General features: G+C 36.3%; 4 protein-coding genes and 1 long non-coding RNA gene across 10 annotated transcripts; 3 read left to right on the top strand and 2 right to left on the bottom strand.

Moving 5' to 3' along the window:
• Positions 1-317: 317 nt before the first annotated feature.
• On the top strand, positions 318-62,682 carry WDR17 (WD repeat domain 17). Of its 3 annotated transcripts, XM_068681249.1 has the most exons (31): positions 10,209-11,301; positions 11,732-11,832; positions 20,824-20,952; positions 26,278-26,461; positions 28,250-28,480; positions 32,462-32,713; positions 33,354-33,476; positions 33,825-34,012; positions 35,176-35,344; positions 37,169-37,260; positions 38,337-38,419; positions 39,110-39,196; positions 41,627-41,791; positions 42,227-42,429; positions 42,538-42,687; positions 42,776-42,906; positions 44,692-44,817; positions 46,630-46,785; positions 47,065-47,129; positions 47,512-47,644; positions 49,119-49,210; positions 50,140-50,239; positions 51,305-51,444; positions 53,869-53,889; positions 55,069-55,180; positions 55,885-56,026; positions 56,128-56,230; positions 57,097-57,198; positions 59,336-59,431; positions 59,613-59,796; positions 61,622-62,682. In XM_068681249.1, exons 2-31 carry the CDS (start codon positions 11,767-11,769, stop codon positions 61,739-61,741), a joined length of 3,945 nt encoding a protein of 1,314 aa, XP_068537350.1. In that variant the 5' UTR covers positions 10,209-11,301; positions 11,732-11,766; the 3' UTR covers positions 61,742-62,682. The 3 variants fall into 3 exon arrangements, with proteins under 3 accessions (XP_068537352.1, XP_068537350.1, XP_068537351.1); XM_068681251.1 differs by lacking the exons at positions 10,209-11,301; positions 11,732-11,832 and adding an exon at positions 318-437; XM_068681250.1 differs by lacking the exon at positions 53,869-53,889 and having other exon boundaries at positions 10,210-11,832.
• Positions 62,683-64,905: 2,223 nt separating this feature from the next.
• On the bottom strand, positions 64,906-70,254 carry SPATA4 (spermatogenesis associated 4). Its single transcript, XM_068681256.1, has 6 exons — positions 70,026-70,254; positions 69,817-69,946; positions 69,302-69,420; positions 68,701-68,921; positions 66,089-66,202; positions 64,906-65,191 (listed from the first exon to the last, which is right to left on the bottom strand). The coding sequence occupies exons 1-6, from the start codon at positions 70,112-70,114 to the stop codon at positions 65,100-65,102; spliced, it is 765 nt and encodes a 254-aa protein (XP_068537357.1). The 5' UTR covers positions 70,115-70,254; the 3' UTR covers positions 64,906-65,099.
• Positions 69,790-81,052, top strand: LOC137856197 (uncharacterized). The gene is made up of 3 exons (XR_011096277.1): positions 69,790-69,927; positions 74,968-74,991; positions 80,471-81,052. It is a non-coding gene; the product is annotated as an uncharacterized lncRNA (long non-coding RNA).
• ASB5 (ankyrin repeat and SOCS box containing 5) lies at positions 72,372-100,263 on the bottom strand. Of its 4 annotated transcripts, none has more exons than XM_068681252.1 (8): positions 100,118-100,263; positions 97,716-98,008; positions 78,434-78,513; positions 77,205-77,312; positions 75,517-75,667; positions 75,245-75,379; positions 73,254-73,445; positions 72,372-72,989 (listed from the first exon to the last, which is right to left on the bottom strand). In XM_068681252.1, the coding sequence occupies exons 2-8, from the start codon at positions 97,909-97,911 to the stop codon at positions 72,862-72,864; spliced, it is 990 nt and encodes a 329-aa protein (XP_068537353.1). In that variant the 5' UTR covers positions 97,912-98,008; positions 100,118-100,263; the 3' UTR covers positions 72,372-72,861. The 4 variants fall into 4 exon arrangements, with proteins under 4 accessions (XP_068537353.1, XP_068537355.1, XP_068537356.1 ...); XM_068681254.1 differs by lacking the exon at positions 100,118-100,263 and adding an exon at positions 81,561-81,628 and having other exon boundaries at positions 97,716-97,844; XM_068681255.1 differs by lacking the exons at positions 97,716-98,008; positions 100,118-100,263 and adding exons at positions 81,561-81,628; positions 85,759-85,843.
• Positions 100,264-110,051: 9,788 nt separating this feature from the next.
• On the top strand, positions 110,052-117,900 carry SPCS3 (signal peptidase complex subunit 3). Its single transcript, XM_068681258.1, has 5 exons — positions 110,052-110,485; positions 112,764-112,837; positions 115,398-115,474; positions 116,886-117,001; positions 117,460-117,900. Exons 1-5 carry the CDS (start codon positions 110,343-110,345, stop codon positions 117,590-117,592), a joined length of 543 nt encoding a protein of 180 aa, XP_068537359.1. The 5' UTR covers positions 110,052-110,342; the 3' UTR covers positions 117,593-117,900.
• Positions 117,901-144,179: the final 26,279 nt, after the last annotated feature.

Here is a 144,179-nt window from a genome sequence, read left to right on the forward strand (position 1 = left end):
GGCTCTGCAAACGAGGCACTGATACAGCTAAATGGCTCGGGATTCATGCCATCTTAAAATGCTTAACTTTTTCTATGATCGGACTGGGGCTGCGTAAATACCTTTTTAACTGGAAATTTTTAACAACGGGAAGTTTTGAAAATGAGGGCTGAGCGCACAACCACCCCCGTAGCCTCCACCGGACGCCCCGTGGGCTGCGCGGCCAGCGCCCCTCGGGGCTGCTGCCGATCCCTTGGGCACTCCCAACCCCTCCGAGCCGCCAGCGGCGGCGCTGCCATGACAGAGCAGCGGGCAACCGTCACCTGCCCTCCCCGCTGCCTGCCGTTAACGGCTCCAATCGGCGCGCGGCGGGGGCGGGCCGCCCGGGTTGCCGAGGCGACGGGGCTGGGGCGCCCCTGCGCGGCGGCGGCGCTGGCGGTGGGGCTGCGGGCGGGCAGGTGAGGGCCGGGCCGCGGGCACCGGGAGGGCTCTCGGGGGGAGCCGGGGGTTGTGCTGGGGCTCGGGGCGCCCTGCTGCTGCGTGCGTTGTGTCTCCGCGGGTGTGGTTGCGTGGAAACGGACGCTTAAAGTCGCGGAAACCAGGGGGGAGCGGTCTTTGGAAGGGGTAAAAAGGCTGGAGCTGCTCGTCCTGCCCCCGGAGGGAAGGAGGGAGAGCTCTGGGGTTCGCCCCGCTTCCCTTGGCTGGGAGGGACGGATCTGGATTGGGGGCAGAAACAAGCACGGAGAATTAAAAAATTCTCCAAGAGCAAAAGCAAAGTATGCGCTAAGCAGGCAAAGCTCACGAAGGCCAGCTCAAGCAGGCTCTGCAAATCACAAAGTAAATATTTAAAGCTGCTTCCTATTAAATAGTTCCTCTGATGTCTTAGGGCTGTTGTTTTACAGAGAACCGATCTGCTTTGGAAGGCTTGAAAGCAGCAGGTGTGAGTGACATTCAAGGCTGGGAGAGTTCTTCGGTTGCTTGGGGTGCTGTAGTAAAGGTCACGGTCATGGATTTCAAAACCAGTAAGGGGCATAGTGCTCTTAATTATCTTAGCCACACCATGATGTAAAACATGTATAGCTGAAATTTTGTTTTTGTCACCCAAACTGACTGTTTCAGGAATATCCTTGAAGGACATACAGTCAGTATTTCAAAAACATGTGGTAGAGAGTCCATTGTGCCTCTGATTCGTTCTAGGGTTTAAATCTCTACTAGAAGTGTAGAGCTTGTATTAATAACTCTCCCTCACAAGATATCTATTATTTTCTTTCATCTCTTTGTTTCAACCAGTGTCATTCTGTGCACTCTGTTGCAGCAAATCTGGGAGTCCCTGGGCAGCTCTGGCTATTTAAGGGAGCCAAAACGCAGTGATATAACTGTAATTTAGCCCTTTGCTATAAGGAAAATTTTCCCATAGGAAGAGCATAAGTCCTCATTTTCTAGTGAACTATTTAACTTTGTGGGCCAGTATTTATTTCCAACGGCACTAATAGAAGATAGTGTATGGAAATATTTCTTCTTCCTGCAGTCCTTAAGTCAGAATTGATGTGGACAATACTGCCGCAAATTCTGGTGAAGATACGACATAACTTATATTTTGCTGTTTTGCTTCTTTTTTTATATGCAGTAAACAAAGAGATGTGGGCATCAATACATTGAAATTACAGCAACTGTTTATAAGTGCTGAGGATTCACCAGTAGGATATAGGTACTTCAGTGACATAGAGTGTCATTCAGAATAGCAGTTACTTATGGTAGCAGCTGAGGTGTGCTCTGGGCGTTGGAGAAAGACAGAAGCTTTGTACGGTATTTTTTCCCCATTTAAGTACTATAATAACTACGCCCTGGCTGAATCCATTGGGGCTGTTTATTCCTTATCCTGTTCTGGCACAGATTGGAGTTGTTGTTTTTGCTGCTGTGTGTGGCAATTTGATGGACTCTTGAAATCAATCTCTACCTGCAGCATTTAGTGAATGGAATTCATTGCATACTTTTGATTTATGTTTGAAAATCTTCAGTTTTGTTTCTGTTTTGGATACGGTTGTTTACGTTACTTGCTCCAATTGCACAACATGGTTTTTGCCTCTTATTCAGTAGCTTCTTAATGAGATGTAAACTTCCTAGCTTGCTGATATCCTGAACCCTAAACTCTGGTTTAGACTTTTCTGTTTTTTTTTTTTTTTTCTTTTGCAATCTGGTTAAATAATTATTTTGTTGTTGTTAGAGTTGTTGTTTTGTTTTGTTTTCTTCATGTAGACAAAACAAGATGTAAGAACACTAATTAATGCTACAGTTTTCATTCTCTTAAATTTCTGTTCTAGTTGCTACCAATTATCTGAAAACAGCTGTATTGGGAGACTGCTGATGTTGGAATGAGAGAGGATCAATCAGATTCCAGAGATAAATTTCATAAATAAGTTGATATGCCAGAATATAAAACTAAGACTTACTCAAGTGGGAGGTTAGCGTTGAACAGGGCTCCATAATTGTTTGTTACTAACTACAGAATGTTTTCTGTACTTAACTTGCTAGTTCTGAACATGCAGGTGGTTGTATCCCCTTCAGATTTCTAGAGAATAGAGTGTGGTCTTGTTGCAGGTACTGGGTTTTCTGGTGACAGTGCTTCCTTTGGGTCTTCTTGCTTCTGTGGTTGGTAGGGCACATGTGGCCTCTTCAAATGTCTGAATAGAACTGTTAAATCTGCAAACTGCCCCGTAAAAATTGTGTTTTATAACATTATGTTGGAGACAAACATAATCCAGCATTGAGCTGTTTTCACAGAAAAAACATCTTGGTCTTGCCTGCGTCCAGCTTTACCTAGCTTTGTCAGTTAGCATTGACAGATAGGCGAGAGAGTACAGTTTGATCACAGACAGCTGGATGCCATCCGCACTTTTTCTATTCAACTTCTTGGCTCACCAAAATCTGTTAATGACTACAGAGAGATGATGAATAGCACAGGGACACGACCAAGCTCTAAGGGATTTTAAATACTTGCTTTGAGCTTCACAGACAGAATTATTTCCCTTTTTTTCATAAATTTTGTCCTACTTGTAAGTTATGTATTTTTTCTTCAGATGCTGAAAATTGTTTTTTGCGAAGTAAAGTTCTTGGTGTGTTGAGATAAATATTCTGAGGAAACCTTTTATTTCTAATTTATATTTAAATATCATTTTTATGGCAGATACTAAATAGCAAGTGCCATTATCTTAACATCCAAATCAGAAAAATAGTTTTTAAAAGTTATTATTAATATATTTTCTTTCAGATGTGTTCATTATCACTCCAGAGACTTGTACTATCACTGTCTAAACTTTTTTCTTTGAAAAACATGTTAGAATGGAATGACTTGCACTCTAGGTAGACACATCCTATGGACATGATACAACAAATACAGGTAGTGTCTTTCTTGCTGTGCTAACTGTCTGCTGGTAAACAAATGGGTACTTAGCTTTGCATATGTCCAAATTAGTACATGTGCAGTGATTATGTAACTGAGACAAATAATTCAGTATAAAATTAGTTTTAGGTTATAAAGTAAGGTTATAGCTTTTCTCAACACATAAGTGGTGTGCCCTTTTTATGTTTTTTTCTAAGAAACTGAAAAATAAGAGATGTATACATTTCCCATTTCTTAAAAGTTGTATGTGCTCTTCACTGAATTTGAATGGAGGCATCTATTGAGCAATAGTAACTGTAATACTGCGTACATACTCGTTTATATTTTTTTCTTAACAGGCGTTAAAGTTATTTACTTAAAAGGAAAAAGTAAAAAGAAAAAAAAAAAGCAACCAAAAGTTTCATTGGATTTGTTTTTCAAGATCCAATTAGGAAGATATATGATCAAATCACTTCTATTGTTGGCAGCTAGAGCTTAATCTTCATAAACTGATAAAGCTTAGTCTTAAAAGAAGCTAAGACTTTGTCCTTGCACCCTTACAGGAAGGTTGTTGTAAAGTTCCATCCCATTGCGAATCTGGTGATGATGGTGCTGTTGTGTATGTGTTACTAACAGCTTATTCTGATCCCTGTGGGGTGGCCTGGTCATCCTGTTTGTCATCTTGTCCTGATAAATCCATACAGCTTGTTGGGAAAGAGCAAACGGGGAGGGGGAGGAGGAAGGAAGTTCAACTGATTAGAGCCCTGCTTACGTTTGTACCATCCGTAGCTTGGGATGAGTAGGGGGAAACCTAATTGCTAAATGACCTCGTGGGACGTAGGATCACTGACAGGTTAGCTGTGTTGTTATCATGTAATTGCTTATTGCACAACCTTACTGTAAACACTTGCTTTAGGATTTATTTTAGCATATTGAGGATCTGTTAATACTTCTTACTCTAACTGTAAAGATTCTTAAAGCATTAATTAATAAATAAAACCTGAGGATTTCTAACTGGTTTCTTTACTGTAGATACTGATGCAATTATTTTACATAATGCCATACATATTATGAAAGAAAAATAATGCATTTCTATGCTCTTGTAACTTAAGTAGTTTTTTAGAAATTTTTTGTTCTTGGGTTTTTGTTTTTCTGTCTTTTTTTTTTTTTTCATGAAGACTCATTAATTCCTATCCTAAATTCTGTGGCTTCAAAATATGAGAAAAGAACTAATGCAAACTTGTAGCATTAGTATATAGTCAGTAGATAGTTTCAGTGCTGTGACGGGGTATAGTATGAAATAACATCTACAACCTGGATTGACAGAGAATTAATTTAGTGAACTGGATATTCTCTCTTATGACAAAAAGGCAGAAAGAGCAGGGCCTGTTTAGCCTGGAGAAGAGAAGACTGAGAATAGGTCTTACCAACGTATGCAAATAGCTTCAGGGAAGTGTCAAGATGATGGGGCCGGACTTTTTCCAGTGGTGCCCAGCAAGAGCAACAGGCACAAACAGAAACAGAGAATTCCTTCTGAATGTGAGGGAGAACCTCTTTACTGTGAGGGTGATGGAGCGCTGGAACGAGTTGCCCAGGGAGGTTGTGGAGTCTCCCCTTTGGAGATACTCAGAACCTTCCTGGACATGATCCTGTGCAACGTGCCAACCTCAGACACTCAGACTGACTCTGTGATTTTTTTCACAGAATTTATTTAAGTGATTTCAGAAATGATGTGTAAATATAGCCCAATTATTTGAAAATCATTCTTAATTTTGAAATGTGCTTAATGCACATTTCAGTTTTACAGTAAGCATGTGTCAAACCTGCCTGTTTTAAGAAACAATGTAGGCAAATGTCTGAGTATTTCTCTGTATTAGATTTAAGCAGAAACCTAAACATGGTTACAAATCTATTTGGGGAAAAATAGAAGCACATAATTGATTTGACACAAGATATCAACTACAGTTTATTAAATAATAGCAAACTGTCTGGAAAAAGTGGCACGTTAAGATAGGGAGATTTCTTACCCTCTTATTCGTGAAAGTCTTTTGTCAAAACTGAAGTGAGTTCTTGACTTGAGATGTTTCCAAATAACATGAGAGAACATTGTTAGCTTGTTACATCTGAAAATAATGATCTAAATGTCACTGAAATCTTCTATCCTTTGTTTTCTAGATAAGCTATGTGTGTATGTTAGATTAAGGAATATATTTTAGTGTATAGGGATTGAGGCCACAGTACTCTTCAGCTTATCCTTTATGACACATCCCATGTCATGCCTTTGTAGAGGGCAGTAGCTTAATCTCTTAGTGAAAAGTTACCTGCACAAGAGTGTCCCGAAGATCAACTTTCATATCATAAACAAATGGAAGAAAATCATTAATTTTTTAAGTCTTGAATTTTGTAACTGAACTTTAACCGCACATGTTGATGTTTTTATGCTAAAGTATCACAATTTACCATCACTTCCATTTTATCCTTGTCGTTTTTGTTTTTGTTTTGGTGTGTGTGTGTTTATGCCTTATAAGCCAAACTTTGGGGCTAATTACTCATCTGTTTTATCTGCATTACTGGAGATGGTGACCAGCTCAGGCACTGTCATTATACTGAAATTGTACATCTGTCCTTATTATTATAAAAAGCAGAATGATTAAAAGCAGTTGTATAAATAAATAAATAAACAAAAAACAACAACAATCCAAAACCTATCTTACTCTTGTTGGACTCTGTCTTAAAGGAAATTTTATAGTGTATGTTCTTTCTGTGTTGCTGAGGAGCCACACGTAAAGTAATCATAGGTCCTCATTGTCAGTGAACTAAGTCTTCATTTGCAATGAAATCCTCTTCTTGAAGCAAGAGGAAGCTTCTGCTTCTAAAATTATATTAAACGGTTTAGTATTCAACTGCTTTGAGACTAACTTGACTTAGGAGTGCAAATAAGGATTAAAGATCCTTGTACATGTGGCTGAATGATCTGCTGTCACTTCATACTCAGTAGTTCTGTGAATATGCACATTTTCTGTTATCCTTGACAGATTGTGCTCAGAAACTAGAGAAGCAATTTCATGTGAAGTGTCAGTATCTGAGACTACAAATGTTACTAAGTGGTAAAGCTGAAAGAAAAAAAATAGCATAGCAGAGTACAGACCTGATTTCCCCAATATACACACATTATGTGAAGAATTCCCAAACTTATTGGTTTGTGTTCTGAATTCTATGGTAGCACACAGCTGCTTACTACAGTTGTGCTGATCACATATGTAACATCCCTCATAGGAGTTGCTTGTATGTGTAAGTAGAAATGACCATTATTACCTCCTATATGGCCTACCCACCCAATAAGTTGTGTACTCCATCGGTTTCCTTTATCTGCCTAGTTTGTGTTCTTCATCCTGAATCAGCAAGCTTCTATGAATCCCTGTAGCTTGTGGTTTCAGAGCTTGCAGTTGTGGGGTTCAGTCCATCTACACTTTATATGGTCTTTTGTTTCAGTAGAGGCTTGGCTTATGGAGCATCCAGGCATATTTGACACTGGGAAGCTAAACAGTATAGCAGGTGCCCCCCATCCCCACTGTAGCTTTCACCTTATTAATCATATCCTTTGTTCCACTTCTGTCTGTCTACCCCATTCTAACTCACTTGGGAGATGTCAAGCAGATCAAAACAAAAAAAAAAAACATCTCATGGCACCAAGACAGAAGTTTTAATTTATCTGTTGAGGTGGAGGATACCAGTGACTCAGTAAGCAAAGGAGGTTTTCAGAACCCACAGGTAGTTGAACATTATTACCTTCTCAAAAGTAATGCTGCCAACAGCAGCAGCTTCTTGCTAATCAGTGTCATGCTGTGAGAAGATAAAATTGGCCATAGGGATGCAAGCTAAAGATCCTTCTAGATCAGAATCCAAAGGTGGTGACCTCTTGCCAGCCTACAGGGCTGTCTGACCTGTTGGTGATGTGGATTTGAGAGTGCTGCTACTCTGCATCTCCTGCTTCACCAACACCCAGGCTCTCATTGGCCTGACCAGCCCATAACTCTCTCTGCAGTCTCCTGTTGTAGGTACCTTTTTTTTTTTTTTCCCAGTGCTGGGAGTTTAACACTGTGTTCACAGCAAGCTCTGCTTTGGTGCAGCTGTATAAATTTGGATCAGACTGTGAAAACAACTAAATTTGGGGAAAGACGTGAGAAACTTTGTCTGGGACCTCCATTCACACACCTCTGCCCACTGGCTCTAGAGCAGTATCAAAGCTTGGGTCCCTGTCTTTGTCTTTTGCCCAAATTGTGCCATGGGGATGTTGTGTCCGGCCTTGCTGGCTTCCTCCCTTGGTCTCAGATTGGCCTTGTCCTTGTGAACCTGTCTGGTGATTCCTGGACTATCAGCTGAACCTGTTTGTCATCAGCAGACCTCTTGACTACCAGGGGACTGTGCCCCTAATCAGCAAGGCCACCCACCTGTGTGCCTTGCTGTCACCTTTGGCTCCTGGCTTCAAATCTTTGCAAAGCAGCCTATTCGTGATGCACCCTGTTAGTTTTATCACAAGTAGGTAAGAGCTCTTCTCCTAATGGAAACTCATCCTCCAAGCCTCAGAAGGGATAAGGAATAAATATTGCACAGTTATGTGAAGGGGATAAAACAGTGTGATCCTGCATTGCCAGGCTACCTGTGTGGTGCTGTAGAATTTGGCCTGGCTCATTCACAGCCCTGAGACACAATCTCAATGTAACAGTGGGACTTGCTGAAGGCTGCGGTGGTCGGTCTGGACAGCACTCTTGAACACATTCTAATGTAACTGCAGATGCAGAAGGTGCTAACCATTGTGAAGTTATCCAAACCAGCATTAAATCCAGAATATTATTTTTGTATGCGTTTAGTTGGTTTAGTTTGCATATCTCACTTGCCTTATAAAACATGTGTGGCAATTTAAAAAAGCTGAAGTGCTGCATCTGGCAAGATACCAGAGTATGATCTTTTATTTCTCTAAAGTATGTTTTTATAATTGTATATATTTCTCTCTCTTATATTACAGCTCATAGCTATTGCAATTTCCACCCCAAATGATAAGTTAGAGAGAATTAAACATTAATGGATCTTTTTGACTTGTATCACACATTGACAATATTATTTTCTTTGTATCATATGTTTACATAGAATCATAGAATCATAGAATATCCTGAGCTGGAAGGGACCCTTAAGGATCATCAAGTCCAACTCTTGACACCGCACAGGTCTACCCAAGTTCAGACCATGTGACTAAGTGCACAGTCCAATCTCTTCTTAAATTCAGTCAGGCTCGGTGCAGTGACCACTTCCCTGGGGAGCCTGTTCCAGTGTGCAACCACTCTCTCTGTGAATATTAATACATATTATATATGTATACATATTATACATATTATATATGTATAATATTGTGAATATTATACATATTAATATAATAATTAATACATATTAATTAATGCATATGCATAAAAACTTTACTTTCTAAAATACAGTTACTTTATCAGAATTGTTCCCTAGGAGGTAAGTCCTGACTCTTAAAAGTGTAAAATAATTCTTACATTTGCTGAGTACCTATTTCCAAAGGGAGGGTTGTGAAATATCTGCGTCATAGCATTTTTCATTAAGTTGATATCAGCTCAAGAATTAAAAAATTATTTCTGCATGAAATAGATAAGATTTTTTTTTTTTATTCCTTCTGGAATATTTTAAATAGATGTATTGGGCCATCTGCTTTAAGGCTGTATACACCTTAAAGAAGTCTCTTTTGGTGTAATCTATTCAAATACTTTACTAATATCCAGTGCTTGAACAAAAACTCAGTTTTTCAGTTTGCTGTATTAGGACTTTGATGTCATGGTACCTTTGGTTGCCCTTAAAAGAAAGAAGAAAAGAACACTTGCTAGTTGTACAAGTGGATTTTTGGTTAACTGCATGCTAAGTGATTTAGGAAACATTTAATAACGTTAAATTTAGTTATAGAAAATTAAGGGATTATATGGTTTGAGATTTTTCACATATCTTTATTGCAATATTAGTACATGGAGTTTTACTTCATCCTCCACTGGATGATTGCTGTGTTTTGCCAGCAGTTGGAGATGGATGCAGGAATAGGCAAAGATAATTGGCCTACGATGCATTTGCAGCTACTAGTGTTTCTTGTCTTATTTTTTTCATATATAATTGAGACAAAGCTTTTTGCTTTATTTACAGGTAATCATAACAGTTTTCAGCAGTTTAAGTTCCCATCCACTGTCACATGAAGATTTTAATTGCATCTATACCTTTGAGCTGAAAGTATCACCAGTTTGTTGAAAGGGTAGTACAGTACCTCTATTCATTTAGTCCCTGATGATCCTGACACTAAATGTGAGCTGGTGTTACGTTCTCTTGACAGACTTGTCGTACTAACGTGTTGGTGCTGAGACTAGAAAAATCAGTTCACGTACATTGTGGGACTGCTGTAGGCTTTGAACAGCAACAAAGCTCAGTTAGTGCTTAACTAGGGATGATGATTAACATTGTTCAGAATCCTGAGCAAGGTGCCCTTATACAGGGGCAAAGCAGCCTGTAAGCAAAGGCTTTCCTAAAAACAGTAATATAAATCTGTTTGAAATTATGATTTTAGGGTATAAGAAGCAGTAATAATGCGGGTATGATTCGTTTAGCATACTGTAAAATTTTCATTCCCAGGAGAGGTACATCAGCAACATCTTCATCATTTAGTCATAGACCAAGACTACTGTCAGGCATTTCTTCAGCTCTGTGAGATGTGTCTGAATTAATCCTGTATTTCCCATATATTTTATGAGATTGCAACATACACAGAATTGCTCATTGTTTGTGGTTGAGGTGAAGTCTTGAGAGGCAAATAATCTGAAAAGTTTCAGTAGTAGGGTGGGAAGCTCCTTTTCATTCTCCTGTGTTTGTCTGGAGGACTACATAACAACAAACCATCTTTTGTTAGTCTGGGAATGCCACTTTCCAGAAATGTAGTGTGTGTCTTGATTTATTTTATTTCTTTTTCCCCTGGGGTGTCATAATTTCTGACTAAGAGGTTAAAAAGTAAAAGTATTGCTTCTATTCTTTATTTACCTGCTGTGTATTTGAGAACTTAACTTCTTTGTGATAGCCTTAATGGAAACTGTGCTGGAGTAGGACTGGTGCTGACACTGAGGTGCATAGTGGTGTTGAGGGAATTCTGCTCTTTTAAAACAGAGTAATGCTGACCACCAACACCAAGTTAGTATCTGACACTTCAGGCTGCTCTTTTCTCACTTTGCTTTGTTTATTTGTTGGCTGAACAATTCTAGCTTTTGCATTTGTTGTATTAATAACTGGGGAAACAACTCATTAATCCAGTCCAGAAGGGCATGGGTTGTCCGGGTTATAAGCTTCTTAGGGAATTGGGATTTTTATTTTTGTTCTCTGGAATCTCTTGAGGATTTGATAGTTGCTGTAACCACACAGCTGGAAAGCTTTGTATGATAACGTCCTAAAGAGCACAGCTGATGAAATGTGCTGCTGCAGTGCTGAATTGTGGTGTGAACAATACATCTTTTATTCCCCTTCCCACCTCTTTTTTTTTTCCTTGGTACACTGCACTGTCTGACATGAAACTCAGGAGCATACCAAAAAATTATAATTAGCTGCAGAAGGAATAAATAATCAGATCTATGAGACTATCCTGAGGGAGAGAAAAGAAGCATTCCGATGAATTAGGGAAAATCAGGCTTTCTACATTTCCCAGCCCCTGCGGCGAGCCTTTCAGGCTCTGCTGGCTGTGATGGAAATACAGTGCTTTTGTGGGTTTTTGTTTGTTTGTTTGTTTTTTTAATGTTGTTAAACATAGGATGTTCTTCATTTGCAAAGGTTGTGACCACTCCTCCTCTGCCAGTTGAAGCCACTCCCTACATAACCCAAACACGTTACACTCCATGATTCTGAAGGTATTTTACATTTTAACACTAGCTTTTGTGCACTGAACCACATTTCTTACAGACAGTACATTTTGAGGGAGGGGGAGAAAAAAAATCTTTTTTTTTTTTTTTTTAGGAGGCAAATAAGAATGATTCAAACAGCACCTCATTTGCAGAGCTCAGAAGCACTGTAAAATCAAGCTTGAAACACTGACCAGCTTTAATTTAAAATACAGCAATATGTAATTCATTAATTGTTTTAGTGCTGGTTTCTGTGTTCCTGTTCAGAATCCTATACATAGATAGCATGTAAATTGCTGCTAGCAGCATTCAGATTATATGTTTAAGAATTTAAAGCTTACTGGTATAGAATCATGTCAGAGTTCAGATCTGATCTCTGGGTAGCTTTTAGTTTCGAATAAAGTTTAGCACTGAGCTCATCATGCTTGCATATATTCAGGTTTTGTATTTTTAGTTTCAACTGTGCCTTCTATCATGGCTTGGATGACTTACATTTCCCACTGGTTTGATGAAGATGATTGGTATGAAGGACAACAACGAGTAAGATTTGTTTAAATTAATATTTTTTCTTATCTTCATTGTTTCTCTTCTTTGTGCTGCTGTTTATTACATCACTAGCACCAAAATTAATGTTTCCATGGTACTAAGAAGGGATTTTTTTTAGTACTTTTATTGGGATCTAGAATCATAGATAATGACATCAAAAATGATTTTAAAATGTTTCTAGCTGGATGAAATATATTGGAAGTTCAGTGGACAGCTGTTTGTATTTTTAGTTTGCATAATTTAATGACTAGAACCCTTTAATATCTAATGAGATAGAAATCGAGCACTTAAGCTTCTTGTATGAGGAGGAAATAATATACTGTGCATGGAATAAACTAATTATAGGCGTTAATTGAATAAAACCAAGCAAAATTGGGGGAGATGAAATTCATCTAGGTTCATTTCCAAGTTGTACCTTGAATATTTGTGCATTTTTTTTCCTAACATTTTTTCTGAAGAGGAGGAGTGGTTACTATAGCAACATTTGCAGGATATCTTGAATTCCTTTTATGTTTATTAACTGCATGCCTTGGGCAAGCTTGATCTACTGCTGCTTTCATAGATTTAGGGTGAGAAGTGAACATAAGTCTCATTTCTTGCACTGTATTAAGCTCCTTTACATAACCATGTATTTTTGTAATTTCTATTCCTCATTTTGATAGTATGTTCTTAGCTGTTGAATCAGAATGCAGATGATGCTACTGAAACATAAGGGACAGCAGCTTTTTTAATTGTATTGTCATGTATCACTTGGTAATGTCATTTATATGTTCGTAAATATTTAAAAACTAGCAGATTTTTAATGCTTTTTCAACTGTTGTAATTTTACATGTCTCTTACCATATGAATGTCTCAGATGTAGAATAATCTGTTAATTGGTGCTCATCAGGGACTTGGATGTGAGATGTGCCCAGAGGTAAATTCGTCTGATATCACAAGTTCTTTCTTGGCAAGTAGCCAGCACAAAAGCAATCTTCTAGTGATTGTGGTAGCTCTGGGTTGGAAGATGAGAACAGAATTCTTATGGAGGGAATGAGATGTTTTATAGCAAGATAAGACGTGGTTATATGTATTATATAAGGCATCTAAAAGCTGGAGTTCTGGTACCAGATAAATAATTAATACTCTAGTTTTGTTACCACTGTTCCGTATCTCAGGTTGATTGTATGTAGCTCAAGATTCCTGGAGATGTATTAATGAATCATCAGCATTTCTCCTTCGTCTGTTTCATACCCTAGTATTTCTATTTAGATTATCGTTGTAAAGTTGCACTTTAAAAGATACTTACATTAAACTATACAAGTAGTGTAGTCAAGGAAGTCAAGAATGTTCCTTTGCAAAATTTTTGCCAAGTTAGTTTTTGTAATGTTAAATTATTATCCTTACATTTTCTAAGCAGGGTATCTGTCTTAGATTAATGGTTTTGACTTTAATTTCAGATAAGAATTTGTATCTGCTTTAAAATTCTTATAGTCATGTCCATGAGATGCTTCTCTGTGTGTTGTGGAAAAGGAAGTTGAAATTGTTTATGAGTGTGGATTATAAATATAAAAATATATCCTTAGCAATGTTTTCATAGCTAGTCGAAGTGGCTGAGTTAAAAACTCATGCAGCACCTACTTTATTATAATTTCTAATACCTGAGTGCTTGGCTTTGAAATAGTGTTCTGTTACTGTAGATTCCCCTTGGATATGTTTATATACTTCTGACCTGAAATACAAAGAGAAACATTTGATCAAAATTGTTTCAAAAAAAATTTTTTTTGTCATTTACTACATATCTGTGCCCCATGTCATCACACATGGGCAAAAATACCAGTTTGCAGAAGGACAACTTTGATTATAATTGCACAAATGATGTATTCGTGCCTGTACAAAGGGATTAGGGGAGCAGGTAAATGGAAGAATCTCTGTTTGCTGAGCTGGCACATAGAGCTTTGGCTCTGTGTTTATTGTGGAGGTTTAAAATCATTGTGAAAACTAGTAGAAAGTTTTTCTTTCTTTCTTTCTTTTTTTTTTTTTTAAAGTCGTGCTTTTCCTAGTCAGCGTCTGAATAACTGATTATGCTCATTTTGAACACTTGTTAGGTTGTTTTCCATGCGTTAGGAGATTTGCAGCCAGCATTTGCCTAACATGAATCTAGCCCAGGTTTCTGATATTTTTGAAGAATCTTGCTGAAATTCAAAGTCGTCTTCAATTATTCAGTACACTGAAAAACTGCTCTGTCTTGCAGACATGAAGAGACTTCTCATTATGCTTAAAGACCTCCATGTTTTTAACGAGGTGAATTCTTTGTCCATTCTCTGGTGCTTCAAACTGGCAGTTGAATAGGGCAATGAATGTGAAATGCCGTGGTTCACACATCATATTTTCACCTCTAATGGATTTTCCTACAAAGTTGGATGCGTATGTCAAATGTTTTTAAGGAGACTTTTTTATGTCAGTAAAGTAGGTCTTTAATTATGACATTATCATTGACATTCCCAAAAAATGGGGACGATCGACTGGATGAGAGGTAATACTGGTGTGTGCCACCCCTACAGGTGTGACAGCAAGTTTTCCTTGTAAGAAAACATACACACTTAATTGAATGATAGTGACAATAGAACTAATGGAAGCAGATGCACTTGACACCTGAGTACATACAGCTGCTTCAGCTGGATTGACCAGCCTTTTGGTCTATACAGAAGTGTAATGATTAACGTCTGGATACTGTATATTCACTTCTGTGCACATGCCACTTTGTAGATGTACTCATATGGACCCCAGAGGCTCACAGTGTGGGTGCACGTTATTTGTTATGGTTGATGGTTGTAAGTTTGGGAATACTTGCAACGTGCAAGCATAGCTCCTGATAATTAATGGGTGCCAAGTGATGGCTTTAAACAGATGTTATTAATGTGTAAATGTTGCTGTAGTACAGTCAGAAAAAAACAACAAACAATGAAATGCACTGAGTACCTGAAGCAGAGGAAAAGGAGTTAGGTTGGAATTAAAATGGTGCCTGTTAAAGAGCTGCAGTTGCCAGGCTACTGACATCGCTGCTGTGTGTGTGGGGTGTGCAACACAATGCTCAGTCTTTTCTCCTGCATCCTTTAGTAACTGCATTATTCTGTGAACATCAAGGTTTAGTTCCTTCATCTGTCAAGTTAAGTGATTTAATTCGACACCCAGAACAAGATTTTACATTTTTGGGAGCAGCAAGGTATTGGAATGAACATGGAAATTCGTAAGTGGTTTACAAAAAATGATACCTATGCTAAGGTAGGGATTATTAGGCATTTATCTGTAAGTCATTGATATATAGTCATGTCTATGTATCTAGTCCATTCAGATGTTATTTTTAAATAATATTACCTCTGTGGTATACAGAATTTCAATTTAATTTTTTCCTATATTTAGCAGCAAGGAAGGACTTTAAATGTTGCTGCTCATGCCAATTGGAAAAAAAAAAAAAAAAAAAAAGGTTTTTGTTGTCCTCCCTCTTCCCCTCATCTCCTTGGAAACTGTGGGCATCCTTTGATAGCTTTCCCAGAGCAGTATTTTTATATGCACATTTTTTTCCCAGTGTATTCTTCAGAGCCTAATATAACTGTTTGTGTATCCTTTATATTGAAAGAAAATATTTTTAACAAAAGATGAAAAAAAATCTCCATTATTTAAAATGCAACATGTGTAGTCATATATATGTCTATAATATATATTCATTTATATTTCATTTGTAGATTTTTGCCATTTTACTCATGTTGTTTTGGTGAATGCTGTTTTATCCCGTGTACTATAAGCATGTCCAACAGAAATCTGTAGTGCCTGAAAAGATCTGCAAGAAACTGCTTTGATACAAGGTACTTGAGAGACATAACAGTGTCACGCAACTGCAATTTCTTCTTCAAGATACAATTATAATGCATTTCAAAGCAAATGTTTCTTACTAATTACAATATGTTTAAAGAATAGGGAAGGGGAAATATTAACAAGGTTAAAACAGCACATATTAGCAAATAAAGTTTAAAGTGCCTGTTAAAATACAGCTCAAAATATTTTACGTATGCAATGTAGTTTCAGTTGTGAATATTTTTATTTTTTTTAACCTAAGGAAAAAACTGTATCAGGAATCAAAGTTTAATAATGCTTCCTAGGCATAAGCCACTAACTGGAGTGAAATAACGGAGTATCACAAAGCAGCATTTTTTATCCAAATGGTAATCTTACTGAGGGGACATTTTCATTTGGATATCAGATCTTAAGAAAAAAAAAATACAATATCAAAAACCAGTTGCTTTAAATTTAAGTTATGAGTGAAGTTTCTTATGGTGAATTTCTTCAAAAAAAAAAAAAAGTTACCTTTTGTCTTTAATGTAAGTGTGGAATAAAGAGAAAGCATAGTCAGATGTGTTCTTTTATTTGGAAAACAGTACCTGGTGCAGCATACCCAGTAAAATTTACAGGCATACATTTAGAACTAGGCTGAAATACTTTTTTAGCCATTTGATGACAATTATTTTTGATCATGATTAGTGTAGCCTGAAATCTAATCAGTGACGAATGCATTTGAAGACTTAAAATACCCTGAAACTACACAAATGTCCTGATAAAACAAACAAACAAAAAGGTTAGGTCTCTTAGGTGTTAATAAGCAGCATGGAAAACATGGAAATAGTGCTAATAATGGAACCACCTCCAAACCCAAAGTGCTAGTCAGTTTTGTGTGATGATGGTAATTGTAAATACAGCAGGTGGTGGTTGTTCTAGATTGCAGCATTTAGGCTTAAAATCCTTCTCAGCTGCCTAGAATAATATTTTCTTATAGATTAGTTTTCATATAGTCAACAATTATGTTCCTCTCTCCTATGAAGGTGAAAAAGACAATCTTCTGATTATGATAACAGGATTTTTTTTTAATATAGATTACTGTGGAATCCTACAAGACAGGTGTGTCGTTACTATGGAGAAAAAAAAAAAGAAATTCTGGTTTATCATCTATTTGAGTTTTTAACTTCCAGTTAGTTTTGCCTGTAATCAAACCATGAACAAAACTAGATTTAAAATATTTTCTTAGAGATTAAACTTCATCAAATCAGGAATATAATAGATTCCAGATAAAGAAAGAAGTTTTATTTTGTTTATTTTTTTAAAAAAAGAAAGAAAAACAAGAGAATCTGTACAAAATATGAGACAAATCTGTTAATTATATAAATATTTGTGGACTATTAATTTTTAAAGAAGAGTTCATTTTTTAATCACTTTTATATGCAGTTAATCTATAAATTAAACCTATGATAATCTAATGTTATGTATCTGCCTTCTGATTATTCATGTGTTTAGGTTTTGTTTGTTTTTTCCAATTTTCATTATTTTTGTGTTCACATATCCACAGTTTTAATTGTTAGACCATCACTTTCTGAGTTTTGGCTCGTTACGCTATTTTGCGTTTTAGTAAATTATTATGTAATCAGCTGGATGACTCTAATTTCAGAAAACATGGCTGTTAATGGTGCCAGCTATTTTTTTATTGTGACTGGAAGAAATCTTTGTTGCAGTTCTAAATGCCCAAAACACAAATATTTCTGAATGTGATTGATACTTTAATTGTAAAGAAAGGGCCTTTGGATTTTGTAATCTTATTAAGAAGTAAAAGACTAAGTGGCAAATTCAGAAACTTGGAGACTATTTACGTTTGTCAGTTTGTGAGAGTGGGGGTGGTGATGATGATTCTTTAATTAATAAGATAAATTGATTTCCTAGGGACTCTTATTGATAGCACAAGAAGGATTGTAAATGAACTGCAGGGTAATGCAATTTATAGCATTTACGGAATGTTTATGTGCCAAGTATATGCCCCAAGCACATAAGAAAAATTTGAAAATAAAATTAATCATTCAGCTTCATTTTCATCCCTAGTATTGGAATTTCATTTTAATACATACATAATACTTTTCTCATAAGTTTTTTTCAACATAGCCTGATAGTTCCCTTTGCACTATAGGTCACTGTTGTAGTTGTACAAAAACAACCCTTATTCTTAATCAACAATTGCTTTTAGCATTGCTTCATATCAAAAGTCTTCTTTTTTTTTTTTTAATTCCCTCTCCTTTGTGGGGCTTAAATTTACCTGATGCTTGTCAAATTGACCATAACTCTCCTCACCTTTTACATTTATAGGCGCAGTTCCTTGAATTAAAGACCCTGTCCTCCTTACTCCATGTAGTGTTTTTCTATATAATGTCCTTCAGTCTTTTTACCTATCCACAGTATAAGTATGTCCTTAAATGAGACATTCTTTAGTGTAGTTGCAGATGTAAATTGTCATGTCTGGACCTTTCCAGAGCCCACACTGAAGCACGCAGCGATATGGTGAAACTCAGCTAAATCTTCCTCCACCCATCTGCCCAAGAAGAATCTTTTCTACAGGTGCTCTTACTGATGCAAGTAAAATAGTTTTCCTTGGATTCCTTCTGCAGTCATTTGGACTTTGTTCTGACACTTAGATCACCATGTTGTGATCCACCTAGTCATCTTTATCAGCCTCAGTTGCAGCTGGTAGGCCACTGGAGTGATCAGAAAGTCATAAGTATGTCTTCGGGTTGATGGAGTTGGCATTGCATCCATTTGCAACTGGGTTGAACCTAGCTTTGTGTCACATGAGGACTGGTTTCTAAGTGATTCAGAAATTCTGTAAAAATTGGTGACCTTCCTTACTCGTCTGCTGCAAATATATTTACCAAGGCTTGTTGTGAACGTTTTCTTATATCTCAGAATCACAGAATGGTTGAGGTTGGAAAGGACCTCTGAAGCTCTAGTCCAAACCCCACTCCTGCTTGAGTGGGGCTGCCTGGAGCAGACCATGTCCAGACAGCTTTTGAATATCTCTAAGGATGGAGAGTCCATAACTGCTCTGGGCAACAGTCACCTGCACAGTAGAAAAGTGTTCCCATATGTTTGGGCAAAACCTTGTGTTTCAGCCTGTGCCCATTGCCTCCTGTTCAGCACCACTGGAGCCTGGCTCTGTCTGTACAGCCCTCCTTCAAATATTTGTACAAATGGATATGATCCTCCCCAAGCATTCTCTTCCCTGAAGAGTCCCAACTCTCTCGGCCTTTCCTTGCGAGAGAGATGCTCCAGTCACTTACTCATCTTCAAGTTCCTTCATTACATTCTCTCCACTATGTCCATGTCTCTCATGTACTGGGGAGCCCAGAACGGGACCCAGTATTCCAGGTGTGGCCTCACCAGGGCTGAGTACAGGGGATAACCTGCCTTGACCTGCTGGCAGCACTTCTCGTGCATCCCAGGGTACCCCTAGCCTCCTTTGCCACAAAGGCACGGTCCCTCCAGTATTCTTATTACTACCACTTTCATGGTTTATTTTTAAAAAATAGCACTAAAAAATTGTTAACATACTACATAAATAATGAAGTGAGCCTCTCCTTAGAGGAGACGCCTTTTCGGTTCGAAGTGTTCTGGTTTATTCTTGTAAGCATATAACTATGCTTCATAAATAATAATTTAACTAAACTTTCTGGATTCTTTTGTATCTCGTAAAAGAAAACTTTGAGTTTTCTGCTTCTTAGTGAGTTTTAGTCTGAGCTCCAAGTTTGATATGGTATATAAATGGTAATTATGGTTGAAGTTATGCTAGAATGTAGTTCCATATGCAATGACACTTGCATTTCTCAAATATATAAAATAAATTAAAAATAACCTGTACTAATTTAAGATTACTAATAATTGGCACTACCTCAATAAAATAGTGAGAGACTAGTGCCTGTCACTAATCTATGCATATGGAATAGCCAAGCTATCCACAGATAAAACCTTAGCAGAATTCTTTCTTCACATGCATCTAAATGACTTGCCAGATTTCTTTTAATAAATAAAACATAAACAAGCCCTGTTGTGTTGCTTTTGTGTTTTTTGTTTTTTTTTAAAAAGCAAAATAATTAATGAAGTCTTGATGAAAAGTGCCTACTGATAGGAAATTATTTTCATAATTCAGTGTACTTTTAGTTGAAAGTATGTGTTTGTATTGATTTGTTATGTTTCATCTCGGTAGCATTTAATATATTAAGCCTTTGTGTTGGTAACAGAGTGTTTTGGTTGAAGATATTGCAGCACTTTGTTAATGATCCATAGTCTTATAAGGATGAGACTGAAGTGAATTGTACTATGAAATTGACAATAACAGTATGATAAAAGAATTAATATGCAGAGAGTGAGTAAAGTTTCAGCAAACAATTCCTTTGTAAAGGTGTGCGTTCTTGGTATGTCAATGGGGAAATGGCCATGCTTGTGCTCTATCTAGCCAGCCTTTTGACAATACCATTGATCAAATATTGACCTAGGCATGTAATTGATCTGGCTCAATAGGGCATTTCTTGTGGTTTTATGTTAAAGTCCCCTCATTTTAAGCACAACAAGTAGTTGGAGAAACAATATTACAAAAACATCTAGTATATGTTGGTGTTTTTCTTACTATTTCTTGTGTTTCACCGTTCTTAAAAGGATCTTGTGTTACAGCTTTTAAATTCCCTGCAAGTGGATATTTCCCTCATACATAGCAGAGAAAATTTGCTCTCACAGTAGTGGTCAAATATTGTTTGAGTGATTTTGTGCAGAGCATTATGCTTTTATTTAGAAAGTTTTAAACCTGAGTGTAGGAGAAAATAAACATGGTGAAGAACAGCTTCAACTAGTGCAAACCGAGATCTATTCAGGTTTTCATGTGCTATCTCCCACTCCCACAAATAGACTCCTCTGAGTGGTTATAAAATCCCTGCCATGCTTCACACTGAAGCCTGTGAATGTCTGCTCAGTGTATTTCTGGTTGTTCGTTTATACCTCGTAAACACAAGATTTTACTGTTAAAACATAAAGGTTAGCTATATTGTTAAGATACATATGCATTAAGTATGGGAACAAAACTGCATTATTCTTTTGTTTAACATTCTGCCTTCATGTTGTAGTTAATGATATTCTGTTTTAAAGGCAAAAATGTCACAGGTGAAACAAGTGGGTCTTTTAGCTGCTGGATGTCAGCCGTGGAACAAAGATGTGTGTGCTGCTAGTGGGGACAGATTTGCCTACTGTGCTACCCTTGCTATTTATATTTATCAGGTAAGATTGTTTATATTTAACAGACTAGTTATTTTACATTATTGCTTATCTCATTTTGAGCCCTTTCAATATGTGTTTCTATTATGCTTTTGAAAGTATGATTACTGCTGAGAAGATATCTGTATAAAACACAGTCTCCCATTCAAGATACCTCTTCCAAAGTATTGTTTTTTCTGCTAGTTAAAAATAGTGAATAGAGTTGATGTGTAAGCATTGTATTTGAAGTTGTATGTATCTGGAATTACTTGTAAAAGACTCTCAATCCAGCAAATGTCTGAGATGAATGAAAATCTGTCAAAGAAGAACAGCTTTTGAGAGAGAAATGAAGCAATTCTGTGTTTTCATTTGAAGCTATAGTGTAGAAGTAGTAATTTTAAGCAGTTTTTAATCCACTCTGGGAAACTTTAAAGATGGAGCTACAGAGCTGTGGATTCGGTGGCCCACGTATCTTTGGTTTGGAGCAACTTATTACTTTCTTTGTTTCTGAACTGCACAGCAGCATGGTCATTTACAGTATCCGATTACTGTGCATCAACATGTAAAAAAAAGTATAAATGCTATCACATAGAATTTTCAGATTGAGAAATACTGCATGAAATAAGGATAACCTTATTTGAACTTCATGAGTTATGCTGCTTGTGGGATTAAAATGAACTTTTCTGTGTCAGGTTTGGGGTTCCATGTTTTTTTTTGTTGTTGTTTTTTTGTTTTTTTACTGGATGAAGCAAATTAAGGAATTAGGTTTCAAACTCAAGGGACGGAACATGGAAATATAGATTAACTGTAAAGAATGCATTTTAGTATCCTTATATAAAAATCATGTTAGAGTGCAGTTTTTAAAGAAATATAGTGAGCCTGTTCCTACCACCTGCGGGGGGCAATGAGACTGTGTGCGTGAGGTGTGAGCAGGTGGATGACCTGGTCCGCCTCGTGGCAGAGCTCAAGGAGGAAATTGAGAGGTTGAGGGATATCAGAGAGTGTGAGCACGAGATAGACTTGTGGAGCGACTCCCTGCATGGCCTGAAGGACAGGCCCCGGGGTGAGACACCCCAACTGGGGGTGGACCCCCTGCAGAGGCAGGGGACCTAGGAGCTGAGGAGGAATGGAGACAGGTCCCTGCTCAACATCACAGGTGATGCCCTCCCCCACCAGCCCAGCCTTCCCAGGTGCCCTTACGCAACAGGTTTGAGGCCCTGGAGCTTGAGAAGACCGGTAGCTGAGGCAGAGGTAGAAAGTCTACCCAGGAGGGTGCCTGGGGTGAGGAACTCAACTCCATGCCTCAGGACTGCCTCCACCAGGACAGAAAGAAGGGTGATTGTTGTGGGCGACTCCCTTCTCAGGGGAACAGAGGGCCCTATTTGTCGGCCTGACCCTACCTGTAGGGAAGTCTGCTGCCTCCCTGGGGCCAGGGTCAGGAACATTGCCAGAAAGCTTCCCAGCCTGGTTTGCCCCTCTGACTATTATGCTCTTTTAATAGTCCAGGCTGGCAGTGATAACATTGAAGAGAGAAGCCTGAAGACCATCAAACGGGACTTTAGGGGACTGGGATGGTTATTGGATGGAGCGGGAGAACAGGTGGTGTTTTCGTCCATCCCTATGGTGGCAGGGAGGGGTACAGAGAAAACATGGAAAGCCCACCTGATAAACACGTGGCTCAGAGGCTGGTGAACACAGAAATTTTGGGTTTTTTGACCATGGGGTGCTTAACTTGGCACCCAGCCTGATGGCTGCAGATGGGTCCCTATCTCTAAGGGGAAAACGGATCCTTGGCCAGGAGCTGGTGGGGCTCATTGAGAGGACTTTAAACTAGGTGAGAAGGGGGATGGAGCTGAAACAAGTCTTGTTAGAGCTGTGCCAGGGGTAACAATGGCAAGGCTGGGAGAGAAGGCAGTGGCCCAGCTGAAGTGCATCTACACTAATGCACGCAGCATGGGTAACAAACAGGAGGAGCTGGAAGCCATCGTGCAGCAGGCAGGCTACGACTTGGTCACCCTCACGGAAACATGGTGGGACCACTCTCATGACTGGAGTGCTGCAACGTCTGGCTTTTCAGAAGGGGCAGGCAGCATGGAAGGGGTGGTGGTGTGGCTCTCTATATCAGAGAGAGTTTTGATGCCATGGAACTTGAGGGTGGGAATGATAAGGTTGAGTCCCTATGGGTTAGGATCAGCAGGAAGGCCAACAAGGCAAGCATCCTGGTGGGGGTCTGTTATAGACCGCGAAACCAGGACGAGGAGGCTGATGAGGAGTTCTACAGGCAGCTGACAAAAGTTGCGAAATCAGCGCTTGTTCTTGTGGGGGACTTCAACTTCCCAGATATATCCTGGAAGCACAACACAGCCCAGAGAAAGCAGTCTAGGAATGTAGTGGGTTTCTGTGGCAAGGTTTTGGTAGCAGGGGGCCATAGGGGTGGTTTCTGTGAGAAGGATCTAGAAGCTGCCCCATGTTTGGTAAGGGCCCCACTGCTGACCAGAGCTGAGCCAATAAGCGATGTTTTTTTGTGCCTCTGTGAGAGCATATTTAAGACAGGGAAAAAAACGCTGCACCACACAGCAGCTGGGAGAGTGAGAGGAGTGAGGAACAGCCTTGCAGGCGCCAAGGTCAGTGTAGAAGGAGGGAGACAGGTGCTCCAGGCGCCGGAGCAGAAGTCCCCTGCGGCCTGTGGTGAGGACCATGGTGAAGCAGGATGTCCCCCTGCAGCCCATGGAGTACCACGGTGGAGCAGGGGTCCACGCTGCAGCCCGTGGAGGAGACCACGGTGGAGCAGGTGGCCCTGCACCGACGGAGGCTGCCGCCTGTGGAAGACCCCTGCCGGAGCAGATTCCAGGCTGGACCTGTAGCCCGTGGAGAGGAGACCACGCAGGAGCAGGTGACCTGGCAGGAGCTGCTGCCCATAGGGGAGCCAGGTTGGAGCAGTTTGCTCCTGAGGGATGGACCCCGTGGTACGGACCCATATCTGGAGCAGTTCTGGAAGAGCTGCTGCCTGTGGGAAGCCCATGCTGGATCAGTTCATCAAGGACTGCAACCCGGGGGTGGGACCCCACAGCACAGGGGACGAGAGTGACCGAGAAGGAGCGGCAGAGAAGAAGCGCTGTAGACTGACCATAACCCCCATTTCCCTGTTCCCCTGCGCCGCTCGGGGGAAGGAGGTGGAAGAGGGTGGATGGGGGGGAAGGTGCTTTTGGTTTCTTTCCTTTGTTTCTCACTTCTCTAGCTTGTTAGTAATAAACAATAAATCTTACTATCTCCCTATGCCAAGTCTGTTTTGCCTGTGAAAATAATTACTGTGTGATCTTCTCGTCCTTATTTCAACCTTTGAGCCCTTTTCATCATATTTTCTCCCCATTCTTCTTTGAGGAGAGGGAGCGAGAGAGCGGCTGTGGTGGAGCTTGGCTGCCCACTCGAGCAGAACCACGACAAGGAGGTTTCTGGAGAGTGTGGAAGATAGCTTCCTGACACAGCTGGCTCCTCCCTACCAGGGAAGGTGCCCCGCTAGACCTGCTCTTCACAAACAGAGAAGGACTGGTGGGAGATGTGGTGGTTGGAAACTGTCTTGGGCAGAGTGACCATGAAATGGTAGAGTTCTCCATTCTTGGAGAAGCCAGGAAGGGGACCAGTAAAACCACTGTATTGGACTTCCAGAGGGCTGACTTTGAACTGTTCAGGACACTGGTTGGTAGAGTCCCTTGGGAGGCAGTTCTGAAGAGCAGAGGAGTCCAGGAAGGCTGGGCGCTCTTCAAGAAGGAAATCTTAATGGTGCAGGAGCGGTCTGTCCCCATGTGCCCAAAGACAATCCGTCAGGGAAGAAGACCGGCCTGGCTGAACAGAGAGTTGTGGCTTGAGCTTAGCAGGAAAAAGAGGGTTTACAATCTTTGGAAAAGAGGGCGGGCCACTTGGAAGGACTATAAGGATGTTGCGAGGCAGTGCAGGGACAAAATTAGAAAGGCCAAAGCTCATCTGGAGCTCAATCTGGCGACTGCCATCAAAGACAACAAAATATTTTTTTTTTCAAATACATTAATGCAAAACAGAGGACTAAGGAGAATCTCCAGTCTTTATTGGATGCGGGGGCTAACTTAGTTATGAAATATGAGGAAAAGGCAGAGGTGCTTAATGCCTTCTTTGCCTCAGTCTTTAGCGGCAAAACCAGTTGCTCTCTGGATATCCAATACACTGAACTGGTGGAAGGGGATGGGGAGCAGAATGTGGCCCTCACTACCCATGAAGAAATGGTTGGCGACCTGCTATGGCACTTGGATGTATGCAGGTTGATGGGGCCAGATGGGATCGACCCGAAGATACTGAGAGAACTGGTGGAGGAGCTGGCCAAGCCGCTTACCATCATTTATCAGCAGTCCTGGCTATTGGGGGAGGTCTCAGTTGACTGGCAGTTAGCAAACATGACGCCCATCTACAAGAAGGGCCGGAGGGCAGACCCGGGAAACTATAGGCCTGTCAGTTTGACCTCAGCGCCAGGGAAACTCATGGAGCAGATTATCTTGAATGTCATCATGCGGCACTTGCAGGGCAAGCAGGTGATCAGGCCCAGTCAGCATGGGTTTATGAAAGGCAGGTCCTGCTTGATGAACCTGATCTCCTTCTATGACAAGGTGATGTGCTTGGTGGATGAGGGAAAGGCTGTGGATGTGGTCTACCTTGACTTCAGCAAGGCTTTTGACACCATTTCCCACAGCATTCTCCTGAAGAAACTGTCTGCTCGTGGCTTGGACTGGCATACGCTTCGTTGGGTTATAAACTGGCTGGATAGCCGGGCCCAAAGAGTCGTGGTGAATGGAGTCAAATCCAGATGGAGGCTGGTCACTAGTGGCACACCTTTAGTTGTGCCAGGTGTGTTTTAGGTTGGATATTAGGAAGAACTTCTTTACTGAGAGGGTTGTGAGGCATTGGAATGGGCTGCCCAGGGAAGTGGTGGAGTCACCATTCCTGGAGGTCTTTAAAAGATGTTTAGATGTTGAATTTAGTGATTTGGTTTAGTGGAGGACTTGTTAGTGTTAGGTCAGAGGTTGGACTCGATGATCTTGAGGTCTCTTCCAACCTAGACAATTTGGTGATTCTGTAACAATAATTTATAAGTGAAAACAATAGAATGCTAATAGTGCTTGGGATAATTGAATATTTGACACCTTTTCAGTGTAAGTAAAATACATAGGAATTTCATTTATTTAAATGTCAAGTACTGAGAATTGTTAATCCACAAAAATTTCATTTGTAAGCCTGTTACATGAGCAGTTCTCTGACCCAACAGTATTTAAAGTGAGCTTTCAAAATATGTATTTCTAAAATGAATTTTTACTTTTTGTTTAGCTGGATCACCGTTACAATGAATTCAAGCTCCGGGCAATTATGTCTGAGCATAAGAAGACAATCACAGCCATATCCTGGTGTCCACACAATCCTGACATGTTTGCAAGTGCCAGTGCAGACAGTTTAGTAATTATTTGGAATGTGACTGAACAGAAAGTTGTGGCCAAGCTGGACAACACAAAAGGTACTTCAAACCTGGAGATCTATTTTTCAGTAAAGTTCTTTTCATCTCCACGTATCAGAAATGCTTGACATACAGTAAATTCAAAGCATTCCGTAGGCCAGCGGTTTAATAATTGCATAACACAATATTCTTCTGATTGTTATAGTTCATTTTAGAAAATTATGAGAGTGTGTTAGAGGAAATTGCTCTGAAGTGTCTAGTAATTGGTGAAAAGTTTATTTTCTATAAAGTACTTGGCCAACTGAAGAATTTACTTTGTCATTGATTATTGGTTGAGCAGAAATAAACATTTTTTATCATAAAAAAGAATAAATAATTAAGGTTTAAACATTGGATCATGTCTTTTCATGATTACTTTACAGTTAAAGTGAAAAATAAAATGTAGCATTCTTTACAGAAGTGAAAGCAAATAACATGTAGTGTTCAGCAGGTTCAAGTATAAATTATCAACAAAATTGAAAAATAGTTTTTGTTTAAATACCTTAATTCTTGTCCATCTGCATCTTATCTAAGGACTTGAAACTGCTGACGAGATTGTAATAGAGGTGTAGGGGGGTTGAAAGTCTATACCTGTCACCTTTCCCTGCCCAGTTCTCACTCATTCCCTTCAGTCAAAACCAGCACCTGTATTTCTGTTCTTATAGGCAATCTCTCCAGCTGTGCTTGACTCCTACATTTGCTTCCTTGGAAAATAGGTGTAATCCAAGGACAATCAGTATCTCAGGTTATTCCAAGATATTTTGGGACTCTCTACTCTGTACTTTTCAGAGGATTTAGAATACCCCTGAAAATCTTGTGTATCATGCATATCCTGCAAAAGGAGTAAGTAGGGAAACACACGATGATTTGATCTAATCCAAACAGAATATTTGCTCAAATTATGCATTAATATGAAAGCTGATATTTATTTTTCAACACATTGCTTACTTAAAAAGCTACTTCAACCAGTGAATACATGTGAAGTAATATTTTTTCTTATTTTAAATTTTCTAAAATTGTATTATTTTTAGGATAATATACTTAAACATCCTATTAATAAGGTAGTGTTAAAGACAGCAAAAATAGCATTAAAGTATCAAAATATGAACAGTTGTGAATCTTCATCTCGAGAAGTTTGTCTTACTGTCATTCACCCCTTCAGACACGTTATTAAATTATGGGGATAATTAACGTTGGAATTGTTAAGGTCAAAACCTTTAAATGGCAGTCCTCACAGGTAAGTGCTATGCAACAGAGTTAACTGGCGGATGTCCAGAAAGAAGTTATCAAGAGTTTGCTGTAACTTACAGAGTTTTCCAGTTCTATCACAAATACCTGCCTCTGTTTTATTTATCCCTAGATAAAATTACATTATGTTTAAAAAAAAAAAAAAAAAAAAGAAAATTGTAAAATTGTCAGTGTTTTACTATTTTACTAGCTTAATAGCAAATAGCTAGCAATAAAACAATAGTGGTAGATGGAATTGTGAATGAATGACAGGATTGTTTACAGGATCAGATTTAACCTCTCTCATATATGTGATTGGCTTTGGCACTAATGAAATCAAGTGTAAGTATCATGAAATACAGCCGATCAAAGTAGTATTAAAATAATTTGAGAAATATTTCTGCTTTCTGCATATGGATACTTGTAGGTTACTTTTATATTGTTTAAATTTCAGTCTAATAGTTTTTATGTAGAAGAATAATTGTTTCTACAGCTTGTCAAGACAGTTGCTGATACTGGGCCCAACAGTAATATACTGAATTTCCTATTCTGGTTCTAACAAGGTTTACCTGTATGTTTCAGGAATTCCTGCGTCACTTAGTTGGTGCTGGAATGCAGGTGATGCAGTTGCATTTGTGTCCCACAGAGGTCCCTTGTACATTTGGACTATCTCAGGACCTGACAGTGGAGTAACTGTACATAGAGATGCACATAGTTTCTTGTCAGATATCTGTCTATTTAGATGGCATCCAAAGAAAAAAGGAAAAGTAGTCTTTGGACATACTGATGGAAGTCTGTCTATTTTTCAACCAGGTAAAAACTGATATTGGAATATATATGTATATATTTTTGTTATTGTCTGTTGCTTCTTTACATGTAATTCTGATTTTTTTTCATTTAGGTTTTAGAAATATAGGCACATACATAAAACTTGTTCTTAATTCATAGTATTTCTCTTCCTTCTATATCACAGAAATATATTTGTTTAGTTGAAGTGTGCAGAGCATTTTCTTTCTCGCTTCCACCTTTTGATAAGTCTAACAAACTTTTTCTGGGGAATGATAACAGCTACAATTTTCTACTGAATTTTCTTTATTTCCCAGTAAGTTTGTTAATCCAAATGGACAGACTTGAATTTTTCACTAGTCTCTTACTTTGATTCTGTTTGTTCTAGAGCCCCCTGCTTCATATTCTAGAGTCTGCTGACTTTTTCATTTCATTTAATGAATAACAGTGTGTCAGAATTTGTGTCAGAGAGTTTAGGATTCTCTTCTCAAAGAGACTACTTGGGCAAGAGTTTTTCTCTTTATGTTTGTAATGCACAGAGCATGTGTATGCATACTTCATTAGCAGAGTACTAGACTAATTAAAAAAAAGGGTTTTGCTGAATAAGGACATGTCTTTTCAAGTTAAAATTCAGCACTCTTTCATAAACAGCTTTCTGTGAAGACACATAACGATATGAGATGGACTATTTAGATTTTTTTTCTTTTCTATTTCTTTTTCCTCCACTGAAACATGATTTTTCAACTTTGAGAAAAAATAGTTCTTTAAATAAATCATTTGTTTTACACATTATATTCCAACAGCCATTGAAAATTTGTTCCCCTTCAGTTCACTGTAATAAGTTGTCACTAGGGATGTCACAGAAAATAAATTCCCTTGCTTCAGCAATGCTGGCTGACTTAGTACTAGCATAGGGAAATTAAAATCTGTTTTAATATCACCTCTAAATATGTATCAAACAGAGTTTTCATGAATAGTTTGCCTAGAATTATTTCAATATGAAAATAGCGTTAATAGCAAAAGGATTTAAAATGTCAGAATTTTTGTCATGCAAATAGAACATTGGCTAAAAAGCTGGCATCAATGGCAGTTCTGTATGTACCACAGTACAAGTTCCATTATTTTTTTAATTGAAAATTGTTCATACTGAGGGGGGTGGGTGGGGGGTAGACAAAAATTTTGCTTATATCTGTTTAGAGTATTTTTTTATTTCATTATTATTGTAATATTATAAATATTTTCTAAGATCATTTAAAAATAAAAATAAATAACAGTGGTTTTCTGTTTTTAATCTATATAAAATTATTGGTTTCCAACAAATTGTACATTTATATGCAATTGAGTGATTTTTTTTTTCAGAACTTTTCCACTGAAATTCCTGGATATAAATAATGCAGGTTACTTCTTAAGTTATTTGGAACTGCAATTGACACTTGAAAATGAACTTCTCAATTTTTTGTTTTTAAATTATTTTAAATTTTACTTTTACAAAATTTTTCAAGGAAATTAATGCATTTTCTGTTGGATTCTATTGTGTGTGTTGTTTTTTTTAATTCCGAACATACTTCTTTTAATGAATTGGATGTAAGATAATTTAGTCAAATAGGATTTTTATTTGTTTTTTGTTTTAGTAACAAATAATCGTGGATCTGCAGAGGTCTACTTACGAATTAATTGTCAGAGCTAAGTAGCAAGTTTTACTATGTGGGATGAATTAGTTTGACAAATTCAGATGTATTCAAGACCAGGCACTAACTGAAATACCATATTGCTGTCATTCAAAGCCCAGACTTGCATGCAGTAAGAAAATTGAATATTTCAAAGGATTATGTTCCTGTAATTAGGACAATGACATTTGAGCAATCATAATGATTTTGAAAGTACACAGGCAAGTCCTAGTTTCTTCTTCCTATGAGTACCCTTACTGTGGTTACATCTTCATGAATGACTAGTTCTTTAAATGTAATTGCACCTTCATGAACTACTAGGATGTCTTAACATTTGGATATAATTGAAAATGTAGGCTTATGTAAGCTAACTAATTTTACCAACCTTGGTTTTCTAGTTTACTATTTATAGTCATTATTGATCAGATGTTTGTAACTGGTGGCTTTTAAAAAATAACAGTACTTCAAACAAAGGGATGTCAGTGGATTAAATATAGGTCGTTTGTGTTTACTATTTTTATTTTTAAAAAAAAAAAAAAAAGAGAGATGGGCAGGGAGTTGGCAGTATCCAGTACAGGCTAGTAAGCTAATATTTTGCATTCTGAGCTTAAAGTTCAGCCCTCATGTACCTACTGTAAAATGTGTACAATGGCTTGTTGGACCAGGACTTAGTTAGACACTAAGTGAAATCAATTTATAAAAAAAGTTCCTTTTCCATTCTTTTAAAGGGTCCAGTCCTTTTGCAGAATAAGTAAAATACACTTATTGTGGACACTTACTGATTCTACAAAACACTCTCTAGAGAGAACCTGAACATCCACAGCTTCCTGTTAAGTGTTTGAGAGTGCAGTGTGTTGACTTGTTGAAGAATCCAGTCTTTCTGTTTGAGTCACTGCTGAATAATTAGCAGGCTACACTACTTAGGTCTTTGTCTTGTAGTTATACTTTCTTTTAATTAATTCCAGATTATCCATTTTTGTAGCAGAACATTTAGTGTGAAGAAAATTCAGGCAAGGATTTAAGATTAGTAACCTATTTAAAGAAACACAGTGCAGTCATTTAGAACCAGGTGTTCTATACTAGATTACCTTTCATTTGTTCTCAGAATCAAGTACAGCTTACTTAAATCACCTGTGACTCAATCACATGATTCACAATACAATTGCTTTCTTTTAATAGAAGATAAAATTTAACAGTTAGGGGTTCCCATGAGCTTTTATTCCTGATGCTTGAGAAGAGATGACTACACCTTAGCAGTTTTCTTGTATAAAAACACAAGTGGAATGAAGGAATCAGTTTATGCAACTATTAGTTGTAAAATCTTAATTCATTTGCTCAATTTCAGATAATTGATGGATAAAGTTAATGCCAGATACAATGTACAAAAATTGATTTTTAATAGAAAATAAGTTATTTTAATATTAAGAATGTTCCACTGTGATCAACATTGTTTCTTTTTTGGTTCTAGTTGGGATAGGCTTTGTTCTACACAAAATCATAGAATTACTTAAGTTGGAAAAGACCTCCAAAACTATCAAGTCTAACTGTTTAATCTAGCCAAATCTGCCACTAAACCATATCCCTACATCAATCATTAACTAATACAGTCAGGCCTTGGCATTTATCAAAATATGATTAATTATATTTTTTGTTATTAAAATTGAAAATTAGATTTAAAACTGAATAGTTGAAGATGTAAATTAATTATTTCTAGAAAAGTGGTGCAAAATAGTGGATTTTTTTCTTAATACAAGGTTATCTGTTATGCAGGTGTCAAATTTGATATCTAATGGCTTGTTCTGGCTTTAAAATGTATGAATGCTTCATAATTGCACAGGTAGTTTTGGAGAACCAAAAAATTTTGGTTTACAAACAAGCAATTGTTTGTAAACATTACTTTGCTACAATTTTTTTCTTGTTCACATTGCTTTTCTTTTGCCTATATTTGCTGTTGTGCAAATATAATACGCCTGTTATGCATATTTGCTTATACTAAAATAGCTCACATGTTCAACTGTGCTGCATACCTCTTTGCTCATGGAAATTATTTGGACAATGTATATTTAACATATTTTTCTGTAGTATAAAATTCTGTTGATAAATCTGAAAGTTGTTTCTATCTTCTGCTGTATTAAAAAAACAAAAGTCATATCTGATGGAGCTAGGTCTACTTTAAGTCAAATATTGCAATGCCAGCTTTGTTGATTTCACTGGTACAGACAGTAAAGCAAGCTGCTAACAATTTCAGGGAGAAACAAAAATTAGATTTGCAATCCTTGTAAATATCTCAAGGATATATTTGATTTCATTTTGAAATAACTGTAGTTTCGTACTCTTAAAGGCTCTAAAAATCAGAAACATGTCTTAAGACCAGAGTCTCTTGAAGGAACAGATGAAGAGGATCCTGTTACAGCACTGGAGTGGGACCCTTTGTCAACTGATTACCTTCTTGTTGCTAATTTACACAATGGCATACGACTAGTTGATTCTGAATCTCTGTCCTGTATCACAACGTTTAATTTTCCCAGTGCAGCAGCATCTGTTCAGTGTTTAGCCTGGGTTTCTAGTGCACCAGGAATGTTTATAACTGGAGGTAAGCATTTTCTTTCCTGATTTATGGAAAAGTAGTGAATATAGCACTGAGTCTTCTGTTTCTTAACATTTCTACAAATTAAAGCATACATGTGTTGTACAAAGAAAAAGATGTATGGAAAAGAACATGAAATGACAATAAGCAGTTTTTACATATTTTCTATTTGTGGGGTACAAATAATGTTTTCCTTATGCACACTTAAGCAATATCATTAGAGTTTTTTTAGGGAATAGGAATGCATTGCACTGAAGGGTGCCAATTCTTGTTCTTCTGCTTTTCTTTCTCTGTTTCCAGAAGGATTTTTTTTTTCCTTTTTCCTGCTTCTTTTCTATACTGTAGTTTCAAGGTAGTATAGTTTTAAGGTAGGAGAACCAATAAATAAGGAAAATGAAACTATGAGATTATTTTTATAAAGAGAGAGTTTCCATAGAGTTTATCAGCTGAATTTTAATTAACTAATGTTACTAATTGCTATTGTTAATAGTGAAATTACCACAGAGACAACTGTGCCTGCCTATAAATATCTTTAGGATTCTAAGTTTAATTCATTGTCTTTTTTTTTTTTTTTTTTTTTTTTTTGCTTAAACAGACTGTATACATTAAAAAACTAAAAAAAAAATATTTTTTTTTTTAACCACAGATTCTCAAGTTGGTGTGTTACGTATTTGGAATGTTTCACGTACAACACCTATAGATAATTTTAAATTGAAGAAAACGGGTTTCCATGGTTTGCATGTACTAAGTTCTCCTCCAAAGAAGAAGTGTAAGTTTACATTTGATTGTTATTCATTACAGTTAGAAGTTAGTTAAGAAAATATTTTTGTGAATCTTGGTATACCCAAGTTGATCTCTGAAAACTTTTCTTGGCTCTCTAGTTCTTAATTAAGCAAAGTGCTTGCTCTGGTGCTGATGGGTGGGACAAATGAATGTGTAAAGGATCGAGCTCTTTATAATGTCCTTCTTTAGTAGGCCAGGCTTTGTACAGCAATTGTCCATTTCTTTTTCCTTTTTAAATCTCTTTGTAATACAAAGCAATTTCCTCTATATAATTATTATTTATGGCTAAATGGAAAATTAAAAAAATAATCTTATGTTTCTATTTTTTCTTAAGCATTTTTATCACCATCTCCAACTAAAAATCATCATACATCCTCGACAAGTGAAGCTGTTCCTCCGCCAACTTTAACCCCAAACCAAGCATTTTCTCTTCCTCCTGGTCATGCTGTCTGTTGTTTCATGGATGGTGGTGTGGGCCTTTATGACATGGGAGCCAGAAAGTGGGATTTCCTTAGAGATTTGGTATGTCTTATCTCTGTCTTAGGAATGACAATTTTGCTTATATAGCTTTTTTTTAACAGCAGAAAACAAACAGGAAAAAAAAAAGGAATAAAGTTTTTATAGGAATCTTAAACAAGTTTTATCATTAAAAAAGAGACTAAATTTGTTGTTAGCCAGTAAAGATTTAAGGGTGTTATGGTGGTGGTGGTTGTTTTGCTTTTGTTTTAATTGTTTTAGCTAAAACTTTAGTTTAATTTCATCATCTCCACTGAAATATTACCTAAATGGCTTTCTATAATCCAGAATTAAGGTTCTAGTCAAATCTGAGAGAAAATAAAAGCCACTCAAGTGGTGAGGTCCCTCAGTTTAAAATGACAAAGACCAAATTAATTTTTTTTTTTAAAGCAGAAATTCAAAACTGAATTTATCATATATTAGGTAAGCATCTTCACTGGTCTGTTGGTTATTCTTGATGATTTCTCTCTTTTCCTCTTTCCGTACTCCCTTTGCATTGAAAAATGTCAGTAATTTTCAGGTGTACTCCAGTATGTGTTTGAATAGAGGTTAATGTTCCGTGTTAATTTTTAATAGATTTTTTCTGTAAAGCACCTGAGGCTTAACATTTTTTATATTATCTATTTTTCATGTGTATGTCAAGTTTAACGAGGACCATGTCTGAGAAAACAAGCAGTTGAGATGCAAAACTTCTGAATGATTGAAGTTTAAACTTCAATAGAACAGACTGTTTTAGAATACAGAAAACTTGCCCTAATGCTAGTACATTTTTTTCAAATATAATCAACATACAGAGCTTTATTATTTCAGTCCGTTTATACCTGAAGAACAAAATTATTTCTGTTTTACAATTTATTTTTTCTTGCTTTTGTCTAGTGTTTTTTTTTAGTGATATTCTTAGCAACTCATTTTCAACAGACAATGCTAATTCATCCCTGGCATTCAAAACAACCTTGTTGTTTTAAGGCAGAATGTTTCTGTTTTTAATAAAGATCTATGAAAGGAAGGTGTGTTATAGTCCAAGCTATTTTATGTCTTTTAATTTTTACTGATTAGCCATAACATATAGAGTATAATATGGTATATTTTAGAGTTTGTTGTAGAGTTGGACTTCCGGAAGAAAAAAAAAAAAAGTAATAAAAATGGATTCAATATTTGTTTCATTTAAGGGACATGTTGAGACCATCTTTGATTGCAAATTCAAACCTGATAACCCTGATCTTCTTGCTACAGCTTCATTTGATGGCACAATAAAAGTTTGGGATATAAATACTTTAACAGCAGTTTACACATCTCCTGGTAATGAGGGGGTTATTTATTCCATTTCTTGGGCTCCAGGTAAGAATATTTTACTTTAGGTCTAAATGCTCTTTGAATTAGCATTGACTTGCAGCAATTTGTGTTATAAAAGTATTAGTTTTAGGTAGGAGGTTGTCTTAAAAGTTTATAAACATAACTGAAGTAATATCTGTAAAACTTGTAAAAAACTAGTGCTTCAGAACTCGTTGAAGCTCACCATTATAAGGACTGATCTCTGCCTTTCATACTGAGACTAGAGGAACAAAGCTCTGCAAAGTTTTTCTAGCACTGCATTACAGAGATGATGAGGCTTCCTATGCACAGTAGGCAAATGATTAAAGGAATTTAAATTCTATTTTATGCTGAAAAAGTGGAATATATGTGTTCAGTTCAATCTCATCCTTCTTCAGGTAGTATTCTAATCACTGAAGAGCTCCACTTTTACTTTTCTATTTTTTTTCATTATTATTTTTGGGATAGGGAGTAGCTTTTCCACAAAGTGTCTACTCTTCCTTAGAGAAGCCACTGAAGTTGGTAGGAAATTTTCCTGCTAGAAGTGTTTTGCAATCCATTTAGATGAACCTGAAAGTACATTTCTGATAAAGTTACTGATGTCAGTAGTTGATGATAAGAAGGCTTTCTTGTGATTTAATTCTTTGGACAGCAGATACAGTTGTTTGTTTTTTTTAATTCTAAATTCAGCTCAGTGCTTTGCTCTCCTATGATTCTAGTGGGAAGCTTAATGTAGTCTGTATAAGTGAAATGAGATGGCACTTTAAAAAAAAAAAAAAAAAAAAGACAAAATCTTACACCATGTTCCTCTTCACAGATAATTTTTTGTGCTACATGGAAATTATGACAATATCACATATGTTTTTCCATCTTTTGTGTTATTTTGTTCCGAAATTTAAATTCAGTTTAAATTCAGTATCTTGCATTAAGAGAATAGTTTGCTCATGATGGTGAGGGGAAGAACGGGGGTGTTTTTGTATTCTAAATTATTAAAAAAGTAAACTTAAGCCAATAGAAAGTATGTCCTTAAACTTCTGCTCTTAACTTTGGCTCCTTACACTTCATTTTTGCCCACTCCAGACAAAACTTTTCTTGTTTCTTTCACATCCCATACTCCCAGCAATTTCCTCTCCACCTTGTACCATCATATTTCTTCATTCCTAAAATATAATCCAATGCATGCCACCATTTGGATTTGGTCTCAGAAGACCTTTAAACATGGTGATACCTCTTTTTTTTTTTTTCCCCCTGACTTTCTCCTATCTGAATCTCTTATCATTCTATGTATGTATGTTCTAAACAGCTTTCTAGACTCCTCCTGTATGGATTGCCTTTTCTGCCTCTGAAGTACAGTATAAAACAACAGTGGAAACTTACCTGTGTCATAGGGTTGTTTAGCAACATTACAGCTATACTGGCATAGATGATCATTGGGGTGGGGAGGAGCCAGTGGCTGTTGGATTAGGCCCAAGTTATGTGACCTGTAGCATTCTCCCTGATTTGTCTTTAGTATATATGGAACTTTAAAAGCAAATGTTCTACTTCAAGCTTGAAATATTGAGACTATATGTTTTTCAGTTTCAGTCGTATGCATAATGGACACGACTTTTTTGTCACCTTAGTTGCAAAGGTTTCAGCAGGCATTGTGAATACTTTTGCAACTATTCAGCTTCTGGTTTGCCCTTTGTTCAAAATAGGAATGCAGAAACATAGGTCAGGCTTTTGCTGAAACTGTTATTTGAGACTTAATATCAAATGCTGGCCTTAAAGCATGGAAAAACTGCTGTTTTTGTGCATTGATGACTTCATATTATGTTTATTATGAGAGCTTATAAATGTCTTTTTTTAAAGGAGATCTGAACTGCATAGCAGGTGCAACATCCAGAAATGGTGGCTTCATCTGGGATGTCCCAAGAGGCAAAGTGATAACCCGATTCAGTGAGGTATGATGAGTCTGCTTCTCCTTTGTCTATTGCATATAAGTTAGTCATTCCTTGTAATGCCAATAAATGATGATCTGTCACGTGTTCTTAAAAGACGATATAACAAAAATGTGTAGAAAGATTGATATGGGTGCCAGCTTATCTCTGAGGCAGGTGAAGTTTTTCTTACTTCCTAGGAGTTAGATTTGTGACCTGAGAATGGTGAAGCACCAGAAGGTCTCCATTATTTTAAAATTGTTTCTGTAGCGATACATAGGAAACGCAAAGACAATTTTTTCTTAAATGTGTATGGACATACAAACGTCAAAGCATAAAATGGTGAATTGACGTTCCATATTTTAAAATGTAAGCCCCCCCCCCAAAATTTAATTCCCTGAAGTCTAGACCAAGAAGCTGCATTTTGCAGCACACTAGACAGTATGGTTTATTCACAATCTTGCCTTGTATTACCTGTAATATGTGCAGGCTTTTACAAGTCCTGAAGTGGTACCATAACTAGTTAGTGGCATAAAGAGCTATTTAATAATGTAGTATTCTGTACTATTTTGTATATTCTCAGTATATATATTCTAATATTATGTTAGACAGACATAGTTAACTGTGACAATATCTGCATTGGAGGAAAGGGGTGCTCTTTAAGAACACTGATATGGAGAAAAACCTTTTTTAATAAAATAAAGCAAGCAAATGAACAACAACAACAACAACATTTAGAAGTTCTCAAGTTTTAACATGTAGAACATTGGAACGTGCTACTAAACATCTGTTCTCAAACACTGGTCCTGATGCGTACCCCAGTTAAGTCTTCACATACCACAACATCACAAACATCATTATTAGAACAAGCAGCTAACCTTTATTCAGGCTTCAGATTCATATGAGTTGCTCATTCTTTGTCTCTTGGTTCCTGGAGAGCAGGACAGTTTTACGGTCTCTGTCCCTCTGTCCTCAGTCCCGGTTTTCTGGGAAAAATGGGCTGAAACCCATAGGAGAACAAAATAAAGCAGATGAGTCAATAGATAAGAGAAAAAGGGGTGAATTATTTCTTATTGATAGGTATTTTGCATTTTTTGAAGCATGGAAAGAATGGAATCTTCTGCATTGCCTGGAGTCATAAAGATTCCAAAAGAATAGCAACCTGCAGCGGTGATGGATTTTGGTGAGTGTTACTGGAAGAAAACAAAATAAATTTAAAAAAAAAAAAAAACACCAAATGTACATCTCAAGTCAGTGAACTTTGGCAGCACCATCAGTGATTAATTTTAAAACCGTTCTCACTGGCCAAAATTTGGTGTATATAAATCTCCTGTATTGTTAGGCTATATTTTTCATGATTTTAAGAAAAAATAAAGGAATTGTATTCAAAAGGAGTAGTTTCACTTTGATAACTGAAACCGATTACTGATTTCTACTTAGCCAAGAATATTCTTCTAGGTTTATTACCTGTAGGCATAGAGGACACTTATCAAAAAGCTATCCCTCTTGTCTTCATTGTTTTGTTTTGTTTTGTTTTGTTTTGTTTTAAAGTTTGTTATTTCAAGGACTAGAAATCACTATTGCAGAGCAAACTTAAATTTACAATTGTATTACTACAGGAGGATAATAGTTTATTTGCAAAAATGATCAAATGTCAAGCAAGAACATTGTTGTGTATATTTTTTCAGTACATTTTCAAACCTTTTTTTTCCTTTTCTGCCCACATTCTTTAAATTCTTTCTGTATGCTTTTTTTTTTTTTTTTTAAGTTACTGCTATTTAGCTTATTTGTGTATAATCAAACTTGAGTTTTGGATAGCCTACTCAGAATTGTAGCTTTTTTCCTCCTAATATTCTATTGTGATTGGTTTCAGTATTATTCGAACCATCGATGGCAAGGTTCTTCACAAGTACAAACATCCAGCTGCAGTGTTTGGCTGTGATTGGAGTCAAAACAACAAGTGAGTAAAAATTAACCCTAATAATTGATACGTACTATTTAATTGGATTAATGCTATAAAGTAACACAAAATTATTGATTTTAGAATATGATGCTTACTGTTATATTAGAGCACAGAAATTGTTTCTGTTTCATAGTAGGATGTCTATAGTAGCTCTGCATTTCCAGTAGTGTTCATTTCCAGTAGTGTTCATTGTCCAGTATTCTATTTTTTTGTGTAAGACAGTCTATTTAACTTCTAAAAAGGTTATCTTTGTACTATCAGGAAGAAAACATCTCTGGTTTTAATTCCATATAATGGCAAACCTATATGACCAGGTATGAGATAACCACTTTGTAAGGTTTGGGAGATACATAAACTGCAATGAAATAAGGCATGGGGATCTCTTAAGCTACTTTTGAACACCCTGGACATCCACTAGAGCACTGCATGTTACAAAGAGATACCAACTTCAACCCTGAAATGAATGTGATTATGTCAATGATATTGTGCCTGAGACAGTAAGTTTCAGTCCCTCGGGTGATATTTATTTCTACCAAAAACATAACAATGCAAAATAAGTACTTCTAGTTCTGGCAACCTGTACTGAACAGAATTACAGGTTAGAAATATGCTGTTAGATCCTTCTCAGAACTGAAGCTTAATGTAAGAAATTTAATATGGTTTTGATACATGTCTAATTATTGGTGGTTGTCCAATTCTGAGAACGCTTTGATAGTGATAAATATCCGTAAGTAGCTATAAGAAAATTTATGTCTAGATAAGTTGCAATGCTTCGAAGTAAAAAATTCCACATTAATATTATTAATAATATTAATAATACCACACATAATGTCATCAGAAGGAACCTAGTATGCCTCTACACTTTGGCAATAGTTGATAAATGTGTAGCTGAATAAGAGCCATATTACAGCTCTTCAATTATTATATTATATGCTTAATTTGAAATCAACTCCCTGAAGATGAATCAAAACATAACTTGAAGTAACACACTATAATTTTAAATGTTTGTACATTATGTAATCTTATAAATTGATAAAAAGAAGCACTGAAAATATGTTGCAGTATTCTTCCTGAGTAACAAAAAACAATATTTGAAAAACTGAATCTATCAATATAAGGCTTATTTAAATATTTTTTCAAAGGATTGTTTGAGAATACCCCACATTCTACTATTTGGGTTTTGTTTAGTGATTTTTTCAATTACTTCCGATGACAAAGTAGTCATGCTGTTCTCTACATCTCTTCTGAATTTTCAGTTTTGTCAACTTGTTTCTTGGTGAGTTTCCTAATACATAGTTCGTTCCGATAGTGTCTATAAAGTTTCAAAAGAGAAGAGGAAAAAAACGTCTGTTTTAGGACTTACCCTCCTTGACTACTTGTTTCACTCACCCATACTTTATGGGAATTGTAGAAACCTATGTGTTAAGATAGTTACAGTCTGTGAGGGTCAATGTTTTTCTTTACTTGTTCTTCTCTGTATTTCAGTAAATTATAAAACATGTAGTACGTGATAAAAAACTGTATGTAAAAACAAATACAGACGTCATTGCATAGACTAACCAAAGGATTACAAGAAGTTTAAGAGTTAATTTAGAATATGTCATTTGAGTGTGACAAGAACACACTTCTTTTCTTAGATAAATACACTAAAATGCAAGGAATACAGTTGTCAAATGATTTCTGAGTTATAAAATTGAGTTGTACTTGTCATACAGGAGATTAAGCAGCAAACTGAGGTTTCAGTGTATCTAATAATAGGAATGCATTTTTTTTCCTAATGCAACAGAAATAGCAACAGAAATAATTGTCTTCAGACTGTCTGTTTTTTATGCAGGTATGGACAATTTTGTGTTGAATTTTTAAAATAAATTTTTACACCAGGATTTGAACTCAAGTTTGTGTTAAGGGAGAAGCATTGCAGGGGAATTTGGTAGCTGAAAGCTGACTTACACGTGCTGGCCGTCGAGGCATGGAAAAGAGCAGATATTCAATAACAGGAAAGGGAGAGGTTAGATTGGCTTCCTTTTAATGACTGCTAAGCTGAATATTTAGGAGGCAACTGCAATATTTTGCAGATAATTGCTAATACCAACATGAGAATTTGTTGTCAAAACCAGTTATACGGTAGTTCAATCTACTAATACTTCTGTGCTGAGTTCTGAATACAGTATACTATTTTCAGAAATGCTTGGTCAGACTGTAGCGCAAATACTATTCCCTATTGTAACTAATGGATCTTGGTCTTTGTCTTTTTTTTTCTGATTTAATCTGAAATATGCTCATCAGTAGTGACATCATAAAGTAGGAGCAAAATAAGATACTTTAAAAGTAAATTGTAAAACATGCATCATACTTACTTTTAAACTCAAAACCCTTGAAAATACTTTTAATGATTCCAGGGACTGATTTTCCTGTTTTATTTTGCAGAGATATGATAGCTACTGGTTGTGAGGATAAAAATGTTCGTGTTTATTACTTGGCAACCAGCTCTGATCAGCCACTGAAAGTTTTTACAGGGCATACTGCAAAGGTGTTTCATGTACGATGGTCTCCTCTGAGAGAAGGAATCCTCTGCAGTGGCTCTGATGATGGGTGTGTATATCTGAACTATTAGGAAAATTTAAGATCTTTAGTTGCACTGTTTCTGGCACCTTAAAAAAAACACTGAATAATGGTACAAATCTCTGTGTTGGTCAAATTAAATGTTGCTTTTCCGTTAGTTTAACGCAGTGTTTTGGCAGCAGAATAATTATCTAAATTTGTCACAACTGCTGTATCAATGCATTTTTCCAAATGCTTTCCCAAGAGCAGAAAGTGCCTGATGCTTGTTAGTAACAGGAGTGAGGCAAGGATGATACTACATGCTTATCCTACATTTAAAGATACAGGTGCAAGCTTTGGTCTTGAAAGAGGAATTATTTGAAAATAAATATTCTGAAGTTTGAAATGCTGGCTGGAGACAGTCTTATTTCAGATAGGTGGACATAAATCTTTTGATGGACATAAATCTTTTGTATCCTTTTTCAGTACTGTTCGAATATGGGATTATACGCAGGATGCTTGTATAAATATTCTTAGTGGACATACAGCTCCAGTACGGGGACTGATGTGGAATCCTGAAATTCCTTACCTTCTAATATCTGGCAGTTGGGACTATACAATTCGAGTTTGGGACACAAGAGATGGAACATGTTTGGACACAGTTTATGATCATGGTGCAGATGTGTATGGTAATATTTTAAATATGTTTTATTTCTGTATTAAAATAAATTTTAATCAAACTGGCTTTTAGATAAACTTAATTATTTGACTATATTTTTAAATGCTCTCTCTACTAGGATTAACATGTCATCCTAGTCGTCCATTTACTATGGCTTCTTGCTCTCGGGACTCCACTGTGAGACTCTGGTCATTGACACCTCTTGTAAATCCTATACAAATAAATATCTTAGCAGATAGATGTTGGGATGAGGTTATTGGTAATATAGGTAAGTAAATTGCATATACAGTTTTTTTAATTTTCTGTATGTTACTATACTTAAGGAAAAAAAAAGTGTAAATCTTTGTGTTCGTTAGATCGTGCTGTGGAATCTGGTGCTCCTCCTTTGCTGTGTGGTAAAGTTTCCAGGGATATTAAGCAAGAAGTGGAAAAACTGACAGGAAATCCTCGAGGAAAGAAACTAAGATGGTTTTCAGAATGTTTTTCAGTAAGTATTCTACAAACTTAAGGATGTCAGTCAGGTTAAGGTTGTCAGTGTTCTTTACGCACTCTTCTAAAGTTCATCTCTAAAACAAAAGTAGCTTTCTCCTCTACCATTTTCTCTCTTAAAGGAAGTTCAAAAATACGCAGAAATCAGCTCTCTTAACAATTCTGCTTGTAAAACATCCATGACTGATTTGTCACTTGTGAACATCAAACTTTCATAAAGGAAGAAAGGTGGAATAGCTTAATTTGTCATAGGAATAATTTGCTTTAATTAGAATCTTCCTTTGAAGAAAATGAAAAAAATACATTTTATGAAACTACATTGGACTTTTTTATTTTAATCCATTAAAGGAACACCTCCATTTTGGATGAGGTTTGAACTACCTGAGTGTCTGTGCCCGAACTGCTGGGAGATGTGGATCACTCATGCCCCAGTATCCGTCTAGTGATTTTGCTCCACTGCACAGTAACATTTCCTATAAATCATTACAGCCTTTTTGTGCAGTTCAGTTAAAATTATAAACTACTAGATACCTGTGAGTGCTTACCTACATGGGAGCTGAAATTGACGTAGAAAAAGGGCAGAAGCGTCCTAGAAATTACAGTTTGTGTCAGACAGTTGTTATTTAAGTGAATGCCCATCTACAAAGATCAAACAAAAAATACAAAATATTTTCAGTATGTTCAAACAAATGTATGTTTTGATTTCTGGCTAAAGTTTAAGGTATAATTCAAAAATGTTGAAACACTTTTCCTCAATTACAAATCCTGAAATTTCCTGACTGTTTTATTAAAAATATTTTTAATGCAATTCTTTGTTTTACAGAAGTTACATATTTGGATGTCCTACATTAATTCTTGAGTAAAGCTATTATGGAATATTATAATTTTCTAACAACAAGCTTTTTTGATCATCTCTGTGCAGTGCTTTTTAGAGTCCAGAAGCTAAGTGTTATGCTTACACTATTGTGAGTCAAATGACAGCTTTCATGGATTGAAAAAGGAAAATTGAAAAGAGAATAGTGATTTATTTTTTTTCTAGTACATTTCTCTGCTTTTTACCAGCTCAGAAATGACTGGGCTTCTAAACATGTATCCTGTTATTCTTAAAAAGCTCCTTCAGGTCAAAGTTGTAATATTTTTTCTTTTTATCCTTTTAATGACTCATTCACTTCTAGACTTCATTGAATGTTAAGCCATCATCCTTGTTTTACAGAGGGGAATATTCAAATATTAGACTTATATGAATGCTTAAAATTTCAACAACAAAAAATTTGCATTGAGGACCTGCAAAATTTTGTGTGTATACTGTTATATGTATCTATTTTAAGATTTTAGTGTTGTAAACTGAATTGTGGCAGCTCAGACTTGAAGTTGTTTCTTTACCTCACCCACACCTTTGTTCTACAAAAGAGAGTAAACAACTATTTGGGTAGGTCTTGCACTCCAGCAGCTGAATGTTGTTTTATGCCTGCAGTAACCACCACGTAGCTAGTAAACACTTGGGAGCACAAGAGAGAGCTCTAATGATGAGCTCTCAGCTGTGGCCACACATAAGCAAGAACATGAATTCATGAATCCTAGTGTGTCTTTAAGTCTTTGAGAAAAACAAAGAGGTTGTAGTGTCTTGAACTGTCATGTCTTCATGGTAAAGCTTCTAATATTAAAATGGTCTGAAATTACATTTCTTGAAATTGACTGAGAAGTATTTTCAAGGTTTTTACAAGTTTAATTTCTCTTGAACATTACTGTAATTCAACTTTATTTTTTTCCCTAACAATTCTAGCCTCCAGGAGGCAGCAAAAATTTGTGGGATTTAGTTGCTGTAATAAAAGGACAGGATGATAGTCTGCTTCCACAGAACTACTGCAAAGGAATTATGCATATGAAACATCTCATTAGATTTAGAATGGTAAGTGAGTAGTAAACATTACCTGAAAATGGTTAATAATACACTCAGTATTTCACTCTTTAAAATTAGCACTTGATGCTTTACAAAAGGATCAGAACTTATCTTGTGCCTGAAGATATTTGTGTATTATCAGTTCTCTGTGCAATATTAATCTGTTAAAACAATGGCATCTAGGTGAGTCTGCATGACTTCATACATACTCTGTTAAAATGCTAGGCTACATATAGAGTACTTCTGTATTCAGTGAAATTAAATTCTTTGTATAAACACAAAAGTTTGTAGTTGTGTTCAGATGCAGGGGCAGGAATTCATGTCTGAAAATGGAGGAGAGGCAGCAGAGATATGCAAATATGCTCTGTGGCTCTCTGGAAGGAGGAGTGGAAAAGAAAGAACCTGTCATTAATAGAAATACACAGCTTAAGAGTGACTCTATTGTGAAATTCCAGAGCCAGGCCACAGAATTATTTGTAGTTACATGTGTTGAATATGCAACCAGATGTACAATTTGTACAGAATATGGGGCTATGTGGTTCTTTCAGGGACTTCTCAGAGAAACTAATCAATCCTATGCTCTAATGACTGGAAATAGAGGAAAGCAATCTAGTGATATGGATTAGAACATGTTTAACTATCCCCGCACAGGATTAAATACCTGCCAGGTATTACCTGATGTTTGCTGTCGTAGGTTGTCTCTTTTGCATAACTTACTAGACTCTTAAAGAATGACTGAAGTGATGGAAATTTTCTACTGGTGATATTGACTATAATTATAGCAATTACTTTGGTAATACTATGAGAGAGACAAAAGAAAAAACAAAAATAAAAACATGACAACCATTTATCTCAGCCAGCTAGCCTATGAAGAAGAAATTCGTTCTTGATCCCTGCAGTTTAAGCAATCTCTTATCCATGTAACTGATGTTGTGAATTTATAATAGGTGAGTCAGAATAACAGCAGTAATTGCTGATTGCTCTGTGGTTAAATGTTCCCATCAATTAAAAGCATTTTGTTACCTTTTTGTCGATTTGGAATCCTGCTTAAGCCCAATAGGAGAAAGTAGGGATAAGGTAGTGCTGACATCCTCTGTATGTCTGCTAATATCTTTTTTTTGTTAGGAAACTGGGTAATGACATTGCAGCAACTAGACATTTCATGAGGAAGTAGAGGCCTAGAGCAAGTGTGCTTTTTGTTTTTTTTGTATGTTTGTTTGTTTTCTTTTGTTTTTCTATTTCTAGCAGCCAAAGTTGATTTATTGGTTTATTGGAAATTTTAACATAAAAATGACAAAGAAGATAAAGCTGCCAAATAAGAAAGTAATGTTGTTTGTTTAAAAAGAAAACAAACAAACAAACAAAAAAGATGCTTTGCCTTTCTTAGCAGAAATTATTCTTTCTTTATTTGGAATTATTATAAGAGTAATAAGTCATTTCCAGCTCTATGCTGGAATTTAATTTGCAGCTTCATTCATAAATATTTTCAAAAATACTGAGATTTTTATGGTGGACAACTGGGTGGCTTAGTGTTACATATGTGAAAATGTTTGAGAATGAAATGAAAATATGTAAAAGATGAAAGGAAGATAAGGAAAATGCATATGTGCATCAAAATACTAACAGTTGTTATAATGATATAAATAGTTCACTGTCATTTTACTGTAATCTCTTAGAATTAGTATTTTCTCAAAAGGATTCTTTCTTATATTATAGCTTTTATATTTTATTGTAATGCTTGATTAAAATTCATTCTTAAGAAAACTTGTTTTCATCACAGAAAACCAACTGGTGTACTCTTTAATTTTTTTTTTTTATCAGTCCAAAGCACAAGAACTGACAACAGTAAAAATGTCCAAGTTTGGAGGTGGTATCGGTGCACCAAGCAAAGAGGAAAGGCTTAAAGAAGCTGCAGAAATACATTTAAGATTAGGACAAATTCAGCGATATTGTGAACTGATGGTAGAGCTTGGAGAGGTAAAATATCAGACCGTTATTGAAAACAATAAAATACAAAAGTTTATGAAAACCAGCTACCCAAGCAAAGCTTGTATAGGAACAAAAGGGATAATAAATCCAGAACTAATTGATTCAGATAATATTGTTTTTAACATACACAGACTAATAAATAGCTAATTAATATTTTAAACCTTTTGATGAATTTATTGTAATGGAAGAAACATGAAATATAATTAAAAATACAGCTCTTTCCCAAAATAAACTGCTCAGATAAAATGTATTCCTGCTTTCTTCTAGTGGGACAAAGCTCTCTCAGTTGCACCTGGTGTATCGATGAAATACTGGAGGAAGTTAATGCAAAGGTAAAGTGATAAAAATACAGTGCTGAATTGTAAATTCTGTTCATAAAATGACGTAAGTAGGAAAGATATCAGTAGTACTTGGGTTCTCTGACAAGATTATAGTGACGTTATGTTTTGTTCAGTAAGGTTTGGGCTGGAACTGTAAGGGATTTCAACAATGATTTGGGGGTATGTAAATCAAGTTAAAATGTTAAACATAAATTACAAGTTTGACTGGAAAGTTATTATGCGGTAGAGAGCAGTATTCTTACAGCTTGGAAGTCTTCTAAGATCTGGTAAAGTAGATGTTTCAGTGAACTTCATCTAACAACTGTACCATAAAGTTTGATGATCAATTTTATATGTAGATCTTTCTTGTTTGTTTATTCATTTGTTTAATTAGGAGAGCTGATCAGTTGATTCAGGAAGAAAATGATGATGTCATCCCATACTGTATAGCTATTGGAGATGTAAAGAAACTAGTTTCTTTCTTTACTTCAAGAGGCCAGCTTAAAGAGGCTCTGCTTGTTGTGCAGGTATTATTACATATACCAGTGTATGCAATAGCATTTATGTATTCATTTCTATTCTGAAGATGACAAGCATATTTAAAAGGCTAGCTCTGTTCACATTTGCAAAATGGCTAAATAATGAAACCCTACTCTTCACTTTCATTCTTTATTGGCCAGTTTTTACTCAGAAATTGTAAGAAGGTATCTCATGCTTACAGATTTTAAGTCTGATCCTTCTGAAGTGCAGTCAAACAACTATAATGAGAGCTGATATAGTTTTTTGTTAACGTAAAAAATTAACTTGATTTTATCAGTCAGAACTGCCCTTAACTTTTAAGGCATGTAGGATTTCTCTTGCATTTCTACGAAGGTCTTGCGTATACTGCTTCTTCTAGAATCTTCAGGCGAAACCATTCAATTACAGTAGAAATCAATATAGGAAATCAACAACGATTCTGTCTATGATTCTAACTTTTAAATGAATGCAAGAAAATAATAGTGTAACCTATTACCAAGAGGGACATGTCCCTTCTGCTTTCTAATGTAAGCACAAGTTAAAGGGTGCACAAAACATGCAAGACTGATATTTTGTTTCACTCTTTCTCCCTGTCATTTTATTCTTTTTTATTATTTTTCTTCGTCTGCTTAGTACAGCTTGTTAAATAAACTGTCAAGATATGTACCTGGCACGTTTTCTCATGCCTACCTGTTCTCAAGTGTTTAATTGGCTCATATCTAGGAACTTGAATAATAATGCGCGTGAATTGGTCCCTTAGAAACTGTCTATCTGTATCTTGTTAAATTTAACAAGTTATAAATTGTGAACCTGAAAGCACCTTAACACTTTAAAAATATCTTCACTTAATTTTTGGAAGACAGGCATTACAGGGTTTGCTTTTATTACAATTAACAGAGTAGTCTTTGTCTCGAATGTTTTATCAGATAATATTAAGCAATAAAATCCCAGGACTTAATTACCATTTTAACTGAGCCTTGAATTTTAATGGCATTATACAAGCTGCACCTTAAAGGGCATGAAAGAATTTCATTTTTAAGCCACACTGGTCTCTTTTCACTTAACATTAGAAATAATGTATTTCAAGAAACAAAAGAGGTTTGTTTTATGCCACTATATAAACTTTCCAGATTGAATGGATTGGCTATGTGGCCATGCAGTTCATCCTCCACTCTAAGCCACTTTTTCCTAGGAGAGTAAAAATCAAGCTTGCAATCTTCACTGTCCATTTGAAGTTTATTGAAAAATTGGAAGAATCAAATGCGTAGGGAGGAAGAGGTCTCTTGCTTCTGTAGAATTTCTTGTATGGCTACATAAAAACAGGCTAAGATTTAGCTATGTATAGGTTTGTTGGTCTAAACATTTCCTTTGTTATAATTGGGCTTTAGAATTTTTACAGATCTCAAATTTATCTTTGAAAATAACATTTAATGTCAGTTTTGATTGGGACATTAATGAATCTCTCATTTTATTCACTTCTAGGCAGCTTGTGAGGGAAATATACAAATGTCACCACTCTCCACAACAACTGGATCTTCACATTCTGATTTAAACAATACAGATGATTATAATGAGTAAGCTTTTCTAATTTATAACTAAAGCTTCATTTTGGTGCAGTATATAATGTCATCAAGAAACATAAACCTTAGTGGTTTAACTTGGCAACAGCAATGTAGAATTTGACAACAAAATATTACATCTTCTAGTATTTAGTTAATAGGGAGACAGTTACAGCTAACTGATGCTACAGTGTATAATTTCCCCACTTGCCCTTTCTAGTTGCATTTGTCATATGTATTATATAAATATTATATAAGTATTGTATAAGTATTTTTTTTTTTTCTTGATCTTTAAGGAGCTGCACTATTCCTATGCACTTAAATATTCTTAGATTTTTAGGTTTTTTACGTTAGAACTTTTGGGAAATGTAGAGTAAGACTTAGTATCTATAAGACCCTGTGTTTTATGCATCTTCGTCTGAAGGCTTCACTGGTTTTCATCAGTGAAGTTTCTAAAATTTACACTAATAGACATATTTTCTTTGTTTGTGCTGACAAAGAAGCCACACATCTCTCCTTGTTAAGAACAACACTTAAAAACTTAAATCACGTTGTCATGCTGTATGTATAGTAACAAAAACAGTTTGGAGCCTGTGTAGCTACTTCATTTACATGCACAGTTTTTGAGTAGTTGGAGTGATATTTATGCAGTCTTCCCGGGTAAAGAATAAATATCCAAACAGTTGATCTCTCTTCGCTCAGTCTGAAGAGACATTTCAATGCTGGTGTGGATTTTGTGAAACTGACCCACCAATATATGTGCACCAATATAGGTGGATTCAGCTCAAACCAGCTACATTTTTGACTGTGTGTGGTGTCCTTATATGTAAGTCAAATATAAAAAATTTTAGGGTACATAAACAAATGTGACTTGTATCTAAATACAGAACCAAACAACTGCAACCGTAAAGTGATCTTGCTGAATTCATGTTTTGTTACTGCAGGCTCCTTCAAAAAGTCAGTAAAGAATTGGCAGAATGGTATTTCCAAGACGGCCATGCAGTGCTTGCAGCATGTTGCCATCTGGCTGTTGAAAATATAGAGGTAACATTGATTTTCTTATTACATCTCCACATATTGACACTTTTTTCAAATATGTGCCACATTCTAAATTCTACTAACTAAACTTATTTGCTCTGTATTTATTTATAGTGATCCTTACAGTATTGAAGTTAGTGGCAGAACTCCCATGATTGAATTTAAAACAAGGTTTCTCTCATGCACAGAACATATGTTGTTGTTTAATTGAATTTTAGTAAATAAAGTATTTTTCATATCAGAAAATATGCGGTACATAAGTACCTTATATATATACATAAGTATTATTGTTTACTGTTTATGCTGACTAAAAAGACCTACTCAGAATTAAAACTTCATTGTACTACAATGAATATAATGTCCATCAAATTTGCAATATAAATGAAGTAAATAGGGAAAAAAAAAAAATCAGCCCAAAAATATGGCTGATGTGTGAGGAACATTATTTTTTTTTTGTTTGTAGTTTTACCTATTATTTCTTTTCCTCATGGACTTTCCACTGGAATTTGTTGTTGTGGACCCAATACGTTCTTCCTTCTCTGTCCCCCCAAATGAGTAAAATTCCATCTTAATATGTTGTTGAGAGAAAGCAATAATCAGTTTATGCCTGTATTTCAAAACAGACACGTTTCAAGTTTTGTATAGTCTCTTACTGTTTAATATGCTATTATCCCTATCAGGTACTCCAGTTACCCAAAGAGAATATGAACAGGAGAGTCATTCCTGTTTTTTATATTCCCCATTTAATCAAGAGAGGGGGAAATACGTACTCTGAATACTACCGTCCTTACCTAGGACTAAAAGGAAACACTATCATGCTTGTTATGTATGACATTTAATCTCAATAAAGGAAGTTTCTGCTAAAGGAAATCTATTTGGTTATTTGAAAACTAGTACACATGGTACGTCATGGTCTCATTCAAGAGGCCCAAATTTTATATAAAAGTTCCTTTAATAATGCTTATTTTGTCCTGTAAAAGGCAGTTTCATGGATGAATGTCATATGCTCAATGCAGTGAATCCACAAAAATGCTTGTGTCCCTTAATGATATAACTTTTTCATTGAGCAAGCTTGCGATGGCAAACCTGATTCGTGGAAATGAACTGGAGTTGGCAATCAGTGTGGGTACTGTCTTAGGAGAAAATGCAGCGCAAGCAACACATTATGCCCTAGAATTACTAGCAAGAAAGTGTATGACAGTAACAACATGGTAAGAACTTTTTTTAATCCAAAGAAGGTTTCTTTCTTTTTTTTTCCCCTGACAAAACAATTAAGGTGTTTCTCATTCTGATACTTATATATATGCCAGACCACTGTGGGTAGATAGATGTCTGCTTGAGTAAAAATTAAACTTATGAAGCATGGAGAATGCAAGTGTTCCACTTTAATCTCAAAATACATTATGTATGCATTGTAAGGGAGAGAAGAGTCCTTGTCATTTGGAGTACAAAATGTGCTGAAAAAGCTAGGTACGTACTTAGGCAATAACTAACATAGTAAGTCCTAGTCTGTACTCAGTAAAAATGACTGCTTCAGACAAAGTAAGGCTAGAATTGAATTATAAAGTTAATAAGCACAGAAGTTCAGGTAGGATTTGCAAAGTGATTTTAAGTACCTGCTTTACAATATAAAACCCTGAGAGGCTGACGTATTATTTTACATCTGTATTGGATATACAGGACAGCTGACAAGATCTAAAGATGAAACAGGTTTACTATTTAATTCCACAGGAGTAGGTAGTTTCTCTGCTGCACGTAGGGGAAACTTCATCCCTCTGTTAAACTTTCTCTTCTTCCTCATGGTTGTTTTACTTTGAAGTTTGTGTCTGTTTGTTGTCCACCAATGAAACAGAAAATCTTGCTATATTTGGAAGCTGTACAGTGTTTCAAAACTGACATTCAGTAAACAGCATGTGTTTAAACAGATACTGTAATCAAGACTCAGTTTTGCTGCTGAATTTGGTATTTGCTCAAGCATCTGGGGGTAGCCTGAGAGAAATACAGTGGAACTCATTTCTACAGAGCATTTAGCCTAGAAAAAGAAGCAATGCAGAAAAGGATATAATAAGAAATGGATGTCTTGCTACTTTGGATTCGTAATGATTTAGCATGTCCACATTGCACCAAGTCTAACAGAATTGTTCCATCAACTCCATTTGCATCTTTTAAAGTCTCTGAAGCTGCTTCTCTGTTCTCCTTGCATTCATTGTGAAGATTATTTTTCACCTGCAGTGCTTCCTATTAAAGTGTATTTCACAATTGATGTATATATCCAGTTCCATAGTTAAAACTTGTTTTGATCTCAGTGCTATAAGAAACACTAGTAAAAGTACAGCCTTTACATGTAAGTATGTATATAAAATTTCTGCAAGCCTATGGCATGTCTACATTCCAGTCTATATAGGTACACGTAATAAAATTTCAAACTAGTCTGGTGTATGTTGCCCAAGTATACATCTGGATTTATCAGCATGTTCCATATGCTATACAGAGTATCTGTTACAGCTATACCATGCAATCCTTGATTCTGATTTGCAGCCATTACAGCGTATTCTTCCATTCTGTAGAAAAGATCAGAGATCTATATTTTGTAATAAAGAGATGCTAACAGCATAGTATAAGTATTCTTTAGTCATCGGCATGCATAAGATGATGAATGGTGAAGCTGGAGTTTGAGGGCATCTGGGCTATTCGTTGAAGGCCTTGCTTTTTCTTTATACTGATTATTATGCTTAGGGAAATCCACCAGTCAAAAGCGTTTCATTGCCGAGAAACAATTGTGTTAATTAACTTAATTAATTCCTCAGGGAATACCAGAAGGCCAATTGCTAATGAAATTAATTATTGATGGAATGTTTTTTAGAAAAGCACTAAAATATAAAATCCAAACAAAAAAAGTCAAAATCAAAGATGCATACCCTTCCCAACCAATCCAAGTCTGCAACCGTGGGGAAAAAAAAAAGTGGGCATTTGGGAAAAATGAGTGAACTTAATAAGACCATTTTCATTTTATGTGTGTTTAGTGCCTAAATACTGCTAAAATGAACTTCCTTCTGCTATTTAGAAGGCTAGTGGCATTTCACTTGAAACACTGAATTTTGCATATCCTGACTCAGACACCTTATTTTGTTCTTGGGGCTAATTGTAATTTTTTTACAATCCAATTCTTAAAAAAACATTCCACATAACACAATTTTAAGCCATCATATGAGGTTTGTTCTGTGTGTGTTTTTTTTTTGTAATAAACATTTGATTTCAGTTTTCAGCTGAGCAGTTTCTAGTCGCTTAAAAAATTACTACATTTGAAGTTGAGTACATGTGACTAACTGATCTTGAAAATAGTCAACATTTTTGAAATATACTATATTCTGAAAGGCCCTTTCTGTATCTTAGAAAAGTGGCTATTGCATAATAGTAATAATAATAAGATAACACGTTTTCCAAAGACCTTTTGGCATTAGGTTTGTTAGGTTGTTAAAAGGCATTGGAAAGATTTCTTTTTTCTTAAACACAGTCAGCTAACCTGGCTATTAGATTTGCTTTTGTAGATGTTCTATTATATTTTTCTTCTGTATACAAAGTTAAGAATACAAAACAAAGTTTTATTCATTACTGTTTCAATGTCTTCCTTTTAGCTCTCCATCACTTGGATACAGGTATTATGCTTCTTTCTAGAAGGAGAGATTAGAAAAGTGTGTGACTTCACTAATGCTAAAAATAAATTTAAAATGTGTCCTCATTATTTAATCATAGATGGGAAGTGGGGTGGAAAGCAGATATTAGACAGCAACTTACACTTTTTAGCCAAGGACTGCATTCTGACAAGCCAGGGGAACTCAGTAGAAGATTTTGCCTTACACAGTGGCAAGTCAGTCTTGTGGGTCACAGGAGAAATGATGCCTGCATGAGAAGAAGAGACATAAAACAATAAGAATAATTAATTATTTAAAGCCCAATATGATTTTTTAAAAAATAATTTGCTAGTATTTATGTGTGTTCTCTCCGGCTGCTTTTTGTGTAAAGTAGGATGGGGAAGTAAACAAATGGTAAGAAGTAGAGAATACTTCAGAAACATCAGTCTGCTAAAGCCCATTTTTTTGTGTTTAATCAGAAGTATGAAAATAGGTATCATTCTTTTTTTGTATAATCTTTTTTTTATCACAGAAGCTGTAGCCATTCTGAATGACTGAAAGATGTTTTATACTGATGTCATGGTGTTCTAAAAGCCTTTTACCCTCAACTTCTGGCGGTTTGACTGAGGATATCGTTTAAGGACAGAGCCACACTACCATCTTTCTTTCAATGGGAGAGGTCCTACTTTCCCTTCCAATCCCTGCTCATGTATTCTTCCATCTCACTTGGAGGTGGTTCTTACACTTGAGGATTGCAGAGTTGTTTAATTCAACCACCTAAAGCAACATTAAAAAAAAAAATCTAGAAATTAAATTCTCAAAAAAGAAAAAAAAATCGATTTTTGCAAGGTAGTGACCTGGATCTGCCTACCTTGTGATATGTGCATTAGAGAAATTGATGAGGGATGGGATGATGCCTTTGAAAACTGGAACAAAAAGATAAAAGAATGGAAGGGAAGTGGAGATCTAAGGGAAGGAAGAGGTAGAACCTCCTTCTTTAGGCCTTAGTAAGCTATTGATTGAAATCTTAAGCCTCATTTATTGTACCAAAAATAGACTCTTCTGATCTTATCTGGAAATAGCCCTTTTTTTTTTTTTCTCTCCCAGTAAACTCATCTGTGTAGAAGGAATGTAAAGGGAAAACTGTTTCATTTTATTACAAACCATCAAGAATAACAACATGTTGTCTTTGTGTTTGTGCAGGGATTTGGCAGCCGATCTTCTTATGATGATTCCTGATAATAAACTGCATTTGGTAAAGCTATGTGCTTTTTATCCTGGATGCATAGCAGAAATAAATGACCTACATGAAAAGGTACAATGAGAAAGAATTCACCTGAATCCTAAAAAGAGATTTTGTAATGATTTCAGAACGTATAATGCCAAATAAATTTAAGATGTTTTTTTCACTAACGTTCTTACATATGTTCAATATATTTTTTTCTCTTTCAGTCTTTATTGACTTTATTTTCAGTACAAGAACTTTAGTTCTTTAATTCTAGTGTGTACAGTATTTTCATGGTACAGGTTACTTCCAGAAGTAGCTTATGATCTTCATCATTTTTTGTCAGTAGGATTTATAACCTCATCACTGAAGTGCAGCCTAATCATGTTTTGGCAGATCACCTTTCTGTAGTACCCTGAATTGTTTTACATCTTGATGTCTGTAGTCTCCTTAAGCCCTGCCCTTCCCTTCCCCCCCCCCTTCATCTTCAGCAGCAAAGGAGTCTGCTCCACTAACTCCCTCCCTTAAACTCAGGATGCACATCTTCAAAGGAATAGTAACAAATTCACAAAATCACTAACAAGTGAAGCCAATAGTTACAGAACCTTCTCCTTCAGCAGTGTCATCTCTACTCTAGATGGCTTTTTAGTGCCTATTATATGGTGGTATGTCATTCAAACATTATCTTCAGAGAGTTTGATCTTAATGATATATAAAAGCTTCAGTATTTCTGTACATCTTAGATGGTTGTTTGAGTATTACAATAATTCGTTAGCAAAAACCTTGTTTTCTAGTGTAATCTTCCTGATGCAGAAGAATGTATGCGATTGGCAGAGACAACTGAGGCAGACGGAGATATATTTGAAACTATAAAGTACTATCTGTTAAGCACAGAACCAGAAAAGGCTCTCCCTATTGGCATTCAATATGTGAAAGGTACTTAAATGAAGAAACTTTTTTATGCATAAGTAATTTTGACAGCCTTCCTCTTTAGATATTTTTCTATTTCTATTATTTCTATTTCTATTTTTCAACAGAACAACTTCGTGGCTCAGATTGGACTTTAGATTCAGTCTGCCCATATCTTGACCTTCTAAGTTACATACGTACCGAACAATTAGTGTTGCATAAATGTAGCAAGTGAGTATGTTTTACCTGTTTTTAGAAGTGCAAGTTTAATTAAAGGAAACATTTGGAATAAAAAGCTATAGGTACACATCGTTAATGTATTTTTTGCTGACTAGAAGAGGGCTACAAAAAGATTGCAACAAGCAGGCTAATTCCCAGTATGGAGAATTGAATGTGGAATTCCTCCTAAATTTAGCAAGAAGGAAAAGTTATTTTTCTTCTTCTTTCTCTGTGAGGCATTTACAATGGGTGAGTCAAGGTTGACCGTATTTGAAGAAGCTCATTTGGATCACAACTTGTTTCCGTTTCCTGAAGAAAAGGAGTAGTGGTACCACATACAATATGGGTTTTTACGTCAAGGAAAAGTTGTTACTCTTAAAATTAACTCTGAAATATTTGGAGTGCTGTGGTTTGCCTTTCATAAAAAATGTGGCTGAAGCTAGGTGTTGGGGGTATCTGCACAAGTGTATGTGTGAAGAAAGGAGCAGAAAGCTTAACTCTTACCTCTGGTCTGTGGGGAAAATTGATGGTACTGAAAAACATACAAATATGTGAGACAATTTTATTTACATTTTTGAGTTTTATTACATTAAAATGTCTGAGTGCATTCTTTTCTCAGCTTTCTGTGATTGGGCTTATTAACTGTGTTATACTTGCTATTTAAAATGTAATAACTAAAATCAGTACACAGCAGATTAAATCTTTTTTTAATAATTACATCACACCACAAAGAAAGTAAACAGTCAGCTAACGTGTATTACCCATGAAAGATGGACTGATAAATTAGTTTTTAAAATCATATACTTGAATATGAGTGTAAAGTTTTTGCAAATGCTTGAAATCTTTATTGTTTATGATTAATACTTGTCCATTTATAGGTTTCGGAATGAGTTGTTGATTTTGTGTGGTTACATTGGTGCTTTACTTGCTATCAGAAGACAGTACAATAGCATTGTACCTGCACTTTATGAATATACAAGGTAATGTTAAGTTTTCAATAACACTTAGAAATCTCAATCCCTATTATGATGTATGCCATAGATAGTCCACACTTCTCCCCCACAAAAAAATAATCTGAGGTCTCAGTTCTGTGAGTGGTGTATAGTGGTGAAGCCATGCCTGCTATGGAGCCTTCCTTATTATTTTTTTTGTGTGTGCATTATGTTAATAAAAGTTCTTGAGTTAGCACAAGTTGTGAATTCAGGATTTCACTCAAACTTGTAGTTCTTTATGAAGATATTATTATTAGATTATCAGATTATTAGAAGTAGATGAATATTTAACATTGCCTCCATGCATGATTAGAACTGTAACTGTGAATATATAATTTTGTATCAGTGTAGACCACTTAGGAAGACTTGTTCAGTAATGACAAGGACAAGCTGTGACTGTAGACCTCATGACTTGCTTGATTTCCTGCTAAAACACCTGTCTTGACCTTCCGGCACTTGCTAAGCTAACATCCCTATCTGCAAGCATTTCACTTTGCCTAGCCCACTGACTTGGCCCAGTCCAGCCTAGTTACTTGACTTGACCTGACTTACCTTTACCCACTTGATGTGACCTGGCCCATTTGACTTGATCTCACCAACTTGACCTGACCTGACTTGGCTTAACCTCATCCGCTTGGCCCAACCCATCTTAACCCTACCTGACCTGGTCCACTTGGTTCACTTGACCTGATCTGACTCCATGTGGCCTGACCTTATTCAACCCAATCCAACTTGACCGTACTTGACCCAACCTGGCTTGACCTACTTTGACTTGACTGACTTGACTCAATCAACTCACCTTGAAAGGAGAAAAAATAAGTTCTCTAATCTCTATTTTATCTGGTAAATAAAATAGGTTTATATACAATATTTTAGTATTCCTTCATCAAACTGTAACTATTATTTAGTCTTCCTCTCTGATTTGTAAGGACACTGCTGTCCAGATAAGTAATTTCATTTCTAGCATAACCTCTCACTCATAATTTGGCACCATCAGATCTTTTGGGTTTTGTCACCCATTTTGCTGTGTAGCAAAGCCATGTCCAAGATGTCACAGATTTTGTAGTGTGGTCTGCTTTGGCATTGCTCCAGCTAATACTGAGACACTACCTGCAGCTTTGCTAAAAATTACAGCTCATTTATAAATGTTGCATGTTGTCCAGTCCTTTTGAACCCTAAACTGTGAGCTTTCCTGATGTTTTATCATAATTTTCTACCAGCAATAAATAGCATAAATTTAACAGATCTTAAATCTGTGTATTTGCCCCGTTTCTTTGACTCCTCTCCATTATATTCTAGACAGCACTCCTTTCCTCATAGCTACCATCATCCCTGACACCTGAGTGTGCAAACAGGAAAAGGAAACAGCACTGGTTTTATTTCTTTTATGAGCCACAGCTTTACATATTGGGGAAAAAAAAAATACAAGTTTCTACAGAAGGGCCATTCTGATACAGAAACTAATAGGCTAGTAACAGAGACTGTGATACTTTGACTGTCAAGCTTTAAGTTTTCTTGGGATTTAGAGAACCACTGAACAAAACTGCTCTTTTTTTTTTTTTTTTTTTCTCAGATTGGACAGTATTTTTGGGATTCATAGGTTTTTAGATTTCAGGCCATCTGCAACTGGATACTTGTATACATACATGCTTAAGCTGTACATTTTTAAGGCAGTCCAACAGAGATGGAAGCTTGCTGAATTAGGTCTGGTAGTAACTGTCACTTGTATTATATTTTAATTTAAAATAATAATAATAATAAATCCATTGGAAGTTTTTTGAAACTCTGTTTTCCACAGGTAATCAGATAAAACAAGGCTATCGCAGAGCATGTATTAAACCACCATCATTGTAACCATATTTTTATCACATATTTTTGTGCCCTTACTTCTAGTAAACTTGTCATAAGAAAATAAAAGCCTTAAAATATAGAGGCCTTAAAGAAAAACAAACAAACAAAAAAACAGATAATTGAAGAGAAGCTTAATGAAAAAAATATACTTTTTCTAGCATACTAGAATATCTGGTAATTTACTATTTCTGTGGGTTGTCTATCTTATTTTTCTTTCAAGAAAATATTAATTGTTAGAATTAATTTGGAATTTAATTATTTTCTTCCTTTTCAGTCAGCTTTTAAAAAGACGAGAAGTATCTGTACCTTTGAAAATTGAACAGCTCACGGAGGAATTAGATGCATGGCGAGCTTGTACTCAGTTAAGCAAGTAGGTGCAAAGTATGAAATTAGCATGAATGAGACTGCTGGCATTTAAATGTTTATTTGTAAATACAGTATTTATCCCTTTGTAAAATTTTAACCTGAATGTAAAAAATTGCTATTGTGTGGACGTTAATTTCTAACGCATAACGTATGATGGTTGAAAAATAAATGTCTTTTGTTCATAGGCCAACGGATGAATTGCCATGCACCCCACCATCTGAATCACAAAAAATGGTGTATTCAATACTGGTATCACGAATACAAGAGGAGCCTCTGAAAGGAATGGTTGGGCCAGACTATGTCACTGGATCAAATCTTCCTAGTCATTCTGATGTTCACATCTCTTGTTTGACGGGGCTAAGGATACAGGTAGAGTTTCAGAGAGCCAAGGTATTCTGTCTTGGTGATAGTGTTGGCTAGTTGTGAAGTTACCGTAAGTCTAATGTCTAGCCCATCGTAGGAGGAAGAATCTTTTTCTTGTTGTCAGAGTAGCACTTGTCCTAAAGAGGACAAGTGCTGAGATCTGCTGTGTTAGAAAAGCTATATAAAGAATTGTCCAAACAAATGATTGCCCAATTTCCCAAACCAAAACTTTTAAATTTCCATGGGAAAGACAAATTTATTTTGCCAAATGTTCTTTTTAAAGTGCTTTCAATTTATTAACTCCTACCTCACAGCACTTTAAATTTAAAAAAAAATGTATCCTGTTTTTCTGTTTTCAACAACATACTGACATTATTCTATTGTTAGAATTAATCGTTATGGAAATGCATAATATAAAACTTAAAATTCATTAATTAAAGCCAAATATTAGAAAAGTAAATATTCAAGTATATTTATTTTTCACTTGCATAGGGCTTTATGATCAAAATGTTCTAGTCCTTTTAATGCTTCTTTGGTATATGTTATTATTTTCACAAAGGGGAAATTGACAGGGCCTGAAAACACTACTCAAAGGCTTCTTTCTCCAAGCACTGCTTCAATGCCAAATTACTCTCTTGTATGAGGCTATTTCCACTGTCCAGTGCAAGATGCCAGCCCAAAGAATGAGAGGGTTGTTGAAGGATTAAGAGGGATGGTTTTGTATCAGAAATTGGAGATCACAAAATGCTAGTGAGGTCCTTGAGGTAAACAGAATTACAAACTGAGCATCCTCAAGTCTAAAAGATTTGCTGCCAACACCTCAACATTAGAACATAGTCTTTGCTATGTCTCAGAGGAAAACACATGCCACATGTTAGTTGCTGTTAACAGCCACAGAAAGATGTCATTGTTATAATCCATTTGACAAGAATAGCAAGAATAGCAAATATCACCAGTTTGTCGTCTACAATATCCTAATCTCTGGATTAGCTAATATTAGGAGTTACTGCTTTAGGCATGCAGATCAGATCACAATTCATTGAGTTAATACTAAGGTATAATAACCTAGTTGCTTGGTTTTACAGTTTTAAGTGGTAAATTCAGAGAAGAAGGCTCTTAAAACTAAATTGCAGCTTTGATAGTGTATTTTGTCAGATGAGGAAATTAGCAGATAGCTCTTCTCCCAACAGATAAATTGGTGTTTTGTCCTTCATGTTTTTCATAGCGAACAGTTGAAATTTTCCTGTAGACTGCATATAGCCTCCGTGTAGGTGTTATATATATATGTGTGTGTATATATATACACTATATATATACACAAAATAATATTTATTTTAATTATATTATCATATTATAAATATAAATAAAATAATATTTAAAATAATATAAATATATTCATATTTATGTAGTTTTAGGATGAAGAAACCCAAAGATCACCACAGATAATTACAGTGAAATATGTACGATATTCTGAAGGGAAAAAAAAAAATCTTAGCTCGGACTCTTACTCTACAGTTACGTTTTGCCTGAATTACTGGCAAACATATAGAACACAACAATTATAAAAAGAAAAAAATAGAAAGATTACAAAATGTTGGGTCTCCAGATTTTAGAAGATAACCAGTTTACTTAACAGTTGTGCATTACAAATTCAGCATCAAAGCTTTGAGTTGACTAGGTACTATTTTTGCATAAATTTAGGTGACAGATGTAAATCTGATTTTTACATGCTTCTCAGATGTAACAAAATGTGCTGGTAATTCTGGTAGTCTTTACTCAATACTTGTGTACTTTGTTTTTCTTTCCCTCTCCAAACATTTTTGCTGTACAGGGTCCAGTGTTCTTCCTTGAAGATGGAAAATCTGCTATTTCACTGAATGATGCTTTGATGTGGGCCAAAGTGAATCCTTTTTCACCACTAGGAACAGGAATACGACTTAACCCATTTTGATGCGGTGTTTTCCTCTGTTCTTTGTAGTGCTTAGAATAACAGTTTGGGGGTTAATAGCAATTTAACCTTGCTTGTCAAAGGACAGAAAGATGGCAGTTGATCCATCCTGAAAGGCAATTACTTGGACTTTGAAAACTGTAATATGAGAACAAGAAAATGATTTCTATATAAATGTTTGTTGATAATCCAAAGAAAAATTTGAGAATCCAAAGAGAAAAAGTCCTAACTTAATTGACAGCCATGCCTTTTTTTTAAAGAACTGTTGTCAGACAATGCAGACACATTTCTGTTAAATTTGTGTAAACAAATGCCTTGTAAAGCAAGTAGGCAACTATCTGCACATTATCAAAATACAGGTAACAAACTGTGAAATTCATAAACACACTTTTAAATACATAGTGACTTTATGGATAGCCACTGCAACCCATTTTTAGAATGACTGAAATCCTGCAGCTGATTAACACATTGTGTCCCCCTTTTTAATTTTAACTAGTTTTTACATACAGAATTCTATAGCAAAAGTAATATTTCAAGTGCTTAGATGACTTTTTCATCCATTATTTATGTGCTTTAATAGTAATACAAATATGTTTATTAATATTTTGGTTAGATAGGTTTGAATATCTACATTATAATACTCTATTTTCTAGTAAGTTAGTCTTTGGCAACTGTCCCCATTATAGTTTCCTAACCAGAAACTAAAATGTATAGAAACATTTTTTTTTTAAAAAAGAGGGTTTGTAAGGGACAAACAGCACATGTATTGAAATTATTTAAATACATTATATACATTTAAAATGTTTTCTTTTTACATTTTATATTAGTTTTAAATACACATATAGTATGATGGACCAGAAACAAATACCTGTGCATATATTTTTATTTACTAATGCTGTGCTCAAATGGGAAGAAAAATATGTCAATAGAATACAATGAATATTTAAATTTTAAAGATGTATATAGTATGGAATTTAATTACAGGAGAAATCTTATAATTGGAATTATTCACCTGTAGAAAAGATGCCTTGGATCTTTTCAGCTTGATGGCCCACAGTCAGAAATCTACCTAACCCGTTGTTACATTTTTTGCTGCCACTTTAAAATAAATTTTAAAATCCCGCTAGTTATATGAAATATAAAGAAGTTATATTTAGAATTCGGCAGAATTATTTCTAGAGCAACTCCTGTAAAATCAGAAGTAACACAAGGTCTTTTTAACATACCTTATCCAAGACAACCCTCAATGGGTCAGTAAACAATGCCCTCATCTAAATAGAAGTAACAATGCCCCAATGCCAGAAAGGTGGGATGGAGATCAATCTTTTTTTTTCCATTTTATAAAAGTTAAGATTTCATTCTGTCTGTTTTAGAGTATTATTACAGGATTTCTGGTATAAGATTATGTTGGAAAAAATCATAGCTGCTTTGTAATCTATACAAAAAAATTTCTGTACATACCTAGGTGTTAGAAAAATTTTTCACTTTTTGCAGGTATTGTTTGGGAGATGTTTTCCTTTGTCCAACCCTGTGGAGCTTGGGGAATTAGAATTGGATTTCAGAAATAAAAATTCATAGTTTGTGAAATAATTTTCCAGCAGTCAATAGCTGATGGGTTGCTTGAAAGACTAGTTATCTTTTAGTACACGCAAGATTGTGTAATTTAATACAAAATCTATTACACGCAAGATTGTGTAATTTAATACAAAACTGGAGAGCACAGGTAAGAACTGAATGTGCAAACCTATGTCTGATGATAGGATCTAAAAGATTGACTGAACTGCCACTCAGCTCTATTTCAAAACTTATGCTGTGTCTTAAGGATTTTTACAAATACATCGTAGTTCAAATATCTTAGAAGACGTAGTATTACTGCATCAATTATTGTGCCTAAGTTGTGCCTTAACATGGAATCTTAGACAAATTTACTCCCTCTTTAAACTAGAGAGTGAGGGTTAATAATTGTTGAAATACAAAAAATAAGTCAAAGGGCACTTTTTATATTGGGATCCATCAGGTAACAGTCATTGTGAATAAAATGAGGTTGCATTTTCTTTAACATAATTGTACCCCATCTGGTGAGTGAGGGGAACATGCAAAAAAAAAAAAAAAAGTTAAGTGTGTCTGCTGCTAAAACTGTGGTTGCAACTGTCAAAACATAGCTATGTTATTTTCAAAAAGAATTTCAGGTTGTTTGTTAATGTGTGACTTCATTGTCCAGCACAGCTAGTCAAATACAAGTATTTTCCTTTAATATTAAAGAATCCTTTGTCTTCAAACAATTGTTTGACTCTTCTGTAAAAATCAGTATTTCTGTTTGAATGAAGAAATTTAGCAAGCAATTTTATTTAGAAGCTTTTTAAAGCATTTCTTTAAAAGAAATTTAGAAGCAATTTACTAAGTACTTCCTAGTTACTATAAATCTCAGTATACCTAAGGTAAGATTTTTTTCCATGATTGTATCCCTATAAAATCATTGTTCTATTGAAAGAATCTGATCACTGTTATGATGTGTCTGTAAGCTTCATAGGCTGTAGCCAAAGGTGAGATCCTCAGAACAGAACAGCCTCCTAAGTGGGTTCCAAAACGATAAAAAAAAGTGTCAAACTATGAACCTTTCTCATTGCAAACACTGCCTTTAAAAATTAGATATGACACTTTAAATCCATCTTGTTGAACTCTTCAATGGGAAAAAAATATTAAGTCCCAAATGGGAATAATTTAAGATTACACTAATGCAAGAAACTGCCTTCATTCTTTCCAGAGAAAACAAAAGTAAACTACAAAGTCTAGAGACCTGTTTTTTCAGACTAGGTATTAGTATTTTTAAAATTTGAAGCTTTTATGTTTATATAGAAAAGAAATAAAATCCAGAATTAACTTTGCTTTAGGTAAAAGTACTAGACCAACAGGAGGCAAAATAAAGGTTTTTTTTTTGTTTGTTTGTTTTTAAAAATCATTTGTGAAGATCTTGTCTTCATGTCTTCCTATCTTTGTATACTTCCATGTAGTAGTTCTGATGGGTTCTGATCTTTTATCAATATCTTCTGTATCAGAAACTTATACTGATAAATATCAACTCTAATGAAGCTGAAAAGGAGGCTAGGCACTATTATAGAAACAAGTAAATTAAACTATTTTTAAAATAAATAATAAGAAAAGCTGTATTGTAGAATGTGACTACTATTAAACCAGCTTTTTCAATTTATTTGGCTTAAAATGGAATTGTTCCCTAACAGGCAGTAAACTGAGATTTCTCTTTGTTGATTATACAGTCAACAGAACTGTAATTGGAATAAGGTTTGTGTTTCAAAGTTCCACATCTCTCTGGTTAATCCGTTCAGTGGTATCCTGGAAGGTGCTAAATAACCATCATAACAGAGGATCTGTCAGCTTGTTGCTCTTGGAGTTCTTCATAATGCACATCTGTTTTGTCTGTCTTTCCTGAGGAATCTAGAAGTGATTCAGAAAAAAACGTAAAATTACTTTTTTTAAAAAAGGAGGGGGTGTGAAGATTAGAAATATTAAAATGCCATAATTTAAAGGTCAAAGCATTGTTTTAATCAGATTTAAATGTAGCGTACAAACTTATGGTTAAGCTTTTAAAGAAGGCTTCATTTTCCCCTGTGAAGGCACCATTTTACCCCTACAGATGAGGTCGAAGCTCTACTATTTTCTGAGGGTATGTTTGTTTAAATTAATACAGACTATCCTTGATGGGAAAATGGAAGAACGTATACAAACAAGCTGTAAACTGATCAGTCAGCTCGATTTGTGACTATTGTTATCAGTGCCCAAAACAGCCCAACAAGATGACATCTGTGTGCCTAGGCCCATCATGTGGTTCAGCGTACCTACACACCAGGCTTAGTAATTTGCTACAGAGCTGACTATGCTGATTCAGTTCCCACTTCTCCAGGACTAAATTCTACAGTTCCCTATGCAGGCAAGCTTATTGCTTAAGTAAGGACCACATCTACCCATTCACACATTCAACAAATTGAAGATCTCCATTATGTAACGAGCAGAAAAAAAAATTATTTCAGTATGGTGAATGTATTCAAAATAAAGTTCTGAGGAAAGTAAGAGAAGCACTTTTGAATGTCAGAATAATTTCTGCAGTTGCAAGACCAGAGAAAACCTTGAAGCAATTTTATGTTAAAAGAAAAAAAAATAATACCCAACCCCTCTAAGCTTTCTGTTTTCTAAGAAATTGTAGCTGACTTCTTCCAAGTTTTTAAACATGGAATCTCTTGGTTGCCTGTATAGCTAAAGTACACCAAAACCACCCAACATTATAATCTGAAAAGATTAAATTGAGATCTTAAATGATGTGAGAAAAAAACTTACATGATGGAGCAAATGCTTTTTCCTTTGGGATACTAGCTATGTTTGTAGAGGACGTTGTGCAATTAAGATGGTAAACTGTATGATGTCTGAAACTTCGTTTAATGTTAAACCGTCCTTTAAAGCAAAAATCACAAGTTGTTCATTTCAGCAGTATGTCAAGCACTTAGTTGATCAATCCCCCAATTTAGTTGTAAACAGTTACTGTCCCCAACTTGACTTAAACACCCAGACAACCATGGCAGCTGTATAAAAATAAAATAAACCCTCTAAAGAGAAGGGGAATTATTAAACAGGTTGTATAGTAAAAATTCCCTGTATCTTCTTTTCAAGCATAGTATTTTTCATATGTTTAAAAAAATAAAATTAACGTAAGCATTTTGGGACACAATATGCATGAGTTCATAAATTAGCATGAGATAAAATGTTGAGATTGCACAGGTATGTCTTGAAACCACACATTCTGAATTTCAACAATTTCAAAATATTTCAAGAGTATAATCATTAAGTCAGTGTAGTTAAACATACTACTTAGAAAAGTAGGTCCTCTACTGGATAAAACAAAAAACAACAGGGAAAAAAAAAAAAAAAAAACAGAAAACTTATATACATCCTGATGTGGATCCAGAACAAATTATTTGTTTGTTGTCTGTTGATCAGAATACTGAAGCTTCTTCAAAAACATTAAAGATTAAGTTAGAAGAAATGCTACTTGAAATGTGATTTCTGATTTCTGTCTGCATAAGCTTTGTTTACTCCTGCAACTACCATTGATATCAAGAATCTGGAAGAACTCTCAGAACTCATACTCCCAGTACATGCAATGCACAAAACAGAAAAAAATTAGAAGAGACCTCAGCCCTGGTCTATGGCATAGAAGAGACCAATCCTGTAATGTTAGGCTCAGATTTGGTGCCAGCATTTTCAGAAGGGTACTAAAAATTCACAGAAGTGTAGAAAAAGGCTTCAATATGAGAACAAACCACAGAACTCAATCTAAGTTGTGAAACGCCATAGGCATAGGCTTGATATTTTTTAATTGATACAGAGCATCTTTGACCAAAGGAGGTTGAACTACATAGCCTGATGATCTCTTCAAACCTCAGTATGGGTGAACTGGTTGTGATGAGACTGATCCATGACTGATGTATGTGCAAACATCTGCAAGACTGAGTTTTTTGAAGGTCTTATCCTTTGTCTTGCAGAAGAGAAGAGCAATAAACATTACAATGAATAGAATTATAATAATTGATTTTTAAAATGTTTTTGCACTGTTGAATGTTGAAGATCATTTGATAATGCCAGTGAAAGGCAATAACTGGTCTGATTCCTTATCCAGTAAGTCAAATTAACCTAATAAACAAAAGGAGGAAATAATCAGCTGTTATATTATCCTTTCACATCATCTTATAGCTGAAGAAACCCAATTCTTTTCCACTTCTCATACATCATGTGCACCGGCCTTCTAACCACCATGGTGGCCCTTCCTGGACTGACTCCAGAATGATAACCTGTGTTTTGTACTGGGTGGTCCAAAACTGAGGACAGTACCCCACATGCAGTCTCTTAAGTGCCATAAAGGTGCTAAAAATCAATTCCCAAATGACTGACATATTGATCTGTTACTAGCAACCCAAGATGCTGCTGGCCTCCACTGCTGCAAAGGCACTATTCAGCTTGTCCACCAGGAACCATTCTTTGCAAAGCTCCTCTTTAAGCGGCTGCCTGCAGCCCATAGCAGTGCATAGCTTACTCCATTCCCATGGCCGGACTTTGTGATAAGCATCACATCCTGTCAGCCCATTTCTCCAGCCTGCTGTGGTCTTTCAACCTGAAGGGACCTTCATCCAGCATGAATGTCCCCCACTTGCTATGAGTGCCCTCCATCACACCATCCAAGTCACTAATACAGACGTTAGGCAGTGCTAGCCCAAAAAGTGATATCTGAGGCAAGTCACTCGTAAGAGGCCATCATCCAGACTTCATCTAGACTTTGTCTACAACCAGTTCCTTGAATCTGACACTCCAGCCAATTTTCCATCCACCTTGTCATCCACTTTTCCACTCTATGTCTCAGTAATTTGACACTGACTGCAGGTCTTGGCTAAAGGCAAGATATACACCATCCACTGCTATCCCCGTGAACCCAGAGCTGTCTATTTCTTCAAAGACTAACAATGTTAAGTTACAGCATCTCTGGATGTTCCTTCAACAAAGAAGGGTGAAGAACTCTGCAGCTTCTTTCAGTAATATGAAGTATCAGAGGTAAGTACTAATTGTGTTAATGGTGGAAGTGTTATTAAAATTAAATTTGACTCCAATAATATAACATTGATATACTACCCAAGGAACGTTGAATGCAGCCACACAGTGGTCATCAACCATGAAACTTCAGAAAAAATTCAAAGATTGTACTCCCAACGCATCACATCTAAAGGTTCTCACAGTACTCCCCAGCCACACTGAGGCAAGCACGACAAAGACAACCAAAGCAGGCCAGCTACTTGCTGCCTTCAGCTGCTGTTCAGAAATTTCGAGCTGCAGCTATGGGAAAATGTGGCCATCCCAAGCTCTGGTCCTGCTTCGGGAAAATAAAAAACAAGAGAAACACTCACGTGGATCCTCTTCCCTCTCTTGCATTCTCATTCTCATGTGCATATTAATGACGGCATTAGCCTTCTGTCTATTTATGGTAACACTGGGTTCCATCATTATTTCTGTCAGCCTAATGTTATTCTTTATAGCCTTGGAAGCTGTTGATCTGGCAACCATTGGTAACTGTGTCTGGTAACAGTAGTCTGTAAAATCAATCTCCCTGTCTTGAAGGCTTTTAATACTGCGGGGAGAAAAAAAAAAAAAAAGTGTTTGGGAATTAATTACAGCAAGAAATGGCTAAATATTAGTTTTTGCAGTTCTATAATGTATGTTATTTTCATTTTCAACAAATAGAAACCAATACACAAACTAATAGCTTAACCAAAATGATATGTAAAGAGCCAGTCTAGGAGCTGAACGGAATCAAGCAGCAGTCAGTACCCAGGGCTGTGGGCTCAATCCACTCAGTTACAGCTCCTCAAGGTCTTCTTCCAGAGTCAAATTTCACATTAAAATATATTTTTTGTTTATGACTGTGTTATTTCTTGCCAAATTAGGATACGATAAGAAACGTTGATTGATCAACACCGTTGAAGCCATCTATAGGCATCATCGACTCACCATCTGTTTGTCAGCAGGGAGTAGATGTCCTGCACCAGCCTTTCTGCTGCTCCTGGTTTGCAGTGAATTGTTCCCTCTATCAGTTCCTGGGCCACGCTGAGGTTGTGTTTTGCAAAAAACTTTATGCGACAGGAAAAAAATACGTATATATATACATACATATATATATACACACACATGCATGTATCTTTGTGCATGACCAAGTAAAAAAAGATGCCTGTCTTTGAATTTGTTACCCCAAATGAGATTTTTCTTGCTGTCCCATGAAAGGTTACTTCACCATGACAAGCTTTCAGCATGAAATTTGTACCAACCAAGAGGACAACAAGCCCAGCATTCCCGACAGCAGCAGCTTATCCCAATTGTGCCAGTTTTACACACCTCATTCTTGTGGAGCAGGAGCTCAAAATGACCAATGACACACTTTAGGCCTCGTTAAGAAGCCCCAAACTGCCCATTAAAATTTTAGGGGGCGGGGAGGGAGGCCACAGCGCGTTGCAGCGCGGAGCCCTCACCCGCTGCAGCCGGGCCCAGTTGCTGAGCTTGGTGGGCAGCGAGCTGCCGGTCCCGCAGGCGCGGCTCCGGATCTCGGCGGGGAAGTAGCGCGCCAGGATCTCCGCCACCAGGTACCCGTTGGAGAAGTCCCTGCCGAGACAACACGAAGGGGCGCTGGCACCGGTTCCCGCTCCCCGAACCCCCCTTTGCCCGGCCCGGCCCGGCGCACCTGCGGCAGTGCCTGGGGCAGGCGGGGAGGTCGAGGCTCTGCAGCCAGCGGAGCACGGCCCGGGGCAGCCCGGGCTGACGGGGAGCCATGGCGGCGCCGAGCCCCGCTCCTCGCCTCACGGCAACGGCCGCAACGGCCCCAACGGCCGCAACGGGCAGGGCCGCGCGGCGGGCGGCGCTATGGCGCTGGCAGCACCGCGGAACGGGACGGGCCTCGTCGCTCCGCCGTTCCCCATGCGGCCGCACTGCGCCTTTGTTTTGTTCATACAAAGGTAGGGCAGCTGGCGAAGAAGGCTCCTTGTAAGACTGGCTGTGTTGTAGTAGTTTTCTTTGCCAGGGTTCTGGCTTGGTTCAGTGTTTGTTTCAGGTCTGGTTCCTGATGTTTCAATACGTTAGCTAAAATGTACGTCATGCTAAGAGTTCAACCCCTCAGAGCCCCACTGTACAAACGTGACAGTTTTCTTCAACTTCTGGCTAAACAAAGGATCGTTTTTTGGAAAGGATTTGACGGCCCGCTAAGGTCGTTTGTTTTGTTAGCGTGTGTTTCTGGTATGTGGCATTAGAGTGGTCTGCTCTGCCAAGGACCTGTTCCACTCCGCAGTCCTGCCAGGGCAGCAACCCACGTTCCCTATTTTGTTTGTCCCTGTTACATAGTAACAGAAGCCATTCCTGTCCAACTTGGCTCAGTTGGCTCAAGTGACTCTATTTTCATGTTATTATCTGGTAGCAGAAGATTAAAGATTATGTGGAGAACTGCACATTACCTGAGATTGAAGGCATAAAAGTACTACTGCCAGCTGGTTGGGGTTTAGTCTCCCTGCTAGGCTACCATGCTGTAGAAGTAAAGAGGAAACAGATCCCAATAGCTGCAAGCAGTTAAAATGATCTTGTTTGCTTTTTGGATGATTGCAGAGATCAGTGGTAATAGACACTGCAAATGCCGTGAGCATGTGAACATACCTAGGGGAGGTGAGACAAGATGGTAGGCACTGTAATGTAACTCTCAGCAAAAGTAACTTGTTTTCATGCCATTTTTCCGGAGTCAAATTTGAAAAGTTCACACCTGAGGATGAGAGCCTGAGTGATCGTGTTCCGTATATAAATTTCCAGTGGTGCTGTGGTTGTTTCTTGAAGTAATATACAGTAATGGTGTTGTACATAAAACCAAGAGATTACTAGTTTCTGGGTGGAAAACAAAACTACTGAACTTGCTCACTATGTACTCTAACTTCTGTTAAGAAGAGTATGCACAGTATGGGGTCCTAACGCATCTAGCCTGCCTTTAGAGGGGCTCCAGAAGGGGCTCCCACTGGAGCTTTTTGCAAGGAGCAGATGTAAATTAATATTCCTTTTAACAAGTATAAGGGTCAGAGAGCTGGATTTTATTAGGTGCACATAAATTAGCAACTGAGTAAGCATTCTTCTTTGTGAAAACTTCCTCTATAGTTAGTTCCTCGCTTAGCATCTTTCCATAGTAACGTAACTACTGAAAGGAGTCACTGAAAAGGAATGGAAGAAGGTGAATCACGAGGGCAAGTGGTAAAATTTCAGGTATCATGCTTTGGTTTGCAGGAACTGAGTGCCTGTCACTTAGGAAGTTCTCAAATGAAGATCAAATTAAAAGACAAAATTAGGAGTGCTATATTTTGATTATCTAGTCAGATTGCCTTTTTTGATAGGACTAGTTATCATTACCATGCAAGAGCATGAGTGCAGTAAAAATCCTTTGGATTTTCTGATGTCCCCTGGAGCTGTCTGCATCCCTTCTCTGGCTAAAGAGTTGAAAAATATAATTTCAGTATGGTCACAGAAATGCCTGCATTCTGGGATTCTGAAACACATTTTTTTTGGAGTTGGGAACCTGTTTATGAAATAGACAGTGGAAGAAATAATAGCTTTTTCAATGTGAGACCTGCCACATTACAGGGAATTGATGTATTTGGAAATACATCAATTGCATCCACCTCCTGAACTTAAGGTTGAAGATGTAGTAGCCTTAAGAAATCTTGCAGATGCCCTACAATCATGTCATTCTCGGAGGCAAATAATTAATATGTCCCTAAGTTATGATAGAGTACTGTTATGAAAAGATATGGAAAGAGCCCAAAGAATCCTGTTACAAGAGGGTACCAGAAAGTATCTCAGAACTAAAGCTTCTGAGGGATATTCTCCTAGAGTTTGTAGACTTGTAACTTTACTAATTTTTAAATTAGAGAATCTAGAAACTATGCATGTCTGGAAAAAAAAAGGTCATAGCACAGAATTCCAGTTCACAGCACAGGCAGTATTAAGCGAATTTTTCACTGTCATTAATGAATTGTCTATATAAAGAAAAGGAAGAAAAATGGATATGTATTTATTTATTTATTTTTTTTAATCAATGGATGTAGCGTACCTACTAACAAGTAATTTTAGGTACACAAAAAACAGAAATTTAAAAACACATAAAATAATGATTCCAAATGGACAAACTTAACAAATAATAATGAAGAAACTTTTTGCAGTTCAGGCGTGTCAAACAAATTTTAAAGTATAAATACAATTAAAATTAACAGCACTAAAGCTAATTAGTAATTAGTGTTAAGCTAAAGCTATACAATCATTTCCCAGAGTATCAGCACACATTCAATTCAGCCTTATTAGCACCTTGGTACCAGTTGCTGAATGGCTCCCAATTATTATTACATATCAACACCAGGTGTCAAAGATTTGTTTTCTTAAAGTAATATGCAAAAGGCATTTTTTTTTCTGCCCAGCAGTTCTTTAGGTAAAATATACAATAAACAGAAAGAAGAAAAAGTATTTGTTATTCAAGCATCTAAAGGTTAATTACTACGTTATCTATACTGTAAGAAATTCTTCAGTATTGTTGGCAACTGGAGTTGTGGCACAAGATGCAGTCTGGCTCTTCCCATGTAATTTCGGATACGTAGTCGGCAGAGCTGGCAAAGAGAAGAAGGTGTGGCTGCAAAGAAGAAAAAGAGAGAGATGTGTAATTATCTAAGAGCCACTGTTTTGATTTACAACAGCCTTGCACAATAATGGTATCTCTAATGTAAATTCTTTATCCTTTTTATTTTCCTTTATGGCTTTTTTCCCCTCTCAGAAATAAAGACTAGGGGAAACCTTATTAATAAACAGGCAGATATTCAAAAAAGCAAGGTCAGGGAGGTTCAGCAAATAATTTATTTTTAAATAAAAAACCTGCACACAGAAATTATCTGATTACCTTCATGGAGTAGCAGCAGTCTCTCCACTAAACTGCTTGGAGCAGCTAAATCTACAGGCCTCTCAAAATCTGTATTTTTGGCATTTATGTCTGCCCCAAATTCAAGGAGTAAGTTTACGATCTCTGTACTTGAATGCTGGGCAGCAGCGTGGAGTGGAGTTTCCAAATGCTTTCCTTTTTGCACGTTGGCACCTGGTGGGTATATGTGTGTAAAGAAATGTAAAGAAGAGATTAATTAAAATTGCAACTGACTAAATAAGATGCTAAAAAACAAAAAATATCCACTGTCTGGGGATTCCAACACTTATTTTAGCCATTTGATTAATTTTATTGCTTACAACAATAGCTAATCATATTAGTGATTCTTCTGATCCCATATACTTTTCCTAGATAGTTTTATTAGAGAGAACTGGATTTTAAGGGAAATCACTTTATAAAAAGGTGAAAAAAAAAATATAAAAAGTACATGTATAAGAAAATTTGCTACAAGTAAAAATAAACTTTTCTTATGTAAATGTTTAAAAAGAATCTCTAAACTGGAGTATTTCAATTAAAATGGACTAAACACACTTGCAATAATGAATGTCTATTCGTGAAAAAATGTCCACACAAGAGCTAAACAAAATAGATAGTATGGAATAACTTCCTTGATAAGCAAGCTGTTAATCCCTCCTAAAATTAGGTTTACCTCAATAGTTTTCTAGACTACCTTGTAAGATGAAAAAATAAAAATTAAAAATAAATAAATAAATAAATAAATATTGAGAGACCTACTGAGACCAAAAATTAGCTTCTGTGCCAAATTTTCCAACTGATAAAAAGGTTTTGGCCCTTTTAATTCCCATGTGAATAAAATAACTTTAAAATATCACAGGCCTAGCAATTCAATTTGAAGTCCAAATAGGTCACTGTTAGCAGTATTAACAACTTGAGAATATTTCCCCAGTATAATTCTCTTGCCAATTTCATTGTCTATTTGCTTTTCACTTTCTAATACACTCTCACAAACTGATCAAATAAATTCAGATAGATATAAATAGTTAATTATATTGTCAATTTACATATCCCATTCTACATTAGGGCAATCATGAATCTAGAATGTCCTGTTACAGTTTTTATTGTGTGGTAGTATTCGAATCCCAAAACATGTTAGTTTTATTTCTGGGACTCTTAAACCTAGAAATCATGAAATAGGATAGTTAATAAGACAAAGAAACTGACTTCAAAAGAAATAATTTAACTGTTCGCTTAAGTAACCTGCAATTAACTAGAAAAAAAAAAGTGCAAAGATGGCAAGGCTGTAATTATTCAAGTATATATTTTCATTTGTTGTTCTGCAGGATATTTGGAGAAACATTCTGCAGGATGCAAAAACCTTGTATCTCATTGCCTGAAATGCAATAAATAAACCTTTCTGCAGATGATGTCCCTGGACTTTTTCTGAAAGAAATTGAACCTCCAACTTATGTTTTTGTTGATTAACTACATAAAATGAAGTTTAAAACTAACTGCCATTTGCCTTACCTCTTCTTTTTGCAGCTCGGCCTCTATGTTTTGTAAAAAAGATCAATTAGAATATGCTGAAGAATGAAAAAGTGTAGGACTACATTGCTAAAAAAAATCTGTTGAAAACACAATGGTTACTATATTAAAAAAAACAAACAAACAAAAAAACCTTTCTCAAAGCTAATTTTTACCTTTGTTTTTCCTACAGAAAGTGAACATCTACAAAGCTGAGGTACGTGCTGAAAATTTTGAACACCAATTCTTATTGGTCTTGTTCCCTTTTCCCCTCATATGTTTGCTATGCCGCAAAATAATGAAAGATATGGTAAGTTATTATGAGCAAGTACACACTACAGTAAACTTGCAAATACAACCCTGCAAGCAAGGGTTCTAGTTTTGTTGATTGAGCACAGCTCACTTCACAAGTGAGTACAGCGTGCATAATTCTATAAACTAGCAGTACTTTTATTTAAATCATGACGTACCTGCATAAAGAAGCTTTCGAATACAGTGGATCTGTTGTGAAACACATGCTACATACAGAGGTGTTCCCAAATGGGGAAGGTCTTGGTCAACATCTATACCCCAGGATATCAATACCTCCAGACATTCGCTGTGTCCTGTCAGTACAAAGTAGAACAGGTTGCTCAACGTCAGTCAGTAAGCTGTCTCATTGACAAAACTGGACACAGTTCTTAACACTGTTATTGAAACATCTGTCCACTACTCCATGTTTGTTCAGAGGGTAATTTCTTACCTCTACTGGCCGCTTCATGAGTTGGGGATGGAAGACAGGACTCCCACTGAGCTTTGGCACCATACTCTAACAGGAGCTCAGCGCATGCTGCACTGCCTCTCGAACATGCATTAAATAAAGGTGTCACTCCATCAATTGTTGTAGCATTTACCTAGAATACATAAAATATAGGTAAGAACAAAATTGAAAGAAAAAATATTTTTTTAAAACAGAATATGGTTAGAAACTGCTTTAAAATATAAAAAGAAAACAAAACAAAAAAAAAGTTTAGAATAAAAATTTAGGATAAAATAACTTAACTGCTCAGTCCCTATGCTACTGTCTTCCTCTCACCATACTCCCCAGGTGAAATCAGTTCACTGGTATTCTTGTTAAACTACGTCAAGCAAAACAAAATACACTTGGTATACTGAAGACTATTTGGGCAGCAAATAACTGTTTTCAAAAGTCATTGCACTTAGCTCTTTTAATTGATACAAAAAATCCACACCTTGTATGGGGACCTTCTCTGTAGCTCTGTGAGACTGCAAGCTCCACGTGGGAATTATTTGCTATTTTCTTCTATGTTTTTAATCTCTGTGTTGGAGTGATATTTCATGGGACAAGACAAGGCTAATAGTGCTTGCTGTTCTGATACCAATGTAGCCATCCCTCAGTTTAACTGAATATTCTCAGTATGAGAGAATGATGAGAGAGAGTAGGCAAAATCGTGAGGGCTAGTGATACTAAAGCACAGGTATTTGGAGAGAGGACTCTTGCCTATCCTCTTCCATGCGTCCCCAAACACATGCCAACAATTAAAAGTACTACAAAAAAATTAAGATAGGAAAATAAAATTTGTTCTTATATTTTTTGTCTATAGTGTCTATAGTTTTGTATCTATAGAATCCTTGTGCTAGCTGAAGTGGACAGGAATTAGTTTTTGGAACACAACTATGTTTGTTTTTTTTTCTATTACTTACACATATTCTAGATGATTCTCAAAATTTAATTGAAAGGACAATAAATATTTCCATTACAAAGATCAGTGATTTGGGAAACTATAATTGATGGGGAATCTGATGTCAGCACAGATTGTAGTGAAAATTGTCTGTGAATTCTTATTTTTGATTTGGGATAACAGGGAGTCTGTACCAGGAGTACCAAAAATAGCCAATGTTCTTTTGTACTCAGACCAAAGAATTTTAAGAGCACACAAGCACAATGTGACAAAACATTTCCAGAGATATTAAAATATAAGTCTCTAAGAAGCCACTCAGTGAAAGAGGAAACCAGCAAGGAAAGACGCATTCAGAAGTTCAAAAGATAAATGACGTAATAAAATTCAGAGGAGAAATAAGGCTGGTGACACACTGCTAGCAGATTCTCTCCAATTCATTACTCTGTCTTTGTGCCATCCCACCTCTCATCTATTTTTCCTGTTGCTGTTCTTTTGTTTGAGATCTACTCTTAATGTTTTTTGTTTTTGTTTTTTTAACCTTACATCTCTCTAATGATGCTTCTTTGACTCATCACTTTCCTTTGCTAGCTTTCAGATAGCAACTTATCAACTTACTGTAATTACATGAAATAAATGCAATTAATAGGGAGAGTACAGAGAAATATCAATATAGAAAAAAATCAAGGAATATATCCTTCTCAGTTAAACCAAAGTTAGCATTGGACTTCACATACAAAAACACCCTTACATTTGCTCCTGCTTCAAGAAGGATTCTTGCACATCCTACATGATCTCCCAGGCAGGCTTCATGAAGTGGAGTTACTTGGTCAATAGTTAGTGTATCTACATTGTAACCCTAAACAAGATATGAATGACATATGAAGATCACACAGAGGCTTTTAAGAGTCATTTGCTCATACTATTCAAAGGAATAATTCATAACACTCTAAATAGGCTTAAAACTCTACTTGCAGTAATTAAATCCTCAGTGAGCATATAAAGAATCTTTCAATCAACGTAGATAACAATAAGTTGTCGGCTTTTTTTTTTCCTTTAAATCAGTTATATTAGAACCAGAAATAGGGGTTATGAAGAAGATGGAGCCTGACTCTTGACAGCAACAGGACAAAAGTCAAGAGACACAAGTTGGAATGTGGTGAAATCCAATTAGTTATATGGGGAAAAAAAATCTCACTGTGGAGATGGTGAAACCCTGCAACAGGGCTTCAGAGAGGTTGGGGCATCTCCACCATTGGTGGTCTTTAAAATTTAAAGCCCAATAAGGCCCTGAGTCTAAACTGTCCCATTATTTTAAGATTCTCTGGTTTACAGTTCAAAATGCCTAGAGAAATCTAATAAATTTTAGCAAGGAGAACACTTCGTCGGTTGATAAAAACACCAAGCTCTTGAAATTTGCTACAGTAGTTACTGTTCAATTCTTAAAAGCTAATTCATCAAATGTTATTTAGTATAATTTATCAGTATTGTAGCAACTAATATGACAATACTGTAATATTAACATGTAATTGTATAAAGTCTCTCCCTTTGCTAACAAAATCCTTTTTTAATCACAACTGTGCAACAAACCTAATCTTCCAGTGATACCTCTCAACAAGTATCTTCCTGGCTAGCTCTATTTCCTGAGGACTTTTTAAAGCAGTGGAGCAATGATCCTTAAGGACCCCTTCCAACTCAGATAGTTCTATGATACATTGATTTACACCACACAGGAGGGGAAGACTGATAGACATTTAGTTACAGCTTTGGTAAAGATTAATTTTTTGAGGTTTTAAAACATACAAAAGAAATATTTTAAATATTATATCTTATTGTATCAAAAATTTGTAAATGTGAATTGCTTTGAAAAGTTCGGGTGAATGAAAGCAAAGCAAAACATACTAAATCAGCATTAATTATCTATGCTGAGAAATTAAGTAACATTAAAAAATAAAGCAATTTTAAGAACACAGCCTTCACCTGTGACAATAAAGTCTTTAGAGAAAGAAGACGTCCTTGACTGGCTGCCTCATGCAGAGGTGAGCGATCTGCCCAAGAACCTATATAATAACAACATTTATTGAGTAAACCATAGGAATTAGGAGGCTTTTGGAACGCACAGAGCAAAGCAGAAAATATAATGCACAGAATGAAGTCAACTGTCCTGTGGAAATAACTGTTCCCCTTTAAAGACTGTATTTAAAATGATAAGTTTATAAACAGTAAAAAATATATTATTAACTGTATTATATTATATTGTTAACTGTAAACATCTATAATAAATGATTATGTAGTACAGAGGAGAACAAACATTGCTATATTGATTTCACTGCTGTGATGTAATAGATGCAGTGATTGCCATATTTCTAACTTGTACTTTTTCATTATTTATTTTTAAAAATCATATAATTTATTTTAGCAGCTATCATATAGCAGTTTACAGGCTTCAACAAATCAGTATTTAAACCTAAAACAAATATAAGCCTGCCTGAAAAAGTGCAGAAAGCACTTTTTTTTAATTAGAAATACAATTTGGAAATCCCTCTGCATGATGAGATTAATCTGCTGCTACATAAATTCAAGAAGAGAAATACAGTGAGAATTCATACTGCAAAAGGTTGCTATAGTAGGAACAGGATATTAAGTCCTGAAATTATTAGCACTAAGAATAGGCAGTTATGCTTAAAGTAAAGTTTTGCATTTATTTTCAAGACTTGTCCTGCACCCCTCTCCCACCCAATTAAAAAAAAAAAAAAAAAAAAGACACAACTCCACAACCCCTAACTACAGCCCAAGTCCCAGAGCTCCCCTGTGGTTCCTGCTGAAGAGCCTGCCCTTTCCTCTAGAAGACTGGCTGCTGACAGCCCTTTCATAGCCAGACAGAGTTGCAAGCATAACTGATAACATTTTATTGTATGAATTTTGCAAATGAAGTTTTGAAAGACTATGTAAGAAAGAGCCATCTTCAAAATACATTATGAATTACCAATATTTATTCCTGTTAGAAAAAGTCACTTGAACTCTAAGGTGCTGATGTAATAACTGGTGAAACCTGCAGCTTTCTAAATCTTGCAGTTCTTCCTAACACTGGCAGATTTTTTTTTTCTCACCTAGCTGTCTGGAATGAACGTATGGGTTAGGACTAGGACTTTTTTGGCTTCCTTACCAAAGTTTATACTGTACTTTTAGTTCACCAGTCATAAAGTCTTTGTTGATTAGAAGCAGACAGCCACAAAAATGGCCAGCCATGTTTATCATCATTTAATTATCATGGCCACTTGAGGGCAATCCCCCAGCTGAGTGACTTTATGTCAACTACCTGCAGAGACTGCGGTTCCACCTTTGGAACCATGCTATGGATTTGTTGCCAGCTATTACCATTATGCTGAAATCATCCAAAATGTACAGTTGTTAAACGGTATGGTTGTGACTTTGTTCTTTATCTTCTTCCTCTACCATTTATTTCTCTGTTCATAGTTTTCTCACAAGAATTGAAATTGGAACTCTAATTAGAAATAACTGTATGAGGAGAACAAAAGGAATCCTAAATGGGCAATTTTGTAATATTACTGTTAGCAGCCACTATGTTACAGATTTATTTTAAATCAGAGTGAAAAGTTAATGTTACCTTTTTTTTTTTTTCTGGTGTAACTTACAAAAACTAAAAAAAAATCCTTGCCAAGGTTAAATGCAGTATTTTGCAATTTTTACTTCTAGTAGGAACTACTGAGCTAAAAGGCATACACAAACTGACTGGAATTTTAGGAAATATTACACAATAACTGAGCTCAGAAATCTTACTGACTTGATTTTTCAAAATGCCAGTATTTCCTCTCTGCCATCCCAATAAGCTCAAATACAGTTACCCTATTGTAGTAGCTTGAATGTTTGTGTAATCACTATGAGAATTTTGACTGATGTTTTCCTCCTTCTATCCTTCTACAGCAGTATCTGAACCAGTACTCGTGTTGTTCTAATTCAAATGAAGCTAAATTCATTAAGTTCTCCTTTTTGCAGCTGCAAAAAATCCTCAAAAATAATTAAAAACTGCATTTAGAGGCTGCCTTTGAAATGTTTTCCTCCTTTCTCCTCAGATAAGAACTTCTCTCTCTTGATGGTTTACCCTACTCCTAAATTAACAGGAAGAAAAAGACACAACCGTTATATAGGAAAAAAAATCTAATAATATTGTAAAATCTATAAAATCTTTATCCCTATTAAATGTACTCATACTTTGGACATATTTTGTGGCTTTGTAGAATTCTAAACCAAACGAAGATGCAAGCAGAATCTGAAAACACCGTTATTCCTGAACACCATTATATTTGAAAACACCTTTCATTCCTCCATCTCCTTCCCCCATGGATTGCTCAGAAGAATAACTGTTAATATTACAATGTCAGTGAAATTTGAAAAGCAAATGATGCCAGATCCCATTCTTAGCTCTGTTTTGCATCTAGGCCCACCTTATATCCCAGCTTTCAAGTAGGCATCAAGCAGCTCACTGTTTCTGCTAAATCCATTAAAACCTACATGTTTGTACTACCTCTATTAGAAAGAAAATCTGTAAGAAAAATACTGCAGGAAAAAAAATGTGCAAACCAGGTTTGGAAAAATTTTTTCACATTCCAACTAATTTATTGGTAAACATAATAATCGTTAAATATCACAGGTACAAGAATACGTTAAAAATAAATACAGAGCATAAATAAACATCAAAGTTGTCTTAAAATAAATTCTTTATCTAGCTCACTGCCTTCTGCTAATCTACAAAGCTTGCTATGGCTCTTACTTAGAAAGCATTCACGAGAATATAAATAAGGAAAAATTTTAATTCAGCGTTGTCTGTAACAGCAGTATTAGCAAACACCGTCTGTTCCAAAACTGCTAATGTATTAAGTCCCTACTGATGTAGTCCCTGACAGACGCTGAATACAAAGCATCTTGAACTATATTTAGAAGCCACACTAGTTCCAAGCTTGCTGGCATAGAGTTTACCAGGAAGGGCAGCCTGCACTGCTTTGTAAACACTAATAAGAAAGAATAAATATATTTAGTGTATTAACAGTCATAGTTAAAAATAAAATTACAAAGTATCATACAGTACCTAAATCTCCGTCTCCCCATGGCACTTCCAACCAATTGCAATTATAAATCCTACTCATTTCTTTCAATCTGAAAAATAAATAAATAAATTAACCTGCTCTTGCTAGTTGGGCCTGTTCTCAATACTCTCCAGCTATGTTTGGAAGGAGATCAGCAGCTCACTGTAACATGAACTTTCACCCTGCAGTAAACACAGCTCTGAAGATATGAGCATGTGCAGTTGCCAGTTTCTTTTCTTATGCTAAAGGACAATGGCCTTTTATTTTTTTTTCCCACATTTCTTTTTTTTTTTATGTAACAAAAGTGCCAGCATCTGTGTATTTGCTTCCCAAGACAGCTTAACTTGAATTTCAACCCAAGAGAAACTCCTAGTGAGATCAAGAGAACCTTGAGCTGAGTAAGATTTGCAAAATGAACTCCTCCCTTTTTAACCTCATTCAATTAGTTGGTATCCTCAAACATCATTATTAGTGCAGAGATTTCTAAGGGAAGCACTGCCAAATGTTTATAAGTCATTTTCCTATTTTCTTAGAAAAGAAAGAAGCAGAGATATTCTCAACATGTTGCAAATGCTGCTTGATTTGCTCAGTGGAATGGGTTTGTATTTTAGCAGTTCACTATTGCCTATTATGTTCTTAACAATTCTTGGGCTATTAAACTGTTTTTAATAACTAATCTAAGCGGTGAAAGTATCAGTCCACCCCTAAAATTGGGGATTTGCAGTTCAGGTTTTGATCTGTTTCTGTCATTAACATTATTTTCTTCCATTTTCGTATAACCTGCACTCCTCCACATCTACCTAAAATTACCTGTAAGCCATTCCTGCACAAACAATCATAGCAGTAAAATACTAAGTAAAAACATTTTAGTTGAAGTCATTAGACCCAGTCATTCCATCCATTCAAGTGGCATTTAGGTATTTCATTTCAGTATTTTAAATCATCATTGCTTTAATTTGACTTTATGTGTTATAACTATATATATATACATATACACACACAAACATGTAAATATACACATACAAAAAAAATGAAACTTTGGTTGATTCACACCAATATTCTTTCCAGTGCTTATCATCACATAGACTTTCAAAATGTGGTGATTTCATTCCAACTGCAAAAGACAGCAATATCCTATTCCTGAAAACCACACAAAACAAAACTTCTTCCCTCACACAGTTTTGTTTGTCCATCTACATGACATGAATGCACATTATACTTGTAATTCTGGTGCTATATTCACTGAATTAGTATTCAGATTATTTTATATCTCCATATCTAGTAGGATCTTCCAACCTGAACATAATATTTAATAATTGTATATTGTCTGTTTAATAGCATTCTCCCAATACCATAAAAATACTTCAAAGCCCTTATTTAATCCACCTTCATAGCATCATCCATTCTATGCAACTATAACTTTTTGGTTCCTATAGCTAGGAACCAAAAGATGGAATTTTAAGGCTCTAATTGGAAAACTCATATAATAGTGTTTTTTTTTCTTTTTGTCTCCGGAGTACTTAGGTGTTAGAGTGTACGTTGAAAGCATGGTTTAATTATAGCTACGAGAGCACCAAACTGCTGAAATTTCATGCTTAGATAGTAACCACAACCCACCAACAAACTTTTAGGTTAGACGACTGCTTTTAAAACACACAGGGGCCACAACAAAGACAAGAACATAGTTTTCTTTTAGGGATGGGGCATAAGGAAGTTAGCTCTTTTTTCTTGTGGATTCCTACCATTGACTACATTCCTTTCAACCTTTGCAACATACAAGAATATAGAGGGTGTATTTCTTCTGTATATAAACCTAATGCATTCTCAGAAAATCATCCATCTTGCACATCAAAGAAAGTAGGATCTTTGTGGAAAAGTACAGCAGGTGAACGTGTTGTCAAATACTGTTACTGGGCATTAGAGGATCAAATCACTGCGGCCCAAGCAACATTGCTTTTAACAATTCCTAAATCCTGAGCATTTGCTGTTGCAATTTAACAGAAATGCGAGCCACTACACTGTATTAAAAGCCTTAAAAAAAAAAAAAAAAAAAAAAAAAAAGACAGGTGCCAACAGAAGCTACATTATGCTACGTGAAGGCAATGATAGTGAGGATGGCAGCAGCAGCAGCAGTTGTTGCTGCTGGCTCTGAGCCAGGCCTTGCACACCCAGGAAGAAACATGTCAGGCCCCTTCTCCTGTCACATGAGAGCACAGCAACAACTCCCCTGCCCATTACTCATGCACAGTCTGTTTTTTCTGTCTTTTTGGAGGATCAACAACAGGCTGGATATTCTTCTGGACCAATGTAGCTTTCAGACACTGTGTGCCATAGCTAGAGCACCAAAATCTAAAATCACATTAACCTCTAAATCAGTAGATACTTTTAGACCCACATCGGATTTGACTTAAGCATGTGGAGCAGCTGGTGACATTGTAAGGCTAGTATTGTTTCCTTGGACTGTTATTAAAACAAGTTTTTCAACAGACTGTCAACTAGAAGCTGACAGAAGAGGAATACTGGCAATCTGAGCTGACTTGGGTCTTTGGAGCATTTCTGCCTGAAGTAATTTTGTTCATCAAAACCAGTCTCGGCCTTAAGCCAGACTGCCAGCAATTTGCCCCAAGCTGTGCTCAGAATTCTCCGTATTTTCTCAGTTTGACAGAGTGCATGCAGCATGTGGTGTAATTCCTAGTCATAGAGGCTCGATGGCCAGCAAAGCTGGGGCTAGTGTGTGCTGATTTTTGTCACATATAGGAGATTTTGCTCAAATAGCCTGGTTACGGACCCTCGTGCCAGTAGGCTAAAAACCTTTTCATAACCTGGCTCTATTTTTTTCCCTTCTACTAAATCTTAACGTTGACATGCCTCCTGCCACCCCATCACTTTTAGCCTATTTTCCAGTCTGCGTATTTCATGCATTGCTGTATGACTTCCTCTTCCTCCGTTCTGCTAGGGTGCCTGGGGAACAAAATCAGGATTCAGTAACTCTCACAGACGGGAACAGAGAGGGAAATAAAGTGCCTTCTTCAGATTTAGTATTAGATATACTTGTTATTCAAGTGAACGGCGACAAACAGAAGCATCAATTGCAACAGCAGTCTCCTAGTACTTCAGGCATCAGTCATACACCCTGCTAGTTGGTCTCAAGGAGGCTGTAAGTAGCTGAACCATGTTAAGATCAAATCTTCAGAAAAATTTACTTTCTGTATTTGGCTGGGATTTTGAACTTTTGTAACATATAGCTATGTTTTACGTCGTAAATTCATAATTATGCACAACATTAGAAAATCTCTCTTTCCTGTCTCCTGTCTCTTTAATACTCTTATTTTCCTTGAGTATTTTAACATCTCCACTTTTGAAACACTTGAATTTCATATAAGATCAACAATACAATTGTTTTTGTCTTTTTTCCCCCCCTTACACAGCCTTAGGATGTGGTCAGTATTACTTATGACTATGATAACCATTTTAAGAAGAAGTCCTATTAGACTCTCATGATTACTCAAAGCTCCCTTTTACACATTTGTTTTCCGAAAACAAAAAAAAAAAAAAAAAAAAAAAAAGAAAAGAAAAAAAAAGGAAAATGTGACTCAGGCAATAGCAGTCCTAAGCACTTCTTTTATAATACAGTTTGTTCTTCATTGCTCAAACTGCCTGTGTGCAATAACTTAATTACCTCATAAGTACTTTTCTTTGCAAACCCTTAGAATTATAATTTTGTCCTTAGTATCTCAGTTCAGGACACAATAATTCTGTCACTTGTAGTTCTTCCATTGCCTCTTGCTTCTGTTACCTATAAACTGCTCTTTATATATAAAGTTACTCCTCCCCCTCCTTTCATTCTCTAATTTGCTGTTGTAAATAATTAGCCTTCAGTATCCAGTTACCTTGTGTCCGGACAGCAAAAGTCAGGGTAAGTCAAGCCTTAAACACTGCCATAAAACAAATAAGACAGATAAACAAGAAAGGGTATTTTAGATACCTGATAAGAGTACAGAAAAAAAAAAAAAAAAAAAAAAGTAATGAAATATCCTCAACACCCTTGAGTTAACGCATGCAAGAAAGCAGAGTGCCTTTAACATAAACATGCATTTATATTACAGCTCAAACAAACAACAGTTTAGACCTAGAACATGGTAAATTGGGTCAGGTTAGCGTATTTCAGTACACAGTTTCTGAAATGGCTGCTGTACTAACCTTGGCTGGTCAGAATACCCCAGCTAGGTTTTCGTTTCGCAGGACACTCCCCTATACTTTCTAGGCGTCTTTTGGGGAGATTGTGGCTCCTCTGAACAGCAGTGCTTGTTGTCATTGTTTGTTTCTGGAGGGAAGTCTGGCTGTCATTGCTGCAGGTATTCCGGTCTGACGAACATCCACAAATGGATTTCTACTACCTTTTTTCCTCCTTTCGTTTTTTCACAAAGGCTCTTGTACTTACTGTAGAATAGCTACAACACTGAAATCCATTCAGTAACATTTGCTAGCTTGGACTAATGGGTACGTAGCGGGGGAAGGGAAGGATTGCTCTAGCATTTTCTATTTTTAAAGCAGAGAAAGAATCAGCTTAGCTACAGCATGAGTCTTAACTGTTTACATGATTTAAAAGGATAGAATGTGTTAATTTTTCACTAACTAAATCAAAAAGAAAGAGATTATTAAAGCATAAGTATTCAGTGCTTTTTTTCTTGAATAACAAGCAACCTAAAACAGAAAAAATAAATCTGTTTTTATCACATTGTCAAATCTTATAGTAAGAGACAGAAACAATAATTATTACTGCAGCAGGCCTTACTCCTATGTAATTTGCAGTTAAGAGGGAGATTTTGGAATTCAGAGGAAGCTGTGAAATTATTTTTTTTTCTCAAGTAGGGGAGAAAGGTATCCTATAGATGTCAACTAGAAAGTACATCTTTAATTTTAAAAAATGGTTTCACTATCAAAAAAGACTTCATTGGTTAACTTCAATGGGTTTGATCCCATTATGAAAGTAAGGCTGCAGTCTTGTCATGAGAAGCAAAAGCTGCTATTTCTTAAATAAATAATGAAAACAAGGACAACCAACTACTAGTAGCATTTTTGTTTGTTATTATGTATCACACTGATACTGCACAACAGAAGTCTGCAAAGAGAAGCAATCCACAATAAAATTCCAGCATGCTATTCCTTTATGATAGTAACAAAGATTAAATGATTTCTAAGTGATTTCTTTGTAATAATAACAAGTTGTTGTGCTGCCTTTACTTCTGCCTCCCCACCCTCTAATACTTCCTTCACTAACCTTTTCTACTAATACAAAAACTAGCCATCTGTAAACTTTATAGAAGGAAATTAACATTACTGGGGTTTGCTGGTACTGTTCTTTTCAGGTTTTCTTTTTACTTGACAAAAATGAATCCCTAAGATACTGGAATAATACAAATGTATTTCATGAGATTTTCTAGATCCCTCTTGTTTTTCCTTAAAAGAAAATCAAGGCAATTTTATAGTTGGGTGGGGTGAGGGGATGATGAAAGAGCAGCCACAATTTTTTACCTTGAAATTGCTGAACATGAGAACTGTCTTACTGGAACAGTGTTACACTGTTTACAGAAGAGAAGTAGGTGGGCTACTTCTATTCTCACAATAGAGAACAAAACTGTGCTCTTCCAGAGGTTATGCTCTTTTCAGAAAGTTCTTTTCCTCAGATATTATCTAGCTGAATCAGCCAGACTGTCTAACCAACTGTGATAAGTACCTCTATACATCCAGCAATCAGACTCTGCAAGTAAAAGTTGGAATAAGCTTTTGCAAAAGGGTGTGGACATTATATATAACCTTAATACTAAAATTAGTTGTCAACTCATCGTATCTTCCTCAAGAAAATAAGTATGAGAAAATACAGCAAATCAACAAGAAGCCTTACTAAGAACATGTATACATGTGTCTGTGTCAGGAAGATATCAGCACTATTTTCCATGTGAGAATTAACTGATGACAATTTCTGTACTTGGCATGGTTCAGAGGCTCATCTCAGTTTTACGTTTTCTTTGCATTTGGAATGGAATCCCAGCGCTTTCAGGAGAAGGTGGTGAGGATTAGGATCAAGCAAAGCATCTGGCACTGTAGGGCAGGGATTGACAGTGGGCTGGGAAGACAAGAGCTACATGTCTTTGTAGGAGTGGGTGAAGCTGTCAGCTGACAGTGAAGCTGGGTCCTTCAAGTGGAGTGCCACAAACAACATGGACGCAGGTCATACTGCTTGCTTCCCACAGATATTCCAACCCACACGTTATTATTCTCACCATCCACACAGGTGTGACCATGCAGTAGCAAGAAAAACACCACATACACAGAAACCTTTCATGGCTTCAGAGAAGACTCCCTGGAGAGTCAGCAGCACCTGCTCATTCTCCTCTACAAAACTGCATAAGAAGCAATAAGCTATCAATGAAAGTAGACTACCCCAAAAATCTGCCAGCTTCAGAAGTATCTCTATTCCATAGACACTTGCCATTCCAACATAGTTTGAACACTTTGAAGGACATCAAAGCACAATAAAAATGTATGCTGTTTCTTCATGCTGTTTCTCTGAAGTGGGCAAAGCTCTTCATATTCTGGGCAAAAGTCATATCAAAACCGTACATAAAGTGTTTGTTGTTTTTTTTTCTTTGAAGTGAAAGCTAGACCAACATCAGAATCAACTAAAAATGTATTAAAAATATAACTGTGATGTTGATATGAAGAAAAGATGGACATATACTTAAAACCGTGTGGTAAGACTGAAGAACCAGGTATTTCATTTCCACCCCTTACATGGAATTGCTATGTGATCTTGCTCAAGTCAGCCATCCATGCACTGTGTGCATCAACTTTAAAATGAGCATCAGTTTTCTCTCAACCTCATTAAGTAATAAAGCCACTACTACTTGAAATTACTCAGGTTTGGTACCTAGATTATGTTCTTCAGATTTTTTTTTTTTTATTATTATTATTTTTGCTATTGAAGACAAACATTTCCAAAATCCATTACAAAACCTGTAACATAAATCTAAGTAGACACCTATGTATGGAGAAAATATCATAAACCACTATTTTGCTGCCCTGGTACACAAGTAATTATGGATAGTATTCATGTTATGTATATGTCCATTCGTATATTCATGTACCCATGGGAGCAATGCAGCTAACTATCCAAAAAACTACAAGAGGAAGGGGCAGACACTACAGTTACAAAATATGGAAACTGGAGGATTTTACTGATGAGTTTGGAATTCTGACTTAATTTAACTGACAGGCTTTGAATAAACCACGACGTTGCAGTTGATTTACAATTAGTGCTTTTATATCCCAATAGGTGAACTGTTAGAGGAAACTTCAAAGCTATTTTCTTCACGATGTTTTTATCCAGATTTTTATTTTAAAATAAAATTCAGTACAGTTTCAAACATTTCTGTGTCAGCAAACAGCTCTGAGTTTACAGGGGCAAATTCCATGGGGAATTCACTCTATTTTCAAGGCTATTCGTAAGGCCACGCAGAGGCAACTACGATAACACACAAAAAGATGCTTAAATAAAAACAACAACAACAAAAAAAAGAATCCTTTCAACACATGATGAAGCATGATGAAGCCCGATGCAGTATAGTCTGAACTCCAATAACATTAATTTATCTTAAGAAGGATTGGACAAAATTGCACTATTTTCAGATGTCACAGATTGGTGGTTTTTTGTATGCCATACTCCTGAAGTAAGCCAACTAATGTGCCATTTAGCTTCCCAAAGTGTTTTGTACTTTTAGAATTGGTCACTCTACCTTTTTGGGCAGTATAATCAGTAAGTGACTGCGTGGAGCCTACCATGTTATATCCTGGAACAGGACTAGAAACTGGCAGCAGCAGGACAGGAAAGGACTAGAACCCCCTTAACAATAACAACAAAAAAAAAGATGCTTGCGTGTACTTGTGTATTTCATGGCCAATTCAATGATATAATTAGCAGTCAAGCAGAAGCTTAGGCATTACCCAGGTGTCACCAACCAGTTCTCTGTCCTCCACATCTTGACAATGCCAGCAGATACATGTATGTAGATAATGCTTAAATGATTACTATTTATTTAACCAGAAAATGCTATTTTTCTATGCCACTATAAAGAAAACCAACAATCCTACTACAGACTCCATTTTACAGTATTCTAACTCTCTGTTAGCTGGAAATACAAAACAAACCTGGGCTTCAGATTTTGACAGAGAGCATGAAGGGCCAAGGCATGAGACCAGTAGTTCACATGGGAATGGTACAGCACACCCCAGATTGAATCTTCAGACAATTAACATGAGAGCCTTAAAGAGTGAGATGAGATCTATTGCCAGAAAGGCTCTAGACATAGCAAAAAGTAACATCCTCTAGTGCAACAGATGGAGCATGCCATAATGGATTTATGACCAGCCAGGCAGCATTGCTGCAATCACGAACAGAGCTCAGTACTTAGGCACGTAATGCATTCCCCCAAAGCCATCATCATCCAACCCTGGCAGAAGTTCACTCACTGCTTGCTTGCATTGCAAATGTTTGAGAACATCTCCTACAAGAGAAGAGTGTGAATAGCAGAACTCTGGCCATAACAAGCCTATGGGTGCGGGAAGGAACATCGCCTTCAGGGAGCTATGCTATTTTGGTATCCCCATGATGCCTATGCCTTGCTGCTGCTGTAAAAAAAAAAAAAAAAAAAAGGCAAATACAGGTGGTGCATTTGAGCTTGCCCTAACCCAGTTCAGGATCTTCCTCATGGCTTTGTTTTTTGAATAGTTGCCTGTAAGGCCTTGCAGGTAGATTCCTCTATCATTTGCTCCAGGATTATATTTTCATTTTATTGCTGTGCACCTTTAAAACCTGTGCCTGTAGGTTTTAAGCTACAACAGAGTTCAAACAGTTTTGTTTGTACTTGTTATTCATCTTATTATTCATCTCACCCAGAAAAATAAATCAATTGATGAAGGGAATTTCCATGTGAACATGTACACAAATCAAGCATGTCAATAGGATCTGTGATGGTGACAAGTTAAAGTCCACCTTCAGAAAAGACACATATTAAGGAAGTGCACACGAATGATACTGATCGTAATATACAGCCTGCAGTGATGGTCTTCCCAAGGAGGTCCTAATGTACAAATACAGACAGGAATAAAATAAAATACAAAGGAACCTACATGATAGGATAACTCACTTCCCTTCAGGGAAGCAAGCATGAAAACAGGCCCCATCAGATACATTCACTGGAACCTTCTGTAGCCTCAGAGATTTTCTTTAAGGTGGGGAAAGAGCCAGTGCTTGCCAACAGTTGTGCTTGGTTTTTGCTGCTACAGACAGGTCAGAGCTCCAGTTGCATGAATTTCCATGCCAGTCTAGTTGCATCACATAGCCTTCACCAAAATGCCTTTAAGGTATCAAAATTATGTTCTTCAGAGGAGAATGGTTCTGGTGTCTTGTAGATGTTGGTGTGATTTGCTCCACTCTAAGCAAGTGTCTAGAATCTTGAGATTTACTTTTAAGTATGACTCTTCCTTGGCCATTATTTGTCATACTAGGCAAAGTTATTCTGCATGTAAGAGGGGATGACAAGCTCCATCAAAAAAACTCCGTTCTGAACTTTTCAAAAAGAACATTCTCACTATCTTAAACATTTTTACACCATTAGCTTACGTGCTGCATATGAAAAACAAATGCTAAATGTGGCACCTTACACTGAGTGCTATGGCGAATAGGTATGCCATACAATATTCCTATCTAAATGAATCTCTATTGTGTCCAGGAAGCTATTAGAGGTCTTATACAGCTTTTATTAATAGAACTGTGATCTCTGTGGAATGCAAGTTGAGAAAATGCCTCGTGCCTATCTTCCCTACCTAACAACTGTTGCTGAGTGACATTATCAATTGCAACTTGTTAGAGCAGAATAATAGGAAAACTTCTCTAATCATTTGCTACAGTTCAAAAATCAAGCTTTCCACATAGTGGATCTCTAACAGTGTAACATAGCATTATTTCCAATTTCCAAGTTGTATTTAATGGACCTTGTTGCTCGGGTCTTCCCAAACAGTGCTCAGTGTACAAGAAAAAGCAGGGAACAGCAGACTTAATACTATTTACCAGTCTCATAATCTTGAAAGGAGACGGGTACGCCAGTCTTAAATGGCATAATCCTAGCCATTGGCTTAATTTAGGATAACTAGGAATAACTAATGTACTGGGCATTTCTACCATGCATGGCCATGGCTGATAAAGCAGAGAAGGGTAGCTTAGAACTTGCCATGTTCTGAGATACTCCAGATACTCCAAGAGTATCAGGAGTAGACTTTTATTTTTTTGACCTATAAGAAACAAGAGTGTGTTCACCTCTCCAGTTCTACAAAAATAGTATAGCTTTGAGAAACTGTACACAAACACTACAAACACAAATTCTGCTTTCTAGTAATTTTCAAATACAACTTAAAAATAGTATAGTTACGCATAAAGTGATAGTCTATGAAGATTTTTGCCGAGTTGACATAATTAAAATTAGGATATTAAAGAATAAACATTTCATGTTGTCAGAAGTACTTAACTACTGTACATACCCCACATACCTTTCTAAGTACATGATTAGTTGTTTGTTGCTTACATTAACTTCTGCCAAGTTATTATTTTAAAAGAAGGTTCCTCTGAACACTTTCTGCTTGCAGCTAAAAGCACTTTGACAGCTACTGAATATCAGTTTTAATTTTGATAAAATTAATTCCAGCCTAGAGAAGAGAAGGCTCTGGGTAGACCTTAGTGTGGCCTTTCAGTACCTAAAGGGGGCCTACGTGAAAGCTGGGGAGGGACTCTGTCAGGGAGTGGAGTGATGGGGCAAAGGACTGTGGCTTTAAACTAAAAGAGGGTAGTTTTTGTTTAGATATTTGAAAGAAATTATTTACTCAGAGGGTGGTGAGGCACTGGCACAAGGTGCCCAGAGAAGCTGTTGATGCCCTATCCCTGGAGCTGTTCAAAGCCAGGCTGGATGGAGCTTTGGGCAACCTGACCTGGTGGGAGGTATCCCTGCCCATGGCAGGGGGTTGGAACTGGGTGAGCTCTAAGGTCCCTTCCAACCCAAACCATCCTGTGATTCTATGAAAACAGAATATTTTGCCTTACACAGTTTTACGAATGGGAATTATAACTCCAACTTCTATTATCTATATTAATCATGTTATGAACTCTTCCATATAAGCCAAGCTCTCAGCAGTATTTCCCAGTAGAGTTTATGTCTTACGGTCCCCAAAACATCTAACAATTAGTTATGTCTGAAGATTTGATGCATGTACTTTGAAACCACAGCCTACTACCTCATCCTAAAGCAAAGGAACTATAAAAATGAGCTCAATCTCTAACTCAGCATTTATATAGAGTATTTTCATGGCATGACCAGCTGGTTGGTATAGTAGGAAGAGTCTAAAGGTTGCTTTGATCTTTGGGTTTCTGTCAAGCAACAGATGTACAAAAGCCTGTTATTAACTCTTCACAGATCTGGAAATACTGCAAGAGAATTAATCTTACTGTGCAGGTCACTGTCACTGCAGATAGCCTATTAAGGAGCTAATTATACCCCAAATTAATCTGCAAGTAAGTTCATTTTTGTAGGTCGGTTTATAAGGCACAGAACTTTAAAACTGAATAAACATACATGTGCTTTGACATTTCCCATAAAATAAATTAATAAAATTATTTTTATAGAATAATTAATAAATACATGTTCACTTTAACACAAAAGCTAGGTAAACATAAAAGCTAGATAGACAGAAAAGCTAGGTATCATAATCTATTTATAGCACAGCTATAAGTGCCTGATTGCAAAGCACTTAGCTCTAAATAACTAATCAGTCCCTTTCAATTCAATGGGGCAAGTATGTGTATACGAGTAAGTGTTTACAAGATCAGTGCCAAAGTAACTGATCCAGTAAAATAATCCAGTAAATTGGATCTTTACAATAGAGTGGATGCCTTTTTCATTTAAGTCTTTTATGCTAGTAATACCACTGACTTCACCAGAGGCAATAAATAAATAAATAAATAAATAAATAAATAAATAAATAAAAATTAGAGAGTTTATTAAGACATAGTGTTTAATCCACTTTAAACAAATGTAAAAGACTGCATAGTTCTGTCCTGCATTTGGTGCTATTCAGTGTTTTAATACTGCAAATACTGATGATAGACTATTATGTTTATTTTTTCTAAAATCTGTGGATGACACTGAACTGCAGGTGCTGTTACTGCTCAGAGGGAAACAGTTAAAAATAGATTTGAGTAAAATGGAGAAATTGCGTGAAGTTAGCTGAAGGCAAGTAATATACTTAAAGGGGAAGAAGCAAACGCATAATACAGTGACACTGTTTTAACATGCAGTTTATAGTTGGCTACAATCCATAACACTATATTGTTGGGAAAAAAAAGCATCACTGCAGGAGATATTACATAGGGTATCACATATACGGCACGTGATATAAGTGTCCCACTTTTGTACAACCGATAGTTCCACTGGGTGCACCCATGAAGTGTCAGCTGGAGCGCTCCGTTTAACATGAGAAATTAGATGTGAATAAAGATGTCTGTGAACTGTATATGCACTGGCACAAGTCCAGACGAGGCAACTACAGTAATTCCAGGTCTAGAAAACAAGACTTAACAGACCAAGTGAAATCCTTTGTTCTAGAAAAGACAAAAACTACAGAGGTGGGAACATGCATGCTAGTAGTCTTTAAATTTCATACTTGGAGAAAAAATGATAAAATCATTCATTATATAAGACTTATGTAGATCTCAGGTTAAGTGGGAAGCATTCTAGTGATGAGAAAGTAAAAATTGGCATCAGTTGCATAAGGACACTGCAGAAATCACTATTACTGAGCATTTTAGAAACAGGTTAAACAAATATTTACCAGGCAACCCTTTTATATTTGGTACTTGAGGGTCCAAATTACTTCTCAAGGTGCCTTTTAGCTGTACAGAAAAAAAAGTTTTACTCATACTTCATCTTCATAAACAAACTATGTGATTTATAATTAGTAGAGATTTTATACACACATTTCTGGTCTTATCTGATGCTGGACACTGACCTAGTTCTTATATTTCAATGCCACATACACCCTATAATAATTTAAAATTAATTATGGGCGTTGTCCCAATCCAGCTGTTCACATACATGTGAGATCTAAAGTATAAATTTAACACAGTAGACCACAGAGAAAACAGAGAGAAGATATTTCTGAAATCTGAAGGAAGAAAACATGATCTGTTTCACTTCTATCTAGCAACAAGACTGCAACAGGCAGATGATACAGGTAAAGCTGTCTGCTTGTGTTCAACAAAGAAAAAGTCACAAAACTAAGGCAGTCAGCCAAGAAACATGTGGTTCCTAGGGCTCAAATCCTGTATTGACCCATACACCTTCAGTATGATAAAATGAGTTCCATGAAGTACTAGTGCTCAGTACGTAAAATGTCCTCAATTATTAAAGCTTTGTAAAAAGCATGGCTTATTTTAACTCAAGAACTCAATTTGCTAAGTATGGAATAATGCCTGTGGCTAGTAGCACATTTCCAAAGGCTCTTTTCTTCAAAATTATAACACTCTATCCTAGTCAGCCTTTATAACAGCAAAAAGTAATTTTGTAATATTACAAGCAAACTGAAAATACGAGCGTTAGCAGAATTTTAAGAGTAATATAATCAAGTTAAAACTAGAAAATGAAAACTAACGTTTCCTCTAATAGGAGCTACTCCTAAGATACTATAAACTTCAATTAGGCAATGATAGGCTATTTTTTTTGTTTTGTGGGCAGGTTTCCTGCTGAGACTTCTCTGTTGCTTAATAAAAAACACATAACAGGATTGGTAATCAGGTAGATATTCAGTATTTAATTTTATTATTTAATGGTTCAAGCTGTGGCTTCACATTACTTATTGAACATCTTCCAGATATTAGTTTGAACAGGACATTTTGTTCACTGTATTTTATAAACTCTATTAAGGTATCTCCATACTGTACTTCACAAACATAAAAAAACAAATGCCACAACATGGTGTGAGCTAAGACAGTATCATACTCCCTTCTACAAACACAGAGCAAAGATGTAGAGAGAGTAAGATAAAATCATGATTTTGAAGAGTCTTACTAGCATCTCAGAGAGCAAGGACCAATCCTGTTAATCATGACAAATGGCTGAATTTGTAGATTATGAAACATTAGCTAAACACTTGCTTAGAACAGTTCTAAAACTAGACACAAACACTGCAGATTGGACAGTGAAAAATACAGTTTACACACAAAATATTTGCATTAACTGTTCCTTGTTTGCTTGTTTTGTAATAAACCAAACAGAAAAACAGAAACTCCACAGTATGTGTGAGATTTTAAAATCAATATAAATGCCTGCTACCTGAGCAAAACAGCAACCTGCAAGAGTGACAGATTTTCGTCTTTTGTATGGGCTGACTACCAGAAGGCCAAACATATATTTATTTGGCTATAATAGCTTAGACATCTGATGACTGACCTGGATTCAAAAGATGACATAGGGAAGACTATTCTGCTTTTCATCTTGATGCATTTTATTCCTTTCCCTTTATTTTTCCCCAGTCTTTTCCTTCCTTACTCAGATTTTGTGTCTGTCTTCACAAACTGATCTGCCTTAGAGCTAAAAGGAAGTTTCTGACAAAAAGTTCTTCTTGATTTCAAGCAAGGGCTACCTACCATGTACTCTGTGAGTATTTTTGCCAGTGGGACAGATGGTCAGTCCTTTCCAACCCGCTCTAGTGAACACATGTACATACATACACCCACACATACAGCTATACATATATTCACACACAAGCACACATACGTAGTAGTTCAAATGATCTGATTAATATACTCAGATGTAAAAACCCCGGGTTTCAGAACTTTCTCTAGATCACACAAAGAAAACATGATATAAACACACCTCAAGTAAATGTTCTGAAAAGCAAGCTAGTTTTTTCTAATTTTCCCCTTCACATTTAACTAAAATTATTTCTAAAGTAACTCATGTTACCTAGAGATGAATGATGAATGTGATAAAAAACAATACACGTCTTCCTGTTTCACTGCCAAACTCAAACTTTCAGTCATCTCAGAACACAAGGAGCAATCAAAGACAAGTGAGGCAGCAGGGATCCCATGCTGAACAAAAGCACGACTCAGTCAGTTAAGAAAAGAGATTTCTGTCTTCTGTGACCAAGAAAAGGTATTGTATGAAAATGGTACTGGCTCACCAGCAATGAGCTTGTGGCAACAGTAATGCCCAGTTCTTCTAAAATTCTGCCTGAGCAAACAGAAAATGGAATTTTCACAAGAGCTTTCAACCCAGTAAAATGTGGTTTTCACACAGATGCCCAAAAGCTCACCCTGACAGACAGTAAGTTTTCTGATGCATTCCAAGATGTTCATTCAAGGTACAGAAGGACTGTATCTTCCCCATCCCTCCATGCATTCAAGGACAGGTTGGATGGGGCTTTGAGAAACCTGGTCTAGTCAGAGATATCCAGGCAGGGAGAGGTAGAATTAGGTGATCTCCGAGGTCCCTTCCAACCCAAACTATTCTATGATTCTGTGATTCAAATAAATTATAGGATAACTTTAACCTAATCAAGAAATAATTCTCAGAACTATCTAGACTAGTTTCAATAGAGTGTTGCAAAATAATAATATGCCAAGTGTGGAAAATTTCACCCACATGTGGCTAAAGTGGGAGCAACCTTAGAAGCAACTGGGGAAGAAAAATGTCTTAAACTGGGAAGTGTTTGGCAGCCTTAGGCATAGGCCTCTCTCCTAACAGGACATTAATTGTAATACTTCAGTTTTATTCTGAACTTAATATTAATATGCAAAATAATACTTCTACTACTAATAATAAATTGCTTAAAGAATCTAACAGTGTTCCTTAAGAATTTTCTTAAAAATAACAGACAACTATAGAAAAAACCTCCTCCTACATATCATTTGACAAACTGAATATAAAAAAGGCTAGCAGATAAGTAATTGCCTGAAAATAATAAATAAATAAATAAATAAATAATGCTTAAAACCCACACAGCAACAAAGAACACAAACATTAGTGATAAGGTTGTAAATATAAATATACCTTGTCCTTGAGGAACTCCATAAAATTCAGCAGCTATCCTTGCTGCTTCCTTACGGTTCCCTTTCACAATGTAGAAGTGACTGAGTATAGCAAGGCTGATCTTCACAAAAAGTTTAAAACAAAAAAGGGAAAGTATAGTAAAGTAGACATTGGATAGCTGCTGGGCAAAAGGGCGACTTTCTTCTATGACAGTCATTGCTGCAGCAAAATCTCTCTCAGTGTTTGGGTAGGGCTCTCAAATGTGTTGATAAGATCATATGGCTCCAGCTACGCACTCTTGGGAACAACTGGTGCTGAGGAAAGAAAATATCAGCTGGTCATGATGCTTGCTGCTCAAAATATGAGGATTATTTATACTGTACATAGTATTGAGTTCACTACCACTCCTGCTGGCCTGGTGATATTCAAGTGGGACAGAATATAACAGACACAAGTTGCAAGAGCCTGGATTGTACTTGTTCCACTTTAAAGGTCTGTTTCATTCCAGATTCTGCATTTCTAATTCATTTATTTATCCTGTTTATACACGTTTAAAAAGACACTATCAAAAGTATTATTATTATAACCTACAATTTCATGTACTAAAACAGCTAACTCAGATAAATAAATCAGTTTCTGCTAAAATAAGTTCTGCTTAACTACAAGTGCTCTTTTATGTTAATTCATTTTATGTTTGGCTAACATTTTTCTTTAAAAAAAAAAAGAGAGAATCACATCAGTAAATACTTGAAATACACATTAATAAAGATACATAGATTTTAAAATAGACCAGCTTTGTCAGCCTCTTGTTATTTTGTTCAGGCTGAATGAAATAGCTGGTATGCATGGCTTATAGCATTATGAAAAAAAAAAAAAAAAAAAACAACACAGTACTCAGAGCAGGTAAAAATCAAACTCTAACATGTGCTTATAAATAAGATCTCAGAACACTTTAAATAAAGGCAGTAGTAAATATACAGCATGGAAAATTTCTAGTGCTTATGATACACATTTCGTTGTGCTGTTTCATATTATTTTAAGCTAATGATATGGCAGGTTTTTTTCTTGGCCAGTTTTAGAAAGGGCAATCAAAGTTCCTCAGATTTTTTAAGAATTAATTTGCTTATATACCATAAGCTTATTACTCATAGTTATCAGAAGTCACACACAAATTGTTCCATTAGTGTGAGTAATTACTAATGAGTAAATTACGGTGTCACAACATGATACAAACTGAGGAGCCACAGAACAGAACTAGATTTCTAAGTAAGCTATGGCCCTAAAATAATTGTGTCAGCACAGGTGAGGGTCCTATTTTAATTCCATTATACTTCTTATTAAATAAAAAAGAAATAGTGTCTTTATAACTTAAAATACTCTTAAAAAACTATGTAATCTTAAAGTGAAACATGGTTTCTATTCTACTCTGGATTCTCTTGTCTGATAGTCAAAAAAACAACAACAAACAAACACATTTTAGAATGTTGGCAACTGTCCATGAGGAACAGTGGGTACAATCCAAATGTCAGTGCATCCAAAGATCCCCCTGCCTTTAATGAATAGCATAGCAGACATTAACAATATTATACAAAATCATATTTCTAAAGGAAAAAAAAAAAAAAAAAACACGCAAAAACAAAACCACTCTTATCACCTGGCTCCAGGAGTAATTTATTACAGTAAGAAACTGTAATGTTTTCTGAAAATTACATTCAAATAAAACTTTCTAAGTGAAGAAAAGACAATGATAAAAGAAAAGAAAGTGTGCTTAGAAATAAGTACCAGGATTTTTAGCAGACAGGAACTAGACTGTGCTTATCTTGAAAGAGGCAGACATTCAGTTTTTTCTTAAAAAAAAAAAAAAAAAAAAATTAATCTATGCAGAAGTCAAAACAGTAACTGGAAAAGGAAATAAAAAGGCAGCTTACATTGTAAACTATATTAGTCTGTGAAAAAATATATACATTTTCTCTTACATTTTGTTTATAGACATTTTCTCATCTAGCTAGAATAGGAACTGCTCTCCTCATACCATAGTTAGAAGTAGAAGTGAGTACTTAAAATGCCAAATGAAAATCCCTTTTTATATTTGGCACATTGTTATCTGACACTGAATTGAGGTGTCATGTTTTCCATAAGGATAAATAGGCATTATGTTCTGAGGTAGCACTGCCAATTTCCGTTTCAATCATTAATAGAAATGGTATTTTCCTTAGTAACATACCCAGTATTGGAATTTCAGACTTCCATATTTCTATGTGTATTACTGAGCCTAACTCAATCAGAAGTCCCAAGCCACTTGAAGTACTTGTTTTTGCAAATTTACCATACAGAATAAGGAAGAATCAATTATCTCATAGGAAACTTTTATTTTCTTTACTGTGCTTTTTGTTTTTGTTTTTTTGTTTGTTTGTTTGCTTTACCTGATTGCACATTGTGTCATCCAGTAAATGTTCTTTCTCATCTGGACTTCTCCCATGTTTCATTAATTAACAAAGCAGCCTTTCTTCGTAGAGGTGAAAATCCAAATAGCAATTACTATAAATAAGAGATGGAGTTAACAGCAGCACTCAGAGTTAATCTTCCCCTAACAATAGTGTTTCCTACTTCTTACAACTGCTGTAGACAAATCACTGAACAGAGAAATTTCTTAGGTGTCTTCTTCAGGTTGAATCTTTCTGTAAAGCGTCAACAAAAACAGTAAGAGCCTTTTCAAAAATAAGGTTGCAGATTCACGTAATATTTTGTAACTGACCTTTCAAAAAATCCCCATTGATCTGTACATCTTCTGCTTTTAGAAACAGCACAAAAATCGAGCAGGAGAATTAGTCCTGTATCAAAGCTTATCTTCCGTCCTCTCATAAATTTCCTTCCATGGCAGTAAACTATATACTGACAAAAGTAATAATAAGTCTTGAGAATTTCAGTTCACACATAAAAAGAAGCTTGCAAAATTACTCTCCTAATAATACTTCTACTTTCTCTATAACTCTCTCATATTTCAAGCTTTACTGGAAACACTGCAACTGCAGAGAACAACTGAGTTTACCCTAGTCTAAGGCTTCTAAAGCTCACCAGAAATTGCCATTTATAGCTTGTTGGCAAACTCATGCTTCCAGGCATGCAGTCATGAAAACAGAACAACAGTTCAGATGTTAACATTCATGTGGCATTTTGAAGGAATCAACAATGTGAATACTGAGACTTGAACACAAAATAGCTGAGAACAAGCCGATGCAGACTGCGTGAACAGGAATGGAAAGCTATGGATATTGGAACAGAAATCAGAAAGTAGAAGCACAAGTAAGGAATTAATAATCACTATGATGCTATGTGAGAGCAGAGAAAAATGGCCTGTAAATGTTCTCTTGCATGGCAATTTGGAGCAATTGGAGTCTGATCTGCGGCAGTGCAGAATACAGATAGCTTCAAAATAGAAACGCATCATCAATATGCAATAAATATACGTTATAAAAATATAAAAGCATTTGAAAACAGAAGTGATTTAATCTGGACGTTCATATTTAGTGTATAATTTTGACACTTGAAAATGAAATTTCTCGGTGCCTCACTTCCTCACTTGGAAAATGGGTTTAGTATGACTACTTAGTAGCAGGATTCTGAAGGTTACTTCATTGCTGTAAACAAAACACTCAAATATTACAGTGAAAGCAATACTAAAGCTAATTAGGTACTTAATTTTTCTTTTAATACAAAATTTGGATAACAAACCTAAATAGAATGAAATACTACTGAATGATCACTGATTTCATGATTACATAAGGGATGTGTAAAATTATTCTAACATTTATGGGTTTATCACAGCAGACAAGGTTTATCACAGCAGACAAATTACACTGCAAACAAACAGTATTAAAATTTTTGTTTTGTTTAAGAGCCATCACAGACAAGGATCTTCCTTGCTTGGCATGCTAGCATATTCTCAGCAAATAAAACAAGTATAATGTAATCATTTATCCTGTATACTTTCCTGTTTTCTAGCATTTAATTAGCATTTTAATTTTAAAACCATCTAAAATCTTTCAGATGCTGGACTTCATGATCTTATATTTCTTTTTAATGTAGCTTGCTGTGTTATCATTTCTAAAGAACATACTTCTGACTATTAAAGTTAGAAGTATTGCCATTTATAACGGCAGTGAAAGTGGTTAATGTCAAGCTGTAGTCCTGAGATTAATAGAATGCCAGACAATGCCAGACAAAGTAGCCTGCCCTTTAATATGTTACTGAGTAGTGGCCAAAAGCAGAAAGAAAACATTCCAGCAACAGCATATGATAATTTAAAGTGTTGAGGAAATTTAATGCAATTTACCCACAATCCAAGCAAGTAACTTTTAGGAAAAATATATGCTCTGTTTTCTACAATTCATTACATAACCACAATAATGAACTCTGCATTATTTTGGGAATTCTCAATACTTAGAAGAGTGGTGTGCTTGATTTTCAGTAAGTTAAGAAAAATAACTGATGTAATATTTAGTTTTTGAAGGCATCTTTAAATACCAAAGACACAATAAATGCTTAGGAATACAATTTCTTAATAGCATATCCTGTGTATTTACTTCTGGAAAATACACTTCTCATTAAATCTTTTAAAGCAGTATCTTTAAGTTAGATTAATGTATGCTGTAGAAGTGTAATTATAAACAAATTATTAACAGACTTCAGTATTTTTGAAATGCATCTAAATATCTGAAAGCAAATATTTTTATTTATTTATTTTTTTTAAGATGAAATACACAATACAGCATAAGGAGTTACTTGTATGACACTCCGCCTGCATGTCTTTCTCTCTCTATACACATATATAAGAGCTCCAACTAAGAATATACCAGATAGTCATACTGGTTTTGAAACTTTTGGTTTATACCAAATATAACAAAATATAATTTAATGAAATAGGATGCCAGGGAGAGGAATGGAAAACACTTAGATGCTTTGAAGATTGCATTATTTTATACAGTATATATAACCCACCAGTAAAAACTTCAAAAACAACAACCTCAAAACTTAGTTCAAAATAAAATTAGAAAGAAGTCACTAGTTCTTTTACTAAGTTTTTGATGTGACCGTTGATGAAAGACTCAAAAATGCTGAGAAGCTAGAGCTACTAAACAGTGTCTAATTCGGTAAGAAATACTACCTGCTTTAGTGACCTGCTGACTTGTATTTTAATAGATGCATGAAATGTTAATCCTCAATGCTAAAAAATTTTATTTGACTCATCTAAAGCTGTTGAATGTTGTCGTTTCCTCCTGAATATATATTCTGAAGCATTACTTTCCTGTAATTTCCTGTTCGAAGCAATTGAACTAAATTTAGACATAGAGCAACTATTTTTAAAAGGCATTTGATCACGTGTGTTGTCATGCAAAATGTTGACATTGAAGGTAAAGCAAAAAATGACACACATACAATGAAACCTTTAAAAATATGAAATGTTCTTTTCAGGAACATCCATAATAATTAGTAATAATATTACACATCCGAGCTTAAGCACAGAAAAACAAAACAAAACAAAAAATCGCCATTATCTGATAGCTAGAGGGAGTTCACAAACTGGAGTGATTGGAGGGCATGAAACAGCTACTGGGTCCTCTTCCAAACAGGAATTGAAGCTCTGTAGTACAAGCTTTGTAAAATATGAAGAGAAGAGGTAGTGGACCTACAGATTTAGTGTTACTAGTTTGGGGGAATGAAAAGAAGAAAAGTGAGAGAACACAAACTTTGGTCTGAAGTCAGTTTGACTCAGATCCAATGCTTTTTCTCTGCATCCTGTTGCTATCTTTAAAAATTATTCAAACCACATGACAAGGCTAGATTGTCCACACAAAAGCCTTAGAGTTGTATTGCCAATTGAAGCAACACTAAAATAAATAATTTAAAGGCCTACATCTCCTTTTTACAGCTTGTTTTCATCCTGATGTACCTTAATACCACATCTATCCAGAATCTACACAAACAATGCAATGTGAAGTTGTAATTGATATCCAGAGCTATGTTTCTCTCAGACTTTTGCAGTTTTTATAAGTTACTCTAGTCTCCTGCTTGTCCAGATAACGCCATGCAGTGATATCTTATGTGTTGCAAAAGGGGAAAATCAGGATAAGCATAAAACCCTTCCTTCAGCAGTCATGCTTTGATGTCTGACACATACTCAGGCTATGTATTTACACATAGGGCTATGTATTTAGATATCATTTTTCTTCTCTCATAAGACTATGAAACATATCAGATCATTTAAAAGCCTTGAATGCACAAAAAAAAAAAAAAAATGTCCCAAGCTTTATTAGATATGTAGTTTCTCTACTTATTTTGCTGTAGAACATTATTTTTACTGGCTCTCAAACTGCTAAAGAAAGTCCAGATTCATGCCTTCGGGTGGATACAATCATACTTTTTCTTTCCTCCACTGTTTTAAAACTAGTGCTCTGATACAGTTTAAGTTCTATATAAATCAAGCTCTTCCAGTATTGAACCACATGAATGATGCAACCTTGCCTTTGTAATATCATGAAAATTTCCTTAATCTATTGATAACTTTTAATGAATTTAAATTGATTTTATTCAGGTGTTTTGTCTTTCCTGCCTGGTTAAAATACTACTCCTGTCTTTGGAAAATAGTTCTGACATACAGACTTACATATCTTCATTTCCTGAGAATTGAATTACTTCTCAAGGATTTAAATATAAATTGGTATCTATCTCTCAACATTCCAGATTTTCTCTGTATCACATATATTTAAAATCACAAAAAAGTGATTATGAAATTCCAGTTTTCCAACTGTCTCGGTTCTTTGAAAGAATACATAGAAGTTTTAAAGCTGTATCACTTTGTTATACACCCACTGGATAGCTGCTTGTCACAATGGTGATAGATTCCACTTCAACTACAAGTCTAGTATCAAACAATCCCTGCTATCAGCAACATCATCGTATGAGCATGCTTGATCTGCTTAAACACTCCATCTAATTGCTGACAGTAAAGTCTATATCTGCACTACAGAAGTGAAGCAGATATAACTGACCTGCTTACAAGTAAATTCAATCTGAGTTCTGCTAAGAAACATTTTAAGTTTGTCCTACGATATTTATTTCAGTCCTGTTGAGGCAGCTACCACAAGCCAATTGTTAAGAGTTCCGTAGCAGAAGATTCCAAGAGAAGTCGTGTGCATACTTGGAGACATTACTAAAACCAGAAACATGTCAGATGGCAGGCGCACACAGATTGTTGACAGATAAATTCTAAACCTCTGGGGGGAGAGTCTTGCTAAAAAGTTACCATCTCCAGCTGCCCATTCCTGGAAATCAACAGGAAGGAATTTGTATTGATATTTAGCCACTCCAGTTCAAAATGTGGCAATTTAATTTTACCTGCTCATTAAACTAACCTACTGGACATCACAGTGAAAAACACGTCACCACCCATTTGGCTACAGAGATTGTAACCTCCAGTTAATGTTTTCGTTACAAATGTTTTCGCTACCAACCATATCTATATAACTTCACAGCTTGCTTCTTCTGCAACTAATTTGACCACTTCCTTAGGTATGAGGTACTACAGCTAATATGTGTTTGATATTTTGAACCACTCTGACAGACCTAATTTTGCTATTTCTCTAGTAGGCAGTGCAAGCACCCTCTATTAATCTAAATTAATGTGGTTGAATATGACATTTTTCAGTTTTTACAGTTAATCTTTTCATTAAACTGCACAATGTTACATTCTTATTAAATAGCAGTCTATTTAAAAATAAACAAGTCAGACACATTCAAATACTAGAACGGCCATGATTTGTTTTTATTACACATAGAGTTAGTATATATCTAAAAAATAGGGTTGACAGAAATTTTGTTTCAACTGATTGATTTCAAAAGACCAGTCTTGCAACTGTAACTAAAGCCTCTCTGCTGTCTTGAGGCCTAGACAGACCTCAGCTGTTTGAATTAATACTTTCTGGACTTACTAAACTATTTGGGATTTATAGAAAATCATTAATTATTTATGTGTGAGACCCTCAAACTACGTCATCCAGATGAGATGATTGTAGATTACTCCAAAGTGAAAAGTTTGCTTGAGATGATATATCTGAGTTGTGAATGTTTTTTGTCACCAACTTGAAATCCTTTCATAATTATTAAATTTTATTCTACACTAGGGTCTTTTATTTTTTTCATTCACCTTTTAACTGTTTTTTTTTTTTTTTTCTTTATTGTAAGTGGCTTCTAAAAAAGTGAAATCATCAATTTCTTTTAACTTCATACCCACTTTCTTAATTTTTGTTTTAACGAGTTTTCTTCTAGACTAAATAAAAGTGGCTTCATTTGTCTCCTTTTTGAGTAAAGTATATTTCGGGTGCCTATGAATGGTATTAATAAAAGGAAACTATTAAGTCAATTTCATAACTTGGTAGGGCTGAGATGATACTACGAGCATATGTCCAGGGTCACTATACGCTGACTCCCATGGCTAGTATTAATATCAGAAAGGTTTTTCCATCCACTAAAATTGGTATCAGTTAAATGATATCATCATGACAGAGCTATCAAAACATTCTTTTCCGCAAGCTGAGGCATGACAATCTCTGCTTGGTGCTTTTACAGGAGATATAAAAATACTTGGTGATGAAGAACTTGTAACTGACTTAGGGAATGAGGTCAAACTAGTGTGAGGTGGATCAGTAGCACACATGCTTCTTGCCACAGAATGCAAAGCACACTGAAGAGTGAAAGCTTCAGCTAAACCAGTGATGCATGAGAGGTCTTTACCTTACATGGCTGCATATGTCATGGAATGGGCACTAGCAAGTCTGCTAGTAGCCAAAAATGAACTGTGGTGGGTGCCAAAACATACTTGGTTGGTTATGGAGACAAGAATATCTGGTCCCATCTCCCTGTGCAACTGAATGAGACACTGTTATAAAACATCAAGTTCATTCTGAAATCAGAAATTTTAAATTACCTGACATTTTCTTGCTGAAGCACTAGCAACAGTAATGTAGGTGCAAGTGAAAATTTTTGTTTGGCTACCCTGGAATTCTCCATACTTTGTAGATCCATAAAGAAAAAAATAGAGGTGAGAAGAAGATTAGAAACAAAAACCCTTTGATGCAGTCCAGAAAGACTACTCTGTTAGTCACAGTCTTCCCACATCAGTTGTAAAAATGGCCCAGTCAGAAGAGGTGCTAACTGAAAGGGGACTTTTGCAACAGGGATGAAAATTCCACAGGCTGCTGCTCATGGCCACATTTACTCTAATATCTGATGACATTTATTTTAATCTTTATCTGCATACCGCTCTCTCTCAGAAGACTACCATCTTGAGCTGCTGACTGGGATCAATCCTCTAGAAGTGCTGATGCTACGCAAAAAGAGCGCGTGATTAATACATCAAAGAGTACATAAGAACACAATTCCAAAGTGGAAAAAATTCTGGGGAAGGGATGAACAAGTGAGAGTTCTAAGCTTCAGATCTGCTCCCAATCCCCTCTCTGCATTTTATTCATTTATTTTGTAATGAAAAATTGAAAAATTTCTTGAAACAAGAACAGCCTGAGCACTGCCAAGACTTAGTTGCTTTGCTGGTCAGGAACTTAGTACAGTGCTCAGATATACTAGCCACCTTACAGCATTACATCTTGGAAATGGTCTCCCAAACATTTCCTTCTCTCCAAGATTGTATACATTTGTTTTAGTAATTGTGGTACTTGATCCATTCAGACTTGCACAGCTTATGTAGCTGATACTAATTTCTGATACTAATATTATGCCACTATTCTTTACAAAATGAATGGATTTCATATTTTTCACAGAACAATTTTTAACTTACAAACAAAGAGCTATTATGAATAAACCTCTTCTCTTCTTCCTTAACACCTGCCTTCATTCTTCAAAAACTTTTCTCCTCTTTCGATTTTGCAAGATTTCAGTCACAGAAAAGCTACAGATGGCTTCTTTGTTCTGAAAGAGTAATACATTGGTCCTTGCATAAGCAACACGATTTGTCTTCCCCTGCATACTGTGCTTATAAGTGACATTTAGTTAAAGGTTCTCTTAAAATACATTCAAAACAACATAATGAACAGCCATATTTATTTGTCATAAGAACACGGAGCTTACATGAGTTTGGCTAGATCTTTTGATTTCAACTTGCTTTGGTTACTTGACCAATGCTTTAGAAATTTTACTAATTTACTCCTACAGTTTCTGCCTCAATTGCCTAAGTTTTCTGCAACAACAGATTTCTCTAATATCGAATATCTATTCTCACTACAGGAAGGATATCAAGGCGCTGGAGTGTGTCCAGAGAAGGGCAACGAAGCTGGTGAGGAGACTGGAGAACAAGTCCTATGAGGAGCAGCTAAGGAAGCTGGGGTTGTTTAGCCTGGAGAAGAGGAGGCTCAGAGGCAACCTTATCGCTCTCTACAGGTACTTTAAAGGAGGTGGTGGTGAGGTGGGGATTGGTCTATTCTCCCATGTGCCTGATGGTAGGACAAGGGGGAATGGGCTAAAGTTACGCCAGGGGAGGTTTACGTTGGATATTAGGAAAAACTTGTTTACCAAAAGGGTTGTTAAACATTGGAATGGGCTGCCCAGGGAAGTGGTTGAGTCACCGCCCCTGGAGGTCTTTAAAAGACGTTTAGATGTAGAGCTTAGTGATATGGTTTAGTGGAGGACTGGTTAGTGTTAGGTCAGAGGTTGGACTAGGTGATCTTGGAAGTCTCTTCCCACCTAACAGATTCTGTGTGATTCTGTAATGAAAAACTCTATATTGCAACTATAAGAACTAGAAACAAGAGCAAAGACAATCAATCCCTTTGTATGTAGGTATAAGAAAAGAACAGTGTTTATATTTGGAACTGTGTTTTCAATTGTAGCAGAGATTATGTTACTTCTGAAATGTTTAGTTTTCCCAGTTTGCAGTAAGAATTTCCTTTTTGCTTCTATGTCTTCAAATACCCTGGTGGAAAGTACCACTTTCCAGTAACAGTTATCCAAGGTTTCAGTAACGCTTCATTTTAGACCATAGATAAAAACCTTTACCTCCCAACCTTATGTTTTGAAAAACAAATCAAAACATAAAACTATAATGAGTTAAAAAACCTTTACACAAGCAAGTCTCTGTGTTCCGTGAGCTCTTCTGGTATGTGAGAAAGACACAGAACTGCAAACCAGCAAAGAGTTTATCATCAGCACACTGCTAAAGAGCCCATCCTGTTTAGGCCTGCAACTGATTTCAGTATGGCAAATGCATGGGACACACAGAAACCAACAGCACGTCCTCACAGATACGTTCACATCCTAAAGTTAATAATAGCACTAAACAGAGATATGCAACAAGTATTTCAGCTGGGTAGAAACACACAGCATTAGTACTATCTTTTTTTTTTTTTTCCTTCTATCCCCTACTTTTACTATCTCCTATCCCCTACTTTTATCTGCAAAGATTTTCTTTCTTCCTTGGATCTCAAACCTGACTCATGGCCAGTTACAGGGGAGGGAAAGAAACAGCACCATAAAATATACCTATTTCAGAATGGCCTGGCAGCCCATACCTTCTTCCCACGGTGTCGTTAGGCACCACGAGGCCTTTTTAGACCCCTCTAAGCTCCCGTGCCTACTCCTTGCATTGATAGTGCTGGACTTGCAGTGTGGGAAGTGAAATAGAAGTGAACCACTGCTGACACCTGTTGTCCACCCTGGGGAATGTGTGTGAATCAAGCCTGGTCTACTTCATACAGTTAAAATACACAGATGCTGTTGTACAGGCTCCCCAAAAGACAAAAGCATTTCTCACCTAGGCTGACAGTACCAAACTAGAAGGAAAGGGAGAGAAAATGATGTCGCCTGGACGACACCCTCCGTCTCCCCAGTTCTCAGACTCATAACCTCGCAGGTCCATAGCACAGGACTGGGAACCCAGGAGGGGCCTGGGACGACGAGCCAGAAGCCACCCCACTACATAAGCGCAGCATTGCTAGCACAGATGCTAAACATTTCACAGCGAAATGTCAACCCACTCACAAGAGCAGGGTGGAAGGCTAATGTGTGGGACCACTGAGCCCTTTGGTGAAGAGAAAAAATTCTAATGGTAAGAGGGTCGATATACAAATATGTGTGCGATCAGGTGGCAATGGGAATACTGTAGGAAACAGTGTAACGAACGGCAAGGAGAGCCAAATTTAGTAAGATAGAGAGAAAGTGAAAAAAAAAAATCAAGCTTCGCTTCGTGTTATTTCCACTTTATTAAAATAAAATTGCCTTAAAATAAAACGCCAGAGCCCTGCGGGGACCCGGCTGTGACAGAGCCCAGCGGCTGCGCGCGGCGCCATTCCCGCCGCGGGCGCGCGCGCAGGCGCGCGGGCGCGGCGGGGCGGGGCGAGGCTTGGGGCGGGGCGGTGCCGGCCGGCGGGGGGGGCGTGCTCTCGGCGGGGCCGCGCCTCTCCGTGCCGGCCGCGCGCCCCTTCCTCCGCGGCCCAAGGCAAGGCGTCGCCGCCGCCGCCCGCCTCGTCCCAGGCCGGCGGAGCAGCCCCTCACCCCCACCCCACCCCCCCGCCCCGCTCACACCCCGCGCCCGAGCAGCGGCTGGAGCCCGGCGGGCCGAGCCGAGCCGAGCCGAGCGGGGAGATGAACACGGTGCTGTCCCGGGCCAACTCGCTCTTCGCCTTCTCGCTGAGCGTGATGGCGGCGCTCACCTTCGGCTGCTTCATCACCACCGCCTTCAAGGAGCGCAGCGTGCCCGTCAGCATCGCCATCTCCCGGGTCACGCTGTGAGTGCGGGGGGCGAGGGGCCGCTAACGGCGGGGGGAGGGGGGTTACAGGCCGGGGCGCGGTAACGGCCGGGGGGGGTAACGGCTGGCTGCGGGGCCTGCTCGCGCCCCTCTCCCCCTCGCCGTTAACGCCCGGCTGCCGGAGCAGCCCCGCTTCCTGCCCGCTGCCCCCTGCCGCGGCCAATGAGGGAGCCCCACGACGGCGTCCGCCGCCTCCCGTCCCGGGCGGAGCTCGCGGCGGGCCGGGGCCCCGAGTGGCGGGCGGGGCCCGGGGCGCGCTGCGCCGAGGGGCCCACCGGCAGCCCGCGGGTGCCCTGAGGCAGGGCCGTGGCTTACACAGGGGGCAGGGGGCATGGCAGGGAGGCTGTGTGGGCTGCGCGGACTTGACTGCACCGGAATTAACATACATATGGATACAGTGTAAATTACTAGTTCCCGCAGATGCTCCTTCTAGTAACGTATTGTTCCTTTTTTTATGGGGTGTGGGCGAGTTGTGGAGCAGCAGGCTGACCCGGGTGGCTTGTCTTCCTGTGAAACCTACCAGGTGTGGAATATGTAACACCGCACCGAAAGCGCCTTGCCCACATGACACAAGGCAAACTTGTGCTAGTGGAACCGTCTTTTTCATATTTTTTTTCAAAGGAAACTTTGTCACAGGAAGCTTGCATCTAGTTAAGCGTGGGGCTGTAGTTTCACAAGTGGTTGAGCTCCCGCCAACAAAACCTGAAGGCCTCAACTTGGCCTTCTGGTGGCATGGTCCCATACCAGATGGAACATGAGAATAGGGCACGCTGGACACCTTTCTGAGCTGCTCTAACTCCCTGTTGAGTCAAAATGTAGGTTTGTTTTCTTACCGGTTTTGGTCAGTGAGTTAAAACAGCTGATGGAGGTTTAGAGCCACCCCAAGGGAAGTGGCAGGAGTGAATGGCTGGCAGCAGCCTTTGAAAGGCAAGATGAACCCAATTAAAGAGTGGGAACTGCAGTCACCTTTTGGATTGGCTTAATACCTCAAGGAAGCAAACCCATACTTCTAGTGGGTTGAGGGTTGCAAACACCATAAAACTGGCATAAGAGACTTAGAATGTTCTGGTGAGCTTGACAGATGTGAGGTAGCATACTAATGCCTAATCTGAATGAAATTTATATTGCCAGTCCTTTCAGTGATGCACAGATCTGATATTAATGAGAATAAGAGGCATTACACCTTAGCTGTTTTTTCTTAAACTAATAAAAAGTTCTGCAGGCTCACAGTTTAAAGCTTAATACTTACAAAGGTGTTGATTTTTGCAAAGGGTTGGAAATGCCTACCAAGTCTTAAACTGGTCAGTTTTGATGGTGTTTTTCTTGACTGCTGTCTCCAAAAGTGTTTTTTCACTGGTAACCTTTTTTTTTCCCCTCTGAGATTATTAAATGTAATTTTCCTGAGATTATATTTTACTAATTTTCACAGTGAAATAAATGCAATTGATAAATTCATAATTACTAATACTTTTGTTATGTGAGGAATTAGGGTTCATAGTTCATTGCCAGCCTGCATATGGTATTCTTGTAGACAGTGAGTTTGGTAAACTGATAAACTTCGATAATATGAAAATATCTGCTGTGCCTCAGTGTTATTTTCCGGTTTCTTTTTTAATGTGGTTTACTGTGGCAATGTCAGATATTTCTCAAACAGCAGATTTGTAATAAGGTTCCAAAACCGTATGGTAGAAAAAAGAAAGCATTTTCTTTCTACTGCTACTTAATAACTGTAAATGCCAAGGAGAATTTCTGTAAGTTGGGAGAACTGCAAACATAAACGAGAGTTTATCAGCACCTTTGGAGTGTCTTGTATGAGACTGAGCATTAGAGGCTTTTTATGTAAAGTCAAGAAATATTATTGAAAATGGTTGCCAGCAGACAGCTATGCTGCTGGTTTTCGAATCAGATTTATATAGCTTGGGATGGGTAATGCACCTTTTGCTAAAAACAAAATGTAGTGTAGTTGAGGTATAGACAAACGCAGGTTTTTATTAACAGGCAGGAAAAAAAATGCCTATAGGCCATTTGTATAAATTACATTGAATTCTCTGGGGGCAAGGCTTGTCATTTGAGACTGGGTCTCCAAACCTTCTGGAAGGCAGGCTTTATTTTATAATGTGGTTATATTTTAAACAAATGTATTTAAAAGAAAGTACAGGAAATGCATGGGGGAAGTATGCAAAAAGAATAATAATTTATGTAAAGTGTGAGAGAGAAATAATGAGAAAAGATAATCTTGTGTTTTGTTTTATCTTAGAAAAAATGTGGAAGATTTCACTGGACCTAGAGAAAGAAGTGATCTGGGATTCGTCACGTTTGACATTACTGCAGATATCCTTAATGGAAAAAATGGTTTGAGAACATTCTGAAATAAGAACATCTTGACATTTATTTTTGTTACCTTATAATCTTCAGATATTCAGGACTTGAGGAAAACCAGCAATTTGTCTTAAAATCTAAATTTAAAGCGGTGAAAAATAGTATTTTTATGGGGCATAAAAATAGAACCTGGAATAGTTGTTATGTAAATGACACTGGGTGAGGTGCTTCCTCTCCTTTTTGATACTTACTTTTAAAATAAGGTTCTGTAGGGAAATGCAGTGCATCTAATAATGGGAAGTGCATTTTAACGCCAGGACATCATTAGCATTAAGTGACGGTTGTATTGGTGGTTTGAGGTGTGAATTAATTGTAGAGTTTACATAACACACAATTTGGACTGTCATACAGAGTCTAGGAACTCTGATGCAACTTTCAAATTTGCTGTGAGGCTTTTAAAATTCTGGCCACATAGTATACAAGCACCTGTCCTTTAAAAGATACTGCATCCTTTTACTTTCTTAGAAGTTAAACTGTCAAATTTTTATTGTACGGTAATGTGAAATTCACCGGGAAGCATATGAGGTACTACAAAACTAATCACATTAATTTTTGACCTCTTTCGCATTACTGATGCCTTTGGGCAGCTTTTCTTTTTGTATTTTTCTTCTTGACTTCCCTGTTAGTCTGCTTTTATTGGGAAGAGAGAGTGGTTTGTGGATGTTCTTTGTTTTTGTTTGGTGTAGCTTTTTTGAAGGTAGAGGGGAATCATTCTTAGGATTTAGGATCTTGGTATTAAAATAGTATTTTTCTGCAGAAATCGGTACTGAATATAAGGCATCGTGCTTTACCTTAGGTGATTACACTAAGCCTTGCTTTGAATCTGGGTATCAAGAGATTCCTGGGATTTTTCCCTGTCTGCTGGTTTTTGTCACTGTGTTAGAAAAGACATTGGTTTCCTCTGTGCTTCAGCTTCCCTGTTTTGGAGAATGATACACTGTGTAAGCAACCGAAACAAATAACAATTCCTGAATGAACGAGAAAGCTGGATAAACAGGTTAGCCAGATTGTTGCAGGTGTTTGTTGCACAGGAATGAGAGGGATTAGTTTTATCTGCTGGAAGCAGGAGAAGAGAACTCCTTATGCTGAGTTTTTTTTCCTCTGAAATTCTTATAGGTATTAAAACCAGAGACTGAAATTATTCTAAAATTGATGAAATAAATTGTATACAGTGTATTTGGGAACAGAACAGGGTGAGTCAGGACAGGACCTCTGGAAGAAACGTTTGTATTCAAGGGTTAGTCTGCAGCGTGTGGATGTTAAAGATTTCATCTTTTATTAATTTTGTTTAATGGAAGCAGTAGTTTTAAATTTAATTATAAAAATCCTGAATTAATATTTCATCCTTGGCATAAATAAATCTTCCGGTGTGTAGAGTTGTAAAATACAACTTTCTGATAGTTTTCTTTTGATGAAATCTGTAAAAAGATATTGGTGCATTGGCTGCCTTAACTAATGGACACAAGTTGTTAGTCCTAGTGAGAATTAAATGAAATAACTGTTAAAAGAAAAACCTAGGGAAAGAAAAGGGGAGGAGGCAATTCTCAAAAGCGGTCGTGAATGTGCTTAATACATGGCTTGCTTTAGCAATTATTCTGGAGATCTCTCATATGGGATTTCTTGTTTGTTGTTTTAAGTAGATGACTAAAATATTCAAGTGAAATAGCTCCAGCTATTCTTGTGGAAACAGCATTTAATTATGTAATTCTTTCATTTGTTGCCTTTTGTTGAATTAGAGGCTTAAAAACATGATTCAGACTGGGGTGAGTGGGAAAGAAAACAAAAAAAGTTCTGGGTAACTGGAGAATACTGGAGATCTGTTCTGGATACTGGAGAACAGAATAAAAAAGACGACATTTTTGTAGGTTGGAGGAATAGAAGGTTACAGTTAATCTTCATTGTCAATTAAGAGGTATCAGTAATCACACATGGTATGTTTTATTGCTAAATAAACAACAGATGTTTATTTATTTATTTAGAATCTTCCAATGTGATAGATTCCAATCTACTGACTTCTATAATGTTATCGGCTCTTGGAGCTCTCGCTATCCTCTAAATTTTGTTTGGTTAATGCTATTATATCTTGATCCACAGTTGGATACCAGTGTTCTTTGATAGTTTTTTGTTCTTTGTGTTCAGTGTTCTTTGATAAATAACAGTTTTGAAGGTATTTTCTGAAGAATTCTATCTTGCATATTATATTTAAGATTTTATAGTAGACCAACTAGCAATAGATTATAGTTACTGATTTGTAATGTTAAATATGGAACTCTTAAATCATTAGAGGAAATAGCTGTTAGTTGTGTTGTTATTTTTTGTCCGATTAATGAACCCTATTACTTTAAAGTGATGGAAGTATATGTTAGAACTCCTGGAAATGTTCTGATTTACAAATAAGATGAAGTATGTTGAAATGTAAGAACTCACTGTAATTATCATAGTCTAGTTAGATCTAGTAAAAATAAAACAAGATTATGAAAGTACAATACGGTGTTTTCCTTAACGCACATACATCTGGAGAGTATATTTGACTGGAATGTTAAACAATTGTTTATATATTTGTCTGCAGAATATTCAACAAAAAACAATGTAAGTATGAAAAAAAGTTGAAACTATAACCCATTTTGTACTGCAACTATTTTTAACATTCTGAAGTTCTGCTGGAAAGAGTTAAGGCACCAGTGTTTCCTACTGGCTTGGACTGTTTTCACTAGCCTTTATGGTTATTATTTTCTTGACAGTTTAACTGCAGGGTTGGAAGTTCAAAAGCTGATGAAACTTGCTATGTATCTAGCAAACAGGGAAAAATGTAACGCATGCCTTGCTGTTCACTTAGAATGGTGGACTGTGGCATATTCACCTGTTTGTGCTGTCTGTTTAACTTTTCCCTAATTTTGCAGTTGACTGCTGTTAGAGATACAGTGGCCTTTGGTTTGGCCAGATGTAGCGAGTCTTTTTTTTTCTTTGGTTACATAAATGTTTGCCCAGGTCAGCTATTGTAGCCTCATTTGTTATCTCATCTGATTTCTCAAAATAATTGGTTGTTACTGGTACTTCACTTTGGATTTTTTTTTTTCCACTGGTCTGAAAGGATCTGTGTGGAACAGCCTATGGAAGTTAACTTTAATCAACTACTGTACTGCTGTGGTAACACTGAACGCTGTTTTAATCTAGTATACTTATATTGCAAGGATATAGTGAAGGCTTTTTTATCTGGCTACATAAAACTATTTTTACACTATTTTTTTTAATATGCTAGGTGTTTTATAAATGCTGGTGGGTATTGCATTGTGCTAAAATAGTTTTTAGGTATTTTTATTAGAGACTGGAACTTAATTGTTTTGCTTCATCTTTTAGTGTTTTTTTTTTTTGTTTTGTTTTGTATTTTTAACTTAATTCACCAGTTCTCATAAATATTAAGAAACACCTTGTCTCATTTGGGCTGTATGGTACTAAACAAGACTATAAGGATACCCACGTACCCTTCTTACTGTGTGACTACTTAGAAGAGTAGTGTTTCAAATGCTTACAAATGTTTGGATCCATCTTTTAATGTGTTGATACAACTCTTTGAATTATGCTTGCAATTTATGCAGAGATTTTTTCCATTAAAGTCAGCAAGAATGTTAAATACCTGGACAGTGTAGCTCTATTTGTCTTTTGTTTGAGACAAAATCTAAATGCCACCTTAGATTAGAAACAAGTTTTGCAATTCAAAAGGAACACCCATCATACTTTGCAAGACTTTGAAATCTTGAGACTTTTTAAAATCGCATTGTCATGTTGTATCAAGCTATTCTTCGTTGTTCCATTTATTGTGCTGCACTTTAGTGTTCAGTAGTACTAGTTTTCCCATTGGTCAATCATTATTTTTATTAAGTTAGTTGTATAAATTGGAAATATACTTCAAGGTTTTTAGGTGGATAATGCCTTGAAAATTCAGTGACTGGAAATTCTCTGATAAATCAGCAAGGTAACTTAACTATAACTGCATTTTTAGGCTCTGAACCAAGTGGTCCTTTGGGACAAGATCATGTTGAGAGGAGATAATCCAAGACTGTTCTTAAAAGACATGAAGTCAAAATACTTTTTCTTTGATGATGGAAATGGTCTCAAGTAAGTAAATCCTATTTATTGTTTGTTTTTTATTTTTAATCCTGACATCTTGATTTATTTGCATTTTTAATGCATTTGTATTGCTGTGGTAAGGTAACTATATTCTATCGGTCTATTGTGTCTTCATAGTTTAAATGTTGGGATATCGTGTATCCCAAGATTGTCATCTGTTTCTGTAGACTAGAAAACAAACTACTTCCAATATTCTTGTTGGTCTCTAGAATTGGTTCTGTGCTGCCCTAAATTTTAAAGGAGCTGAATAATAGTAAAAAATAAAAATAAAACCAAGAGTCTTATCCAGAAAATACATAATATTTCATGAAGTAACTACATAAAATCAAAAAGTTGTTTCTGGACCAGGAAGACTATTTGTATCCCAAATAAATTAATGTTAGTATTGGTTAATTAAAGTAGTTAACTTCAGTACTTATGCCGATGTTCTTTTGTTGCTTTTGCAGGGGAAACAGGAACATCACTTTGACTCTCTCCTGGAATGTTGTACCAAATGCTGGCATTCTACCTCTTGTGACAGGGTCAGGACATGTGTCTGTACCTTTCCCAGATACCTATGAAACACCAAAAAGTTATTAAATTATAATAATGAAGCAACATATTTTTATACTTGTATATTGTGAATAAATTTTATTGCAATTTCTTCTCACATCCCATGCCACCCTCCAGTGAAAGGTACTTAATTTCCTCAGGTCTAACAGCATAGGAAAGAAAATGAAAGTTCTTTTTTTTTTTTTTTTTTTTTTTAATAAAATATTGAAGCTGAAACTTAAAGGAAAGGTAAATTATGAAGTAATGGTTTTGGGGGGAAAACTGAGGAAATTTTTTTCTTGGCCATCTGGGTACAAATCTACCTTTCTTTTAAATAAACATTTTTATGCCAGAAACTAGTCTTACTGTTTTTTTTTTTTGAGGTACTGTGATAGTTATTTTGTTTGTGCAGAACTCAAAAACATTGACTGGAATGAAATTTCTGTGAGTGCCTGGAAGTTCAGTTTTAGAACACTTTTGCTAAATGCATGCTTGGCGTGTTGCTGTGAGGTAACCTTGGCCCTTTCTAGGACTGCCAAGAGCTACTTTGGAAAATGATACATCATTGTAGTCAGACTATAGGTCTTGTTTTGAGTGTCATTGATGTAGCACATTTGCAATACTGTACTATAAAGCATTTTAATAACTTTATAATACAGATAATACAGCTATTCTTATTGGAAGAATGGAAAGAAATCTCAGTGTGTTAAGCTTAAGTCAATAAGGAATGTAGAAGCCTTAGCTGAACATTTTATTTTTGTTTATTTTTATTAGGATCTGCTCAGTGAGAAAAATGAGCACAGTGGTTCTGGAGAGGACTAGGACAACTATTAGGGTGCCCTTCACAGCAAGGAACGAGACAGATGTTCTCCAAAACAGTCTGGGAAAACATCTGAAAAATATGGGATTTCCTATGGGAACAGAAATTGAAACAGAATATGGGCAGATTTACTAGCTTATATGAGTGTAACTATACCTGCAAGCCCACCTGTTCTTTTAGCAACCGCAAAAGATAGCAGTGAGTGTAGCAGTTTCAGGCAGAACCTCTGCCACAACAGTTGTGACCTCTCACTGGTTGCATACACATCCTACTCTGTGTCCTTCCACAGCTATGGGCACAAATGCTAAGAGGACAGAAAGAAAAACACACTGTATCAGGATTGTCTTTTGGCAATAAAGGTAGTTTATACTGATCAAATAGTGTTTCTTGCTCATCAGGTATCCAGGAGAAGGAGCACTTGCCATTATTGCCTTCCTGACATGGTTACTAATATCATGTGTATATTCAAACAACGTATGGTGTAAATTAATTTATTGCCAAACACAAAATGTTCTGGATGTGTTGGAGATTTTCAAAAAGAGCAAATAATCTGAAATTAGAGCTATGAAGAAATTTTTTACTACTGTAAATCATGGAAAAATGATTAGAAGGGCATTGTGTCAAACGTCTAGAGGTATAGATGCAAAACATTGAAAAACTGAAAAAAGACCACCAATAGGTAGTGGTTCACCAATAGATGAACACAGAATTATGTCTAGATAGAAAAATGGATGTTGACTTCAGTTTGCTTCACTTTTTAAGCAATGCCAAAACTGGAAGACTGAAATCAAAAAGACTTGTACCATGTTCAATATTTAGACAAGCCACGTGGATATAAAATTGCATCTATGTGCTGCCTCTTACAAGTAAGGTGATCTGCGATGAGACGGCTGCAAGTAGGGAGAAACTTCCCATAGGACAGGCTGTCTTTGATAAACCTGCTGTTCTATAGCATTAATTTCATTCTGAAAGATGTTATGTCCATTTTCAGAAAGGAAATGAACAATCTAGACAGAGATAATTGATCTTTGACCCTAGAAGTGTACTAATCAGATCTTGTTCTCTTTCTCCATGTGCTTTTTTTTCACCAACTGGGGGGGAGGAGGGAGGCCTGACTAAAGGGGGCTGTGACATTTTTACATTTTTTTTAAATGGCTGAACTGGAGACATTAAGTGAAACATTCAGCACTTTCATATGTTTCTTAAGATGGCTTATGTGGTTATTTTAATACTCTGCAATTGTAGTCATGCTTTATAAAGCAGCTGATTACTAAATGTGATGCTTTTTAGCTACAGAAAAAAAAATGGAAGGCTGTTAGGTGGAATTCTGTTCTTCTAGTGTTCCATATTGAGAGTTTCCATATTGAGGTCATAGTATGGTATTGTTGATTTGGGGTACAGATACCATCCCTCAGAGCTACTGTTGGAGTAGGGGACCCTGGAATGGCTTGGAGCACTGCCAGTCTGGAGGGAATTCAATTCATGGCTGGAGTGATCTTAGATCCTGTCTAACACAAACCAAAATCCAACAGAGATGTTGGATGTGTTGTTCTGTGATCTCACTTTTAATTTTATGCTGCAGAAGCTATACTGCTGTTACTAACAAGCCAGCTAATTGCACCTGCTGACATTAGGACACTATTGGCATACAATTGCTACAGGATTCGTTTATGCAGAAAATGCTGTTTTGGGTATAAATGGGACCTAAAAAAAGAGAGGAGGTTGGAGCCATGAATAATACAGTGCAAACAGTACATTCTATGTAAAGGGTAGCTTTTAAGTGGGGCTCATTTCTTCTGATCCATAGAGGGACTACAGATGACCCCTGGATATGAGGACAGATGAACAATGATGTGTTCTGTTATGACTCTCAGGGAATGTGGTGTTTGTACTGAAAATAACACCTTTTTAAAAAGCAGAAAAAGCAAAACCAAAGCAGGAAGGAGAACTACTGAGCGTACCTCCTGAATTTAAGGTAAAAAGTGTGACAGGGTACTTTCACAATATTTCCACCACTGGAAAGGAGTTAACTTCTGTTTGCTGCTTTTGGCTGCAAGGGAAAGTGGTCTCCTCCTTTGCTGGGAGCTGACCCAAGCGCTGGCTGATCTTGAAGAGACCAGCTTGCTCTTTAAAAAAGGAACTTTTAATATTTATGAATTATCCCCAACTGACTATTTACTTGAACTATAAGTAGGTATATTCTCTGTTGGCATAACAATCAGAGAGCTCTTAAAAAAAAAAAAAAAAAAATCCAGAAACTGCTTTGTCTTTTAACAAGCAAACACTTTGGTTTTGAAGTGTGAAAAATAAAAACTATTTTAAAGTCCTATTTTAGGACAATCTTTCATTTGTACCCACCATGCTTACATGAATGTCACTTCTCTGAACTAGTGCTGTATTCCACAGATTAGCATAATCAGCACTCTGAAATACATCCTGTTTTTAACATGCTTTGATATAAAATCTTTTTTTTTTCTTAATATTATAGAGAACTTAATATAGTCATAGAGAAGAAAAAAGGTCTTTTTAAATATAATTGGGCAAAATAGTGGGGGGATGTTTTCCCTTTAGTTTTGTTTTTAATTGAGAAATAAGTGTTGTTTGTTTGGTTTATCCACAAATTATTTTATTGAAATGTTTACTGAAACTTATTTCTTGTGGCTTGGCATTCAACCACATCACTGTATGCCTTTGGCAGCACTCGTCCGATGAATGTAAAGACTGTCTATGAAGTAGATGTTTTAACTTCGAAGACAAGGACCCACAGTCAGAAAACATTGGAGAGAAATCTGCCTTCATTTCTGAAAAATTATATATTCCTGCCAGCAGACAGTACCAGAATTTTGAGATACCAGAATTGTAACTTCAGGCATGATGCCTGCAGCTTTTCTAGCCTTTTTAGGTCATTGCAGTGTTTGAGGTAAGCTCAAACTTACCTGGGGCTGAAGAAGAAACCACAACTTCTGAGTTTATGCTCAAGTTCTCAGAGGCAAGAACTTGGGTTTGTCCTGATGGAAAGGTCACCATAGATAAGCACTTAAATGGCACTGTAAGTGCTTGCTCCTGGCTTCTCAGCCACCTACAAGAACAGGATGCTCCCTGTTCCCTTCTTGGTTCAGGGAGTAAGGAGGCAAATTCCTCAGCTGGTCTCTGTAAGGCCTTTCAAAAAGCCAAATGACTACTGTATTTTGTTGTGATAATTCTCGAATCATTTCTAAAAAGAACCCTCTTTTAGGGAAACAAATGGCCTGTGGTTCATATAAAAAGAAGCAAATAGCAGCTGATTGTTCTCTTAGATGTGTTACTAACTAAATAATGCCAGTTTATGTAGCGATGTGTACAAAATACCTATTCCCAAGCAACCAATTTACTTAATGCGAAAGGCCTTGAAACTCTGTAGGAAATTTAAACCAAACCCACCCCCGATGCATTTCAGATAGCAATTTATTGAGGTGCTGGAGACAGTTCTGGTCTAAGGCCAAAAAAAAAAATGTGAACTCTTACAGTAGCTTGGGTTTCTATTTACTGATTTGAGCATGCAGCATAAAATGGAAAGCACACTGTGCATGAAGGGAAAATAACTATTTAGAATATCTATTTACACCTCTACTGCCCTGCACGTAGTCTTATTTATGGATTGACACTATAGATACTGAAAATAGAAGGACATGTAGAATATAAATTACTAGTCATTGTTTCCTTTTTTTTTTTTAATAACTTCCTTCTGAACAATGAAGCTAAAGCTGGTTGTTAAATCGCTTAACAGCCAGATTCAAACAGAGTTCCTGCATTATTTTTGGATTACATACAGAAAATACCATCTCTCTGGAAAGGGTTTTAAAGGACATTTTGCAGAAGCAGTTCTATAAAATGAAAAAAAAAAAAAAAGATAATACAACAAAAATTGGAGGACCAATTGCATTCTGAATTTGTCTCAGAAACTACATGAAAAGTAAATATCTGACAATCTTTTGAATTGGAAGGATGCTATTCCAGTTTATTTGGCTTCTTCATTTTGGAAGAAATTCGAGATTTTCCTCTCTGAAAAACAATTTAACCTCATACAAACAAACACGCATATGCTTTTTAGTATGGGTCCCACTGTTAGAACACATGTAAATATATGTCTTACGCTATTAAGATCAGGCATATTTTTACTAAAATAAACAAAAAACATCAAACAACTACAACAAAAAAGCCCCAAACTTAGCTTGAACAGCTGAAACTACTGCTGGATCTTATTCTGGGGCCCACCATTCCCCTGAGTGCTCTCAGCTGCATTTTCTGATGTCATTTTTGTGTACCTACACTTTCTTAGAGAGATGAAGTAGGCATACCATTGTTAAGGTTTCTTATCCCGTTAATAGTGTCACACTAATAGTCTTTTCACATAAAATAATATTTAGTTTATCCACAAATATTTAATTTGTTTTTATTTGCCTGGAAGAATAACTAGAACCTTTTCTCTCTCTTTTTTTTTTTTTTTTTTTTTTGTTTAATTCTAACTTCAACATTGTTGCATTTCTGATTTCTACTGGGTGATAGAGGGAACAGTGAAATTCTAATTCCTCTATGTGCAAAGTATTAAGGAACAACAACAGAAAACAGCCACCCTCTGAATCAATCTAATATTAACCAGAATTACAAGACATTTGAATTAAAAAAAAAAAAAAAATGGAGCCAACTATAGAGTTAAGAGGAAATTTCAAAACTCAGAAGTAGTCAAAGATGCCATTTGACCTCATGTCCTTTCCTCCCTCCCCCAGGCTCTGTGCTGATGAAGCCCACCAAAGCCACCTGTAACTCTCAGGTGCATAATCAGCTGCATGCCCTGGTTAGCAGTGCCCCAGGCTGCCAGTACTGAAAAAATAGCTGGTACTCCTTAAAATCACAACTGGATCAGAGAGAATGTGTCTATTCCCAGCACTAGAGGCTGGTGAGAGTGAACAAGCATTTTTGTAATTTTGAGACATATTTATATTATGTCCTTAACATTGGTAACAGTAATTGTCACATATTTCGCAGCAGTAATCCAGTGTTTCAAGTGTTTTACAATAATTATCTGTACTTATTTCCACGGACAGGCTGGCATTCTGAAGCCATATCAGCACTGCTTTTGCAAGTGACCACCTCAAAATTACTATGAAGCCCTTTCTAGAATAGTCTCTGGTGTTCAACCGACCTCCTGCAGGATTTGCACCACCTGGCTTCACAGGTGCTTGCTGGGTATAATTACCTAGGGGTAATTTCTGAGGGCTCCCTTTGCAGAACCAGACTTTGGATGCCATGTGTAGGCTTTTGCTTCTGTGCTGCTAAAGGGAGAACAGGTATGGTCTTATTAATTTGATCTGATGTCTTGCTCAGAGTTTCTTCTTGCTGTAAGAGGGGTGGTGTTGCTTTGTTTTTCTTTTCCAAATGGTAGCTATGGTCTAGGGTGTTTGTTCTGGGGGTAAAGGAGGTGGGTTTGGCACACAGGAGAGGTTTCACAGTGAAGCGATGTGAGTTATTATGAAAAAAAGTAGTTTGGATGTGGCTAGAGAAGATTGGGAAACGAGTGTGGAACTTCAATGTAAGAAACGTTTGTCATTAAGAATGACTTGCATTAGGTGTAATGAAGTAGCTGACAAGTCAGGAAGAGAGAAATTTTTTTCGTGTCAGGTAGCAATTGAAGATTAAGATGGAACTAGTTTAACTGTGATTGGAAAGTCACAGTGATGAGGTTAGTTGTAGCTGCTTAAGTGTCTTTTTCACACACACACACCCCACCTATCCCCCTCCTTTATTTCTGAAAGGTAATTTCTTTCCTTTTCTGTATGTTGTTGAAATCACATTGAGAAATGTGGAGGGACACTTGTGCTTGCAGTCTAGTCATATATGTGGCAATGGCCAATGCTGATATTCCCCTCTCTTTAGGGTTTCCATTTATTTACTTACTTATTTTACATTTGCAAATGTTAAGATTCATTGGTAAAGTGACTTGTAAAACTTAAAGCTGTGATTAAATTAAAATTACCATAAATTAAGTAATTAAATTAAATTACCACAAATCATAGATTTCATCAGATATGTCATCCGAGTTTCCTATAAGGAGTACCTGATTTCTCAAGTTCTGATCCACTTCCAGATAGCAGATGAACTTTACTTCATTGTAACCTCTCTGTATTCTCAAGTCTCCTAAACAGAGGATCTCATCAGAACTTGTCTTTTCAAAGGTCATCAAAAAAAAACAGAGCTTTGTGTATTTATTCATAGCAGCATCCCTAGAAGTAGTGAAGACTATCATGCTGTCTTGATTGAAATAAAACTTTTGACCCTGTCTTCTGTGATGTTAATGAGTCATGAAGAAAAGATCATTAAAGAGGAAAATACCTGAAGATAAGTGTAAAACTGTTTGGACAATAGTACAAAAGTAGTAACTACAAGGGTTTTGCTATTGTACCAGAAGACTACACTGGGGTTCTGAAACTTTTTTCCTTTTCTGAAACTTGTGTTACTCACTACTCATTAACAGTGGGGATGATAGAATAGGAATTATGCATTCAGAGATTATGCTAAGAATAGAAAATTGTAATTGTTCTGAGAGCAAAAGTAGTTAGTAAATAAACACATAAGAAGATCTATTTAATATTATCTGCCAAACCCACAGGTGGGTTACTTTGGAAGTGCTTTAAGTGCTTTTTGACTCTGTTGACTCAACTTGAAATGCAGAACAGGAATTCACTTTTTTTTTTTTTAATGGGGAGGTGTTATATTTTTACAAAATATTTAGGAGTACCTTGAGTTGTAGGTCTTGACATGCGTAATACTTTACTGTACATGGGAAGAAAAATAAGTGTCACATCTCCTCAGAGTAGGTGATGATAGAATCTGTTTTCTTAAAATATTTGTTTGAATATTTAGTCTTAAATTCCTCCTCATCCATTAAGAAGAACTTTAAAAGGTTATCACATACTTTCTAGGAAGGTATCTCTCTAGAACTCTCTCTGGAAATAACTTACACCGGTATCTATCTGGGATAATTTATATCTATTAGATCTTGCCTCTGGGAAAAGTGGTGATATAGATTAAATTGTTCCATTGAGCATACCCAACTTTCATGCTTTTCTCATGGGTTTTCGTGAAGACAGCATTCCCTGTGCATTGCACTGTGCGAGTCATTGATGTGGGCACCAGCATCCCACCTCTACCCTCAGATGAGCGTAGCAATGGGAGAGCAGTTGAAGCTGTGTCTTCCTTGTCGTGATGCTAGGGCAGCAATTCGTTCATTCATCTAAAGGGTTCAGTGGGAAAGACTGTGTGGTTACAAGTTGGCATTTATACAATCTTAATGTAAATGAAACTACCCCAACTGACCTGAGCATATAAATTGATCCTCCGGACAGTAAATTCATGTTCACAGAGCAAGGATTCCAGGTAATTCTGTTTCAAAAGTTAAAATCGCAGGCTGTCAAGAAGGATAAGACAGCAGTTTTTTGAAACTGAAGTCGGGTCCCAAAATTTTGGTGGCTTAGTTGCCAGTTGCTGAGACAAGAGTTATTCACTGACTCTTCAGATGCTTGTAGTGGATGTGGCTTTTGTAAAATGCTTCAGGAATGCAGTCTTAATTACGGCATACAATTTTAGTAGCATACAGCTGGTAGAAACAGCTCTAAACACAGAAAAATTACAATCAATTTCTAACTAAAATACTGTTATTTTGTTGTTGTTGTTTGGGATAGGTAGGGGAAAAGGAAAGGTAGGGGAACAGTTGCCAAGAGGACACTTTTAATGTTGATGGTTTTATTGCTTTCTAGATTTAAAAAATTATGTACATGTAAAAACAATGTAATATCAGATAACAAAAACAAGATGTTTTATGAAGTACTTGTGATTGAGCATTTATCCTTAATTTCCCTCATCCTATCCAATTAATCTTTATTAGAAATCTAGGCACTAATGTCTTGAGCAACTGATTAAATGAATGACTTAGAGATGACTGGCTATGTTTATAGACTTTGTGATATTTAATGATAAACTATTAATTTATTGCTTAGTAGGATTATGCTATATTTATATATATAATTTTTTCAGTTAATGCAAGTTCATTGTATTGTATTTAATTTAATTTTGTTGCTTGTAGATATCCCATTTCATAAGTGTCTGCAATTTAAGTACATGTGCAATTGTATCCCCGTAATCTAAAGTACAGATCAGAAATGGGATTTTAATTGAACAGCTTAATGTGGTAGTAGACCTGGACTGAGTAGGAAGTGCTACAAGTACTTCTTTCGAAAGATGTTCAAGTGCTTTTTGCCAATAATTATATATTAAAAGAACTTTCTGATCTCAAGCTGGAAGTGGCTGGGAAATTTGCTACGTGCAACTTAGCATATGTCACTGAAACCATTTGTTCAGTACAGGCAGAAATTCACATAGATAAGACCAATAAATACTTTATACCTTTCATAACTGTGGAGTTTCACCAGTGGATTTGGATCTAAGAAATGCATTGGTTATAATTGTTAGAAATCCCTGAAGATGGATGAAGTAATAATTCTGATCAGCTCCAAGTAAAATAGTGCTATGTCTTGGGAAAAGGCCATGCTAGTCAATCATTCTTTGATGCTCTGGCATCTAGAATTGCCACTTTTCTGTCAAAATTGTTTAAAAAAAAAAAAAAAATCTAGAAAGTCAGGCCCTTGATGCTGGGCCAAAGTCCATAATCACTTTTATTCCACATTTGTAGAACAGCTATATGGCAGGGTGTAAAGTAGTTTTTGCAAGAAAGCAAAGCATGTTTTTCAAACTTGGAGAGTCTAAAACCAGAAGTCTGTGCTGTTTCAAGAATGTGCTGCAGCTTAGCTTTAGAATTAAAAATAATGTCTTTGACCAAGATATAGAACGTTTGTGGGTTTTAATGTCTTTTGCATTCCTACAAGCTGATTTTTAACGCATTTCCTTGCTATATAAATAAACATTAGTATCCTTTTTACTGTTTAAAAAAGTAAGTTTTAAAAGCTTAACAAATGAGAAACACTGGCAAAGGAACTCCATACCACATTATTCCAGATTAATGGTAAGCTATGTGATGTCTGAAGTCTCAGAGGTAAAAAGGATTGCAGATTTAATGTTCTTAATTATCCTTAAATAAATGGATTTTGTTCTTGCAAGCACTTAAACCTTCCACTTGAATATTTATATGAAAAGTTAATGAAACTTGGTGACATAAAAGCATATAGATATTGTCTTTGACTTGGTGAATAGTCAGCCCTATTATTTTTCCCTGGTCCCCATTTTTATTTTATCAATGAGAAATTTGAAAAGCAGCTGTTGACTCCATGAAAATGGGCCATAGGCTACTCCTTAAAGGTAGATAATTTCATGTAGGACCTCATCAGTGTTAATCAAAGTCAGTGAGTATCCCAAGATGAAGAATATCTATGCTTTCCTGGATACTTGGCATAGCAACTATACGTTAAGTACATTAGTTCTGTTTCTTTTGTTTTATGCTTATGTTATCCTGTCGGGATAAGGCAATGTTTAAGTACTATAAACGAATCAGACATTTTAGTGGTAAATGAAGTTTCTACATTATTTTTCTTTATTTTATGTATGTAAGTGGATTGGTTATTAGCTAAGAGTTGGGCCATCAATTAGTTCAGAGACAGTGTGGACTTTTTCTCTGACGACTTAGCTTTCTAACACATTGTTGGCTATACTTTCTGAACCTGTGGAGGCAAAGGGAGAGCAAGAAATTTCATTCATCCTTTGGCATTCATAAATGTGTATTAGGGTGGAGTAAGATCATGAGGAAAACAGTTATCTTCATCTCTTCTATCAGAAGAAATATGTGATAATATTTGTTTAAGCAGGTGTATAAGAGCTTCATCTCAGTGCCTGCACAAAAAGGACTCTGGCTTTCAAATCTGCTTGGTGAGCAGGTGAGGACTGTCAGTGGAGCGTGAACCCACAGTGCTTCCTGGGGATTCATGAGAGACTCATTACTTCATATAGTTAAAATCTGAATTTTGGTATGTCTTTATTTTTTTTTTTTCTCTCCAAAAAGTATACAAACTGTTATCCTTTCATTGAGACCCAAAAACTGCATATGTGTATGTACAGTTCAGTGTAATATTTTAAAGAGATCTCAAGAGAATTTTAGCAATGTGATTTTGGTGCTGCTTATATATCTGGGAAATCAGTTTCAAACACCAAGATTTGTCTGCCCTATTCTATGCAACATAACACAAAATTAAAATAAATTAATAAAGGGCTGGAATTTACTAAGAAGCTAGAGCATATATAAACAACTAACTTGTCAGCTCCAGAAAAGCATAGACTTCGCTGCCCTTTATTTATTTATTTTGTGAAGCAATAGTTTACTACTCTTCAATGATCTTAAAATTCATCTCTTTGTTTTGGTTGTTATCCTCCTTTTTCCTCCCACCAAAGAGAATTGCAGATGGTTTGAATTCAGAAAAGTTACATGCACTTGATATTAAAATCAAGGTGCTTTTGTGCTGGCTTTTTGGCAAAATTGTAGCAAACTATAGCTTTCATGTTGCACACCTTCAGAATGGTACATTATGACATAAAGACTGAACAGATGTTCTACAGGATTGTTTTCTTTAGTATAGAAATCCAAAAAGAGAATAAACATGAGTGGGGGCAGCAAATTTTACTTCAAAAAAAAAAAAAAATCTTAATTTCATTGGGCTTATGGTGATAATCCTGCAAGGAAAGAGAAAAATCTTGTCCCCCCCCCCCTTTTTTTTTTTCCTTAAAAGATCAGTTTTCATGGCTGAAAGGGTTCTGTTATTTGATATCCATAATGGTCAGTTGTATAATTTGGAAGTTCTGGATTTTGTCTTTTTTTTCCCATTTTTAAGCTTTTTTTTTTTTTCAAATACAACATTTTGTTTTTGATGTATGTATTAAAGAATTTGTAAAATGTTATACATAAAGGTGAAACTAAATGTTTTTTATTTCCTCTGTTTTCTGGCTGTTGGCTCCTTAATGCACCATTTCTAAATGATATTTTATCAAGACATGGCGTTATACAGTCTATTTATAAAACCACAGGATTGCCCCATTTTTTCAAAAATAAAGACCCGTTAAAAAGACCTGTGTCTTTTCACCCTTTCATGAAATAGTGAAATACTGAAAGTCTTCACTTTATCAGTCTATCAGCTTTTGGACAAAGCTTTTGTTGCGTTTTCTCTTGCGGTATCCTTCATTTTCTCCCACGTGTTTGCTGGCTTCTGAGAAGTCTTCTTAAATAAAAGCACAATTTATAGTCTTTGTCACAGATGGGACTTTTCTAAGTCTGTATCTTAGTGGGAATCCCTACAGTCCTGCTGGCAAGTATATTTTTTTCATAACATGACTGAAATATTACAGATTACAGAATAGTGTAGAAATAGCTTTCTAAAAATGTTCAATCTAAACAAAAGTACAAAAACACTAGAACTGCCTATGTTAATTTATTAGAAGTAATGTGCACAAAAAGGTGGGGGGAGAGGGGGAAAGGCACTTTTTTTGAGGATTGGATTTGATCACTCCTGCAGGAAAAGTTTGTAAGGAAGTCTAAGACAATTGCTATCTTCCATCTAACAAATAAAAGTAATTGTGATGCTGTTCAGTTTTGAAAACACATTACATTGTGATAGTAATAATTTAAATCTCTTCTTATTTGAATAATGTTTATATTCCAAAGCATCTTCCTTAATCTAATGGCTAAACTAAAGAATTTGATTCAACACTCTCCAGTTTATATAATTACCAGCAGGTGTCAGGCATTCACTTTACAAAACAACCGAGCTCAAAAAGTGTCCACATTCGCAGAAGGATATAAGAGGCTTTCATTTTAAGTTTAGGTACACAACAGTAGTGTGCAGCTTCTCACCTTTAAGTTAATAGTGACTTCAGGGTGTTAAACAGTGGTAGGCTCAATCTTACTGTGACATTTCTGAATATTTGGCATATTTATAATGCTATATATAATAGGGGGAAAATATGTGCATATGTACGTAAATGATATTCTTGCATTTGCGTTCTCTACCCACTAAGTGTCTGGTGATATTTAAGACAGTGCTGTTTAGTTTAACCCTGGAACTTAATTCGGAATCCATTGCAAATGAAAGAATCTTTATAGTTAAAGCCTATTCCTGGAGTTAGGACACAGTGATATTATTCTTTGCTCTTCTATAGATCTCTCACAGACCAAAGAAAGAAGTTACAAATGACAAAACTATGTTTCAGAGTTTTAAAATATATAGGAGCAATAGTTGATTGCCTCACAACCACCTTGAAATCTAATTTCTTGTGAATGAAAATAAAATTTATAAACTTTGAACTGTATGGATAAAGCGTTGCTGTGTGGAGTGACAAGACCAGACAGCATCATTCAACCTATTTTCTTGATGGTCCACTGTTTTTGTGAATATCTTTGAGGCAATTTCAATGCATTTTTAACTGCCTGTTAAATGTTTCCTGTAAGAAACAAAATAAAAATATTTTTCTTAAATATCTGGGTGGTGGAGCAGAAATGGTTGTCCTTTGAAGCTGGGTGGTATTTTTCTACTGATAACCATACTGACCCCATTCCTTAAGGTAAAGGTCTATGTGCTGAACATCTGCCTATGCTAAATGGGAACAGCTGCTTCTCCAAAAGACAAGATACAATTCAACTGCTAGTTGGGCAGCAGCAAGTCTCAAAGCAACAAGATTCAACATGAAATGAGAACAGCTGCCTTGGCAGTTCCCACCATACCTCTGTTAACCAACCATTGTTTTTATCCTTTCCCCACCAAACTTCAGCTGTTACAAATAAGGACCAAAATAACTGGCATGAGAAAATATTATACTTTATGTACATATGAAAAAAAAAAAAGAGGGAGAACTGTATATTCAGCTCTTCTGTACCCATTCTAGAAAGCTGAGTTTTTATTTCTCATGTACAAGTGCTAGGAAGGCCTTTTTGGTCAAAAAAAAAAAAAACAAAATCGAAAGACAAGACTAGATCTACTACAACTAGGGATCAGTAGTATTGATAATGTACTTTGAAAGTGCAACAGTAGAGCTAAGCCCAGATAAGGTATGATATAGTATGACCTTCTGTAAAGGTGACAGACTTAGAAGGGAATCTTACATGTCTCCTTCACATAATACATCTTGGCTCAAGAGCAGGTGCTCCTGTAGCATGCAGTAAGTGCTAGGGAATAATTTACTGATGAACATGCTTTTGCTCTGAACAAGTAAAGCGTGGCTACTCTCACATCGTGCAAAGAGAAACAGTTTGGGTCTGCTTAAAACCATGCTTCACGGAATCACAGAACAGTTGAGGTTGAAGGGATCTCTGGGTCCAACCCTTCGTGCTGAAGCAGGGCTATCCAGAGCAAGTTGCCCATAACCACCATATCCAGGTGGCTTTTGAGGTTCTCCAAGGAGGGAGAATTCACAACCTCTCTGTCAGCCTGTGCTGGTGGTCCATCATCTGTGCAATAAAGAAGTGCTGGTGTTCAGAGGGAACATCCTCTGTTCCAGTTTGTGTCTGCCTAGCAGTTTCTGATACTCAGTATTACCTTCTTGTGACTGACATCATGGTTATGTTTGCATATCTTTCCCTTGGACCTCAGTCATTTCTGAACTGCTGGAAGCTCAACCAAATGTTTACCTTCAGTGGCTGAGTCCAAAGCCTGACAACAACTCGGCCAAAGGGCATCCCACCCTGCCAACACATGCACAAAATAACTTCTGGCAAGGAGCAGTATTTCATAGATTGCTTGGAACAAATAATGCATTAAGAGACGAATAACAGTAACACTGTCATCCAATTAATGTGTGTAAACTATGACAGGCTCTTTGGAAATGTCCTCTATTCATGGTAGTATTCACTATAAACCTGTCACAAGAGTGGCTGGAGGCACTGCAGTGAAATCTTCACAGCCTGGGGTGCACACCCCTGGGCTTGTAAAGCTGAGGGGAGGGAGCACACCAGGGTTACTGCCAGGTTGGAGTTGAGTGTGACTCCACAGCACTTTTATTGCTTTTGCAAGACGGAGCTGGAGCAGCTTCTTCTGCTCGCTGCTGCTGTGGGGGTTTTGCAGTGCATCAGAGCAACAAGCCTGGGGCATGGTGGCACAGCTCTGTGGGACTGTGCCACCTGTGGGACCAACCTTTGCCCGAGACAAAGCTGTAAACAGCTGTAGCAGTGTGTTGCTGTTCTTCAGCCCATGCCCATTCATTTTTGGCTCAGATCTGGCTTTTCTGCTTAGCCTCGAGAGTCGTGTGTTCATAGTTTTGAGAGTAGTGGTATTGATCGAAGTGGTGGCATGTTAAGACATGCACCAGAACAATGTTCACTTTTAAATGGAAAACATGTAAAAAGGCACATAACTGTACAGGGCATTAGCAGCATGGCCTCTAGTCATATGAATAGTCCTGTTGTAATCTCTTTCAAAGGAGAAAATACTAGCTTCTATTTCCTACTGATATAAAGTTATTTTTTATTAGCAATATTATAATGTACCAGTGAGACTTCTGAAGACCTAATGAAGAAAATCCAATCACACAGTGAAAAATATTCTAAAATGGCACAATTAATAAAATTCCCTATGTTATTAAGTTACATTAATGGTTCAAATAATCTTTTATTAACACTCTCTAACACACTGAGTAAGGTTTCATTTAAGAGTGCTTGAGGTTATCAGCACTAAACATCCTTGCAGTGTGTCACTAGATGGCACTCTTACATACAGCTCTAGGTAGGGGGCTGCTTTTTTTTTTTTTTTTTTTTTCTTCGTCTTCAAGAGCACCAGCATGTTTTTAACACTGAGAGAAAACAGTTTTTGGGACAGTTTTCATGGATAAGTGCAGTTCCCCAAAACAGACACGTTAGCAATGCTTGAAGTCAGTCAGTTATGTTTGAGGACCACCAGTAGATAATGTGAAATAAAAATTGCAAGAGGTATTTATGCAGTTTGTGTCATCGTGCTCCTTCATGAAAAGGCAGTTTGAAAGATCTTAGCATCTGATTATTTGTGATAGCTGCGTAATACAATACTGTGTCTAGCACTGGCAATGTGTTAAAGCTTGCAAGACCATTCCCCTTATTTTCATGGCTTGTGTGGGTTTTATATTTTTCAAACCTCTAGACCCAATTTTAAGAGAGTTACCGAAACCATAGGAAAGCAGCACTTGGCAGAGCCCAACGTGCAGATACTGTACTTGTATCATGCTCAGAAATTCCACTAGTGTCAAAAGGAACTCCACAGACAGGACACGTGAAGGGTCCACAATGCAAAGACTGCATGAAATGAATTATATGAGGGAAACTAAGCTTTGCAGTTTCCTTCTCTTATCCCAGTGTGCCTGGCTATTGCACAACGGATGGGGTCAAGTGACCTCTTAATGCACATACAGACCAGTGCACATTAATCTTGAAGGGAGGTAAGATTTCATGGTATACAGGGATGTTGTTTTCCTCTCGTGCTGAAATAGAGAGATACAATAGGGAAATGAAGTCTTGATGATGTATTCATTTTGCGCAAATGCCATATTACATTAAGATAAAATCATATTCCCTTTCCTTCTTGTTGTAATGGATCATAAAATGTTGTTGCACAAGTTGAGTGCATTTTATTTGCTGCTAATAAGTCACATTGCTGCAAAGTTTAAATAAGTTTGTCTTAAGCTAGGAAACAAAATCATTAATTCCTACCTTTAATCCAAAACATTAGCAACTAAAATTAAATGTCTACTTTGTTTACGTGGCATTTGAAAATCTATTGCAATGGTTTTCTCAGTCTTTATTACCAATGGATATGTTTCCATTACTGTTGTTCATTCATGAGAACAAGGGAAATGATGCAGGATGAGCTGGTGAGAAAATTTAGAGGAAACAATAGTAATGACTCACATCTGAAGTCTGTTCTTTAAAAATTCCCACCTTTCAAAGAAGGTCTGCTAAAGAAAACTCAAAGTAATGTTCTAGCCAAGTCAAAGTTATACTGAAGAAATACTATGGCATGCAAAGTATTGTTTTAAAAGAGGCAAACCAATCTGCTTGTAATCTTGTTCTGAACATTTTTAGATTAATAGAAAGCTAAAAATTGCTTGCCCAATACATTGTCTTCAGAGACTTCCCTTTCTTTGGAGACTTACAGGAGTTGAATCCTGCAAAGAGATGGCTGCTTTCTCTGGGGTTAAGTTTCTTCATTCTTTGGGGTTGTGTTTTGAAGTGTTTAGCAGAATATGTTAAGTACTTCAAAGGCTTAGGTCTTTAAAACATTAAATTCAGTACAACGTTACAAAAAGGAGTGCTAAAATAGGAACACAGTGGCCAAAAGAAGGGAATGCATCGCAAGATGGCAAGCGATAGATCATGATGGATTTTTGTGATTTAGTTTTCATGCACTTTACATATATGTGATGAAGGAGAGACGTTTTCAAACAAACTCTCAATTTTTCTGACCCTCTCTCCCTCCAAGTTCTTCTTTGTTTGTTTGTTTTGTTTTGGTTTGTTTGTTTGTTTTTAGCTAACATGCTAAACTCCCTCTGGAGTTTCCCAGACACTTCTCTTTGTGACTACACTTAGGAACAAATTAAGTTAGCCACCTGGTTTTACTAGTGGCACACACTCTTAAGTGAATAGTTGTTCTTTTGTGTTGGAAAATGGGACAATGTCATATATTGGAGAAATTTAGTTCAACATAGCAAGATTTTTATCTGCCACTGGTATGTATCTCTGCATATGGCTTCTGTTACATGACAGTTTAGAAGACATATCTTCTCATGAATGCTTCTAGCTGTCATGTTAAAAGAGTCTTTTGTTTATCCGAGAGATGAAGTTAAAATTACAGAAGTTGTATTTTTAGTGGTGATTTGATGTATATATAGCACTGAGAACACTAATAGGGTGAAGTTGTCTGTTAATCCTCTAAACAAAAAACACTCTGTGTCACACACAGTCATTTTCATGTTAATTTATCAGTGCTCCTTAACTATGTCTGGCAAACTCTTTAAACTGTCATCTAGAAGAGTTACTCCTATGTATGTGTTCTTTGTATTTTTATAGTAAAATCACACTGAGACTTTTTTATATAGGTCTGTTAATGTCACCAAGTTACCAGATATTTCAGTTACTTGCCTACTGAAAAAACTTTAAATATGTTGTAAAGTGAGTGATTTAATAAAAATATAGCCTCAGAACATGCACAAATGTAATAAAATATGAAAGGTAATGTATAGAAATTCACAGAGCAATACAGTCTATATAGGCATTCTATGATATTATTAGGTGTGCAGCGGATCACTAAAAATGAGATAATGTTTATAAGAATGGATGGCTACAGGGTCAATTTCTGTGAACATTTAATTCCTTTGTATCAGTATACTGATCTTGGAGATCTTTTCCAACCCTAATGATTCTACGATACTTTTTTATTTTTAGCTTCAGCTTTAATCTTACTTGTGATATGGTTGTTCTTTAACAATTTCTTTGGCCCTCCCCCACTCCAAAAGCTTTTATTTATTTATTTATTTATTTATTTATTTATTTATTTATTTATGCACTGCACTCTGAGCAAATATCTAAGATGGTACAACATCCTCGAAAGAGGGTCATGAGTATCTTCCTATGCCTATGAATATCTGGATTCCTGGAAACTTTATCCAAGGTTAAATAAATAAATTGAAAAATCTCAAAGCTTTGTTGCTTTAAATCATTAGTTCAGTGTTTTTTGTTTGTTTGTTTGTTTTAAAAGGCTGTTTTGTGTAAATTTGGACTTTCAAGTGGATACTTATAAATGAGTATCCATATTTATAATTATAAATAGTTAAGGTCCTATGTTATTTTCAGTTAAGCTGATGAACATTTTTCTAGTAGAAAAATGAAGTAGGAAATGCAAAACACTTCTCAGATGACAATTTTAAGGAAATATTTTTGGGAAGAGAATGTCTTAAAATGCATCCTTGATACTATAGAACTAATCAAATTCTTATGCATTAAAGCATTACATTGTTGAATGTAGAAATTTTAGTGAGAATTTAAAATGAAAATTCATAATGTATAAAGGCATGAAAGTACAAGAGATGCATGTGATTGTGGAAGGAGGAGAAAACTTTTTTTTTTTTTCTTAATGCAGAATTAAGAAAAATGGTTATGCAAATGAAAGAAGCTAGCTCTTAACCTCCACACAAAATAAAAAGAATGAGCTTCTCCACATTCTTTGCTGTTTTGCCCTCAAAGACTTTGAAATGACCACATAGAAGTTTGACTCAAAAGGAATGATCTTCAAGTGCAGGTGTAACACGAAGTGTACCAAGTGTCACCCAGGCTTTACTTTTAAAGAAGAGGTACCTTATTTTCCATCTCCATATTGCATGTGATATTGTGCAGCCAACATGATTAAGCAGCATCTTGTGGTGGCTCCACCACGGGTGGTTCCATCATGCTCTTTTGTTCTTTTGATTGGTCGTTTCCTTACTTCTATACAGTTAAATATGTAATACTATACAGTTAAATATGTAATAGTTTTATTTTATTTTATCTATTTATTTATTGTGCTTGGCCATGATTTGCTGGTGAGAGCTGTACTCTTTCTCAAATGTATCATGTTATGCTACCATTTCTGGAGCTGCTGATCTTCAATAACCCATAATACAAAGCTTTCACCTTTATCTGTAACATTAGTATTAAGGTTTCAGTTCCTACTACAACAGTCCCTCTTACAGCTGCTCAGTTAGTGGCTCCTCATAGCCACACAGCCAAGCTGTTGTTCTGAAGCCTGTGATGATCATCTGATTAATATGGATGTCATTTAGTAGTATCAAAGATAATCAATCGGGCAATATAATGCTATAGTTTAATTTAGGCTGAAATTAGTAAATCTTCTCTCTACCAATAAATTACTTTGTTCTGAGGTGCTTGTCCTGCTACTTTTCCTGGAACTAGCTCAGAGATCTCTACACTGTATTATAGCATATAGTGTACATACTCTCCTGTTCCCTTGTGAGTCCTTTCTGTGAATCTGTGTTAAGTGTGCTAGCTGAAGCAGTAAGAGAATAATCTGTAATGTGAACTGAAAAGTAGAGTGTAATAGAAGCTCTAAAAGGCAAACACATAAACATGGAAACTAGTATCCCATTTCTGGAACTACTGAATTCTTTGTGGCTTCAGAAGAGTAATTTATTTACTATATTTACTCATTTGTGAAAGAAGGATGATAATTATTTACCTCATTGGAGGTTATAATGGCTCATTAGTCTGTTTTCAAAGAGATTTGTGACAGCTGAAGCTGACCAGCCTACATACATACAAATGTCCAGTGGCCAGGACCAACCAGCTCAGCTATGCTGACCCTTGCCCAACCAGCTGTCTCCTCTTCTGCAAGCAAACTAAGGCTGGCTTCAAGATGTCCTCTCTTTTTCCCATGCCTGTCTCAGATTTTTAAATTTATATGCATATTTTCTTGTAGAACCTGTTCTGTGGTGTCCTTTAAGATTGTTCCCCAAAACCAAACTAAACAGATCACTACAGGAAGGTGATCCTGTGACTTTTAAAACTATTAAAGAACTGGGTTTTTCAGAAAACTTATGATTCAGGTTCTGTAGTAAAAACATGAAAGTTTGACCTGCTTGCAGGGAGGGGGAATAACTACCAGTGATGGTAGAAATAAGGCAAACAGGAATATTATCGGTCAGTTAAAGTTAATAGAATAAACATAATAGCAACATTTTCTGGTAAAAGTGAATAGAAAATCAGAAAAACACCTAGATGAGGCATATTTCATGGCCTATGCAAATAAAGACATAATATGTATTGCATTAGCAAACATAGCTGTGTTTGCCTTTGGAAATGCAGTTTTCAGGGTAGGATGTGTAAGTCCTATCAATGATAAAATCCTCCATCACATCTATCTACCACAAAAGACTACTGTTTTTTGTGGTTACAAACAAGATAAAAGCTGATAAAATGCTAGTATGAAAAGTGTAATGATTTATTTTTACTTCTTCCTGTTCAATTAAAGCAGTCCTCAGGCCCTTTCAGACGTGAGAAAACTGTGAATTAGGGTTGCAAATTCTAGTAACTCTGACTGCTTTAGTTCTTTAATACATAAGCTAAAAACAAATGTTCTCTTGTTCTTCTGTAATCTGCAAACCAATTGGTTTAGGTAATATGATATAAGGTCTCTCCTGCCTTTCTTTTCCTGTGGATTTTAAGGTCTTAGCATTACTTCAAAAATGGGAGAGCAGAATTGTGCCTCAGGGTCAACTCTGTCCTTCTGGACCTTGATGTCCCATGTGACTTGTCACCTCTGAAGTAGTTTGAATGTATTTGTATATTCTTGACAGCTGTAGCAGGAAGAAAAAAAAAAGGTAAAAAAAAAAAAAAAAAAAAAGCATCAAATATCAGGCCCAGTCAGTGTGGGTTTATGAAAGGCAGGTCCTGCTTGATGAACCTGATCTTCTATGACATAGTGACTTGCTTAGTGGAAGGCTAAGCAAGGATGTTGTTTACCTACACTGTGGTAAAGCTTTTGACTGTTTCCCACAGCATTCTCCTGGAGAAACTGGTTGCTCATGGCTTAGATGGATACATACTTTGCTGGGTAAAATATTGTCTGGGCAGCCAGACCCAAAAAGTTATGGTGAATGGAGTTATATATAGTTTGTGGCTGGTCACAAGTGGTGTCCCCCTCAGTATTGGGGTCAGTTCTCTTTAATATCTTTATCAGTGATCTGGATGAGGGGATTAAGTGCACCCTCAGTAAATTTGCATACACCAAGTTAGGCAGGAACGTTGATCTATCTGAGGATAGGAAGGCTGTGCAGAGGAATATGGAGAGTCTGGGCTGAAGCCAGCTGTATGAAGCTTGAGAAGGCTAAGTGCTGGGTCCAGCACTTGGAGTAAAACAAATTCATGCAACACTACAGGCTTGGGGAAGATTGATTGAAAAGGTGGCTGGTGGAAAGTGACCTGGGAGTATTGGTCAATAGCTGTCTGAATATGAGCCAGCAGTGTACTCAGGTGGCCAAGAAGGCCAATAGTATCCTGGTTTATATCAGAAACAGCATGGCCAGCAGGACTAGGGAAACGATTTTCTCTCTGTACTCAGTTCTGGTGAGGCCGCATCTCAACTACTGTGTTCAGTTTTGGGCCTCTCACTAAAAGAAGGACATCAAGGTATTGGATTGTGTACAAAGAAGGGCAATTAAGCTGGTGAAGGGCTTAGAGAACAAGTCTTATGAGGAGTGGCTGAGGGAAGTCGGGTTATTTAGCCTAGAGAGGCTCAGGGGAGACCTTATTCCTTCATGCAACTACCTCAAACAAGGTTGTAGCTGGGTTGGTGTTGGTTTCTTTTCCCGAGCAACAAATGATAGGACAAGAGGAAATGGCCTCAAGTTCTGCCAGGGGGGTTTAGGTTGGATATTAGGAAAAATTTCTTCACTGAAAGTGTTATGAAGTATTGGAACAGGCTACCCAGGGAAGTGGCTGAGTTACCATCACTGGAGGTATTCAAAAGATGTGTGGATGTGTTGGTTAGGGACATGGTTTAGTGCTAGACTCAGCAGTGCTAGGTTAGCATTTGAACTTGATGATCTTACAGGTCTGTCCCAACCTAAATGATTCCATTGTTCTAAATATTCAAACCTATTCAAAACAGCTTTATGAAATCAAATGGTAATGAGCTTTCTACTGGCAATGTTTTAATATATTTTGCACAACTTTTATATAACAAGTTTTTGGCTGCCATTTATGCAGGGAATAGACTTAGGATATTATCTACAATTTATTCTGCATGAAAATAACTGGAAAGTTTAGTAACAACATTCATATTTTGGCCTTTTTTTTTTTTTAATGCAAATGTTATTCTTCTAGGGTTTTCTATAGACATTTTTAAAGTTATTCTTCCCTAATATTATGACTTTCAGAAATCATTCTCTCACTTCCTGATATTTTTAGAACACCGTCTGTTTTGCTTGCACAGTGATGAATTTTTTTTGTAATTACAGAGCCTGATGCTTTAGAGATGTTTCAGCTGGAAGCTGTTTCCCAGACCATTTGCTGAACAAGGACTCTCCTTAGGAATGACATGAAAAAAAATATTTGCTTGAGTTCATGGGGTGATGGCTAATTAGTTGAAAGAGAGATCTATATGTGGTTACTTTAAAAAAAAATCAGTTTGGGGATAAACTGAGATTAAAATTATTGAGGGGGTTCTAGCTCATATATGTTTGCCTTGTTCTTGCTTTTTTCAAACAATGGAGATTAAGGTTTTTGCCTATATGATCTCTTCATCTGACCTAATATTCCATCTATGTGTTTGCTCACTAGACATAGTGAGACTAAACTAGATATAAAACCAACTGCATTTGAAATTAAGTTTTAGTTGTGTAGAACACATCTTCAAAAGGAGAAACAGACATTCTTGTTTGTTTGTTTTTGTCACCAAATACTTAGATCAGCAGGACTTAGATTGACTTCAGATTTTCTTCCTGCAAGTTCCTTATCTGGTTATGATATGCCTGGAAAACTTTGTAGTAAAGCAAAGTAGCAGAATTCAGGATGGGAGAATGGGAGTATACTAGTGAAATACATCCTTTTCTTAATCATTAGAAGGCCCTTTTAAGGACTTCTATGGCTAAGATACTGTTTGGTATTGGGCTTGGTATTGTTTGTATTTGTAGTGTTTGCATACAAGACTAGAAATATTGTTGGAAGCAAGTGGTTAGGACTTTGTTGCTACTGGCAGTGGCTATGTCCCTTCCCTGTATAAAATGTGTTTAGGTTCAATTCCATACAGAATACTGAAGATCAAAAATGGATGAAATGGTTAAAATCTGCTTTAATTCTTATGGCTTTGCATTACATCCTGGGATTAAAGTATGTCCTCACTTACCTTCTACATGTTGATAATAGAATGTAGATATTAGTAGTGAGTTTGACATATAAATATAAAATATAGTTATATAAAATATAAATATATATTTATATAAATAGAATAGTAGTGGATTTGATATCACTGCCAAAGGTTAGAATTAAAATGTAAATTATGGTTACAGAAGTAACCACAACGTTAAGAATTTTACAGCATCTTCTTCCTGGCCCAAAGCTTTTCTCAGAGTGGTGGAAGAAGGATTTTTTTCTTGTTGTTCTTCCTTATCTCTCTTGAGTTCTAAGGCACGTTGTGTTTCAGTACTGTGTGGGGACCCCTGAAGACCTTTTCATCCTGAAAAGATCATATCAAAGATTTGCACAAAGCAAAATTCTTTCTTCTGGCCCTGGTTCTATCTGTGGTGATAGCTTGCTGAATAAAAGCATTACTATTTAAAATTGATGTAGATGAACAGAATACTGACTAGTACTTGCTTGATTACCTGTTTCCAGTTATCTGTTTCCTCTGATATCTTTTCATATACATATATATAAATAATTTTAGCTAGGTATTTAGCCTTGCCGCTATTTTTGTTGTTGTTGTTTTTACACATTGTACAGCTGAATTCACTGGACTCCTTTTTAACTTTAGAGCTTTATTGTGTAAAACTGCTGTATTTCACAATAAATACAATTTATCTCTTCTTATATTTATTTTGAAATATTCAAATATATATTCAAATACATATTTCAGAAATATTCAAAAATTCAAAATTCAGCAGATAAATCCATAAGCTAGAATTTAAATGTTGGCTGTCCAGTATTTGGATCAAGAGTAGAGCTATATAATTAAAAATGAAATTGTTGAGGCATAGCAGGTTTTATTATTTCAGACATTGCACAGTCTAAAATTAGTGCTAAGAACCTCTAGAGTTGCCCTGCTTGTCTGAGCACTTGCAGAAACAGTACAGAGCTCTTCAACCCCTACCTCTTGACTGTGTTCCTGCTCTCTCTTACCTCCCCCAGCAAACCCACTAAGGCAGACCTTGGTACAGCTGATTGTGTAGAGGGGTGCAGGTATAGTCACTAAAAATATCCACAGCCTATCAGCAAGAAAATTTAATACTGAATTATGGTGGCTTTACCCCCCACGTCAGAGACCATGAGAATCATAAGCTGTTTGCAAATCTAAAACCTTTTTCTTTGTCTCATGGTGTAAGAAGTGAGTTGATGTCCAGAGGCATTTCTGGCAACACTCAGCTCTCTAAACCTGCACCTGTGGGACATGTTTTTTCTCTCTGCACTATAGCAAGGGGGAGAAAAGCCCTGTAGCACTCTGGTAACACCCTTCCATCTTTGTGGGTTTTGCTGGATTTATGTAGTAGAATTATTTAATTGCTTCAACATACTAATTACAGAGTTTGCCAAGGGGGTTGTGGAGTTCAGTAAGGATACTGTTGTTTTCCTGTGGAAGATGTGTATGACTTTTGAAATAACCAATAAAAACATCTTTCTGACCACCTAAACTACTCTAAATCTTAATGTGGAAACATTTAATTCTTCTTTGATTCTTGAGGTGACCTCAATCTTTCAGTGGGAACCTGCTCAACTGTTGCCAGAAAATATTTAGGAGATGGTTGAGTGTACTAAGGTTTTCTTTAAGACAGCATTAAGCTTTCAGATATAAAACCAGTTACATAAACATGCTATAACTATTGGTATAACTATTGGTCATTATTATTATTATTATTATTATTATTATTATTATTATTATTATTATTATTATTATTATTATTATTATTATTTAGTGATTAAAGAAAGCAGATGTGTCCAGGATCTGAAGTTGTTGCAATTTCTTGCCATTGCTATTTAGCATGACAAATGTATGGATAGAGGTGAGGAGAAAAGACCATGAATTCAAGACACCTTTTTTTTTTTTTCTTCTTCTTTTCTAAGATTTCTAAAGTCAGTCTTCTAGTCCTACATTTAAGATAGTTTGGGAATTTAAATGAAGTTTGAGTATGTACTTATCTTCATATGCTGCTGAAATTATTGGTAGATCTAATAAATCTTAGATCTGTTATACCTCAAGACAGTCCCAGTACCTAGAATGCACCTAGTTTCATGAGCTGGGTTATGTGAATATGAAACCCTGGCCCCTTCATGGAGTGATGAATGCTGTAAGTCCATGGAGATACCATGGAATCCATGGAAACCATGACTAAATATAGTATCCATTGTTTCTTCCTGCATAGGAGGATGTGAAATAGGCAGAAAAAAAAAATAAATCTGTAAAATTTATCTACCTGTATAATGGGTTAATGGCATTTCCTTCCTTTTATATTTCTTTTTTCTTTTTTTTTTCTTTTTTTTAAGCACTCAGATCTCTTGATGAAGAATGACGTATGAGAACAAAATAGTATGGTTGTGAGTTTCTGCTATCTTAAATAGAAATACAATGCAACTTGCTTAACTTTTATTGGTTTTAAAGTCTCCTTTCAGTAGGTGAACAAAATATGAAGTAGAAACGTTGGGTTTTTTTTGGTTTGTTTGTTTGTTTGTTTTTAAAAACAAGTAATTGCTCAGACTGTTCCCTTTGTAATGAAATAAACACAAGGCCATAGATTAACAATAATTTTCTGCCAAGAGTCAAAGCTGAAAATGCCATAATTTAAAAGGCTTTTTCAGTTATGGTCTAATATGAGTTGAGTTTATTTCCAGAACACATGATACATTATACAGCTAAGAGAATTTTACAATATCTTGTAATGTTGCAACACATTATTTTCTTAAGAGGTTTGGTGCCAGGCTCTGTTTTCTTCCTTTTTGAGTCAGATAGAAATAAAGCAGCTAACCAGCTAAGGATTTACTGATTTTATTTAAGAAATCATTATTTGTATTATTATTGCAACATGTAAATATATTTGTATAATTGCTGTAACACATATTCATTGGGA

Source organism: Anas acuta, chromosome 4 (assembly GCF_963932015.1).
Source record: "Anas acuta chromosome 4, bAnaAcu1.1, whole genome shotgun sequence".
NCBI classification, from domain to species: domain Eukaryota; kingdom Metazoa; phylum Chordata; class Aves; order Anseriformes; family Anatidae; genus Anas; species Anas acuta.

Coding starts and splice junctions, on each gene's coding strand:
- WDR17 (XM_068681249.1), top strand. CDS start 11,767: ATGGCTTGGATGACTTACATTTCCCACTGGTTTGATGAAGATGATTGG. Junction 38,420..39,109: donor TGCAGCGGTGATGGATTTTG/GTGAGTGTTACT, acceptor GATTGGTTTCAG/TATTATTCGAACCATCGATG. Junction 50,240..51,304: donor TGGCTGTTGAAAATATAGAG/GTAACATTGATT, acceptor TCATTGAGCAAG/CTTGCGATGGCAAACCTGAT.
- SPATA4 (XM_068681256.1), bottom strand. CDS start 70,114: ATGGCTCCCCGTCAGCCCGGGCTGCCCCGGGCCGTGCTCCGCTGGCTG. Junction 68,922..69,301: donor TCCCTGCTGACAAACAGATG/GTGAGTCGATGA, acceptor TTCTCCCCGCAG/TATTAAAAGCCTTCAAGACA. Junction 66,203..68,700: donor AGAGAGGGAAGAGGATCCAC/GTGAGTGTTTCT, acceptor TTTGCTTTAAAG/GACGGTTTAACATTAAACGA.
- ASB5 (XM_068681252.1), bottom strand. CDS start 97,911: ATGACTGTCATAGAAGAAAGTCGCCCTTTTGCCCAGCAGCTATCCAAT. Junction 78,514..97,715: donor TGGAGTTCCTCAAGGACAAG/GTATATTTATAT, acceptor GTTATTATATAG/GTTCTTGGGCAGATCGCTCA. Junction 72,990..73,253: donor ACTGCTGCTACTCCATGAAG/GTAATCAGATAA, acceptor TCTTCTTTGCAG/CCACACCTTCTTCTCTTTGC.
- SPCS3 (XM_068681258.1), top strand. CDS start 110,343: ATGAACACGGTGCTGTCCCGGGCCAACTCGCTCTTCGCCTTCTCGCTG. Junction 115,475..116,885: donor AATATTCAACAAAAAACAAT/GTAAGTATGAAA, acceptor CTGCATTTTTAG/GCTCTGAACCAAGTGGTCCT. Junction 117,002..117,459: donor GATGATGGAAATGGTCTCAA/GTAAGTAAATCC, acceptor TTGCTTTTGCAG/GGGAAACAGGAACATCACTT.